At 42.9% G+C, this 121896-nt stretch overlaps 5 protein-coding genes across 6 annotated transcripts; 1 reads left to right on the forward strand and 4 right to left on the reverse strand.

The window, feature by feature from the left end:
- Positions 1 to 29041: 29041 nt before the first annotated feature.
- tmem18 (transmembrane protein 18) lies at positions 29042 to 30894 on the reverse strand. Its single transcript, XM_084559697.1, has 5 exons — positions 30621 to 30894; positions 30360 to 30477; positions 29762 to 29816; positions 29569 to 29662; positions 29042 to 29470 (listed from the first exon to the last, which is right to left on the reverse strand). Exons 1-5 carry the CDS (start codon positions 30711 to 30713, stop codon positions 29372 to 29374), a joined length of 459 nt encoding a protein of 152 aa, XP_084415823.1. The 5' UTR covers positions 30714 to 30894; the 3' UTR covers positions 29042 to 29371.
- A 96-nt stretch (positions 30895 to 30990) lies between these two features.
- LOC311498952 (required for drug-induced death protein 1-like) lies at positions 30991 to 35415 on the reverse strand (the record flags this gene model as incomplete). The annotated part of the gene is made up of 2 exons (XM_084559748.1): positions 30991 to 32525; positions 35125 to 35415. The coding sequence occupies 2 exons, from the start codon at positions 35413 to 35415 to the stop codon at positions 32388 to 32390; spliced, it is 429 nt and encodes a 142-aa protein (XP_084415874.1). The 3' UTR covers positions 30991 to 32387.
- Positions 35416 to 39357: 3942 nt separating this feature from the next.
- LOC311499606 (structural maintenance of chromosomes protein 6) lies at positions 39358 to 56492 on the reverse strand. 2 transcript variants are annotated; one of them, XM_084560660.1, is made up of 28 exons: positions 56236 to 56492; positions 55778 to 55931; positions 53397 to 53526; positions 52760 to 52865; positions 52443 to 52579; positions 52269 to 52330; positions 52067 to 52147; positions 50706 to 50807; positions 49725 to 49844; positions 49496 to 49594; positions 49210 to 49356; positions 48174 to 48262; positions 47900 to 48064; positions 46540 to 46718; positions 46198 to 46399; positions 45941 to 46055; positions 44877 to 45037; positions 44646 to 44781; positions 44474 to 44554; positions 44211 to 44381; positions 43279 to 43416; positions 42949 to 43094; positions 42701 to 42826; positions 42452 to 42557; positions 40445 to 40597; positions 40127 to 40224; positions 39811 to 39915; positions 39358 to 39718 (listed from the first exon to the last, which is right to left on the reverse strand). In XM_084560660.1, the coding sequence occupies exons 2-27, from the start codon at positions 55886 to 55888 to the stop codon at positions 39822 to 39824; spliced, it is 3255 nt and encodes a 1084-aa protein (XP_084416786.1). In that variant the 5' UTR covers positions 55889 to 55931; positions 56236 to 56492; the 3' UTR covers positions 39358 to 39718; positions 39811 to 39821. The 2 variants fall into 2 exon arrangements, with proteins under 2 accessions (XP_084416786.1, XP_084416785.1); XM_084560659.1 differs by having other exon boundaries at positions 39358 to 39915.
- Positions 56493 to 57304: 812 nt separating this feature from the next.
- Positions 57305 to 67643, reverse strand: ak9 (adenylate kinase 9). The gene is made up of 34 exons (XM_084560475.1): positions 67550 to 67643; positions 67274 to 67337; positions 67138 to 67190; positions 66949 to 67045; positions 66629 to 66741; positions 66150 to 66524; positions 65760 to 65834; positions 65450 to 65551; positions 65175 to 65314; positions 64747 to 65069; positions 64419 to 64537; positions 64165 to 64312; positions 63968 to 64049; positions 63811 to 63875; positions 63670 to 63720; positions 63155 to 63349; positions 62856 to 62992; positions 62549 to 62752; positions 62179 to 62454; positions 61944 to 62062; positions 61513 to 61732; positions 61338 to 61406; positions 61028 to 61243; positions 60666 to 60884; positions 60304 to 60520; positions 59995 to 60196; positions 59724 to 59870; positions 59411 to 59628; positions 59062 to 59258; positions 58614 to 58783; positions 58153 to 58251; positions 57905 to 58007; positions 57704 to 57818; positions 57305 to 57574 (listed from the first exon to the last, which is right to left on the reverse strand). Exons 1-34 carry the CDS (start codon positions 67640 to 67642, stop codon positions 57366 to 57368), a joined length of 5232 nt encoding a protein of 1743 aa, XP_084416601.1. The 5' UTR covers position 67643; the 3' UTR covers positions 57305 to 57365.
- On the forward strand, positions 67643 to 121373 carry fig4a (FIG4 phosphoinositide 5-phosphatase a). Its single transcript, XM_084560476.1, has 24 exons — positions 67643 to 68351; positions 68486 to 68601; positions 70112 to 70210; positions 72235 to 72358; positions 77848 to 78004; positions 78384 to 78434; positions 79851 to 80014; positions 81135 to 81263; positions 82799 to 82899; positions 83835 to 83997; positions 87785 to 87882; positions 90220 to 90353; positions 91330 to 91446; positions 94075 to 94120; positions 95257 to 95405; positions 95688 to 95854; positions 100277 to 100415; positions 101518 to 101576; positions 102580 to 102727; positions 102869 to 102952; positions 104668 to 104866; positions 112426 to 112514; positions 117195 to 117269; positions 121103 to 121373. Exons 2-24 carry the CDS (start codon positions 68539 to 68541, stop codon positions 121278 to 121280), a joined length of 2733 nt encoding a protein of 910 aa, XP_084416602.1. The 5' UTR covers positions 67643 to 68351; positions 68486 to 68538; the 3' UTR covers positions 121281 to 121373.
- The last annotated feature ends 523 nt before the right edge of the window (positions 121374 to 121896 follow it).

Genomic DNA, 121896 nt, shown 5'->3' on the forward strand with positions numbered 1-121896 from the left:
ATGCACTTTAAAAGTCCCCTATTATATCCCTTTCTGAGCACTTAATGTAAGTCTCACATGTTCGCAGAATGTGTTTCCACCCAAAATACCACATGGTTCATTTATTCTACCTTGCCTGTTTACTCTGTTTTGCCCTGTACGGAATGGGCAGTTTCTGAGTCTACAGCTTGATGGATAGCAACCACCTTGTGTAATTTACTCCAAATGCTTCGTAATGAAACAAGCAGAACACAAAAATCTTGCCAGAGTATGGATTCAGTGACTCTACATCCACTTTTCTTTTAGCTCACAGACAGGCCTTGTCCAGTTTATTTATTTATTTTGTTTAGATTAACCCTAACCCTAACCCTAACCCTTGTATTGCGGCTCACCAAGCGCTGGCTCTACTTGCCACCAGCGCCCTCGATTTGGCAGCTTCATTTGGGTTAATCTAACAATCCAAGCCCACTATTGGCATCAACAGTGAGAGTGGAGGATGTTTATTTTGTGAAATGCGTAGAGAAAATGCTTTAAACGTGTTGTATACGGCATCTTCTGAGCTTTGATCAAAGGTGGAAGTGATTCTAGAATCTGGGCAGCCTCTGAAATATACCCACGCTTGTGTAGCTAGATCTAGATTGAGTTATTTGCTCTGAACATGTTCGTGACATCTCATGTGGATGTACCGACAGCTTCAAATGTAATTCAGGGTAAATAGCTATCACAGCCACCCCTCACTCACTCCCTGCAGACTGGCAACATGTGTTAGAGCTGTAAATTTGGCTCTAGTGGTTTTAATAACGTCAGGTATGTTCATTCATCTTCTATACCCGTTTAGTCCTGTTAAGGGTCACGGGGGTCTGCTGGAGCCTATCCCAGCTGTCATCGGGCGAGAGGCAGGGGTACACCCTGGACAGGTCGCCAGTCCATCGCAGGGCTCGTCAGGTATGTTATAATATTTAAATACATCCTACCATGACATGTGACTTGCAAAAAAGGTCTCCTTGTTATTTACTTATTAAAAAATCTATTCAACCCGGATGAAAATGAATAAAGTAACAATAAGTAAATATGAACATTCCTTCCTCCCTCAATATTAACATTGACAGTGCCCCCAGACCACAACATAGCACTGAAACAACTGTATTCACAGTAACAAATGACTTTTGAGGGAGGCCGGGATTCTGTATTACTTTTTTATTACTCCTGAGAGCTATATGTGGACCTTTTAATCATATTCATCGTCCTCCAAAATGTCACTGACCTTCACAGCAACGATCTGAACAGTCTGAACTTTTTCACATCATTATTCAAAACTTATTGCCTTCTGAAAGTTGTTTTATGGCATTCCCCTGGGCTCATTTTAGGGCCTCTTTTATTTTTCTTCACTCGCATAAAGTCATGGAGGATACACATTCCTACACGATTTCTTTGGTATTCAGTAGAACTGACAAAACAGTTTTTTTTTGTTGTTTTGTTTTTTGTTCACATTCAGCACCCCTCACCAAATACAGTTAATGTTTTATCAGTGTAACCATATAGCCTGGAAGCCTGCCAGAACTTCACTTGCCTGCAAAATGTTTGTTGAGGGAATGTCGGTGTGGAGTTGCTCCGCTGTGAACGGACTTTGCACTGGCAAAGACCTACCGTACCAATAAAATCGTTTGATCGGGCTTTCTGCGGTGACAGGTACAAGAGTAACGGCACCGAAGTCATACACGTCATCTCATGAGCGCCGTGTAGTTGTTTACAATCAAATGATTCTGATTGGTTGTAGGACTATCCAATTGTGTGCAGAGGTGGTTTTTTTTCTTTATGAAATCCAAATGGCATTGCCAGACTGATCTTCTGATAAGAACATGGGTCTGGCTATGCTAGGCTAACAACCGCATGTTGAGTACATACTTTCAAAATGTGCAAATCCGTCAAATATCTGTGTTAAACCTCCATTGGTGTGTGATCCTCTGCAGTCTTTTAGGTTTTAGAACCAATATACAATTTACTAGTAGTAGTCTGAAAGATAATTTATTTGTTCTGTACTTTCAAGCTTTTTCTGGGTAAGTGGGTCCCAAGACGCGAGCCAGTAGAACCCATATAAACAGGTATACATACTAATTAAAATATCACTCTGTGTACTACTTGTCATGGTTCTGTGTTATGATTTCCTGTGTTCATGTTTTGAGTTTTGCTCATGTTTTTGAGTTTCTTGTTTTATTTTGTTAAGTTTTTCCTTTTTTCCTGTCTTGCCTTCTTCCTGTCCTGTGATTTCCCACCTGTGTAATTGTCTGCCCCGCCCTGATTGGTTTCACCTGTGTCTCCTCTGCTCTTGTATATATATATAGTCCTGCCTTTCCCTTTTCCCTTTTCCCTTTGTCCTGTCATACTGTTTCCCTGCCATGTGTTTTCAAGCTCTAGTCTTGTCTTTTTGAAGATTTGGTTTTGTTTTTTTGTATTTCCCCGCCTTTTTTCAGCACCTTGTGTTACTTTTGGTTTAATTAAATTCGGTTTTTTTGCCTCATTGCCTGGTGTCCAGTGTTTGGGTCCTACCTCACCCTGAAAACCCTGACACTACTTAACTGCAATCCAAAAGGAACTTCATCCTAAATAAATAAATAATCGTATTCTTATCATTTAGCTCTTCAGCTTGCACATTACCTGACCATGACCGAGAACATTTAACTGATTCATGTACTCTGCGTTACTCCTTCATTATTTATGTTAAATTTGATGTGCATTTTCAGCTGAAAGAACAACATGGAATAAAAAAAATGTGTCCTGTTAATGACTATTAACTTGCCCATCTTACTCCTGCTACAGAAACCCACAGGTGGAGATTCCACTTAATTCTTTTGGGCTTCCAGGAAAGTAGGGAGTGAACTATAGAGAGCACTGAATCATCATGAGGCATTGATGTACACACTCTTTTCTGACCTTTTTTTATTTTTTTTTGCTTTGTTGAAAAGCTATAAAGCATACATGCACACACAACATTTATGACTCCATACATACAACATTTATGACTCCGGCCGTAAATGTTGTCTTGCAGAGAGGTGTGCAGAGAGGCGACGTAGAGAATGGGAGAGTTCGTTGCTCTCTCCATGAGATACAAATCATCTCATAAATTTGCGCCGTCTCACAGCCCTGTCTGCTCCTCGGTATCAAAGGACATTGCTGTGACGTTGGTGTTCCACTTTGCACTTGAAAGGCTGAATCGAGACGCACTTAAGACAAAATGACGATACGAGGGAGTTCACCAAAGATGTGCAATGACATGCAGGAATTTTAGGGAGTGACAGGAATCTTTGCCATTATTGGCTTTCAAGGCTGAGGAAGTAAAACTGTGCTGCGAATCAAGGGGTTCTTTATTCATTTATGAGAGATTTATAATAAAAATGCTACCACAGTGGTTAGTCCTGCCTTTCTGCAATGAAATCTGTGGGGTTACTGTGGATGTAGATGGAGTTGTGCGTATAGACATGGCAGTCTGTCGCAGAGTAGTAAGTTGAGACCGTTAAACAGTGAAATCACCACTTTACAGAATCTTTGACGTGATCTTGTTTGGGTTTACAGCAAAGTGCGTGGGGCTGCTTTGGATTATTTTGCTCATCAAACCGCTGAATGACCAGATATGAGATGGACTGACGTTATCACCACACACACACACACCCCCCCACACACACACCCACACACATGATTTTAGCTTGATTTAAAGCATAACTAACAGGGGACTTGAAAAATGTCCCCTGTTCAACGTGGAGTCCCCTTTTTGTGAATGTGTAATGATGCCGAAGTCCCCTGTTATGCTGGTTGACAAGTGCACACATTCCGGTGGGTATATGCAGCTCATAATCATCCTAAACTGTTCAGACCTTAATTATCAGCATTTCAGAGAAACCCCCTGTCCTAAAATTACCTTTATATACTACTAATTTATCCCTTGTGCCTCCAAAACAGTTGTGACTCATCAGAGAATGGACATGGTCCTTCTGAGGGTGTCCTGTGGTGGCAACAAGTATGTTGTTAGTGGGGGGCCCTTTGGGTCCTGTGGGTTGAGGAGAGGGTCCTCTGTGGATCATCCCACAGATACTTGATCAGTTTGGGATCTAGTGAATTAGGAGGCCAGGTCAACACCTTGTGCTGTTCTTTTTTGTGTGTGTGAATGTGTCTGTGTCAGGCTGCATCCTGCTGGGGATGGCTGCTGTCATCAAGGAGTGTCATTGCTATGGGGTGGGGGTGACTGGTCTGGTCTAGGTGGGTGGTACATGTCTAAGTAACATCCACACAAATGAATGCCAGGTCCAAACGTTTCCCAGCAGAACACTGAATTGTCACAAGATGATCAATGTTATTCACTTCACCTGTCAGTGGTCATAATGCTGTGGCTGATTGGTGTATAATTTTAATGACTGTACTCAGGCATGTATGGCACTTAGACCATTAGACGGTCATCCACTGGCTAATGTCAGACTGTCAGTAAATATTTTTGTGGTTTACCCTGTACAGTTGGCAATAGTGGGACTCCTCCTCGAGTGGTTTTGCATCTGCAGTCCTTGCTTTTCCGGTATCTGTTTGACAAATACTGACCAATGTTTCCTGCTGAGAGTTTTTTCCCCTCCCTCAGATTGCGTGCAGTAGTTGCCTATGTGTTGTTTTTTCTAGAGCACATTTTTGACCTAGCCACAGGTGGCATAATGCAACGCAACTTGCTTGGTATTTCATGACAGTGTCTGTCTTTGTAAATGGAGCACTCTTTCCATTAGATAGCTTTTTAACATAAATTGCTTTGAAATTAATGAAATGTAGGTTCCTTCCAAGTAGTTCCAACCGTTCTACACCTACTAAAAACTAGCAGATTCTAGTCTAACATCTCTATTCATTCTGAGCAATCGCAACTGGAACAATGTTTTAACAACCTTTTAACCTTAAATATTTTATGCGAATTGATCAAGTGCCTCGCCATGCTCTAATGTGGCTATTAGCACTTGATCAAGTGTGAGACATTGGTCAAGGGGAGGACAAAGGAGATACCATCAATAGTCTGTGGCTTAAAGTCGGTGAAGTGTCTTAACCGAATGTCTGGAATGTCTGCTCTGACACTGACCAGCTGTCATCTCTCTGTCTGTCCAGGATAATGGCTTTTTTTTTTTTTTTTCACCTATATCTACATTAGAAAGCTTCACTGGTAGTGAAAGAGAGCAGGCTTGATCTTTGGACAGTCGGTTCTGTCTTATGCTGTGTTCCAGAAAACTGGGAGGTCTGAAATTTCAGACCTCCTACTAGGAAAAGTGGCTCTCCTTGAAGCCGGACAGGTCCAACTAGCGAAGTCGTCGCCTGACGTCACAGAACAATGGCAGCGCCCATGGAGACGCACACCGTGAATGACAAAACATAGTTTACTAGACTATAACTATTGCTGGTGTAAAAACTTTGGGAGGTCAGTAACTTCAGAAACAAAACAAGTATTATCTTATCGCGGTTGGCCATGTTTGTTGTTTATGTTCAACTTCGTTCTCCTGGAACGCTTTGGGGTCACATCTAGTTCACTGCAAGTGGGATAAATCCGACATCCCAGCTTTCTGGAATGCAGCATTAAAAAAAAAAATTAACAAAAAAACAGTTTATGTACGTTTGACCATCGTTGATGCCGACAGATCACAGCATAGCACCGGCCAATGGAAATGAGCATATTACGGATGCGGATACACATGCTGACTCGAACAACTCACAATCTGTGAACAATCGTTGACAAATGGAGGAACACTGAGTGCTCTGGACACCTGGAGATGTAACATTCATGCTCTGTCCAACCTCATAACGGCAATAAAGATGAGTGGAAAACACTCACCACTTGACTCCTCCACAGTTTTTTCACCATCACACTGTAGAAACAAATGCTTATCTTTATCGTCCATATGTGTTCCATGTGCGGTAAAGAAAAACCTGGCAGTTTTCCCATTCTTGCATTTTAAAGCAGTGCACAGGCATCAGAGGTAGACAGTAGTTAGACATGCTTCAACGTTTTCTTTACTTCAGACTGAGCTGTTGGGAGTTTTCAGCATTGGCAAACCGAACAATTGTTCGTATTAAAGCTCCTGCGTTCTTTGAGAACAACTGCAATCGAAAAATGTACGTCCTATCTAATCAATCAACATCTGCTTTTGTCTTAGCAGCAGAAAGGAACCCAAACATAATGGGATTTTAAGATGTTTATTCAAATGTTTTCTTTGTGAGACAGCTTTTACCAGATGTTCTGATGGGAATGATTCCTCTTGGTTTACGTTCTACCCCACTGTCCTCCCAGTGAATCTCAACATGCTTGTCTGTCAACAGTTTTAACAGATTTCCAAATGCACATCAAAGTCAGTCGCTGGGGTATAACGGGAAGCGATCTTTGACTGTGATGACTGCTTGTAATTATTTGGATTTGATCAGACAGGCATATTTCACGCAGTGTCTCAAGTGCTTTCGAAAGTGTGTACATCACCTGATGTGGAACAAGCATGACAAGAAACAAAAATTATCTTAGTTGCCACCTTGTTATAGGGGAACTACTGTTTTTAACAACCTGGACCTTATTTCTGGCATAAAATACGATCGTTTACTCACCCATATAACTTTTGCATCATCTGTAGTCAGTCGGGAGATATTTAGATCTGTGTATATCCATATAGTGAGAGTGATTGGGGCACCGAAACGCAGCCTCTAAAAAATGCATTATCTGCCGTGAAATTTGTTAATTTCACCAATATTTTGTTATGATACGCTAGTGCTATTCCCCGTTGAGTCCAGAGTTACCTGTTATCATTATCCTGGGTCTGTAGATTGACCTACAGACCCCGGATGATGTCTTCTGACCTGGATGATGTCATCTCTGAGCGTCGTGCGCACCCGCGACGGTCGGCTTGTTAACTGTATGGTTTGTTCACAAACTCAGAATCGGAAAAAATATTCAGCCATGTTGCAATTTGAACACAGCTATTGCCTCTTCAGAAGGCCGTCGAGTTGTTTTTAGGTGCCGTAGCAGCCATAAACGTATGTTTGTCTTCCTTGGCGTCACTGTGTGCCATGGCTTCCCCGCTGGTGCAAGCCCAATAAAATGCCTCATTATTTATTGATGGACAGGTCGAAGAAACACAAACATTTCTTTTCAGGAAGGCAGGTAAACTGTTATGAGAAAATGAATAATGTAAGGCAACTAAAAGGGAATAATAATAATAAAAAAAAACATTTATTTCCTGAAACAAAAATATACAGCTGTATGCTGAGTGTTGTCTATTAAGGTTTTCGTAAAGTTGGTATACAGTATACTGTCTTTTTAGGAAAGATTCTTATAAAAACTTTGATGGAGCAAATTGTCATTTTATACTTTTGTGCAGAGACAACAACAACAAAAAAAGTTAGAATAGGCCTATATGAGTGAGTGAGCTGTACAGAGACGGGAAGGCAAATGATGCTACCTTCAGACAGAGCTAGGCTAATTACTTCAGCTTGTTTCCAGTCTTTATGCTAAGCTAAGCTAAACAGCTGCTTTTCAGCTTAGCTGGGACACACTTTCTGTTTACTGAGCCTTAGAGCCTGAAAGAGCTCTAAAGCTCTATCAAATCATGTAGGCTAATAATGTATTATTTATTTACATCTGTGTGTGTGCGTGTGTCACGCAGCTATGCTATGCTAGCTAAATTCTTCTTAACAGTGGCCACTGTGACAGTTTTGAGGTAATGCTTTCGTGTAGCGTAGCAGTAGCAGTAGCAGTAGCACAAGCTCAGAAGAGTCAAAAAGTTATGACAAAAATACAGTTCGGCTTGGGTTATTGTGAACAGAACCAATGGCTAAGTCTTGAGAGCACCCTTGTGGGTCAGCTAGCGAGGCCTGGGCATTTCTAGGGCCTGACGCACCGCACGACGCTGGGCACGGGCGGGATGCAGCCTTTGGTGAGGGTAGCGTCCGTAGACATGGTGAGGTGGATACAGCAGGCTCGTCACAACATGTTAGCCTGACTGTCACTGGCGCTAGCACGGGGCTAATGCCACACTAGCTGGACTTGACCCGGACTTGAGCCGGAGTTAACCCGCCACGACACGTTAGCTTAACTCGATTAGGTTCAGATAACAAGCTAGTGCTAGCCAAACTAAGACCGAATGAGCTCGTCTTAGATAGGCTAATAAATATGCCAGTGCCAGTGGAGGCAAAATGTTGTTAGCGGCTGTATGTTTAGCAAAATATGAAGTAAATGAAGCTTGCTATTGAAGTATCAGCATAGGTAGCAAACACTATTTTGGGAATGCAGGCATACAGCTAGAAGTTATCTTATGTGTTAGTTTGTGATTAGGGTATGACCAATTTTTAGAGGCGTAACCAAACCTACATAAGACAATACTTTATTTGTTGCTGCTGCACACACACACGAGCATCGCCTCAGTCCAATCCTTTCGCTTTATTGCGTCTGACCTCAGGTTTCTCTCATATTTTTGACTCAGAGTGGTAGCTGGTATACAATAAAATTTCAGTTTGGAGCTATTAAACTTACTCCTCCTGTTCTGGCACCCAACAACACAGCAATATGACATTTTGATAACAGTAGCCTCCTATTCTGCTCTGTGGTTTGTGCCTCCAGCTAACCACCGTGACGTAGTCGTGACGTAGTCATGACGTAGGCGCTGAAAGGGTCTATTTCTGAGCTCTGACTGCATTAAATTCTTATTTAAAAAAATATAGGCTGCTTGCTTTTTGTATCACACATTCCCATAGCCTTCTCCTTACTTGTCTTTTCTGTCCTTCTCCCTTACATTTGTCATTTCCAACCGGTCAGTTCTTGACATCCGCTTCCTCCTCCTCTCTGGTAGATAAGCTGGGTCACTTTGCGCCCATAGATCAGAGGCTGAGATGCGAGCAGACGGTGGGCAGGGAGGACAGACAAAGACAGTCTTGTCACACAGACGAGTTGTCTACCTGACGACTTGCTACTTGATCGTCTCTCTTCCTACAGAGCTGGCAGTTCCATGTTTCCTAGCCATAACAATAAACATTTTAAAGATGTATGCTGACATTTTTCAGACTTGAAAAGATAATGGGGAGATGTATGAAGTGAACGGAGAGACAGAAAAGGACACGGGCTGTAGCAGCGACTGTGGAGGAGTTTCATGATCAGACATAATTAATCAAAGCCAGAGGGTGGGGGGAAAAAAAACAACTCCTGACTTTACAAACTTTGTTTTACTTTAATTACAGAAACAGCTTATATGAACTTTGTTTAATGCAATTGTATGGGGCAATAATAAGTGCAGTTTATGCAAAGTGATCAATCTTTCATCTCCATTATGATTTAAAAGTTGTTGTTTTTTGTAGTTGTTCTGGAGCTTTTGGTCACATCATATGATCTTCATCATCAGATCATTTATAGGACCTGGATTAAAATCAACTTTTGTTTGTGCACTATAAATGTGCACAAAAAATGAATGAGAAGTTCTCAGTGTTGCACATGGGGAGGTGCACGTCAGTTATATATATAGGCAGTTTAGGCTTCTGCGTTAAGTGCGCAGACCCTAAAGGCTTGATTATGCTTCCGCGTAGTGATCACGCAATGGTCACGCAATGGCCACGCAGTTGCTTGGACGCAGTCGTGAGACCGTGATGGTTCTGCGTGGGGTTTACGTGTCGAAATGCATGCCATACCGGTAGAGGGCGCTATGATTTTTTGTGACCGACCGACCGAGACTCTTGTGACGTATCTCGCCTCGTATAGTTATTTACCTTCCGGCTTTTGTCGTAGTCACAGTGTACGATGGACACCAAGACAGAGAGACTGGCGTTGGAGCTCCAAATTATTCAAGCAGAGGAAGAAATACTTCTATTGCAAATTAGGGCACGACAAAGGAGACAATGATGTTTATGAGTGGAAACCGGAAAAGCGGTCTCCAGCGGATGTAGTTAGCGGACCAATCACAGCCAATGCCGCTGCGTTGCTGTTGCGTCGCCTCGACGCGCGTCGAGGATTTTTGGGAGGTGCACGTCTGGCCCTTGCGTAGGTCGCACGGGGGTCCGCAAGGACGTAATAGGTCCGCAATAGGTCTGTACGCCCCCTCGCGCTGTGTCAACGCGGAAGCATAATTTGGGCTTAACGCTGTAACTGACGTGCACCTCCGCAGAAATGTAGCTACGGCGACGCAGAGCGTGAGAGCTGCGATTGGTCCGCTTGATAGCAGCGTGTTTACGCTTTAGTATTTCCGACTGCTTCTCCATCTCCGCAATTTTCAAATCCAAATAGCGTTGTTGCAGATCGAGCCAGACTGACGAGCGCACAAGTATAAATGGTTCGCATCGGCGTAGGCTACGTGCGTAGGTTGCAGCGTCTATGTCCCGCGTTGTCGCCACAGCTTCTGCATCAACTTAACACAGAAGTCTAAACCTCCTATAACATGCAGGGAATGTGGAAGCAAATTCTTCTTCTTCTTCTTCTTCTTACAACTTCTTTCATATTCTATTAGACTGTTTCTCCTTCAGGTTTCTTCATTCAGGATACTAGGTACAGCTATTAGCAACAGTTTTGTTTAATAGACCACGTGGTCATGAAGTCTTCTGGTTGTGGCTTGCACAGCACAGAAAGTACTTCTGTTAATTATCAATAATTCATACAGGTTATGATGAACACAAACACAGGTTAACAAAATAAATGCACATGTTCTGTAATGCATACCGCAAAGGCAGCGTTACATGGAATCATTAAATGAAATTAAATGTGCAGGCAAGCAAGCTCTTAAGCCTGGTTTAGCCATCAATAATGAATTAACATTAGGAAAGTAGTTTTTACAATACGAGGATAATGTGTGTTTTTGCCACCGTGTTCCGTTCTCTGCGACCGTGGCTCCTTGTAGTCGGTCTGAGTCATCATATGCCGTCACGGGCTTCACAGTATCAAGACGACCGCTTTGGCTTATCACATTAGCGATGACATCATTCCTGCTGCGTTCATTCATTTGAGTTTGGAGGGAAAGTTGAGGTCTCTGTTTTCCCACAAATTGTATTATCTTTGAAATTCTATTATGGTGGCAAAAGGGGTAAAGCGCATAACCAATATTTTTCTTTGACTAAACGACGACGAACGTCAGGTGCAATGCACAAGCCTCAAGCCAGGGATGATATTGCCATTAATCAGCCATGTATACGTGCTCAGTGTGGGCACCGTGTTCTCTCTGCGTGTTTGTGAGGTTGATAAATGGGTAAATATATCTTTCCGGGGACAGCAAGTCATCTTTACTCATCATTGAATATTCTAACAATTTTCAGTTTGAAAGCTAAAGCGGTTCTGGTATTTTCCATCCGACCCCTGAGGTCTCAACATCCCTCTCTCATCTCCGTCACACCCTCTTCCGCTTTCGGGAGGTATTGTTGGCTGTGGGTGTTTGCCGTCTGTCTTGTAAGGGGGGAAATTAACCTGGTGACAGAAATGTCTTTTCGGGGGAAACATCAGGAAAGAGAAAGTCTCCTCATCCCAAACGGAAACCTCAGCAAACATGGCTCGTGACGCAGGAGGGAAAGACAGGACCTCAGACTTATTTTTAGATCTTTAGAAGTTGGAAAGAAATACTTCCCCCTCCTTTCCTTTGCAAGCAAATACAAAGAGTATTTTTTTTATGACAATTAGTGATGAAAATTTATATTTTAAATAATGTCGCCTGACCAGAGAGGTCACTAATCTGAGAGGTCGGGGTGGTTGGCTTCTCTGTGCCCAGACGAGTGGGAGTGTGAGCAATATTTGTCTTCTTGCCGGTGACGGACCGGCACTCTGGCAATCAAGGTGGCCTAAATGAATGCGTGGGATTAAGTTAAAAGCCAAGCAACCTCTATTTCATATCTCAAGATTTATGTCCGCTGTCGTTCCCCTAAGGCTCACACAGAGATGGCAAATAGAGCACCTTGGTTTTTTGTCAAGTCTCACAGCTCTGAAAAGGAACTAAATTTACCTAACGGAATAGTTTGGCATTCAGAGAATAGCACTTATTGGCTTTCTGGTGAAGTGTTGAAAAGACTGAGTACTCTCATGCCTGTATGGCAAGTAGCGTGGGCAATTATAGCACCTTGTTGTTGTTGGCCTAGCTTATCATAATGAATGGAAACAGTAGAAACTAATAGGCTGGTTCCGCCAGGTTTTGGTTTTGGGATTCAAAACCTAATTTAAAGAGAATAAAACAGGAATTTTTTTAAAAAAACAAAAAAACCTGAAGCCTTGTGGCTGTACGCCACCTAGTCATGTTTCACTTGCATCCAGAGTAAGCAGCAGCCTCCAGTGGAAAATTAAGACAATGTGGCCAGGTTAGTATTTTACGAGTTGACTGTTTTTGAATGGGAGTTTGTTGGAGGCACAGATTCTGTGCAGCCAACTAGTGACCATCAGTGTTGTTGCAGTTTAAGCCACTTCCACTTCGGCATCGCTTTTCAGACATGGTATCGTCGTATGTTTCAGCTTATAAACTTATCATGTTTCATGTGAACGTCATGTCCCAGATTAGAACAAAACCTGGACAGGATCAAGCATCAACCTCTGTGGGCTGGAATATTAATCCAACATGGTAGAGCTCAGAACTAGAAATCCTCAAACGGCCACTTCAGGCTGGCTTCGAATGTGAGTCAATCCCCGTGGACGTCCATGTTGAAATGTCCAGCTTTACAGCAGAGATGAATATGTTTACAGCATGGTAAAAAAAAACAACAACAACAATGTTCTGCTGAAAAACTTTTGGACCTGGCATTTGTCTGCCACCTAGATCAGACCAGGCACCCCCACCACATAGCAATGACGCTCCTTGATGGCAGCAGCCATCCCCAGCAGGATGCAGCCTGACACAGACACACACAAAAAATCTTTAGGAACAACACAAGGTGTTGACCTGGCCTCCAAATTCACTAGATCCCAAAATGATATATCTGTGGGATGCACTGGAACAAGCCTGATCCACAGAGGCCCTTCTCCTCAACCCATAGGACCCAAAGCCCCCCCACTATCAACATCCTGTTGCCAGACACCACAGGACACCCTCAGATGGCCCATGTCCATTCTCTGATGAGTCACAACAGTTTTGGAGACGCAAGGGAGACCTAGACAATATTAGGAAGGTGGTCATAATGTTATGACGTGGCTGCTTTGAGTGACAGCTCGGTGCTGTCTCAGGTTTCAAGCTGTCTGGAGCCAATGTGGTGACTGCCAAAGCTACCCACACTGAACTTCAAAACCCGTTCATCTCATTTAAGCAGCAAATGAATTTTGAAATAATCAAAGTGTTTTCTCAGAACATTGCGATGTCACAGTAAAATGACCTATGACCTTTTGGATGTAAAACAGCATCGTTTTTAGCCCATTAGACGTTTGTGTGAGATGTCATAATTCTGATCAGTTCTACCTTGAGTCCAAGTGGAGGCTTGTGGTAAGAAGAAATTCCTGAGATATTGCTTTCATAAGAAGACAGATGGTTGCATGCATGTACGTATGTATGTATGGAAAAAATCAGAAAATCAGTGGAGACATAACACTGCAACAAGGAATTTAAAATCCTGCCATGGAAAATAAACATAGCTGAAGTGTAAATGCTGGGATCATATATATATTTCATCTTTTTTTTCCTCTCACATTTACCCCAGTTACATTTTCAGTATTCACTTAGTAGGCTGATGTCATGTTCAGTTAAAGGATTTTGTGCATATGCATGTGCGTTCTACTTGCAATTTCTGAGCAGGATCGTCCTGATCTCTGCGTGAAGATTAAACATTGCGACAAGTTCTTGTTGGCTGTCCCCTGCGAGCAGCGGGGAGCGTTCAGGTTTAATTCAACCGACTCGGGTCAACAGTGTCAGACAAAAAAACTGAATGGAAAAGCAACGTCTTTATTCATCCACGGGGGAAAGGTTTGTGCATCCAGTAGTCCCTGCCTGTGGTGCGGAAGAGGGGTCCTGCTGGGAGGAAGCATCCTGCCTTGATCGTGTTCCCTTAAATGATCCAATCATGATGAGGGGACATGTTGTAAAATACAGAAGTAAAAAAAAAAAAAAGACAGACTGATGGAAGAGACAGAACAGACAAACTGTTTTACATCTGCATAGAATGGACATGTCATATATGTATTTTCTGACCCGTGTCACATCAAGTTACTTGGGAGTCTGAAGTGTTTTATTTATAAAAACTGGTTTGTATATTTGTTTTTTTTGTTGCCTTTTGAACCATTTAAAGGGGAATTACCGTTTTTTACAACCTGGACCTTATTTCTGGCATAAAATACGATCGTTTACTCACCCATATAACTTTGGTGTCATTTGGAGTCATTCAGACGATATTTAGATCCGCGTATATCCATATAGTGGGAGTGAATGGGGCACCGAAACACAGCCTCTAAATAACACATTATCCGCCACGAAACTCATTCATTTCACCAATATTTTGTTATGATACGCTAGTGCTATTCCCCGATGAGTCCAGAGTTACCTGTTATCATCATCTGGGGTCTGTAGATTGACCTACTAACCTCTGACCTGGATGATGTCATCCCTGAGCGCCGCGTGCACCCTGCACGGCTTGTTTACCTGTAATTTGCTACTGCTAGTTTTTGCAACATGGCTGAATATTTTTCCTATTCTGAGGTTGTGAACGACGACTTTGTTTATGATGGACGTCCTTACCGTGTTGAGCCAGAGTATACGGATGAGGATCTCATTGAAAGGAGGATGCGGAGGCAGAGAGAGGAACAGCTGGCCAAAGAACAACAAACCGCTGCACGTTCACGATTAGATAACAGATAACTCCGGACTCAACGGGGAATAGCATTAGTGCATCATAACAAAATATTAGTGAAATTAACAAGTTTCACAGCAGAAAATGCGTTATTTAGAGGCTGTGTTTCGGTGCCCCAGTCACTCCCACTATATGGATATACATGGATCTAAATATCTTCCGAACAACTCCGAATGACACCAAAGTCATATGGGTGAGAAAAAGATCGTATTTTATGCCAGAAAAAAAGTCCAGATTGTAAAAAAGTGTAGTTCCCCTTTAATTCTTGTGATGCACTGTCTGCTTAAACAGTATATTAGTTGCCTTCACACAGACACCATTAGAACATAATACAGACGTGATTTTAGGAACTGGTCCTGAGAATAATCAGATTAACCAATTCCGGGAATAATAATAAAAAAAGGGTTTGAGACACTGCTGCCTTTAATTTTCCTTTAAGGTCAGTGTACATACCATACATTTCAGGAACCAGGTCTATGAACAAAACAAAGATTTATCAGTATGAACATAATATTAGTTTGTGGTTAAAAAAAAAAATGGGGGTTTGGACCCCCGCTGCCTTTAAGCTCCCTTTAAGTTCTGTGTACATACCACACATTTCAGGAACCAGGTCTAGAAACAAAACATGAAGATATCAGTTTACATATGATGTTAGTTTGTGGTATTTTGTCTAACCGTGAGACGCCTTAAACCTTCAGAGTAAAAGCAAAACGTGAGAGAGTGGCTGAAGAGATAAAGAAAAGGAGAAAGATGTAGGCAACTGTATCTACATCTGTAAATAATCAAGATAATCAAGCATTTGCAGTATATAAGCAGGGTGAGATTGATGGTGTTTGGTCGTTTTAAATTGATTTTACACTTACACTGCTGGGTACCACTCTTCACAAAGGCCAGTGTGTCACTCATGCCTTGAGTCAGGTTTTATTGTTCTGTCAGATACCAAGAATGCACATATCTCAGTCTCGTAATCCTTAAACGCATTAACCTTTGTTTTCGTTGCCATGCCATTTCAGCTCCTGCCTCCCATAACAATACAGCTACTACAGTGGCTGAAAGCAACAGGTTGTTTACACGGTCCAGAAACATCCCATTGATTCGAAATTTGAATATTCCCATTTGGCTACCGTTCAATAAAATGTCCCCGAGCACAGGAACGCTAAATAAATATTTCCACAGTTTCTAAGTATTTCACTGGCATGAGGTGTTATATTATCAGAGCATGTACAGTATACATCTGTGGATAATGAACAACAGGCGTGTGTCTGAAGAGTTGGATCATAGCTGTGACCAAACCCTCCATCTGCGCCGACATCTGTTTCATATTCACAATTAGATTTATGCACGACTTACAATAGAGCAGACAAGGCATTTTAAAGGCTTTCTGATTAAAAGGAGGCAGCACGGAGTGTTAGATTAATAGCAATGCCCAGCATGAAGCCACGCGGCAAGGAGGTTCATCCATAAATGTCATCAGGGGCGAACATGGACACTGAATAACAGGATTGAAGTGATGTGAGAATTGGCGGCTGGGAGCACTGTGACACACTGGGGTCCTAGACATGTGTTGGAGATGAAGAGGACGACTCACGGACCTAGACATATATCTTACCAGAGACATTTTCTCAGCGAGATAGGCAAAGAATAAAATTATACATTTTAATAGGAAACCAGACACATTCTGTTCCATCACCACCACCCGCCACACCTTCATCTTTCAACTTCCTCGGCCACATGTTCCCCTTTACAACACAATCATCTGCTCAGCGAACTTCTTTTCATCTTTCACAGTGTTCAATACGTTAATGCTGGTGTGTTCTTTGGCTTGTGTCCTGGATCTGTGTGATTTAATGGTATTTATATTGTGTAGGAACAACATTAAGAGCGATGCGCACACAAAAACATACACACAAAGTTATTTTATGGAGAAAAGTGATACATTGTGGATTGGTTTTACGATGAAAGGCAATGTGAATTGACCATGACTGCAGATCCAGTTTCCATGCTTGTTCTGTATAATGGGGCATTTAAAAAAAAAATAAAAATAATAATAATCACCTCTTGCGTGCACATGTTTTCCTGGTGGTCTTTTCACCCTGTGTTTATAATATTGCTCTTTTCTGTCTTCTGCCTTTTGTCCTGTGCTGTGTTATAAAACAGAGGCAAAGTGATGACGGCAGGGATAATGAATCTTTGCATAATACTGAAGGTCGGTTTGCCCTCACAGACGTGCCGGGTCAGTGATGGATGACACTCCAAGTTAGCTAATAACTGAGGGTTTATTATTTTGCTCCAGAGACAGTGCACTGAGTTTGTCTGTTGACTGTCAATAAAGATAAACGAACCCGCCGTGACATTACCCATAGGTTTACTGAGAAGTAGTTTTGAGGCTGGTCGTCACCATCTTCGAAGTGACTCCACCTAACTCCTAGTTAAGTTGACAAAGAGGTAGAGTGAGAATCTCGTTATTCACATCTATGTCTTAGCATCAAACTGACAGTATTGAGGTTAAAACATGCCCCGTCTGCAAAGTGAAGCCAGTACAAAAGTGGCTTAAAGTGCAATACCACTGATGGCCACTTGGGGGTAGCTACGAAAAATCTTTGCCTCCAATGGACACCCATTTAAAAAACGTACACTAAATTTCTGTGAACCATTGACACGCATTTTCCTTGTCGTCAATTGCTTTGTTGCTAACAGTTACTCGAACGGACGTTTCAGGTTCTGGTTGCCTAGGTAACCCTCTTGTGTATTCCCCTCCCCCACTAAATGTTGAGTGAAACAAACAGAACACCAGAATATGGCGGGGCTAACTGTTGTCCATCAATGTTTGCGTCATGTGTCAATCACCGTGCGTCTCCAAGGGTTTTTCGCCTACAACTCGCTAAGTACGTGGCAATATGTCTGTGAGGGTTTACGGGTTCTCCAAAAACATTAAAGAAAGGCAACAAGCAACAACCTTGTGGAGGTTTTTGAGGATGTTTCGTAACTCATCCAAGGAGCTTCTTCAGTTCTAAACCCCTACTCCCCATCAGTCCTTTAGAACCGAAGAAGCTCTTTGGATGAGTTACGAAACAACACTTCAAGAAACCCTTTCTTTAATGTTTTTGGATAACTCACTAGGTAGATATTAAGAAAGGTATTTATGGCTTTATTGACAAGTGTGGTCTCGAGTCTCATCAACCTCTTACTCCACCCCAGCTCCTCCTTGTCACTGAAATATCATCGCTTCTGGAATTGGTCAGGAAAAACTGAAAACATTGGCCAACTGGGCATTGTAGAGTTTCCTGAAGATGTTTCGCTACTCTGGTGGGGAGTTGGAGTTTAAACTGGAACATATGTGGGTGTTGCCCATCAGTTACTCGTGTGACTAGTGTTTGTTTACGACCAGATACTTACCTGTAGGAGCCTCTTTGATTCCGTCCTCTTACTCCAATGATTGACACCCTAACGACACATTAACAGTCTCAATGTATAGATGGGGGGGGAAACCTCTTGGGGAAAGACGTTAAGACTGTTGTAAATTCACGTCAGATTATATCTCAGTCCAACTCCCTATTTTCAAAGAAGGATTTTCCTGTTTTTACATCGGTGGGGCTTCCTTTACTCCTCTTTCAAACCATCTTCTCTGGCTAAAATGTGCACGCTGTTGTTAAAACTGCTGAAGCTACTTGGATGAGTGCCAACATGTCTTTCAGTAACCCTACAAGTACAGTTGCCCTTGTTTTCAGTTTTTATGGATATACTTTGACCTGGATGACTGAGAACCTTTGCAGATATCACATCTGGAACCAAAAACCAACACAGCATTGGTCAAATGCCAAATTCCAGAGGTGGATGTCACTGTGGCTGATGTTCCTTCATGTAATACATGGGTTGAAACATTGGACATTGTCAGAATGTAAAGATTTTTTATAAAATATCCATAAAATTACCACTGTATTTAGTTCCCTCTACTGTCAGTACATGACTCACCACCCACAGTACTCCTGAACCCTCCCACTGCGGGACATCTGTATTACAGGGTCTCTGAACGCCACCACCTTAGGTTACTATAAGGACGGATGAGTCATCGCATGAACAGGAAGCAAGACGGACGTTAAATCAAAAAGTATACAACACAGTCAAAAGCCGCACTCCCTTTAAGGGAATCTGTTTTATCGCAAAAATGAACGACGCGAACACGTGGCTCTGTTGATAAGATGCTTCGACAGAAAGGATAAAGGATTGTAAACCGACGGATCCTCTTCCTGTGTGCGACTGGACTGACTACAGAGGAAAGAGAGGCATCTCACTCGCAGTGACAAAGTCCTGTAATTCATCACAGTAATGGGCTATGATTCATGCATTTCAGATAGGAGCCTCAAATTGGCATAAGTGACAATGGAGACACCGTCCCTAGAGTGTACACGTTGTCCAGACAGACGGATATGTGTGAGAATGGACATTAATAAGCTTATTTCATTCAGCAGATCCTCCTTCAGCGCCGCCTTCTTTTTTTTTTCATGCATTCAGACATTGCTGTCCTTCAGGACTGCAGGATTGGGCGTAAATTTGACCGTCTTCAATTTTTGCTTTGATAAGTCCCACACGGTTAATGACCTCAGATATTTTTGCCTGTTTATGCAAGGCTGTTTGTAAGAATCCACCCATGGATTTATGACATTGTGTTGGGAGTCTTAACACGCTTGACAGAACCCCTTTGGAAACACATTCAACGAAACTCGCAATCCGCTCGTTTGATGAACTGCGAGCGACTTCGGCGTCTCGCTCTGCAAACATTTTAACTCTGACATTTCAAATTCTTCACATTAAACGGTGACCTCTGTTACCAAATGAAAAATGCTTCATCTTTATCTCCTTTGTATTTCAACATCTCCGTCACCTCGACACCTTCCTCTTTTGGCAGAGCCCCTACTTTCCTCCCCATCACCTCTTTTGTTGTGGCCTGTGCTTTGGTCCATCCGCGGGACGAAGCCCTTCCTCCAGACGGACCTTCGAATCGGCTCTTCACAAGAAAACTCCGGTTGATGAATTTGGTGCAAGGCAGGGAAAGAGTCCATTTTCTCTGTCACTGGTGAGCACAAAACCTTCACTGGAATGAATCCCGTAATGTGGTACTGGTTAGGAAAATTGCAAGCGTGCAGTGAAGCATGGATGGAGAAAGTTCCTGCAAATGAATGGACACTGTTGTTTGCTTGGCTCGATGCGGTGTTTTCTTTCATATTACTCAGTTCTAAATTGCTTTATTCTGTCCAGAACCAGGAAGTTATTAGATAATTATGCACACCGACTTTCACGTAATTAGTCAGGACTTGTCAAAAGAAAAAACTCCTCCCTCAATATATAGAATAAAAGACTGTCAGTGGAGCCCACACATCTGCCGGAAACAAAGCAGTATTTGCAGATGCTAGTAACTGCTGTAGGGCTCGGCGTCTGATCAGAGCGTTACTGTCTGCCATTTACTGTCTTGATGATCTAAGAATTAGACCTTGTTTGTCACAGGGGGTTCCTGCTAGAATACGTAGCTTTCCCACCATGCCACGGGATATCTGTAACAGAGAGGACCCAGTCACTGTGTGAATCCGGTTGCGGCGAGTCCAAAAACAGTTCACGGTGAGTAAGCCGAGGTGAAACCCTGGGGAGTGGCAATGATCTCACCTGAAACATAAATCCAACAGTATCAGTTGATCTGCATGCCTCTTCCAAGCTCACACATCTGTTTTGAGAAATATTTGTTGCATACAGTGATAATGGAGAATTTCTTAAATCTGGTGAGTCACATTGGAACTACTGGACTGCTTAAACACCAGGGTGCACACTGACACAGACAGTTCCTCCACTTTTTATTTTTCATTTTACTGGAATTTTTCTCTGTGAAAATTGCAAGTTTTAATGCACCCTCCAGAGCGTTAAAAACCATTGAAGCAACGCTTGGATATCGAACAAACGGAGCATATTATCCTCGCGTGAACAGCTCGCCAGTATGAAACAATGGGACGCCTTGCGTTGCTTCGGCCAGCCAAAGCTTCAGCCCCGTCTGTGCGTATCTCAAAGCAGAATGACCAGTCCAGATCGCCTGACAGGCAATCCTTCAAAAGCCTGTAACAGTTCTACGCCAGTGGTGCTGTCTACCAGAGAGCGTGAACACAACGTAACCTCATGCACATCCCCATCGGCATACACACCGATCAGCCACAACATTAAAACCAACTTCCGTTGTGCCTCCGTAACAGTTCCGACTCATCGGGCAATGGACATGCGTTAGGGCCTCAGGCTTCCGAGGGTGTCCTGTTGTGTCTGGCACCAGGATGTTCGCAACGGGAGTCCTATGAGATGAAGGGAGGGCCCTCTGTAGATTGGGCTTGTTCCATCAAATCCTGCGGATACTCAATCATTTTGGGATCTGGGGAGTTTGGTGTCTGTGGTCAACACCTTGGACTATTTTTCATGTGTTTTTTTATTAGTTTTTGCGATGGGATGACATTTGCGAGTGGGGGGTTCTTGGTCAGCAACATTTAAGTGGCTTTGGAAATGATCTGCACTGGTTTCTGGTTGTTAACATAACAAGCAAGTTTCAGGAGGAGTTCCTATTTAAACCTCAGACTTCCCACCAGTCCCCTAGAACTGAAGAAGCTACTCGGATGAGTGGTGAAACGTCTTCTCAAAAAACTCTACAAGTCCAGTTGCCTTTTTTGAACCTTTTATGGATTTAAGTGGCTGGTACGTGCCTAAGTGATATCCACATGAATGCCTGGACCAAAGGCTTCCCAGCAGAACATTGCAGTGTAAACACAGTTGATCAATGTTTTTCACTTCACCTATCAGTGGTGTTAATGTTGTTCCCAATATGGCTCATAAACCGATGATATCGGCTCCTCTCTGACGTCGGTAGACTAGTCGACCTGGATGACAAACGATATTTAGCCAAAAACTGTGCTTCGGTGTCATGTCAAAATTCGAATTAAAACTGTGGAAGATGAAAGAGGAGCCTGTGCCAACTTTTAGCTTTAGTCTCAACCACTCATAGACCGTGGCAGCAGGAGGAATCGATTCTTACACTGAGACGGTGTGAGGCCGTTACTCACAACGCTCTCTCTCTCGAGCGGCAGCATTTGTAGAGGTTTCTTCTACCCTGCTTCCTTAAGCGGAGAGTTATGCTTCTGAGTGAAACCTACGTTGGACATATGCTTCATATCTGTACCCTCAGGCGTAAGGCTACAGCATAGCCTTAAGTGCACCTCCCCAGAATTGCACTTTTGCGCCACATACCAAAATGCATCTCCGTGAATCTCGTGGCGGGTCAAACACTGCAAATTCATCATCCTGTCTCTTCAGTGGTTATGCACACCATCTCCTCTGATGTCTTCTCTCTTTCCTGCAGTGCAGTGATTTCATTAAAAGTAACTATTGAGTTCATCAGCTGACTGGGGCCTTTTTATGTGGAGTTTGCATGTTCTCCCTGTGTCTGCGTGGGTTCTCTCCGGGTACTCCGGCTTCCTCCCACCGTCCAAAGACATGCTCGTTAGGTTAACTGGTGATTCTAAATTGGCCGTAGGTGTGAATGTGAGTGTGAATGGTTGTCTGTCTCTCCGTGTTAGCCCTGCGATAGACTGGCGACCTGTCCAGGGTGTACCCCTAGTGTGTTATTCAGTTATTTTGAAGACAACTGTTGAGGCATTATCTACTGTCCTGCTGGTATTACACTGTTTATTTCTGAATTTGTTTCGTTTTCAGTAACTACTCTGAAATGAAACGCTGATGAAAGAAGGTGATCGTCCTCTGCGCGGACTGTAGTTACTGATACTGTATCGGCTGATTGATGACTCACCGAATGTGAGCTTGAGAGTGAGTCACTAAGTTCAAGCGCTCTGCGGCTTTCAGTCTGTATCCTGGAGACATGTTGCATTTGATGAAATATAAAAGACAATAGCATGGGTCGGATTAATGCAATTTATATGTTTTAAATGTCATATTGATTTTTAATTTTTTTTTTTTAACCATCGGTGCCATAAATGACCCCGTCATTTCCGTAATGAGTGAATAATGTGATGTTTTCTTAAATCTCTACAAGACAGTCACAGGCTTTGCGCAGACATCAGTATGCGGAGTATATATATATAGTAAAATATTTTGATATAATCATGTATATCACACCGACTTATTCAGAAGCACACGTCGAGTGAGTCATCAATTGCTCTCTCTCTCTCTTGTCTCTTTATTGTATTACAGAGCGTGCCCGCTCACAGAGTGACTCAACCAGCGGAGGGATGCTGCTGTTACAAGACACCACCAGGTCATCACACACTGCTCTCAGTGCTCAACAACCTTAAACACCTTATAAATGCTCATGACATACTTCAGCATACTATAACATAGAACATTTTTGGAGTTTATTATTATGTTTTTATTCATATTATAAAGGATCCAGCAGCTAATGGACGCTCCTTAATTTAGTATTTAGTAGTAGTAACACTGCTGCGGCTTAAAGGGGAATTACCGTTTTTTACAACCTGGACCTTATTTCTGGCATTAAATATGATTGTTAACTCACCCATATAACTTTTGTGTCATTTGGAGTCGTTCGGACGATTAGATCCAGCGGAGCGCTGCATATATCCATATGATGGGAGTGATTGGGGCACCGAAATGCAGCCTCTAAATAACGCAATATCTGCCGCGAAACTCGTTCATTTCACCAATATTTTGTTATGATCCGCTAGTGCTATTCCCCGTTGAGTCCGGAGTTACCTGTTATCTATTTGCGGACGTGCAGCGGTTAGTTGTTCTTTGGCCAGCTGTTCCTCTCTCTGCCTCCGCATCCTCCTTTCAACGAGCTCCTCGTCCGTATACTCTGGCTCAGAACTGTAAGGACGTCCATCATAAACAAAGTCGTCGTCCACAACCTCAGAATCAGAAAAGTATTCAGCCATGTTGCAAAAAACTAGCAGTAGCAAATTACAAGTAAACAAGCCGACCGTTGCGCTTGCGCACGGCGCTCAGAGATGACATCATCCAGGTCAGAGGTTAGTAGGTCAATCTACAGACCCCGGATGATGATAACAGCTAAAGCCGGACTCAACTGGGAATAGCACTAGCGTATCATAACAAAATATTGGTGAAATGAATGAATTTCGCGGCAGACAATGCGTTATTTAGAGGCTGTGTTTCGGTGCCCCATCCACTCCCACTATATGGATATACGTGGCGCTCCGCTGGATCTAAATATCGTCCGAACGACTCCAAATGACACAAAAGTTATATGAGTGAGTTAACAAACATATTTAATGCCAGAAATAAGGTCTAAGTTGTAAAAACTGTAGTTTCCCTTTAATTTCTACATAAGGAAACATGTAAAAGCAAGAGTTCTCACTTTTTATGACACAGCCAGACTAAAGCGCTTAGCAGACACAGCAACTCCAAAGTGAAAGGATATTAGTTTTTATTCAATCCTTCAATCATAAACTACAAAAAGCAAACAGAATATTTCTTAAGCGTGTTGTTTGTATGAAGTCACAAGTCTACAATAATGTATAATGAAGTATTTATCATATGATGCAAGTTACCAGTCCTTCGTAAGATCGGTTGTCTACGTCAGTCTAAATTTTTTTTCTTCTTCTTCTCGTTTGGCGACAGCAGCAATTCAATTTGTCTCGAGATGTTTTACAGAACCCAGAGCCTGAAACTTAAGGCGACGGCGGCATGGAAAAACTCCCTTTTGACAGACAGGAAGTGGAGAAGAGTTTAGTGAAGAGTAGCCAGAAAAAAAAGAAGGAAGTTTGACAGAGGACGAGAGATAAGAGAACATGCACGGTATGTTCTCTTTCATACATGAAAGAAACGTTCATTCATTCATTCTTCTTCTGTAACCACTTGTCCTGTGAAGGGTCGCGGGGGGGCTGGAGCCTATCTCAGCTGTCATTGGACACCCTGGACAGGTCTCCAGTCTATCGCAGGGCTAACACAGAGAGACAGACAACCATTCACACTCACATTCACACCTACAGCCAATTTAGAATCACCAATTAACCTAACGAGCATGTTTTTGGACGGTGGGAGGAAGTACCCGGAGAGAACCCACGCAGACACAGGGAGAACATGCAAAGGAACCCAGAAAGGCCTCAGTCGAACCCGGAACCTTCTTGCTGTGAGGCCACGCCACTGTGCCGCCCTGGCATGATACATGGGAGACTGATATAAAAGACGGACAGAGCCAGGAGTCAGAATTTTAATCATAGAATAGAGTAGTGGGTATTCAGTGTGCTTATAAAGTTAATGTTATATGAATATATGAGAGGACAAAGGCTAAAACCGATGTCAGTAATGATAGTTGTAGATCGTACGTGCCGCTTCTTCATCCTAACTAGCAGTCTTTGGAATAAGCCAGCCACGTAAATGTGCTGCATTATGTTTGAAGTTGGGACTGAGCTGCAGCTACAGCTGGCCTGTCATAAACAGTGAGGTCACATGACATACTTTTGATAATCTCTTCATGTGTGAATGTCCGACGCTCTGCTGAATCTGTGTTTAAGCTCCGCTGCCGTGCGACGAACCTATATATTCACGACTTTTGTGCACAAGCGGAAGGAAGTGCTCTTAATGAGCGCAACTTTGTAGTAGACACTAAGTACATGTCAAACATCTTTACCAGTAGATTACACAGCTGCAGATGTTGGGAACAACGGCGGGAGCCAACATAAACCGTATGGGAAGACGGAGAAGGTGAAAAACACTGTTTGAGATCATTTCCTCTCTGTGCTCCAGATATAAACTCGCCCATTATGGCCCGTACAACATCTGCCGGTTCACATTCCTGTAAGGAGTGAAAAATGCTTTTCACGATCTTCTGGCAATGCCGTCGAAAACATCAACAAGAGAGAGAAGCACGGCTCACGTCACTGAGCTCTATGCTTTTTTTTTATGGACTCAAAAACCGAACCTGACGCTCAGTGACTCCTCCAGATCGAAACCAGACATCTGTGAGCTTGACGGACGACCGAGGGCAGTTGCTCAGGCTTCAATCGAGCGATACGTCAAACTGTTAGTCATGTACAACAACTCGGATTAATGTAAATACATGCATTATTAACGAGACGATAACAGAGGAGAACGTTTAGACGTCTCCGTGTTATAGTAATGTATCATGACTTGGAGAAACTGAATGCTCTTACAGAACAGCTTTTTAAGAATGGATCGAGTCGAGTCGGCGGGACGGGAGATTGTTTTTATTCCACGTGTTCAGATTAGTCGCCAGGGCTTGGTTTCGACATTACCCATGATGCAACTTGACTGGTCAGGCATTCTAGCGTGTAAACAGGGAAGTCGCAATCTCTAATTGGAGCGACTTTAATCGGGGATGAAGAAATACTGCCTGTATGAACTCAGGCATCCAGGCTTTTATTCACATATCCAACACCTGTAGGCATACAGATGTGTAAAATCAGTGTGTGTGACTTCATTTTTGGGATATAAATATACATGAACAAGAGAATCGCTTGAATATTTTCATTCGGCGGAAGCTTCCGTGCTGTTCGTCCGTGGGAATATTTTTTTTTTCAAGCAGAAATAAGATGATTGTAACAACTGCAAGGGGAAAGCCAAAGGGGAAAACGCTTCATGAGAAGAAATTCACTCCGCCATTCTATCATGCTGACATGAAAGCATATTTAGAGAGTTGAGCACTGCCTTGTTTGAAGAGGTCGGACGCCTCTAACATATAGTATCTATAACTCTACATGATTTAGCTCTCTCCTATGTAAAATCTTGACCTCACAGAACGTGAGTGAACCTCAGCTCACATGCCAAAATGCACAGGATCTGCATGGTTAATCTTTGATAAGCATGTCGTTTTCTGGGCAAGGATCCCAAAATATTTCTATAGTCTCCTACAACAACGTTCTGGAAATGTTTAACGTGGGTCGGATTTGACTTTTCGAGCCGGATGGATGTCCACAATCGACTTTCTGCGTCCCTTTCATCTTTTAAGGACTTTGTCGACTGAGTGTCCACTCGGCAGTAACTAGCGTGGATCCTGCAGGTCATCTGCCTCGAGGTTTACTTGCTTGTTCTTGTTCGCGCGCTGCACGAGGTTGTCTCCTCGGAGCCTAACAAGTGGTTTTTCTTTCATCCAAGGAGTTTTCACCCACAGGACTGCAGCTGACTGGATGTTGTGCAACGCTCTGCTCTGTGAAAAAGAGATACATGAGCTGGTGAGCTTGGCTGCAGCTTTAAAGTCTGGTCAGAAAACTCAGCTCTTCTTCTTCTTCAGACAACGAAACTTTCTCAAAGAGGTTGCTTTTATACTTAATTTTTCACTCAGACACGACTCAAGCGTCTGGAGACTTTGAGACTTTTGCATGGATTGAGATGTACCCAGAAAGGTTTTGACACTCCACCTAAAGCGTGTTTGTCAACACCTGTTCTCGTTCTTCGAGGAGTTAGGGTCAGAGAGGTCAGAGTGCACCCTTTAATGCAAACTATCTTCAGGGTGATCGGGTTTTCTAGCCTCCCACGCGCGCTCACACCGCCCGCCTTCCATAGTACAGCACATCCATTCCTCTTCCTCCCTGTGCTCCCAGATAACTCCCACTGACTGCAATGTGATCACTCACGTCCACACTTAATGCGCCCTGACGGGCGAATGCAGCCAAGGCATGCCAACATATATCAAGATTCATCTGTGAAAACAAATAAGGAGTTGTATCAATAAAATAAAAAAAACAACAGCGCGTCCGAGGTAAGGCATCCCGGAGGAGTCCCGGTTGAGGTTGAGGGTGAAGGCTTTAAAGTATCGACAGCTGCCCGTCTCGTGTCATTTAGCCCACACTGCCTTCTAGTGGTGCACTATCCGTCCCAGGCTGTTCAGATGTAACGTGTGCAGCACTTTTAATGTACATTACCTCAACGCCTTCCTGTTTTATAGTATAATTCAGTTAAGTTTTGCTTGGCTTAGAGAATAAAACAGATATACTATAAAATGTGACTGAATAACGGTGAGTATGTTTGAGATCTTATAAATCTCTGCTTGCTGTACATTCTAGCTCAGTAGAACAGCAAATACAACCCGTGCAAAGTTGGTCAAACTAATGCACGGGGCAGTGAAGAGGTCAAACCTTTTACGGGTTTTAGGAAGGGTTTCTGCATCTGAAGTCGAAGACTAAATTAAAGTAAACAAATCAAGGAGTCATCTAAGGTTGAGGTCATCTACAGACATGCATATCTGAATATCTGGCCTGTGCTCCCAAGAATTGGTTGCTGAATTGCATTTTGGGTAATTCAGGCCTCGGGGTTTTACAAGGAGGAGCAGTGCGTGTGTGTGTAAGAAGATGATATCGGATTCTGCTGCATTGCATTGGGTTTTATCCTTTTTTTTTTTTTTTTTAACACTGTCCCTTCAGTCCTCAGAGACAACGATTCCAACTAACGTAAGGGTAAAATGTGGGAGCAGAAGACGTGGGAGCAGTCCTCTGTTGTTGCGGCTGCTGCTGCTGCTGCTTCACTGACCCTTCCTAACCGTGAGGAAAAAACACTGGAAGCAGTCTCACAGAGATCAGGAGACAGGAGTGGAGATTTGAAACTTGCAGCAAACCTGCCTCACACAGAGGGATTAGCACAGTACTGTCTATGCCGCAGAGGACTGTGTGGCTTCTGTGGACGTAAGTGACAGGTCATAAGGCCTTGATTCCCCCCCCGTCCGACCTCCCACGGTTGTGTGAGATCTCAGATGAGTAGTTCAAAGGATCAAAAAGCCAATTAGGATGGAATCGCTCTGCTTTAGTTTCTGTTCCAGGGAGTAAAGTGAGGGCATCGTGCTCTCCTGTGAGATTTACTGAATAAAAGGGGGGGGGGGGGGGGGGCAATCGGCCACAACATTAAAACCACTGACAGGAGAAGTAAATAACACATTGACCATCTTGTGACAATTCAATGTTCTGCTGGGAAACTTTTGGACCTGGTATTCATGTGGATGGACATGTACCACCCACCTAGACCAGACCAGGCACCCCAACCCCATAGCAATGACACTCCTTGATGACAGCAGCCATCCCCAGCAGGATGCTTTAGGAACAACTAAAAAAAACACATGAAAAACAGCACAAGGTGTTGACCTGGCCTCCAAATTCACTAGATCCCAAACTGATCAAGTAACTGTGGGATGATCCACAGAGGCCCCTCCCCTCAAAGGCCCCCACTAACAACATACTTGTTTCCAGACACCACAGGACACCCTCAGAAGGCCCATGTCCATTCTCTGATGAGTCACCACTTTTTTTGAGGCACAAAGGAGACCAAACACATCACAACTTTATCGTCTTGTTTCAAAAACACTTTATCTTTCTTTCTTTCTTTCGTTATCTTAACACGTAACATCATTAAATACAAAACAGTAAACATCCTTTGGTCCTAATACATCCCACAGTGTACAATACAGCGGAAACATCTTTCAACAGATATTAATACCAGGAGGGGATCTTCATTTCTGACATTCACTGACATTAATGAACAACCCCTTTCAGGTCACCAGAAAGAATCTGTCTTCCTTTTCCAAGATTCAGGATTAGCGAGGGAGCGATTCTAAATTCCTCCAAATGAAGCCCATTTAGGGACATGAGGAGACGGATCAGTCACTCTTCGCTCTCTTCTCTCTGCGGGCCTTTCTCTTCAGCTGAAGCGTCTTTAGCTCGGTCATAGTGGAGAAGGTCCTGTACACCCACACCATCTGACAAGGGGGACAACACAAAGGGACGCACACGTGAACGGGCGTTTCCTCAAACGCGTGTTGCTGCTACGCTGCTTGGGAATAAAAGTGAAACGTACCACGATGATGACTGCATTGAGCAGGAGAGGGATCGAGTACACCAAAGATATGAACATGCCCTTGGAGTCGAAGTACTGGAACTCAGAGAAGGACCTGTAAAAAAAAAAAAACATAACGGAGCTTTATGGCATTTAATTAAATAGCGCGCGTGTGCTTTTTGGCAACATAAATACAGGTGAACAGCGGCCTCACCTCCAGTTCATGGCTGCCAGTTCATTTAGATATTCAGCGCTGTACACCAGGCCAACTGTGGAGACATTTAACACGATTAAACGGACACTGGAAAGCAGAAAATCCACAGTGATGTGCATTACGATGTAATGTTTCCTGCCTTCATCTCGTTATCAGGTCTAATTTTTAACATATCCCAGCAAAGTGCACACAACTTACTGATAATATGTGGTTCTGAGATGTGTTTAAAGTAAAGTAAAACTGAATTTATAGTTAGAAAGTGACAAGAAACAGAGTTAGGAAGAAAAAAGTCCATAAAGCTTTACGAATTAGCTCACTACAAACTGTTGTAATGATGCGTGTACACACGTTTTATTGCATAATTTGATATTATATGATATACACTTGAAAGGTTTGTGCAGAGATAGTACAAAAAAACAAATATGTAACATTTATAGAAACACCTGAGCAGCAAATCAGTTATTTAATCAACTTTATACGCCTCAATGGCATGAATCCATGTCACACCAAACGTTACAACCTACAGGTGACACTGCTAATCAATACCTTTCATGATCTGAGCTGATCACTGTTGCAGGGATGTCCCCCGTGCACGTACCTATGAGCAGGAAGTGGCAGATCTGAGCTCTGTAGTACCTGCAGGTCACCACAGTCAGGAACAAACACACAACATGAAACACCAACAGCCCGATGAGCCACGGCTCTGACCACTGCACCTGGAAATAATAATAACATAATATAATTATAATAGTTATTAAAAAAGAAAGACTTGTATGGACTAAAGACTAAAAAGACACATTAGCTGTGGTGGCTAACAGCCTGTTAGCCTCTCGCGTCGGGGAGATGAAACGTAACTTACAGACATGAGAAACGTCCATATCGATGTTATTCTCAAATTGCTGAATGCATCGATGGGGATCGAGCTGATATTTTCCGCTTTCTGATCCGTCATCTTGTCAAAACAACTCTTTTTTATTTTATTTTATTTACACTGTAGCTTGGGCGAGGACCATGTAAACACAAACGCGGAAGTGGACTTGGAGTCGCAGTCGGATGACGCGACCGAGCCGTCCAATCGGGGGCTCGCACAGCTGGAACACATTTAGAACCAATAAACAAAAACAGATAGACACAACTCTTATTTTATTTATTTTATTTTTTTAATGTTTTGTCTGTCGTTTCTACTTCATTGTATCTTTATTATGTATTTGTGGTTTTACACAGTTTTATTCAGCCTCCACTGACAGTTTAGACTTTAAAATAAAACGCAAATGTGTATTATTTTGGGCCATGCAGTTGTTTTATTACAAATTTGAAACTCTTTACAAGCGATAAAACATACACGTACAAAAACATTGACATGATTGGTACTATTTCTTCAACAGTTTTGTTCCAAAAACTCCACAGTAACTTAGCTAAAGCCACTTTATCACCTCCAATCATGAGAGTGGATCAGTGGATAAATGACTCCCCTCTTTACTTGTCTTTTCCACTGCTTCGCTGCAATAACTTCCTTAAGTTTTTTCCCATAGAGCCATTTAATATATCAGCCCTGACACACTTAATCTGCAGCTACAGTAAATCTTGCCCACACCACCCCTCTGCTCACATGCAAACTCCAGCTACAAGCCTGAGAAAATACAAATAAAAATCTCCAAGTGAAAAAAAAAAAAAAGGCACATTTGTTATTTTTTTGTTTTTTCAGTGTCTAATGATTAGCAAGAGTATGAAAAGTATGTGATTTAGGGTCAAGGAGTACACTTAAAGTATAAAATGGTCAGTGCAAAGAGTTATGTGTGTATTTTTTTTTTTTGCTTTTGAGTGCGTCTTCATACAGTTTGCACGGTACAGTTAGAAAACAGACCAGATGATGATGCGTGCAGCTCAGCTCAGGGCCTGTTTCTGCCTGGGCTTGAAAGTCAGAGATAAATGCAACAGCCGCTGTGATCGGAGCAGAGTGCCCGAGGGCAAAGTTGCACAGACCCAAGCAGTAAACTTTTCCATGTGGTCCGCAGCGCCTTGCCGGCGTTCTCTCTACTCCGGAGCAATATGACGAACAAATTGAGATGAATCAGAAACACGCACAGAGAAAATGATATCATGATAGTCGTAATTTCGTAAATTCGTGATTTTACTTGATCAAATCATCTATGAATACTGACTTTGATTCATATATAATGTAACAGAGGAAACCCTTATTAATGTTGTTTTTGTACTTTTATTATGAAGTCTACGTCCTCCCATATGTACTCATATGACAGTTCACTCTAACGTCAACCCTGAATACTTCTTCAAATAGTTCATGTACAACAAGAAATTCAGTATGAGAAAAAAAAATACATTTGAACATTACACAGAAGGAAAAGCACAAGTGCAAATAATAAAATCAGTGATCCTTATATGATGAGCTCTTCCCATGTGACAAAGGCTTATTTTACAAATGAACTTTACAATATCGGCACATGAATCAGTGTTTTACAGCGTATCAAAATGTAATTTCAAATACACAAACATTACAAACATACAGTATTAACAGTCTTTGGTCAGTGTTACAGGTACATACAGTATATACAGTACAGTTTTAAAACGGACTAGAGATGATCCACGATGATCCACGCAGCTCCGCTCAGGGCCTTGTTCTGCCTGGGAGAAAGTCAGGGACAAATGTAGCTGCCACAGTGACCGGGGTGGAGTACCCCAGGGCAAAGTTGTACAGGCCAAGCATTAAGCACTTCCATGTGGTCCGTAGCGCCTTGCCAACATTCTGAAAGACAACGCGATCAACCGGGACAAGCTTTAATAATCTGTGTTTTAAGAAATCTGCTCGATCACAGAGAGGAAAACCCAAGAAGGCAAGAAACAAATGCAAGGGTTAAAGGGGAACTGCTGTTTTTTTTGCAACCTGGACCTTATTTCTGGCATAAAATACGGTCGTTTACCCACCCATATAACTTTGGTGTAATTCGTATTCCTTCAGGAGCTATTTAGATCTGCGTATATCCATATAGTGGGAGTGACTGGGGCACCAAAACACAGCCTCTAAATAACGCATTATCTGCCACAAAACTCGTTCATTTCACCAATATTTTGTTATGATACGCTAGAGCTATTCCCCGTTGAGTCCGGAGTTACCTGTTATCATCATCCGGGGTCTGTAGATTGACCTACAGACCCCGGATGATGTCTTCTGACCTGGATGATGTTGTCTCTGAGCACTAGTGCTAGGTCTGTAGGTCAATCTACAGACCCCGGATGATGATAACAGGTAACTCCGGACTCAACGGGGAAGAGCACTAGCATATCATAACAAAATATTGGTGAAATGAACGAGTTTTGTGGCAGATAATGCGTTGTTTAGAGGCTGCGTTTCGGTGCCCCATTCACTCCCACTATATGGATATACGCAGATTTAAATATCTCCTGAAGGAATACGAATTACACAAAAGTTATATGGGTGAGTAAACGACCGTATTTTATGCCAGAAATCCAGGTTGTAAAAAACAGTAGTTCCCCTTTAATCCGAAAACAGCGATTCCTTTCCCACACACTCATGCCGTAATCATTTTAAGTCCCACATTTTTCAGATGATAACATTTTTAACCCAAATAATCAGATTTCTGCGTATTTGGTGCTTTTGGACAATGGCACAGCAGGAGGAGAGAGGCTCATTCTCCTCTTTCCTAAAATAATAACGAGTCTCATGAACTCCATTGTCCTCTGTACTCTGGACAGGAAAGGCCGGGCCGGCTGCGAGGGATGCAGGAAGTCGGACGTTTCACGAAAATAAAGCAACCCTCCGCCTACTGTGCACCAGCTGAGCCATGAAATTGTACGGTACATGTTCATCCAGTTTGAAGTCGGTGGAATAATTTCTTTTATGATTTGTTTACCTGATATTGTCAGGATGTTTTCAGATTTATGGAGGTCACAGCTGACTGATAACAGCCTTTAATGTTCAATATAAATGGGAGCGTCTGGTTAATGATTGTAGTAATGATATCTTAGGTCACGTTTCCCCTGTATATGCAGCATTTAAGGTATTCCCATCATTACCTCCCACAATCAGATGATGGTTAATGTTTTGTCGTTTAGCTTTAGCTGAGTGTGAACAGCACGTCCTGAAACATTTTCTGTTGTCCAACTAACTCAGCAGTGGAAGAACTTAACTGTACTTTGGACCAGTTTTACAACAAATGGAGATAAATTAGAAAACATGCAGAAAGAAAATTATATCATAATATATATATATGTATATAATTATTCAAGAATGATTTAGAGTGTGCAGGTGATTTATTGTTGTGTTCAGATCATCTTAATTATTCTTTGGCCTTGTTCTGTGTTTTTATTCTTCTCAATAATGAAAGTGATTCAAACCATATTTATAAAAAAAACATATATTTCAACTTACCCATATCAAAACTACAAAAGAAAAGCAAAGAACAAAAGACATAAGTTTGATCAGTGTGAGGTTAAAATTTTACAGTGTTAACTACAACAGAGGAAACCCCTTATTTACCATTCTTGCACTTATATTTTACGATTTACTTCTTCTATCTGCATGTGCACCCCTGTATGTATTCAGTGAATAGTGTCATAGCAGTCTGGTTTGTTGCACGTATTCCCGGACAACAACACAAACTGTCACGAGTGAATCACTTGTTGTCGTTTGATAAAAAAAACAAAACAACAAAAGTTCCGGGTCAATAAAACAATAAAATGACAAATGTTGTTTGTCACATTCCACGAGACATGTCCTTATCGATCACATGTGGATCGTAAAGCAGCCGTTCCAGTAAACACACCGCAGAGGCGAGATACCGTGCAGCTTTGTTTATAAGGAAGAGTGTAATCAATAAGGAGCGAAGCACGGGTGACAAACATGTGCCCAGGGATTACAGGGTGGAAAACACATTTGAACATATACAGAGTTTAAGTTGTCTGTTTTAGGACTTTAATTTTTTGCCATGAACATTGCACCAGGAGCAAACATTCACTTAATCTGTGGCTGCAAGTGCAACTGGACCGGTGTTAAATTTGATAAAGGTTCATCATGCATGTTTAACCTGAGGCCCAAAACGCCCCGCAGTGATCCGTGAACTCAAAACTGGACAAACAGATCATTATTGTAGATTCATACAGATTGACAGTTTGCAGTCCCCCAATTATAAAGTATTAAAACAAATTGAATTTGAATTTGATTTATGGTTTACTAAAAACATTTGAACTTACCCAAACAGAATCTATAAAGAAAAGACAAATATTTCATGAGAAGGAAGAACTTTGTTAGGAAGCACACACACACACACTGTATCTGCAGCTTGATAGTCATTGTGCAGAAAAAAAGAAATAAAGAAAGCACCAACCTTCTTCACTTTTTTGTAGCTTTCTTTCTTCCTCCTCTTCTTCTCCTCTTTCGCCTTGACTTTGGCCTCCTCATCAACCAGAGGCTCATACTTCTCCGCCAGAAAACCAAAGTGTATTTCTCTGGGGCTCTTCTCATCTTGCCCGCTGCCATCCCTGCAGCCGGCCTCATCCAGCCTCTCCGGGCGATCCACATGCCGCTGATACTTTGCGGGGCCCTCGCCGGGACCCTCACCTGACTCTGGTGAGGGGTTCCTGTCGAAAAGCCTCAGTGGAAGAGATTTGGGCTTCATGTCGTCCGCTCGCTGCAGCTCTCTGGTGTGTAGTGTAAGGCACCGGTTTCCTCTGGGAGGTCAGGTATGTTGTCAGGGAGCGTTATGTGCATCAGTGGAAGTGCATTCCACCGGTCCGCCTTGCGTGGGGGGGGTTTGGCACAGGGCCCTTAAAGGTGCAAATCCTTCCTCCTCACAAGACTGACCTCCACAGGCCCAGAGGTTTTGAGAGGTAATCAAAATGACTTTAATCCAGATAATTAAGCACACAGAGGAAGAAAGGGGGAAGCTCATGGGTACACAGCGAACTTAACCTACACTTGCTGCACACTTTTCCTAATGCCACCTCCGTGTGTTATTCATGGCTTAGTGTGGTACTGGCTGTACTGTACAGTTTATGACAGCCTGGATTCAGTGTGAACTGTAGATTGATTTGATGCTCCTAAAGGGTTTCTTTATTAATTGCAGGTCCTCCACTCAGCTCCTGAATGTTCTTATTCTGTCCACACATTTTTTTTGGGAGCTGTTGCTGCTGCTCTACTCTTGTCCCCCAATGATCCCTCAGTCTGCGTTCAACAAGCTAACCAGTCGCAAAGTTATATCGTCTCTTGTCTTTAACTGAGTCTGTCAGACCATGTTGTGCAGCCCTCCTCCCCCATCTCCCTTCATTCAGGACATTTCCTGTCCCCGTCTGCTACCTTTGTCTGGGACTCTACAGTATTTATCTGCCTGCTGCCGCATCCAACATGTCAACATATCAAGCCTGTAGCGCTAAAACCTCAGAATTACCAGAAACACACAACAAAGTAGGTTCTTGACCAGTCCTTACTACTCCTAGTGTGGGTGGTTTGTTGTGTCTCATCGCTCTTTATTTTTACCCCAAGCTGAGGAAAGACGCTTGGCATACACTCATGCTAGAACATTATTTTTTAAAAATCCAGTGCAATTGCACATTGCGGCCACTGGGAGGTTGCACCTCCTTCTTTCTGACTTTTTGTTGACCTTCTGATTGGTCTGCTGACCTCCCACCAACCAATCACCGACCACAATACTTCTTACCCTTTGTCAATGTCCAAAAAGCATTTAAAAAAGGCAACCGGACTTTTGAGAAGACGTTTCACCGCTCATCCCAGTAGCTTTTTCAGTTGTAGGGGACTGGTGGGCAGTTTGAGGTTTAAATAGGAAACTCTGAGGGTAAACCATCGGAAACAACCCGGAACTGGCTATTTACTTTCCTGTCGTTGAGGGGGGGACTGTTTGTTCCTGTCCTCTTGCCCTATGAATGGTGGTCGTTAGAGCACTAGAGCATTAGTCAGTCAGAGTCTCCAGTCTCAAGATGTGACTTGAAATTGTATTGTAAATTGATGGCAGATTAAATCTCAGTCCACCTCCTCTGTTTAGAGAAGGTTTTTCCAGTATGACAAAGAATAGCAGATTTGTTTATTTTTTATTTTATGCTGTAGATTAGAAGAATTATGGGCTGCTGGGTTTTGTTTGGTTCAGAGTATCCAGAGTATCCAGAGTATTGTCGGCTGCCCCATCCCCTCTTTACAGGAACACTGAAGGCCAGTACTAACGGACTGAGTAATGGCTTCTATGCAAGAGCCATAATCACACTGAACAACTCAAACATTAAAGAAATAACAATGTGAATTGTGCAATAACTCATACAATAATTTTCATAACGTGCAATGCATCCGTGCAGTAATTTCATATGTGCAACTTCTAATAACTTCATATATGCAAATATGTGCAAAGTGGAATAATTCCACATGATGTGCAATAACAGTGACTTCTTATTATATGTGAATGGGGTTGTTAGTCCAATACTTCTACTGCACCTAAGGCGGACCTCAAGTCACCTTAATTACATTGTACTATTCTATTTAGCATCCACCCTCCCTCCTCTCTTTGTAGCATATGTCTCCTATGTCTCTTCCTCTCTTAATTTGCAAAGCAACAAATGACTTTTCTAAACCAAAAAAAAAACCATTGCGCATTTATGAACTTTCTAAACTTCAGTGAGAGTCAAACTGAGGCCATGATATTTGGAACTACTAGTTCCCAGGGGGGGCTCCTCATATGGACCTGATTTCACTGCTTCCATATGTGAAACTCTCTGATAAAAATCTGGATGTGATAACGGGCGGCGATGTTAGAGAATGCTGCGTTTTTTTTCTTCAACGGGAACGTGCAGCCGTGCTGGCCTCCTTCCACCGGCTCCCAGCAGAGCGGAGGATTGATCAATTTAGGTCTAATTTACACATTTTTGTGTTTGCCTACAAACCACTGAACAGACCGGCCGTAACATGCACTCACTTGCCAGTTTGTAAGCTACACTAGTGAAAAACAATGCGTTCTAATATGAAAAAACAAAAAGAGTCTCGCACTAAATCTGAGCTTCATGAAGGTTATTGTATTCAACATTTGGTTCAAATAACTGCAGGGCTGTTGAGTCAACTGTGTTTTCATTTTGGAGGCTGTGGTTTGTAGTACCCACATGTGTTTCTATCATGTTGACAACTGTATTTTAGTCACTAGGCTGAACTTAATAACAGACAACACTGCTGTGTCTAATTCAATGGAGAGCACCACAAACAACTACACCCTCCAAGATGATCATACAGTTACAATTACTATCTTTCTGATGCTGTTTCAACGTACGCTGCTTGGCCAAAGAAAAAGTCACCCTTTAGCTCTGATCACAGCACGCATTCACTGTGGTATTGTTTTGACAATCTGCAGTGTCACCAGATTTATTTTTCACCAAGATCTTGTTTTGATGATGGGAGAGTCTGACCACTGCACAAAGCCTTCTCCAGCACATCCCAAAAATTCCCAATGGGGTTAAGGTCTGGACTCTGTGGTGGCCAATCCATGTGTGAACATGATGTCTCATGCTCCCTGAACCACTCTTTCACAGTCTGAGCCCCATGAATCCTGACATTGTCATCTTGGAATATGCCCGTGAACATCAGGGAAGAAAAAATCCATTGATGGAATAACCTGGTCATTCAGTATATTCAGGTAGTCAGCTGACCTCATTCTTTGGGCAACATAATGTTGCTGAACCTAGACCTGAGCAACTGCAGCAACCCCAGATCATAGCACTGCCCCCACAGGCTTGTACAGTAGGCACTAGGCATTATTTTTCTATGATCTGGCAACTCTTATACAGCACGATGGTCAGTTCTGTTGACATTGCTACAATCAGTGTCACTGCTGCTACCATGAGGCGAAACCTGGACCCTACAGAGGTTGCACAGGCAGTCCAACTCCTGCAGGACGGGTCTTCAGTATGCAACAGAAGGTTTGCTGTGTCTTCCAGGACAATCTTAAGAGCATGGAGGAGATTCCAGGAGACAGGCAGTTACTCCAGGAAAGCAGGGCAGGGCTGCAGAAGGTCCTCAACCCAACGGGAGGACCGGTATCTGCTCCTTTGAGCAAGGAGGAACAGGGTGAGCACTGCCAGAGCCACACAAAATAACCTCCAGCAGGCAACCGGTGTGAATGTCTCTCATCGAATAATCAGAAACAGACTTCAGGAGAATGGTCTGAGGGCCCCACGTCCTCTAGTGTACTGATTTTCAGAGTCTCCTTGAAGTCAGCCCTCTGTAGATTCCATCAAACGATGAGGCATCCTTTCGTTCCTAACACATTACTCAGCCCGCATCAGTATAGATATCCAGCATGATTTTTCTCCCCATTGAGATCTGATATGTTTTCAAAGTGTGAGCAGTGCATTCATTCATGTTCTGTAACTGCTTGTGGGTTGCTAGGGGCTGGAGCCTATCCCAGCTGTCATTAGGCGAGAGGTGGAGTCCACCCTGGACAGGCCGCCAGTCTATCGCAGGGCGTGAGCAGTATATAATGTTCATAATCTTTGTTTTATACTGTGAATGAGTAACATCTGCAAGACCTCAGATATGTCAGAAGTAAAAAAAAAAGTCTCCACAAGCTCTATGCGCCACAGAACCGTAAAAGAAACAGAATATGTCTCTTTACTTTAATAATAAAAAAACATTATAGCTTAACTTTTACAACATAACAAAAACAGGCATCAGTGTGGACCCAACATGGTCTTATTACCTCATTTAAAAGGACCAGTGTGTAGGATTTAGTTGCATTTAGCAGAGACGTTGCAACCATTTATTTAATTATTCCTCTTCTTTCAACCGCACAGCACCAAACACAGAACAGGTCCAACTTTAATTCTTCACGGTGTCTAGTCTGTCCACTCTGGGCTAACTGAAACACAACGGTGCAGCATGGCGGGGACGGTCGAACAGGACCCCGCTCCTTTACGCGAATATGAAGTCCCAGTCTAAGTTAACAAAGACCCAAGTGTATGAATTTAAACATAACTATGAATACTATATGTACAATTTCGTCTTATAGAACTACTAGAAATCCTACTTATTGGTCCTTTAATTCTTGTCTTCATCTGGACGTTGTGTGTTCTGACTGCGGTCTGGATCTTTGAGGCGGTGGATGCTGATGATCTCGCTCTCTGGAAGGGAACTGTGGGCGAAGAACAACAGAAGAAGAAGGAAAGATGACAACGTCAGCGCTCTTAGTGGAGATCAAGCAGGATGCCGAAATCACACGACCTTCTTTCCTGAATGCCTCGTTACGTCACAGCTCGTTTGTTGAGCCAATAAATCATATTTGGGTGGTCTAACTGCTTCGATACACACGTATATACACAAATGAAAGCTGTGTCTGTGGTTACCCCATGCTCTGCGGCGTGAGGAAAATGAACTGCCTGTAGCGCTGACCAGCAGCCACCTTCAGCATCATGTCCATGGAGATCCTCCTGTTCACCATGTCCTGTAATTAGACGAAAACAGAACACTGTTATCTTTGAGTAGGATAAACACAGCGTAGCGCGAAAGTTGCATATGAAGTGTCTACTGATTTCCTCTTTTTCCTTCAAAGGTCTGTTTGTTATTACTGACGATCGCTATCCAAGCTTGCGATTTGGGAATTTAGCACGCAGGCACATCCAAACAGACTTCAGCGTCAATAAGGCCTCAGCGTGTCTTATTACCATGTAAACATCAAACTCGTCAAGACAGCGGAAAGGCGCCTCCGTGATGGCCCAGAGAGAGAGAACAAAGCAAACGGTGGAGAAAGAGCGCTCGCCGCCCGACAGCGAGCGCATGTCGCTCAGGTCGGCCGCGTTCCCATGGCCCGGCTGCACCTACACAGGAGCGGAGAAGAGGTCAAAGGTTGTTTTATTCAAGGAATCTGTGCTGTGGAAACACGACTGAGTTTCAGAAGAACACAATGTCTTTATGTGTCATTGTGGTACAACGAAATTAAGGAAGGTGAGATATCGCACACATGAAGGATTAAGAGAATCCTGTCAAGCACAAATTACATTTTTTAGGGCTGTAACAAGTGATTATATTTAGATTATTTACTTAGCAGTCAGTTAATCCTCTGGTGAGATAAACTTGAAATCTTGGAATGAAGGAACATTTCTAAACTTCAGCTTTTGCCGTATAATAATATATCAACAAAAGTTAGGATCTATGAAGGGTAGACCCAATTAGAAAAGATGTTGTTTACTTTAGCCTGCCACTAATAAGAAAATTATTATGATTTAACTTTAATAAATGACTTGGAAGGACTGAACATGCAATTGTAAATGCAGCTGCATACACACTCATTTTAATGGAGATCTATGTTGTTTAGTTGTATAGGATTCAGGGGTTGCATTAATCAAATATTTTCTGTCATTGACCATTTTTTTTAAAAAACTGTGACGGGAAAATCTGAAGGCCATCCGTCATTTTGACAGCTTGCAATTCACACCCCTGACCACTTGGTGGCGAGTGACCTTATTAATTGGCTCTTGTCTCTAATCGCAGTTTGCGTTCCAAACATCGCGGAACTTTTATCAGTTTGTATCACGATTTCCTGGTACACCGATTATACTGACGCACACGTCAGAGCTCGGCTAACCATAGATGAATATATGTCTATGTCTATGCGGCTAACGGCTACCAAAATGGAGGAATCGGATAAAAAGCACGTTGCTAGGACTGATGAGTTTTTGTGCAAATCGTGCAAAATAAAAGAGTTTGCAAAGCACTGAAGCACTTCAACCCTACGGTGCCATCTACTACTAGTCATGCAATTCTGTGCTATTACTATGTAGAATGTTTACTGCTGTGTGTGTTTTTCCTTGCCACCGTTGCCTTCAGGCTTGCTCTGGGGGTTTCAGGCCGGGTTTTTGTAAAGCGTCTTGAGACGATTTGTATTGTTATTGACGCTATATAAATAAAATTGAATTGAATTGAATTGAATCTAAGAGCTGTTAGCGCTAGCAGTCCCGTACGGACAAGACGTGTCGGCAGCCCAAACTTTTTTTTCTTCTTCCTACCATTTAAAGTCAATACTGAAAAAGTGCTTCAAGTTAATGCAATTTTAATGAAAATTAAATGCTACTGAATTGCATTATTATCATTTAAAAAAATTAAAGTGACGGGTAAAAATAGATTATGACGGGATTTTTATGTCAGTCAAAATGACAGACAACGAAAAAGTCTAGCGCAACCTCTGATAGGTTTCTATAGGCTGCTTACAACATGCTCGCCATTAGCATCTGCTACGTAGAGCCTTTGTTCAGCTCTTGTCTGAAACACAACAGTGACTCCCAGACACTGACCACAGACCAAGAATCAAACAAAATACTCACACTAATTTGCCTTTTTTTTTTTGAGGTTTGGAAAGTCATCAGATCCTCCCGGTCGAGATGCTCATGTTTAGCGGTTCTGCTGATGTGGTCGGCCGTTTCATTTTCACAAAGGTTCTCTTTATTGGGTCTCTTTTTTTTGCCTGATTTGTGACGAGCAGCTTTAGGCATTTTGGGGACAATGTCCAATGTTCAGTGGGAGCTGCCGTAATTGGGAATTAATGCAAACTGACAAGTTGGTATAATCGATTGTGCCAACATGTTGTTGCAACCCTAGCCAACCTTTTACAGTAATTTGTCCAACTTGAATGTAACGCGGAAGAACTCTCTGACTGAGGAATAAAATGTTCTTACCGAGATGGAGAGGGTCTCTTTCTTGTGGTCAAAGGTCATACTTCCACTGTAGCCTCTTTGAGCCAGCATGCTGTCAAAGTAGTATTTACAGCGAGCGGCGAGGAACCTAACGAGAGAGAAAGAAATATTCCTCATTTTAAGAGTCTTATTTTTGAGAATACAGTTCAGCTACGTGTTGCGTATCAGTTGGTTGGTTGTACAGGTGGCGTATCGCTGTTAAATACTCCAAGCTGTAGATTCAGCACTTGCCTCCTGAGGTCGGTGTAAACCTTGAGTCTCTGGTTCATGACGCTGTCCAGGCTCTTGATGAAGCTGTTGAGGTTCTTCATGTGCAGTGTCATGTTCTTGTAGTTCTGCAGAGCCTCGTGGTACTGCCTAGAAGACACAAGCGAATGAAAATCAATGCACATGGCAACGGTTCACAGACGCATATAGGGAAAAATATTGTCACACCTACCTATTACTATATATATAATCCAACGGTCTAATCAACGTACCTTACAATCTTCCCGCGGTCCCCCTGTTGTTCCTGCTGGGTACTGATCTTAATCTTGAGACGGCTGATCTCACTGTCCAGACTCTTGGCCGTACGACGGACCTCCACGCGGTTCGGACAGATCTCTGTGGCTTTGGCAACGGACAGCTGACCCAACAAAAAGAAACAAGACATTTATTTCTGACATAAAATACAAGTAAACCCGAGGTTACAGTCCCCAACATTAATAGATTGATGGCAATGGTAATGAGATGCTTCAAAATAACAAAATGACCTATGAGCAAGAGATAAGAGAACTTGCTTCTAGTCCCGCGATGAACACCTGGCATACCTGAATTTTCTGCTCCATGCTTTTCACGTTGCCTTCTAGAGCCTGGATGTTGCGGAGGAGGATATTGCGTTTCTCATCATAGTGTTTTTTGTGGTGTTTGCACTTCGTGACCTCCTGGTCGGCTCTACTGAGGTCTTCCTGTTGTGGGACAAAGCAGACACGTACAAAAACAGGTCACCACATGTACTCCAGCTAGTAGCCAAGGGGATGGAGGCTACAAGGGGCAACTTAGGACGGTACTGAAATCTGATCCACTCTGGAGCAAAATAAACACATTCATAATTAGTCAGAGTATATAGCTTCAAGACTAATGGAGATTTTCAGCTCGGTTAGGTTTGAATAATTCAAATTTAAAAAAAAATCCTCATTTATCTCATACTGCCTGATCTGCAGCCCAACAGTTCACCACCCCCCAAAAACTGACATTATGAGCTTCAGGTTATAAGGGCCAACTTTCTTCGTGTACGTCTAATCTAGTAAGTTTTCATTTCAGCTTCTCAAACCCATCTGTGCACGTCTGAGCCTGAATCCCATCCGGTATATGAGAGAAGGCAGCACACGTCCACAGCAACGGAGCCTACGGCAGGATCCCTCCGTCTGGCAAATATTACACTTATTACCTCTTTTTGAATGACATATCGGTGGTTATTTTTCTGCTGAAGTACATTAAGTCCCCCATAATACCACTGAAGTAGACTCTTGCAAGACAGTGTACATAAATCTACCAAGAAGACTGCGTCTGGAGAAGATGATCGTATAAAGACATCTGTGACAAGCCCAAAGTCAACGTCCTTTCCTTTATTTCATCCTTTGAAACTTTTGGCAACGTTTAACATGAACTTCTGATGTTATATATGAAACTGAACGTGTTCCAGTGGGAAATATTTAAGACCGCGGCATCCAGAGCTGCAGGCGTGGCTTTACAATATTACCTTGACTGGATCAGCATCCTCAGTGATGGTGCTGATTCGCTCTTTGTGCTGCTGGTACTCCTCCTCCGCCTTTTCGTAAGCGGCCTTGAGTTCGGCCATCTGGGTTCGAGCCTCCTCGAACTCGGCGCGCTTGGACGCGATCTTGGCGACGATCTCCTGAAGATCCTCCTCCTGTTGTGGATTACGGACAACAGCATATCAACAGAATAATAATAATAATAATGGAATATTTGTTAAGATGAAAAAGTGGGGAAAACACAAACCAGCGGCCTGAGGTCCTCTGACTGAGGCTCCTCCACGTTCTGTAGGTCTGTCAGCTCCAGCTCTAACTTTGTGGCCTTGGCCTAAAGCAAATACACACATTAGTAGTAGAATGCCTTGAGAAATACAATTTAATGTTGCTCCAACTGAAGATTTAACTGTTAACTTGGTTACTTTAGTTGTCTTTTGATCCATATATGCTCTCCTGAGGAGCCCTTCATTCTCTTTGATGTCTTCATCCAGCTTCTTCAAGTGTTGCTGGAAACGTTTTTCCTGAGCTCTCTGGTTCTCCAGCTCCCTCTGCAAGTGCCTGATCAAACAAACAGTTCATATCTGAAGACCTGTAGCTAATAAACACCAGCGCCTATATTTACTGCAGCACCGAGAAGTCGACTGAACGCGCACCTGATCTCCTCCTCGACATCTCCGGAAAGAAAGTTGGCTCTGGTCTGATCAGAGCTGTAACTGCGGTTATTGTAGATCTGATCTCCGTCAATAGAGAAGGCCTGGTAACAGTTTAGGGGAGGACTTCTGCTCTGCATCACTCGCCGAGCCTCTGTGCGATCCTATACATGTGAAGAAAAAACAAAATCCATGTTAATGTACATAACTATGGTGGTTAAGTACATTGTTTTACTCATTGATGAACATAAACGGTTTAGGAACAACTAAAAAAACATGGAAATACAGCAAGGTGTTGACCTGGCCTCCAAATTCACTAGACCCAAACTGATCAAGTACCTGTGGGATGATCCACTGAGGCCCCTCCCCTCAACCCATAGGACCCAAAGGCACCCACTAACAACATTCTGTTGCCAGACACCACAGGACCCCCTCAGAAGGCCCATGCCCATTCTCTGATGAGTCACAACTGTTTTGGAGGCACAAGGGAGACCTACACAATATTAGGAATTAGGAAGGTGGTCATAATGTTATGCCTGATTGGTATATGTGGCCCTGACCAAGGTATAAAAACTCTGACTTCTCTGAGCTGCATACTTCCACTGAAGCATCATTCAGATGTCACTCAGGTAAATCTGACCCGTATCTTCCACCGGGTTAAACTTTAATCCAGATGGTGTGCTACACAGAAAAATCAGAGAAAATGTCCGCTTTAAAAAAACTTGGCGGGTGATATGATGAAACATCTGTCTATATCCATCACGGGCTAACTTCAATCACCCCCTCGATGTTGTGCAAACCGCCTGTCGTCACATCTAAAGCCCGTGGATTGAAGCCTGACAAGACAGACTGTTGCATGATCCTGTGACCTCACGGAAATCCAGCTGCCTTGTCGGCACCTCAGACTCTTGGAACCGGCTGAACGCAACAACATGGAAATCTGCGGCGAGCTTATTTTGGTAGATGAAGAAATCGGGATATGGATTAGCAATACTGATTAAATACCAGTGAGATGCGATCATGTGAGCACTACGTTACAGTCTTGTGCGAGAGAAACGGGTTATTACCTTAATAAGCAGAATGCTCTCGATACCCCTTTGATCAATCAGGCAGTTGGCCACAACCGGGTCCTCAATTTCTAGAGCCTGAAGCACGGAGGGGTACTGCGGGTGATTCACGGACCTGACACAAAGCACAAAACAAATCACGCCGATTAAAAAACAAAATATACCATTCTCATATTCATGCTAGTGCCTATTTTAAACGATGACAACACCTTATTACCGGAAAGCATTGTAACTAACAACAATCTAATCTGACAAACCTCTTGCTGGTATCGTGGACATGTCTGAGGAAGCCGCTGGTAATGATTGAAGGTCTGCGGCCAGCTGGGAAAATTTTGGCCATGAGGCCCTGCAGCACCTTCTCGTCCTCGTAGTTGTCACAAGTGAAGGCCGGCAGCAGGCTTTTAAGGCACACTTCTACAGCCAGGGCCAGCTCCGGGTCTTTTAGGCTAATAAGGTAACCTGCAGAAGGAACGTCAGAAGAACTTTTTGTCACATATCTTGCTTTCAGCTTTCAATTAAAGGAAAAACAGCAGGAAAGTCAACTGTAACTCGTTGCGCCGTTACAATTTTGCGATTCAACAGGGTCAGCCGAGTCTTACCCAGGGGTCCTCGGGGCATCTGCTTGAACTGGCCCCTCCTGTGAGCGTCCTGGATGGCGTTCAGCAGCGCGGGCATGTGCTCTCCAAAGCGCCGCAGTCGATTAGAGCGGCTGCTCTCCATCGTCTGCAGGTTCCTTCTGTTGCCGTCCGTTGACCTCTGGAGCATTTCCTGTTCCCTCCTGAAGACAGACGGACGGACAGACGAGTGTTTCATCATGTTAACGTCTATTACGACTACAGCGAGGACAGACCATAAAATGTGACATAAATTTACATTTCTGTATTTGGCTGCTTTCCTAATGTGTAAAATCTATTTATCTATTTTATGTAATTACGTATTTATGAATGTAATTAACTCTGATTTACTCCTGAAATTCATTTATTTATTTATAATTTTTACAATTCTTCACGAATTTTGGGAATGATATATCATGGGTTGAACATCAGCATCAAAATGCACTAGGGATGCACCGAAATGAGAATTTTTGGCCGAAACCGAAAACCGAAACTGGGCCGCCCAAGGCCAAGAACCGAAACACCGAAAGAAATTATTACGCCAACGACATCCACAGAACGGCTCAACATTTAAGGCAGGCATTCCCAAAGCGTGGTGGGCGTGCACGAGCTTCCTCTAGGGGGCGATGAAAAATGTAATGGCGTAGAAAAAGTTATCTTCTTCTACGTACCGTATACGTGCAGCCAGTTGAGCCACCTGCGCTGCTCTTGAAAATCCACAATTGGGATGTTTGGGTTTTCAGGTGATAAATTAAACCCGACGTGGAGAAATTCTTTGCAGATGCACCCCCGTCTTGAAATGTCAGCATTACACATTTTGCAAATCGCTATCCGTGGGTCTTTTTCTCAGATATATTGAAATGCGTCCACACCGCAGACATGCAAGCCCGTGCTGGCTGCTGGTTTTTGCTCGCGTCATTACAACATCCTTTTTCGGACAGTGCACAGATCGCCTGAGCATGCCTTGCTCCCTGGCTGGTGTCCAGGCCCACAATAGAACAAGCAACCTCTAAGTCATGGGTTTGCCAGAGGAGGTAGGTGCTTGGCGAATCCAGCTGCAGGTGTCTCAGACGTTACAGAGCGAGCAACAATCCTTCACAGAGTCACAACATCGAGTTAGAAATGAGCGTGAACACTCCAGGGTGCAATGTTTCCATTCCTTTTGTGCAGTGGTGAAGCCTTACTGACAATTCTTTTGTTTTGTTTTGCTGTAAATCTTGGGATTATAAAGTGAAAAGGCGCAAGAAAAAACAAGAGCTGGATTCACATAAAACTAATTTGTAAATCAGACTCTGTTTGCGTGGAAGATTTATTTCTGTTTGGTGCAGAGTTTCTTAATCCTTACCTCATCTTTCCCTTCTCTTCTTTGGCACGGTTGCTGGCGTGCTGGTACTGATCAATCTGCTGGCCTTGAGTGGAGATCTGCTGTTTCAAGTCTTCCAGCTCGGCCTGGATCTGCTCCACGCGGGCCGCCTTGGCCTGGCTCTCTGCTCCTGATGTCTGACTGATGCTGTGGGGAAGAAAACAGGACAGAAACTGAGAGGAAGATGACGCAGAATGAGTACATTAGCCTCCCTGAACGAAACTAAGGAGACGTGAAAAATAAGAGAGGGGCGTACCTCAGCTTGAGATCTTTAATCCTCGAGGACAGCTGAGCTTTGTCCTTTTCCAGGTCCTTCAGGTTGGCTTTACACCTGTGCACCGTGACCTTGAGAGAACACATGGAAGATCGTTTACAACCTCTGTTTATGTCCCGTAACCACATCACATCACTGCTCTTATAACACGAGCTTTATATTCACCATGTTTGCTTGAGAACATAACAATTTGTGTGTTGTTACTATAGATACGGACACAGCAACAGCGACGGTTATTGATCAGAGTCTGACAGCCACGTCATTATTGTTTATTTATTTGTGTTATTGTTGTTTATCGGTCCGATTCTCTAGCACCTCCGCTGGCCAACTTTGCGTGCAGCTGGGAGCCGCCCAGCGATCCGAGCAGAGAGAAAAGATGTAGCAACAAACCGTCTGTCATCACCCGAAACGAACGTAATGAAAAAAATGTTTTCACAGCATGTTTTCATTTGGGGTTTTTCTCTAAGACGACGGAAAAATCTGCTGAGGCTGTCAGAGGGGCGCTAATGCTATTACACAGGATATTTCCTCGTCTTTAAAGCGCTGGCCCCCGTGCAGAGTGTCAAACGGCGTGGTATCCCTGGAATGTAAGACCACGTTGCGCAAAGACGTTTCGTAATCCAGACGTTACTGGAAACGGGAACAGTAAAGACGTTTCACATGTGACTGCTGCCGTCCGTCTTTGTATAGTCGAGCCTCTCTGCCATGAGTTCTTCTTAGGAATGTTAAAAGCAGCATAAATGTCATTGATTTGCATGTTAGAAAAACATGGCAGCATCAATGAAAGGAATTCCAGAGGAATCTCGACTCCAACGGATTGTACAACTTGGAACAGGTTCTGGCGTCTCTGTTCATCGCTGCGAACATTATACTGAAGTAACTCCCTGTAAGAGCGGTTCACATCCCTCCATGACATTTCCTCACGCCACAGTTCCCACTTAAAATAACACGATACAGAATCAGCCGGCTGAAGGAAATCTACCTTAAAGTAAGGTTAATGTATTGTCTGAACTCTGACCTCGCTGGACTTAAGAAGGGTATTACGTTTCTGGGCCTCGGCCTTGAGCTGAACGCATTTGGGCTGGAGCTCCTGGACCTGGTGGGTGATACCCTCCAGTTGTTCCTGAATCTGCTTGTACTTCTTCTCGGCTTCCTCGACCTTATTCTGCACGATGACACAGAAACGAGAAGAGATGGAGTTTGAAGATGTGGGCTCCGACAAGCAGGGCATACACACTTGACGACACATATATTATTCAAAAACACATAAATATGATTTCCTGACGTTGTTTTAAGCGTCATACCTTCCATTCATCCACCTTCTCGTCATATTTCTCCGTGGAATGCTGGTCTGCCTCCAGCTTCTCCTTCATTGGCTCCAACTCCTTCTCCTGCTCGATCACCTGCCACATTCAACTCACAATTATTAATATTTGACTTAATGCTTTTTGTTTTTTTGGAGCAATTTTTGCGGTCATTTCAAAGGAGAATGGGGTTATGAGTGAAGAAGTTTGGGAGGCTAGAAGATCTCACCAACGCCCACGCCATCTGCTTCTGCAGCTCCTCCAGCTTGTTCCTCATGCCGTCAAGTGATTCGAGGCTCTTGAAACAGTCCTCTTTCTCTTGAAACTTCTGCTTCATGTCTTTCAAGCACTGCACCAGTCATTAGGACACAGATGACATAATCAACAAAAGCTTCCTTTGCAATGCTACCAAGCTGTTTTTTTTTTATTAACCCATTCAGACCGGATCACGCATCTATGCGTAGTTACCATTAAGGCCGGCAAACGTGTCTGTGTCATTTTGAGCGTTGTCGTCTTTTTCGAGGCACATGGCCAATTATATGCACTGTGATTGGCTGAAATATTCTTGGGGTGAGTTACAGAGATGCTTAGGGATTTTTTTAAAACTCATGTGACTAATAAAGCGCTTTGTGATTGGTCGAAATAAGCCTACACGAGGAGTATGTTTTGGTCGAAAATTCTAAACACCGTGCTAGCGATCCGTCATGGCTGACTCAAGTGAAGGAAGTGATATTGACGAAGTAATTGATTCGGATTTTAATAATATAACAAACAAATTTAACATGAAATTATTAGGTAAAGAAGAAGTAACTCTGTTTTGTTGTGGGTTTTTTCTATATCTTTGTTTCAGTGATGTTCACTTGTCACTTTGGTACCTCAAAAGTATGAAATAAAAATAGATCTTTACTGATTTTCAAAATTTTAAAAATGTTTGGTGTTTATTGATTTTTAAAAAAAATGCATTTGAAGATTATGCCCTAGCAAATCAGTCAAGTTGAAAGCCAAAGAAGTAAGCTGTCAAATGCTTTTTATCTCATGTTTTTATCTGCTACAGAGCCTGAGAAATTAAGGTTTTAGTGTTGACATATTTTGAAAAACCTCAGGTTTTGAGAGGGGGTTTACAGAAGAGTATTTAGGCATAAAAAGGCCTTTTTTAGCAGGTGTTTTAGGCCTAAATGGGAATGTGAATTTCTGTGAAACGAACTCTTACCTCGCTGTGTTGCTCAACTTTATCCTTAGTGATATCCTTGGTGGTTTTGATGTAGACAAAGTCCTCTCTCATCTGCTCCAGTTGGGTGGCTTTCATAAAAAACTGAGCAAAAAAAAGGTTTAGATTAAATGTACTGTATAACGAGCTGCTGCGTCCCACAAAACACAAAAGTAATCCCTGACTATCACCACGTATGACCCTCTAGAAGTGGCGTATTTATCCACAGAGATCCTTCTGCCTGCGCTGTTTTTTTATGTTCTCCCTAATTTGATGTCTTCTGAACATGTCTGGCCTGCAGCCTTTGGGCAGTGGTAGTGTCTAGCCCCCGGGCCAGTAACAGCCCACACAGGGTAAAAATCTCGTGATCAGTTTACACTTCCGTATCCATCTCCGTCCACCGCTTCCTTTCTTTTGTGCATACGTTTATCTGAGCTACAACCACAGAAGCCGCAGTGGAAAGGATGGATTCAGACGAAGAACACGTCAAAATCCGGCCGTGGGTCTCTTTCCTGCAGGGTTGTGAGGAGGCGCTTCAGCACGTAAGCCTCAATAAATGTTTAATAGGGGCTGAACGACTTCTGATTTTTTAAAGTCGGCAGTGGGAAGTACGGCTTTACAACAATTAAATCTATGTTCTTGACCTGATCTCACACAAAGGAAGCTACGGAGGCTTTTCTGCAAGTTTACTGAAGCTTGAACACGGGATACTGTCGGCTGTCGCCCAAATCTACACCATAACCACAGACAGTCTGACACTTTTAATATGCAGCTCATAAAAAAACAAAAACAAAAAAAAACACACTCTACAACCACAGCAACAATGTCAACTAATAGAACACAACAGAATATAAACACGTGAGCTTAAGGTCTAATAACTTTAGACAATGAAATTCATTAGCAAATTGTTGATTTGCAGCCTCCTCCTGTTAATTGACTGCTGCTGAAAGGATTCCTCTGTTAGCGTTAGCGGACGCCTTTTCCGATGAGTGCATTGCAGTTCTACTTTTCTCGTATTTCAGGACTGACGTTACATATTCTACATGTCACGGTAGTCTGGGCTTCATCTTTAGTGAAGTATTTCCACACACTTGATGAACCGCTGCTAGTTTGCTGCAATGACTGACTTGTCTCCTCACCTGTCATCTAGGAGGCGTCTGCGTTGTTACTGTCACGTTATTGACGACGAGTCAACTCCCTGCTTAAAGCGTCACGGCGCAGCAGTAAAGTCGACCGGTCGGCTCGACCCCTAATGTCTAATGTCTCCGATTCGCTGCTTATTCTCTAGTTCTTGCTCTCTCACACACCGGGTTCGGAGACGAGGGGCCAAGCACGGCTAAATAACGCGATTACTTTCAACTAACCTTGTATTTGTCGCCTTCTCCTTTTGAGTGTAGGAAGTATTTGCTCATCTCCTGAGTGAGAACTGACACAGGATTGTTCACCTTGGGAGGAAAACAGATCAGGAATGACCGTCACAGGTTTAACATGCCCTGGCACTCTATGTGAAGGTGGCAGAATGTCTGATGTTTGAAATTCCTCATTTGGTATAAAAGAATCTCATACCTGAATATTAAAATTGTCCAGGATGGAAATTAGCTCTTCCTTTTTGCTTGAGATTAGCTGACCTATAAGAAGACATGTTTATGAATCACTATACTTGCAGAAGTGTGGCAGAGGGGATTTTTTTTATTTTTTTTTATTATTGGACAACAATGAATAACTCTTTAGTGTCTTTACCTGATTTGCTTCTCAGTTTATAGGTTCTCAGCCCCTCACGTGTTATTCTCAGGTCTATCGTGATAGCTGAACCAAACACCTCAGGCTTGTAAGCGTCCCTTCCTTTGTTACGCAGAGTGATCGACACGTCCGCCGAACTGAGGAGGCAGGAAAGCAATTCAAATCAGTTCAAAAGAAAGGCAACAGGTGCATCCTTAACTTGTGGAGGTGGTAGGCAAATAAGCTGGGGAGGGGAGGAATCAGCGTAAACAGGTCTGTAAGGTATGATTAAAAAAAAAAAAAAAAGACTGTAAAAGACGGGATGGTGTACTGCATACCTTTCACCCTCCTTCACAAAACCCTTGAGGGATGATCCGCGGTTCGTCGCCTGAGCGTTTCCACCTAAGGCAACTATGAGAGCTGTCAGAACGGCACTTTTTCCACCTGTCGCAGAAGAGGTTTGAAAGATGAAAGACGCATACACAAAGAGAACAGATGTACTCCACAACAAAAATTAACTTTCAGTAGAGAGGTGGCTTAAGCTGACAAAAACAAACGATTTAAGTTCATGTCATAAATCGAACAAGACCAACAAGATTCTTTCACAAATAATAAATGTATCTACACAACTTACAATTATAGTCTGGAGATGTCAAACACTGATCATATTAATTACAGGTAGATCAAACTGTGTGCTATTGCACATTTGATATTGGTCTTAATAAATATATTAAATCTGCCGTGAAAAGTCTGTTTGGATAAAATGTGATAAATGTAGTTAAACCCCATAATAGAAAGAGCTGATACAGTTACGACATATTTTTTGGCAACAGTGACAGATAAATTGGGTATTCCTGATTTTCTGGAGAGAGACAAAAACGTACTTCAATTTTAGTTGAAGATTTCCGTATACATTAATCCTCTCTCTCTCTCTCTCACTCTCGAATACTCCACGGGCTCAGTGGTGACACTTACTTCCATTGTTGCCGACGACAAAGTTGACGTTGGGGCCAAAGTCGAACGGGCCGAGGAGCGAGTGGCACATGAAGTTTTTCAGCGTGATGCTTTGCACTATCCCTGCATCGCTCACCACACCACAGGCACCCTGCAGCGAAACACAAAAGTGCTTTACATCAGTCACTGCAACGCACACGAGTATCAACAAGTGCTGAGCTTTCTTATACATATATATTGTTTTTTTAAGGGATGCACCGATTGTGAAATTCTGGGCCGATGCTGACGTTTTTTTTTTTTGTTATTTACACATTACTGATCTGTTATTACTGTCTTTCAATGACCACAAATTAGATCACACACGTTTATGAAACAAAAACAAACTTTAATGTCAGTTTGACATTTAATGACCTTAATTCACATGAAGTTCTCTTCTTAAAAACAACTTTCAAAATTCCCTCAGCTAACTTCTCAATGAATTCTGAGTGATTTTAACCTGATATAGAACAATGAGAAGTTTTAATTTCAGTACCTGCATTGCCCAATAAAAAAAAAAAAATATATATATATATATATATATATTGTTTGTGAAAAATAAAAATACATTAAAAGTAAATGTAAAAACAATGTAATCCCTGTCCAGTGTGTCGTGCTTGTTTTTCAGACGTCATATGAGATTTTCATGTTTTGTTATGTGTTAAAATTCTTTCTTCCAGTACCGCCTCTTGAAATATCGCTGGGACAACACCAATGTCCTATACAGGAAGGGACAAAGTCGCCTCCACCTGCTGAGGAGGCTGAGGTCCTTTGGAGTGTGTAGGACACTACTCAGGACTTTTTGCATCAGCAACCTTCTACGCTGCGGTCTGCTGGTGTGGTGGACTCACGGAGAGGGGACAAAGAGAGACACTGATCAAGAGGGCCAGCTCCACCCTGGGCTGTCCTCTGTACTCAGTGGACAGTTTAGCATGTTGGCTAAACTGTCCAACATCAGGAACAACCCCTCTCATCCCCTGTGCGAGACAGCTGAGACTTTAGGAAGCTCCTTCAGCCAAAGAAGGCTGCTGCACCCACGGCGCAAGAAGGAACGCTTCCGGAGGTCTTTTGTCCCCTCAGGACCCACACGAGCACGGTCGATTCAAACTGTCATTATCTCACATCTTTCTAGTGCAGGGGTGTCAAACTCAGTGACCACGTTTACATGGTCTTTAGTATCCCGGTTTTGATCTGGTTTTTGAAGTATCACGTTTTTATGTTTGTCCATGTAAACACCATATCCCGAATTCAGAAATCGGGATATGCCCATTTCCCGATTTCAAGAAACCCGGCATTGCTACCTGGAGTACTCCGATAGAAGCCGGGATACTGAAGCATGTATACACCTTATCCCGATTTCTGACGGCTGCCCACTGTCTGCGCAGGCGCGAGTGACGCCAGGCGAGGCACTAGATATACAAACAACATGGCGGCAACGAGAACTTCTCACTTTTGGAGCGACGAAGAGACAGAATTTTGCCTTAAAGTAATGAAAGAACTAAACATAACGACGTGTTTAGATGACAGAAAACACCGACATGCTGATGTATTCAAATCTGTTGCGGAAAAGCTACATGATGCTGGTTTTCCACCTCGCTCCGTTGAACAAGTTAGGTCGCGTTGGAAAACACTGAAAACAACGTAAAACACGCATGCGCAGATAGGATGCAGTGATCAGAAAACGGGTTTCTGGTAGTTATCATGTATACGGGAATATGAATAACCGGGTTTCTCTGTGTTCCATGTAAACACCATATCCCGGATATGCTCAAAGCCGGGATAAGCTTCAAAACCGGGATACTAAAGAACATGTAAACGCAGTCATTGTAGTTCAGGGGCCACATACAGCCCAGTTTGATGTCAAGGGGGCCGCACCAATAACACGATAACGACAACTCCAAATGTTTCCCTAAACCCCACATTTCTTAAGAAAAAGAAATGCAATTTCTTTTTATCTCTAGGTCTCAGTTGTCTCAGCTGCCACGGGCCAGATTAGACCCTCCGGTGGGCCGGTTTTGGCCCCCGGGCCGTATGTTTGACACGTATGTTCTAGTGCAATACTTGGTGCAACTCCTATTGGGAGTTTGTTTTGTTTTTTAATTCATGATATTCATGAATGTCAATATGTGTATATTTAACCTCCTTACCACCTCAACCCCTCAATTTACACAAGTTGGTTGTTTCAGCTTCTGATTAGCTGCTGAAAACCTGATGCAACATTTAAATATTTTTCGTAACATAACATATTTGTCTGCCTTATTCTATTTTGTATCTAGCACCCATCATCCGATGCTTCATCCCTGTCTTTTTTAGCACAAACAGAAACTACTGTCTTACTTATCTGCATGCCAGTGACAGGCACCTACCTGACTACTCAAAGCTTCCTTGTTAACATGCTCATCCTCCTCTTCCTCCTCCATACATCTGCCTCGTTTGCTGGGGGTTCCCCTGGGAGGACTGCTGCTCCTCTTAGACATCTCGGGGGGCACCGAGCACGACTCTTTCGGGGGGGAAATGAAACTGAAAGAAAACACAAGAGCACAGAGAGTGTCGCTAGCATGGAGTCTGGCTTTTTTTTTTTTTGTTGACTTCCAGCAGCTACCCTCCATCTAAATGTTGTCGCCAAGCTTGTAGTCACTCGCTGGAACGACTTCGGACAAAGACAAGGTGATAAAAAACATGTTATAGATGTTAAATATCAGTATAACTAAACCATGACACTTACGTTACAAGCACGTTAGTGACCGTTAACTTTACATGAGGTTACACAACTCGCCCAACTAGCTAGCTAACGCTACGTGCTAAACAGAAAGTGGCCGACTACCTGTCAAGACAGTGGCTTGTAAATAGTCCCGCGTTGTCGTAGGAAACCGAAAGGACTGGCAGGACAACCAGTGGACTGACTGCTTTACCTAGATTTCAGCAGCCGCTCACAGCGCAGCGCTTACAGCGACTGGGAGGACCAGCGGGGGAAACCAGACCGGCCGTCGAATTCGCGCTCACCGTTTCCCGAGAAACATCGCGAGAATATACGAGATCTTGCAGTAAACACAACACATAGGAGAGAGAACTTTAGAAAAGCTCATTGGAAAGAGTGTTTCTTTTATATATCAGTGTTTTTCAACCTTTTTTGAGCCAAGGTACATTTTTTTTTCATTGAAAAAATCACAAGGAACACCACCAACTGAAAATGTTAAAAAAAAATGAAACTCTGTAGCCTATAATAACAATATAAAGTCATTCTTGTCAAATTGTCTTGAATAGGAATTGAATAAACACAAAGAAAAAAGTCTTATATATATATATATGCATAGACAGATATATATACACAGACACTTGACAATGGCATATTATTTGCAGATAATAATTAATTCGTTTTCAAAAAATGTTTTTTTCAGACCAATTAGGTGAAATTGGATAATTTCCCACGGCACACCTGACAGTCTCTCATGACACACTAGTGTGAAATGAAATAAAATCCACTAGTTCAAATTCAATACATTTGAATTATCAGCTAAATAAGCAAAAATGGTTATAATGAATGATTTGCCTGCAATATAGAGTCAATAAACTGCCATGAACACTCCACAAGCCCCTACTCTTCTTCTCCCATGTGATCCACTAAAGACCCAAATAAAATAGGGTGAATATACGTCAAATAAACAAATTTCAAACAGAAAATGATTTATTGCCAATACTGTACATTTACAGGAGTCATTTCAACTGAGCAGGACCCCAGAACAGAAACATACAACCCCCTGCAGCCCGTGACAGTATCCGTGTTCAACTGCTTCACATTTAATTTGAGGAAACACTCCATGAAAAGGTAATGTGGAGTGTCTACAAGGGTGTGAGCTACAGAGAAGTACTTCCGAAGCTCAATTACGCTTTATTACAGTTTACTTATTACGGATACCGTGACAGCTTGTAGTTGAAAGAGCAAAACAGGCGCAGTTACAGCGCACCATCAACCCCTGGAAAATCTCCCAAGGCCAAGAACCGGTTCAGTTTGAACTCAAAATCAATGGGACGTTCTCTGGGAGGCCTGTAGTTCCCTCTCATTGTCGTGCTCAGGTAGGGTATGAGGGCACAGTTCTCTTCAAACAGGGCCAGCTTCTTTTTGTATTTCCTTCGTGCGTAGTCCGTGCTCTTGTGGTTGAAGGCTGTAAAGAATGTGGGATTTAACTTGCACACTGCGCGACTGAATTATCAATGAGATGGTGAGATTTATCATTGCCATGAACATTACTGGCCTTTATTTTGGTTTTAGGCAAACGTGACACCCTGCTTACCTTTCAAATAGAAGGCTAAATAGAGGAGAGCTGATCTCTGTATACTGAGAAAGGGATACTTTGGTTTGAGGCAACCAACGGCCGTCATTGCCTTGATTACTGGTACTGCCACTCCCTGGAAAATAGAGGCATGGTTGCTAAAAATGTCTCAGAAAACAGGAATATTACAACATTTCTCAGTCGTGTTTAAGTGTGTCTGACCTGTTCCAGGTAGCCCAGCGTCGGAAGAGAGGTGAGGGGTACGGGCTCACAAAGAGGAGGGACTTTAGTGGGCAGCTCCTGGTCCCAGTACGTCTCAGGAATCCTTGACGGATATAGAATGAGTAACTCTCAGACCCAGCATTTTAATATCAAAGTAATGTGACACATCTTGAGTGCAGCGGGTGACCTTTGTGAGAAGAAAAAAAAGGGAAACATGCACCTAAATACACAAAGAGATAGCTCCATACCTCAAAAACTTGTCCCGCTTCTGCTTTGTCTCAAAAACGTAGATACGTTCTCTGTATTCCACAGCGTATTCCAGCTTTCCTCGAACCAGGGCTTCATATCTAAAAGCAAATAAGCCTCGCATGAATAGAAAACTGTGACGCAGTTTAGGAAGAAGAGATCTGACACTGACACAGTCCATCTTAGACCATCTTAGACCAGACCATCTTAATTTTATAGTGACAATCGTTTACCATTATGTGATTTCAAAGTGCAAAGTAATTGTATAGAGTTATTAGGGTAGTTAAACATCCATGGATTAATAATGTACAGTAATATAATTGTAATAATTGAAGCTTATCCCTTACTCATTTTGTTTTACTTTGTGTTATTTATTTATACTTTAATGATATTTTCAGGAGTTGTGACTCAAAAAGAACCAAACTTTGTTCGTATTATGTTGAATTATAAATGAATCATGTACCTCCTCTTGCCGTCCAGGTAAGTAACGGGACAGAAGCCCTTCATCTCAACCTGCTGTGGGAACCTGTTCTTCAACTGACTCTCAGTCAACTTTCTCGGCAGCAGGTGGGGCAGTGGGAGGGCGCGCGGGCAGCCAGGTTTCACAAATTGGTCAGGTGTTGACAGAAATTTCTGGAGAGAGCGACATAAAAAAAATTACACACCCCTCATTGTACAGACCCAAGTGTTATTTTTCGTAAACACACTGTATATTTCTCCATTTTCAGTTTTGCTGCGTCTTGTTTGTACTTCATTATTTTACTGTGTGATGCGCTGATTCTGGAAACCTTAGTGTGATGACAGAATCTACAAGCAGAATTTGAAATATCTGAAAAGAACAAGCGGACTGGTCTCAAATGCATTCCCTGTATTTATGCTGACCATCTTAGGTGAGCATCCCGGACACTGACCTCTAGATGGTTTTCGCCACACATCTTATAATAGGATCCCTTGAATTCGGCTGCATTAGTCAAAGACACAACTTCTGAGCAGTCCACCAGGTGGTGATGCAGAGCCAGGCAGACGGGGCAGTACTGGCCAAACTCCCCGAGCCGATTCTCCAGCTCTTTGGGTGTGATGCACAGCCTGTTGATGCAGGCTGCTTGCCCTGTTAAACCAAGAGGTTTTCAGAAGGTTTTAAACGTATGCACATGTAAAAAGGCTACAGGCTGTGAGTTCTAGAGCAACTTTACAATTTCACTGTATAAATATTTGTACAAGCTCATCACATGAGAGACAAAATAACTAAAAAGTACTCACCGCTTTGCATCCTCTCCAGGTACGAGTGGATACATTTCATGCTGATGCTGACTTCCTTTAAAATGTTGTTCCAAATCCACCATCTGCTCTTCAAGCCGTCAAGTACAAGCCAGTTCTGGTGCTGTCGTTGGAAGTGACGCCTTACATGCTCCACTTCCTTCGTGTAATTTGAATTACAAACGTGGAGGATCTCAGAGCTGTCGTGCATCAGGTGAGGCCTACAACGGGTGGAGAGAGTGGAAACAAGACACATTTTATTATTTGATTTTTTTGATGGTTTGTTGGTTTAATCCTATAGAGTATATCCTCTTACTTGTCGGGCTTCATCTTGTCTACAAGGCCTCTCTTCAGCACTTCCACTGTGTCCAGCTGAAGCTCAACCACTATCATGGGGATGATGCTGCGAGACCCCATCAGTTCGGCCTGCTTAACCGTCATCGGAAACCCATCCAGCACATACCTGGAATGCAAAAAAAAAAATAGTCTTAACAGGAAATAGGAATAGGCATAATGTACAGGTTTCTTGATATAATGTTTGTCTCGAAACACCAAAACACATGGATGAGACGAACACCTTGTCTCACCCTCGAGTGCTGCAGGCCGAGCTCATGAGCGCCACCTCTAGACACTGAATGGCCAGTTCATCAGGCACAGCGAGGCCCTGGGTGAGATGCTTTTTCATCTGGACGGCCAGATCGGTGTGCTCCTGAGCGTTAAGCACCAAACGCATAGCTTCACCGATGGACATCCGAGCCACACCGTATTTCTGAGCAAACATCTGTGCCACTAAATGAATAACAAAATAAAAGCAAAGCAAAGGAAATGAGAATAGTTAGGAATTAAAAAAAAAAGTAGTATTCATGAGGATTATTTTCAGCTGTCTTAAGTCTTACCAGTGGTTTTTCCAGATTTAGGAGGTCCAGTGATTGCCACTTTAATAGGAAGTGACGGAATGGGCCTAGGTTGCCTAAGGTACTTTAAGGGGTTGTGCATAAATATTTTGCGGTTCTCCTGGGATGCAAAGAAGTAGATGTACTGATTGAAGAGCAGGGGATATGCGGTGTCGAGGGGCCACTGCAAAGGCTGGATCAGGTCTCTGTCTTTGTATTGCTGCAGGTCAGAGGATGTGCACAAATAAAAAACCTGTTACAGTATACTATTTAGCTGAAATCTGACACATTTTTTGCTGCATAACGTGACAAGAGATAACCTATACTATTGAAATACACATTTGCCACGCCTAAATGATGCCTACTTTGACGGGGTCGCAGCAGCCAAAGGCGCTGTGTCGCTTGTAAGATGAGAACAGGAGCTTGAGTGCCAAGACGTTTAAGATGGGTTGGCATTTGTGGAAGAGTGACTCCCTGTTGGTCAGCAGGGACTGGATTTTCTGGAGAAACTGGTACCGAACAATCTGGATCTTACGAGACGCATTGATTGCCAGCTTGGGTATGTTGTGGTCACTCAGGAGATCCTGATGATAGAACAACACAAAGCACATGCTGTGTAACCGTAAGTAAAACACAACGACCTCACGACTTCATGTATTATTAGTAGAAATGATCACAGTGTTTGCAACAGTTGGTTAGGTGACTGTGTGTGTTTGTGTCTCTGCACCGTCACGGTGACAACGCTGTTTTCATCCGCCACAAAACGCTCTTCTATTTCTATCTCCAGCCGCTCTGTAGCTGCCTCCTCATTCTCCTCATTCTCCATGTCTTCATTATCCTCCTCTGAAGGAAACTCCTCCTCCAGCATGGCCTCTATCTCGTCCTCTATGTTGTTCGCGGTTTCCTCCTCTTCATCGGCTTCTTCTGCCTCTTCATGCCCGAGCTGTTCGATTAGCAAACAGGGAACAGAAGAAAAGGGGTCGATCAATGATGCCGAAGGAGGCGAGGATAATGGCGCTGCGTTGAGTTTGCCTTACCCCTGTTTGGTCTGCGTTAGAGCCGTGCTCTGCCATGAGTTCAGCCCTTCTCTTCAGGATATTCTCCTCCTGTGTATAAAAAATAAAGCTACACATTTACGAGATTCTCACATAGGCAGGCAGACAGCAGTTACACTATTATTAAAAAACTACTACTAAGCTTTTGTTTTCTCACCCGGTTTTTCTTGCGCAGATCGCGAAGGAGGTTCATCTGCGCCTCGCGTTTGTTGTGACGCTCGCGCCAGTTCTCCCTGTACGTGTGCAGCAGACGCGTCTGAACGTCCGTGACCTCCACTTCCATGACTACCACAACGTCGGGGAAAAGCTGCTGCTGCAGCATGTACTGCGCCTCATTAGAATCGTTAGGGAAGCCCTCCAAAATAAAACCTGTAGACCTACAAAACAGAGTATCTCGTCAGTTGTCACGTACTGTACACGCATCTTAAAAGGCGTATAAATCAATGTAGGTAAGTGTAAAATGTCTAGACTCTTCTCTCTGGACAGAGCTTCTTCTTTCCTGTCTTTGCGCTAAGCTAAGCTAAGCTAACTGCCTTTAGTGTTTAGTGTGGAGGCAAGTGGCATGTGTGTGTGTCTGTGTATAACTACATGTATGGCTCATGTTTCCAGTATGGTGCAATAACCATATCCAGTATCTGTGGACTGAGCGGGTCCTTAGTGGACAGGTAGGCTTGGATGGCCATTTCTTCATCAGTCAGTTCAACTTCCTGCTGTAGGCGCACAAACGCAAAGACAAAATCAGTAAAATATGTCAGAATTCATCAACAAAAAGTTGGAGCGATAAATCAAACAGAGGCTGGAGGGACGTTTCGTTGAAGCTGACCTCCACGCCATTTGTGTTTTCAGAGTCACCCTCTGTCTCCTGCTGGTCCAGTCCCCTGGCTTCCATGATTAGGGCGTCCAAGTCTTCAGCAGCATCCTCTAAGGAAACCGCCTCGTCGGCATAAGGCACACGCTTCATTGTCTTGGCCATGATGAGCATCTGGAGCAGCTCCCTGAACTGAATGTGGAAGAGCCCGAGTTGCCTCGCGAGCCACTCACCGTGAGTCGTCTTGCCTGACCCTCTGGTGCCGAGCAGCAAGATCCGTAGGGCAGGGGGCTTGGGTAGAAGAGGACAAGAACCATGTGAGGGGGATTTTTGTTCGTCTTGCTACTGTATAACGTTTTCTTTCTCTCCTCCTCTCGGCTCGTACCTTGAGAAGCTCAGTTTGCGCCATAAATTGCGCGGGGTTTTGAAGGAAGGAGTCTCTGGCTTCTGGGCTGGAGAAGTAGAAGGTCTTTTCACGGCACTTGGCTGCTATTTTGTCTGTACAGGGAACCAGCACGTTGTGGGTTTTTAATGCGACAGGGCAGAAATGATGAGTGTCGCCTAATACTCTCCTGGCCATCGGGTCCCCCTGTGTTCATGAAGAGGACAGAGTTGCATTTGGTTATTTGTCAGTAAAGCAATAAGGCCTCCTTTAAAGCCTTTAAAGTGAAGAGACTCCCCAGTGTACTGACTTCATCCTCCTCATCCTCTCCATAATTGTCACTTCCGCCCTCCTCTCCTCTCTCCAGCTCGGTTAAGGCCTCGATATCTTCTTCCTCCTCGTCCTGGTCCACTGCCGACAACTCCCAGGACGCGTACTGAAAGGGTTCTGAAGATCACCAATTACAAACCAAAGACGAATAAAACTCTTTACTCTGTTCCTCTTACAGTTCGCTTGAAACCAGACCATTCATTCTGATCAACTAAAAGACCTGAGGTTTTCTGTGGCGCAAAGAATGTAAGGACTTACGTCAAGAGGCTTTACACTCACTTTCCATCTGCTGAACCATCTCTTGAAGCAGGTTCTCTGGGCTTTTGCTGCCAATCTCCAGTACGCGGTGAGCGAACGTTAAAGCAGGCTGCATTTGCTCCCATTCTCCTGCAAACTGCTGCAGCTGCAGTTTATACTCGTTCATCTCTGGGCCATCTGGATAACCCGACTCCCACTGATCCTGCAGTACCACGGCTGTGGCCGCACAGAGGGGAGACAAAAAGAAACCGACTTTTAACACTTTTCAGTTCAACAGTGCTTTCGTGTAACTTGAAAAAGGTCTGCAGGATTGGGGAAAGAGGGATTGTGGAAACTTCTGTATACTATGATAAATATGCGTTTATGAACCTTGAGCTATTTCAAAACTGATTTCAGTTGTAAGTCTTAGTGTCATTGTATTTAGTGGCACACTGGAAACTCTTTGATCTGATTCTGTATCTTGATAAAGATTATATTTTCCCTCTTATACCTAAAAGCTTTGCATTCTTGATCTTAGAAATAAAAGCATGCCTCACCCTCTTCTTGGACTTTGTCAGGATCTGCAGGCCTGGTGGTGTCCTGTTCGTCTGCAATTGACAAGAACGCATTCAAACCAACGATCACTCAATTTTGAAGGAGAGCATGGAAATGGAAGCTGTTTTGTAGACAGGTTATACCATCAGTCTCCTCCACAACTGTCTCTAGGTTTGATTGCACCTCTGACTCCTGCTCCTTTTGGTTTCTAAAATAGAAATGAAGTACAAAATCGAAAGCATAAGCAATCCAACTCAGATGTAACTAACAGCTCAGACCGCCTGTTGCATCCCCACTTACAAGACTTGTTTCTCATCCTGTAACCTCTTCCTCACAGCCTCGTCCACAACTTCCTTATTCGTCTCGTAAGCTCTCTTCAGAACTGCAAAGTGTATCAATGAGGGTGTAATATGCAAACACAATGCACAGTCATTTTAGTTTAAAAATACAAATAAAAAATGGCATCAACTTGTTGCTTCGTCTTTGTGTACCCCTACCCTGATGCCCATCACTGTCCTGGAGACAGAAAATGATGTCTGGCAGGATTCCAGCCTGCTGCAAGGAACCCATCTGGGAAACGTTCTTGGGAAAGTTGTCAAGCACCCAACCGGTTCTTCCCTCAGTATCTGAGTCCAGCTCTTCAATCTGTAGCATCAACCTCATCATTAGTTCATCTGTGAGAGTTACATCTGTCTGTGTCAAGCCGTGTTACACCTTAAAAGCCTGCGTGCACGTGCCATCTTTAACACACCTCTTTAATTCGCGCCTCTAATACCTCAGCATACAGGCCAACGGGAGATGTTCCCAGTTGTTTGGCTTCCTCCAGTGCGCTGAGCACCACGGCTTGTACCTCTGGATGATCCTCCGTCACTGAGAACAGACAAAAAACATGTTTCAGCATATTAACTTCTACAGAGCTAGATTCATGTGATGAAACAGAATATCAAAACATTCATTCTGTGTATGGCAGTAAAAGCCCCTTATGCACAAACAATGCTTTATACCACATATGTATATAAAACGCAACTCTACTGGTGATACTGAATATCCTCAACAAATACCAACAAAGTTCAATTTACCTGGATTTTGTCCACCATCTTCCTCCATCTTTGACTTGATCTTCTCTATAGCGGCCTGTGTTGTCTCCTCTTTGATTTTGTCAAGACTCTCCTGTTCAACCCTGGCCAGAACTGGCTGCAACAGTTCCTGCATGTCGACTACAACCGCGTCGTAGCGCTGAGCTAGAAGCTTGCACACAGTGCTCTTCCCTGCCTGAGGTGGCCCAGTGATGGAAACTCTGCAGGGCGGCCTGGGCATCGGAGGGAGCAAGTACCGCCGGGGGTTTGTTACAAACTTCTGGTAGGCCTCCTGAGACGAAAGGACGTAGAGTTTGTCCTGGAAGCTGTGCAGTGGTTGGGACGAGAGTGGGTTGCCGTTTTTAATCCGTCACGTTCGAAGCAAGTGGACCGATTCCCCGCCTCGGAAAAGCTTATGAAAGATCACTCACCCCACGGTGAATTCAGGCTTGCCAGGAATGACATCGCCCTCTTTCAAAGCAACAGGACAAGTTCGGCCCCAGCGGCTCCTTCTCCACCTAAACCCAGGGGCCACGGTCCTGGAGGCGGACATAATTCTCAGCAGGTCCTCCTGGAATTTTTTTTTTTTTAGAGTGGATTAAACAATACCCAGACCATGGCTCTTATGGCTCAGTTGCAGATTGTTTGTTCATATTCACGACTCAACTGACTGTGTTTTGTATTAAAATAACAAAGGTTGGCAAACCTTGTCAACGTCCTCTGGGAGTTCTTCATCATCAGTTTGGTGGAGGAGGACCGGAATGGCGACACGCATTATAGCCAAAGATTCAAGACGAGACGTTACAGTCTAGAGGTAAAGCAAAAAGACAAACAAAAACAGTCAGCCATAATTGTTAGTCATTACTGAACATTTACATGTATGCTGAATCACAGAACTGATGCCTCTCGTTTAAACAATTAATAGTAAAAATGTACTATGATGAAAGCACGTGCAATTCCCAACAGTTGATGGATTCATTTCCAGAAGAAAGTTAATTTATTGCTGTTGTGTTTACCAAGTGCAGCTCTTCAGGTGTATTGTTTCCATCCAGCTCCAGCAGGTAGAGGGGGTTGTGGTCTGCCATGTAATCCTGAATTTTTTTTTTAATTAAAAAAAGCAGAATTTTAGCCGTTGTTTTTTTTTCTTTTGTTGATGAGAAGATTCTTTTTTTACTTTCTTTTATTCTGAAAAATCGTAATAATAGGAAAGGACAATGACATTTTGGTGTGTAGAGCAATGGCCCACGCTGCACTGTCAGCATAGTTTCAAATATATCAAGTGCCTGCTAACAAAACTAACACAAATACAAGTTATTCAAGCACAGGGAGACTCCACGTCTGTGTGTGGGCAGTTCTTTTAACCTCCTGATTAATGTTTGAGTCGTTCAGAACTTACGGTAACTCACCTCCAGTGGTCTGAGCATGTTCTCCTTGTACATGTTGATTCTAACAAATGCGTTTTCTGCTAAATTCTCTGGCGTCCACACCATCTGGTTAATAATATCTCGAGAGAGTTCCTCCTCCTCAGCCTGCGAACAAAATAAACATTTAACTGACATAAAGGGGCGTTTTGGCTTTATAGGTTTAAAGTTTAAAGTTGTGGGAACAAAATGATTGACCTGCGCCTCCTCTTCCTGCTCCTCTTCCACATCCTGAGCCTTGTTCTCTTTTTTCGCGCCGTACGCCTCTTCGACCTCCCACTGATCCCTGCTGTATAACTGGCCCGTCTCTGGGTGCTGCTTCAGACCAGACAGCCTGCGGACCAGGTCCGTGTCGGCACACTGGTGGAAGAGTGTAAGGTCATCGTTAAATTATGCAAAACTAAAAAAATAAAATAAAATAAATAACACAATGCACAACTTTTAAAAGAAAATTGAACGGTTACTTTGATATTGAGGATGAAATCGGGCGTTAGCTTGAGGGTTTTGATCAGGTCAATCTGCTCACGCGTCTTCAGACAATCTTCTGACATGAACGGCAGGCAGCTCAGTACGTAGCCTGCATCACAACGCATGAATTATTAAACAGTGGCAAAGCTCCAGTTCTGTTCTTTTGAATGTCAACTTACTGTGCTATTATTGCAGATTTATGTCACACATTCAAGCTTCATGCTTTAAAACTTGATCACACTCTACAAAACTGTAGCTTGAGAAGCATATTTGCTTTGCACGGGCATCAATTTAAGACTACAACTACACAATTTACCATAGTGCTCCACATCTGGTGAGTTAAGCCTTGCGAGAATCAGCTGCAGCACCACATCTTCTGGAATAGTTCTCCCCTCAGACAAGATATCCAAGAGCTTATGTTTTCAAACAAAGGTTTGAGGTGTTAATGGAGACGAAGAGCACATGTAAACACAATTCAGACACAGATACAGAATGTGTTTCTCACCTCCGTGCCTTCCTTTGTTTCGTTTTGTATGTGCGAGTTCAGCAGATCGGTATCTGAAATATTGTTAAATGTCGAGATGAGTTGTTGAATTGGTATGCAAAGAAAAAAAAAATATATACACAATCAAAGCACTCACCGTCAATCAGGATACACTTCCAGGACTCTGCAATTTTTTTGGCCAGGCTGGATTTGCCAACACCCTGCCACAGAAGGAATATGGAAGTGGGTCACAAGTGGGTGCTACAGTTTTGGCTGTGCCATCGTGTGCAGGTTTCTACATGCAGCAACTGTTGATTTACATCCTCACTACCTATATACAACTTAAACACTGTAAACACTCAATCTACAGTTCAATAGGTACACTAGTAATCTGTGTGTGTTTTGTGCAATTTGTAAAAAAGAGAGAAATTACCGGTTTTCCGACAATAATGAAGCAAGTGGGTTTAGCAAGAAGACTTTCTCTGTCACCTTCATCTTCTATGAGGTTGTCCACCAGACGATCCATTTGAGCTGAGTGAACATAAAGAAATAATATCAACAAAACAAACAAAACACAGAAAAAGCGAACAAACTCTCTTGTAATAATATCAAATTTCTGCTGTCATATAAAGCTTATCAAAGCATGAGTGGACTTACTTTTACTTTGCGGCGTCCCTTTATTCAGCTTTACAAGTTTATTATTAGCTTCTCTTAATCGTCGTTGACTAGCATAAACTGACCCCGCTATCCATAGCAACGCGGTTACCATAGCAACTCAGAAACTAAACGCGGCTAGCTTGTAGCTTTGAGTGCTACCGCGAGCTTTTTAAGTGCTGAAAGTACTTTTACCGCGTTAAAAAAATGTGTTAATTCTCATTTACAACTACTTACAAAAGCCCAAAACATCACTTTAGTCAAAGACACGCGTTCAGGGAGCGAAAAGTGATCCAGTTACCAATCTCGTATTCAGTCCTTCGAGCTTTTTGACTCTGCGAGGCACCGTACCGGCTGACAGGTCAAACCCTGCATGACAGTCACCTGACTAAAACAAATTCATGTTGCATGCTTTTGGATGCTAACTGAATATAATCGGGCACGTTAAATGCGCGATTAGTTTAGTTATTAGGTAAAAAGTCCAAAGTAGTTGTTCTGGCTGCTCGGGGAGATGTTAACTATCGCCACTGGAGACGATTTGTGGTTTAATGCGGCTAGCTAGCTAGCTAGCTAAATGAATGGTGAGTGATGCTATCTAGGAAGGGCTATGATAACATGGGCACAGTAGTTTTAGGGTTAAGCGTGAGTGTGTTTTTTTACTGTTTTATGAGGTGAAGTTGTAGATGTAAACGTCGTGTTTTCATTGGCTCTGCAGCTCTTCTGTTGTCTCTTCTGTAACCGCTGGAGAAGTCAGGAGTAAAAACAAAAATGCCTCAGTCAGCTGCTGTCATCAGTGGGATCCAGAAGATGGTCCTGTACGAAACCAGAGCCGTAAGTCTGCCGTTGTGTTTATGTTATTATTATCATCGTAGCTCCCAGTCAGTCTGGTTATATGTCACATAATCAGCTGGCAAATAAAATTGCTCTAAATCCTATTTCATTTTCGTATTGTTTTGGTTTCCCTTTGACTTCCCCTGATGCTTGCTGATAAGTTTAAGTTCACACTACATCAGCAGCAGTGCTAACATGATAAAGACAACGCTATTTTTCGCAGGACTTTTTAAATAAATGGCATGACAACTGAGCATTTCTAAACTGGACAAACACAATCTTTCAGAGCCCTGGAGGAAGTACCTTGCGACAGACAGTGGCACAACTCTTTATTCACGACAGAAACAATAATTCAATTCTGCAAAAACATAATAGAATCAATCTTAATCTATGATGCCAGCATTACAAATAGTTCAGAGGTATAAACTTAAGGGTGGAGAGGGATGGGGGCAACCGTCATAAAACTGTATTTGTCTGCAAACACTAGATGGCAGCAAAAGCCATCTACCGAGTTTGATAATTTACTAAACCAGCCATCAGGACATGACCTCCATGAAGTCAGTTGTGTACAGTTCTATCATAACTCTTTAGACGATCACTATAATTACAAATTACAAAGTCAAAGGGACCTTTTTTTTTTTTAGGATGGATAAGGTCTGTACACATTTAAACATGTGCAGCTGAGAAACAAGTGCGTCTTTCCTTCCTTCTGTTTTAGTGAATGCTAAAATGAGGAATTTGGGGTGCACGGTGCGTGCACGCATGGCTTCACTTGTGCATTTTTTAACAAACAAGATCGTGTCATTGGTAAAATTAAGCTGCGAGCGGGGCGATAATCGTCAGGCATCTCTACGTCACAAATATTTTGACTAAGAAACACTTATCATTTGTTTCTGAGCCCTGTCGAACCACGTTACTGATACACGGCCTGCACAACTGTCGTGGACAAAGAGGGCTCCATAGGATGCTGGGATGTGTGGAACAGGACAAAACGGATGTAATAGTCGCGGACTGTACTGATACATGATGTTCCAATCTAACACTCTTTAGTGGACCGAAAATCTCGGACCATTCTGCAACCCAGCATGAGAAAAATAATGACTTGAAAGAAAGAGACATGCGAGGAAGACTCAAATCATGACAAAGGAGCATATCACAATGTGACATTGCGATCAAATATGCGCTTTTCCCACATGTACTCTGATCTCTGTGTGCACCCCAATGTCGTATGAGCTTATATAATACAAACAAGCCATGAATACCTTATGTGCATAATTCCACGGACGTTCATTAAGTCCTCCATGAGTTTTTCAATGTGACGAGAAAAAAAAAAAAAAAAAAGGATTAGTGTAATATAGAGGCTGCTGAAATGTGTTGCACAAAGCATAGAATTAAATACAATATGATGTCTTTCAGTTGCCATGCAAGCTCCCTGTAAAGGCCCTTGTGATAATCTGCACCGAAAGCCTTGCAGCCTGCAGCCTATTCATGACTTTATTTCTCTTCTCAGAGGTATTTTTTGGTTGGAAGCAATCAGGCACAGACCAAACACCGAGTCCTAAAGATTGACCGCACAGAACCCAAGGACCTGGTCATAATTGACGATAAGGTAAGTGGAGAGTTTCCGCCAGACTTACTACAGTGGCAGCGTATACGCTTATGTAATACAGTACAGTACGCCTGGGGGGAAATTGTACAATCACTCAGCCTTTTCAAAGTGTATTGTCGATGCCAACTTGGCTGATTAGCGCTGGGTGCCCCCCCCCCCCTTTCCTCTCTGCTGCTCATTACCAGGATCTACGAGCTGGTAGTTGATTTGTTTGCTCGTGTTCTGTGTGATTAGGATCGTGATGTTTTCGTTATTATGAAGCATCTGTGACTTAATCTCCATCACCCCCACGTTCCCATTCCTTCAGATACACTACATTGCCAAAAGTATTCACTCACCCATCCAAATAATTGAATTCAGGTGTTCCAATCACTTCCATGGCCACAGGTGGATAAAATCAAGCACCTTGATGTGCAGACAGCTTCTACAAACATTTGTGAAAGAATGGGTCGCTCTCAGGAGCTCAGTGAATTCCATGCACATGCCACCAGTGCAACAAGTCCAGTGGTATTATAACAAAGTGGAAGCGATTGAGAACAAAGTGGCAGGTCACGTAAAATGACGGAGCGGGGTCAGCGGATGCTGAGGTTCATAGTGCACAGAGGTCGCCAACTTTCTGCAGAGTCAATCTCTAGAGACCTCCAAACTTCATGTCGCCTTCAGATTAGCTCAAGAACAGTGTGTAGAGAGCTTCATGGAATGGGTTTCCATGGCCGAGCAGCTGCATCCAAGCCATACATCACCGAGTGCAATGCAAAGCGTCAGATGCAGTGGAGTGAAGCACGCCGCCACTGGCCTCTAGAGCAGTGGAGACGTGTTCTCTGGAGTGACGAATCACGCTTCTCCATCTGGCAATCTGATGTATGAATCTGGGTTTGGAGGTTGCCAGGAGAACAGTACTTGTCTGACTGCATTGAGCCAAGTGTGAAGTTTGGTGGAGGGGGGGGATTATGATGTGGGGTTGTTTTTCAGGAGCTGGGCTTGGCCCCTTAGTTCCAGTGAAAGGAACTCTGGATGCTTCAGCATACCAAGAGATTTTGGACAATTCCATGCTCACAACTTTGTGGCAACAGTTTGGGGATGACCCCTTCCTGTTCCCACATGTCTGAGCACCAGTGCACAAAGCAAGGTCCATAAAGACATGGATGAGAGAGTTTGGTGAGGAAGAACTTGACTGGCCTGCACAGAGTCCTGACCTCAACCTGATAGAACACCTTCGGGATAATTTGGAGCGAAGACTGCGAGCCAGGCCTTCTCGTCCAACATCAGTGTCTGACCTCACAAATGCGCTTCTGGAAGAATGGTCATAAACACACTCCTAAACCTTGTAGAAAGCCTTCCCAGAAGAGTTGAAGCTGTTATATCTCAAAGGGTGGGCCGACGTCATATTAAGCCCTGTGGATTAAGAATGGGATGTAACTTCAAAGTTCATACGCGCGTAAAGGCAGATGAGTGAATACTTTTGGCAATATAGTGTATTACACTGGGGAAACTGTTTGTTTTTCATTTCATTGGCATCATATAGTGTTCCATAAACCTCGTATGGATGCTGTAGACTAATAAAGAATAAAGTTATACAGAAAGAAAATTAACCTCTCACCTGAATGCCTTAGCATGTACTGTGTTGTACATTTCACTGTGTGGATGGCCATACAAAGTTGATTGCAATTTTTTTCTTCATTTCATTAAAAAATTCCACAAAGAACAGTATTTCTGAAACAATTCTGGATAGCAGCTAATCTATTTTCGGCTTAATTGCCTCAACGAAGATCAATTTAAACACTTTGTAGAAAGTTTTCAACCACTGATTAAACAGGGCCCGTTGTTCATTTACTTGATGTTGCACAGAAAAGACTTGTAGTCTAACTGAATGAGGTTATTACTCAAAAATGACTCCTCCACAAGCGTTCTAGCTGTATTCTCTCGAGATAGAAATACCTTCAGATTTGTTTTATCCTGTCCCCGTAAGTAACAATATAGAAACCTCATAGGAAAAGAAACAAACTTTATTCTCTTCTTTCTAGCATGTGTATAACCAGCAGGAGGTGCGGGAGTTGCTGGGCCGCCTGGACCTGGGCAACCGCACTAAGATTGGCCAAAAGGGTTCCTCTGGCCTCTCCAGGGCTGTCTCAGCCTTTGGCATCGTGGGTGAGTACGGTCCCTCCACTCTCCTCCCTCCCTCCTCACTGGCATAGCAACAGTCATCGCTGCGCGTAATGGTGGCATCATCATCTTCAAAGAATTTCTTTATGGGTGCATGTGTTGACCTGGATGTGTCTTTTTATTGTGACGGATGGCAAAAGCATCAAATAAAAGCAACACCTGGCGGCATAAAGCAGTTCACTAAAGTACAACCCCGCTACCACATGCCCGCTACTGTTTGCGAGCCCTTAATCGGTGGTGTATTCAGAAGCGGCGTGAAGTGTTCACGTGCTCCTCGGATGGTCACGTTTTTTGAAGTCGGAAAGCTGTTTGTCCAGCTATGGTGTGTTTGTGTTCTTTTAAGTTGGAATGGTGAATAAGTTGGACTTCAATTTCCTGGTCTAGCATGAACGGACAATTGTATACAGTTCCTGTTAAAACAGCTTTGTATTTTACATATTAACTTACATAAAGTGTATATTGATCTCTTCAAGGTTATTTTTTTTTTTTTTATAAGCACTATACTGAAATATATTTATTTATATGTCCCTTCCTTATGCCTAAAGTTAATCAGTCAATTAACATTTTTCTGAATGCTGATAAAAACATAACAAGGCAAGAAAGCTTCCAGTCCCGGTGTTCCACATCCATCGTGCTCGATTCGAAGCTCTCCTCTTGTCCCTGTCTTTCAGGCTTTGCCATACAGACCTCGAACTCGAAGGTACAGTAAAAAGAAAAAAAAAAAAAAGCTTTTATAGCGTCACTTTTCGAGCCTTTTGTTAATCGTGGAACGCAGGCCGCCCTCATTCTCTCCGGTGACCAACTTTCTGTTTGTCTGCTCCGTTAATCCAAGGCAATTCTTTGACGCCAAAGAGTTGCGTAACCGATGACATAACCGATCTATACGTTATTCGCCGTCTGGAGATATCGGAGAGACGGCGATGTTGGTTTCAAATGCAGGACGCCGACCTACATTTGGCGTTACACGAGTTCTAGTGGACGGGATGGAAAACTGCTGAATTGATCCCTTTATCAATCACAGATAACAACTCCATGATGTCGGTGATTATCTGTAGAAAACAAGTTGCTTATTGTAGAGCATTTGTCTGCCTTGTGCACATTTGGTTTTTGTGAACCGTTACATGAAGAGCTCATTAAGTTGTCTCTTGTAATCAGCATAAATGTGCCGTTCACCAATCTAATCAGTGAATCCATGACACTGACCTAAAATGCTAGCGCTTGCTCTGGGGGTTCTGGCTCTGGGTCTTGAGACCATTTTGATTGTTATTGACACTATATAAATGTAATAGAATTGACCTGAATTAAATTGTTTGTTTGTTTTCAATCAAAAATTGTTTTCCTCTATCATTTATCATTTATGAAGACATTGTGGTGCTAGGTTACCAGCCGTGGTGGTTAGATGGATAGATGGATACTTTATTTATCCCCTTGGGAAATTTGATGTCCAGTAGCATCATTGCATAGAAACGAATACAAAAGATATTAAGTTATAATAATATAAATATATAATGCTGTGTACAGTAGTATCGGCAATGACCACAGTTCAGTTGGTTCCTCACAGGGAGACGTTGTAGTCTCCCTGTGAGGAGAGTGTGTGAGTCCGAGGGCCTGAGGGACAAACGTCCTCCTCAACCTGTCCGTGGAGCAGGACAGAGACAGCAGCCTGTCACTGAACGAGCTTCTCTGCCTGACTGTGGTGTCATGTAGAGGGTGGTGGACATTGTTCATGATGGACCGGAGATTGTTCAAGGTCCTTGCTGCGAGGTGCCCTTCTTCTCAGTGCTGCCTCCCCAGCACACCACAGCGTAGAAGAGTCTGGCAGAACATGTCCAGCAGCTTCCAGCTGTGTGTTTTTGTCTTTGCACCACCATCAGAACATGTGGTCCTGAAGACATGTACTGTAGCGGGAACGACTGCAAGCAGATGCGCGCGTGTCCACGATGAGTACCTCGGCAAGCCTGCATAAAGTTGCAGCCTTGCAAGATACGGTTACACGACCTTTCAGGTGTGTAGCTAAGATCAAACTGAAAACTGAGTTCAAAGATGGATGTGATCTCACCAGGAAGTATTGAATAAAGGGTGCCAGAAGCCTTGCAAGATGCGGTCACGATACCTTTGCGCAGTTCGTATCAAAGATTGAATTTGAGCTGAAGTAAACGTCAAAGATGCTTTGCCACGAGGAAGACTGCAGGAACTAAGCTAAGGTAATGCAGATCTTTTTCTGAGATGGTAATTCTTGGAGCATCCACACTGTTGGAAACCCTTCCGCATCATCAGTAGGGATCTCAGGTTCACAGGTGTTTCGCCCCTTAGCCTGTACACCTCGTCCGAGTGGGGCAGCGAAGACCGACTATGCTTCACCTGCAGAAGGGTTCCAACTGTGGGCTCTCTTCAGCCACAGCCGTCTCGAGCTGGACGCCGGCTGCTGCGGCTATGTCCCTGGTGGCTTTCTTCAGCTGCCCGACCCTCTGGAGGAAGTAGCGCGCCGATTTCGCTGGGAAGCTGCGGCAGCCGACTTCAGTGGGGAAAGATGGTTGCGTGCCACCATTTTAAGAGAATTGCCTTGAATAGAAAAGAAAAAAGCTTCAGGAGTATCACGCTTTCCAAGAATGGCATTGATTGCAATAAACACTTTGGCAGTTTGACTGTAAACTTTTACTTCTAATCGTCATGTCACGAAATTTCCAGAATTTCTCATGGGATTAACGAAGTAGCTACCGAGCTAGACCAAGCCAGACCATGTAAACATGTTAGCAACTCTGATGTTTTGGTGGAATTTAATATTTGACCTGACAATACCAAATATAAAAACTTTACACGTATTATACGTATACGTATATGACACGTTATTATAATATGTATCTTCTTTAATGTTTGTACCAAACTTCCTAACAACCCTTTTAGTCGTTGGAGAGCTATTTCACCCAAAACCTGTAATATGTACTTCACGCTAGCACTAGAAGGAAAAAGTTAAAAGTTAATTTAGGTAATAAGGGTTCATCTTCTGAAATATTGAACAGTTGAGAGCCAAAGCGAACAAGGCTAAAAATAAATGACATTTCCATTGTACAGGGAAGACACTAGCAGGTGTAACTAATATTGGCACTGCTCTCTCGGTGTCTGGCGGTAACGTGTCTGAGATCAAGCTTAGTCATGTGCCATTTTAAATAAAGCACTGCAATAGTATACTTTTAAGATTTAATTCGGCGTCTTTTTCAGCCTACAGCCGTGTCGGGCACATTGACACGGACAGCTTCTGACTCTGACGTCTGTCTTAGTAAATTACTTGCCCCCCCCACACAAGGAATAAAAGAATGATGCAGTCGTGTAGGGTACTATGAGTTGCCTGGCACCTTTCTTATTACATTATATAATAAGGAGCATATTTTTATTCACTTTCATTTGGCAGTTTTGTCATTCTGACCCGTTTCTTGTGGGAAGAAACAACGTGAACTAATAGGAATTGGCAGTCGGCAAAACCTCAAGTGGGGGAAAAAAAATGAATAAAGTGAAGACGCTGAAGTGTACTTTGGTACAATTCAAGGCTGTAGCTCAGACACTAAGCTGATCAGCTATTAGGCAGGGAAAACACTGAATAACTGGACTGCCCTGCTCACACTTGCTTTAAATTCTTCAGATGAATGATCATGAATGAAGTCTGAGAATCAGAGACACTCACTTGGCGAATAGTTAAACAGGACCTTGGTACAGTAGATAGACTAGTAGAGGAAATAAAAGTAATTTATCCAATGTAAACATAAAGTGCAAGGGCAGCAATTAGCAGTATCTTACAGGATTATTATATGATGCTCATTTTAGCAGAGGAGCTACCTCATTTGAAAATGTGTATCCTTCAAGCCCAAGGTGAGCTTGGGTTTTACACGCTTATTATTATGATACTGTATGTTCAGGCTGTTCTGATGTAGCTCTTGTTTTAGGCCTTTCTTTTCACTTTAGGTGTACCATTGATCTTTGTATATACACTGATCAGGCATAACGTTATGACCATTGACATGGGAAGTATATAACATTGACCATCTTGCCGCCGTACAGTGTTCTGCTGCGAAACTTTTGGACCTGGCATTCATTCATGTGGATGTTACTTAGACATGTAGTACCCACCTAGACCAGACCAGGCACCCCCACCCCATAGCAATGACACTCCTTGATGGCAGCAGCCATCCCCAGACACAGACACACACACAGAAACAGTTTAGGAGCAACTCAAAAAAAAACATGAAGAGCAGCACAAGGTGTTGACCTGGCCTCCAAATTCCCTAGATCCCAAACTGATCAAGTATCTGTGGGATGATCCACAGAGGCCCCTCTCCTCAACCCACAGGACCCAAAGGCCCCCACTAACAACATCCTGTTGCCAGACACCACAGGACACCCTCAGAAGACCCATGTCCTTTCTCTGATGAGTCACAACTGTTTTGGAGGCAAGGTTAGGGTTAGGGTTAGGATTAGGGTTAGGGTTAGACCTATCAGGGGGTGGCCGTAATGTTATGCCTGATCGGTGCATTTGACACGTGTATCTTTTTTCTAAGGGGTTTAAATATATGTAGAAATGCCGACGGTGTTATATCAGCTGTCCTGTCATCCTATTTTTTTATCTGTAGGTGTCATTTCTGAATATTTCTTCACCAGAAGATGAGCATTTACGCTCAAGGCTACACCGTGATGTGGTGATTTGACTTACTTTACGTTCTTGAAGCCTTAACACTTGTGTGCCGACTTTCATAATCCCACATGATTAGTACCCCTGACCTTACACAGGCGGTTGTAGCCTTGTCTTTTTTTTTTACGCGGGAACTTAATTTGTTTGAACATCGCCACCTCCATTAGCCATCCGGTACAACACCGTGATACCGAGGCGTTTGCGATTCTAATTAGTCCAAATATAGGATCACCTATTGTTCAGTTGCAAAATGACGCCTGTGACACACAAAGTGCCTTTATTAGTTTTAGAAGAGATGAAGGGAATGTGTTTGTGTCGAGCAGGCACAATTATGCACACAAAATAGTTCCCCTGATGAGACATTACCACACACAGACATCGACCTGATGGCGATAATGTATTGTATGTTGGAGATGAGAAAACTGTTGAGAGGAAAATAAATCTGCAGGCAAATAACACACCATGTTGCGTGACACTTGCCGGGTTAAGGTTTTTAGGTAAGAGCTAATGGCCTGTATTACATAGATAATATTGTGAAACATGTAACACAGACACTCATGATCCACCTACGCAAGCGGAGTTGTTTGTGATGCCAATGTGTTGCTGATTCACAGGCGGCAAAAAAGTTGACCTACATTTCAGCTCCGAAATTTTCCCCCCATGGCCACGTCAGTGGTGTCACATAAATAAGTCAGGTTATGTGAGTTGTAAAGTTCGAACTGTGTGTTTATTGAAAGAAAACTGCCGATGAATGGCTTACTCTCAGATAAACAGTTTGTCTCTTTCTTGGCAGGGTTTGTGCGTTTCCTCGAAGGGTACTATATTGTGCTGATCACCAAACGCAGAAAGATGGCCGACATCGGTGGCCACTCCATCTACAAAATAGAAGACACCACCATGATCTACATTCCCAATGATTCGGTCAGAGTTACACACCCTGATGAAGCGAGGTAGCGTCTTATTCTCTTCCTGATCACCCCTTCCCTTCCTAGGTTTGTAAAGGTGTCATATAAGCTATCTTCACCAGGAATCTTGCCAGGTGCTGAAGGTGTAACTATTTGTTCACCGCACCTTTCCTTTGAAATATGTAATTTATGGGTGTATTTTGAGACTATATTACCGGTTCTTTGTCTCAAGTGCAAGTATACACTAGACACCCTGGTATTTCTATTTCTAGTGTGACGGTGTGTGATTCTGTTTCATGCGTCATATGTGATAAACAAATAATTACGCCTCATTGACGTCTCGTATTGAAGATCAACATATCAGAGGCAGTCTGAAACAATTTTATTTAGCCCGCAGTCTTTTAACTAGCCTTTCCTCTTGCAGATATGTGCGGATCTTTCAGAATGTGGATCTTTCCAGCAACTTCTACTTCAGGTAAGACACACTCGGCTCAAGTCTCGGCAACAAACGGATCCAATGGTTTTTTATCGCTAATGTACTCTCACTTACCAGTTCATTAGGTATACTAGTGAAAACGAATGCGTTCTAATATAACATCCCTGCACTAAAACTTAGCTTTATGACTGTTATAATGTTCAGATTATGTTGAAACAGCGTACGAAAGGTGGTGGTTCAGCTGCATGATCATGTTGGAGGATGTAGTCTGTGGTTTCTGTTAAACCGGATTAAATTAAAGTGTTTCTGGTTGTCAGAAGAAGTCAATTCAATAGTACCACAAACCACAGCGTCCAAAATGAAAAAATAATTGAATCGACAGCTCTCTCTGTTATTTTAAACAAATGCTGAATACAACAATCTTCATGAAGATACTACTTAGTGCAGGGATTTTATATTAGAATGCGTTCATTTTCACTACTGTACCTAATGAGTGCACATAGACACATTTGCAGACCTCAGAACTGTCTATTTCTGCATAAAAATTACATACAACATTTGATTTTCACAAAAGTCCTGAAAGTAGATAAACCCAATCAAACGCATGAAACAGAAATATTAGACTTCCGGACGTATTTGCTCGAGAAAATGAAAAATCTTTACTTATCTGTGAGTTGCAAAAGCAAGTGAACCTTTGTGTTCAGTGTCTGCAACTAAACGTTTCCGGCAACTGCTGATCTGTCGTCTACAGTGGCTTGAGTTTATGTAGAAAATTCAGAAGGTACAGATATACTCCTATTTCTAAATATCATTCTTTCTTTTTTTTTAACTTCACAAAGGACGTTGTGTTTCCTCACAACTCGTTTGTCTCTCATAGAGATGCTGCTTCTAGTGAACGTGGTGGAGGATCAGATGTTCAGCTCTGATACACACCGCGTGCACGTGCATCCGTGCTGTTCATAAAATTGACTTTAAGACGTGTCGCGACACGAGGCTGAGCATGTGCTATGACATCCACTCCACACACACTAGAACTGGCTTCAGTTGATTTGACCTTGGTTTATTCTCCTCTGTCTTGGAGAAACGTGCTCTCGGCTGTCATGAGAAGTCTGCACTTCACACACAGTGTGTTTATTGTTTCTGGGAAAGTATTGTTTCTGGGAAAGAGATTTTGAAGTATAAAATATAAAATGCGAAAATATACTCTTTAAGGTTTCGTTTAGCATGTGTCCTGTTTAGAAAGGCCTCTTTAGTCTGACAACAGTTGACAGTGTTCTGTGACAACACTCGTGTCTGATATCAAAAGTTACAACACACAGTCCTCGCTGACGTGAAATTCAGTTGATCTGGTGAGGCTGTTTGTAACTATTTTTGTAGTTTTTCCATTTCTCAGATGCATTATAGGGCAGTACAGCCTGTACCCGATTCAAATGACATTGCCTTGGTATCCTGCAGCTACAGCTATGACCTGAGCCACTCGCTGCAGTACAACCTGACTTTGCTGCAGAGGCCTTACGAACTGTGGATGTCAATGGCTTCCTCTGCCGAAGAAGCGAGCCGAACGCAGAGCAAGCAGGACAGCTTTGACATATTTGAGGACGAGGGCTTGCCCACGCAAGGTGAGCGGAAGTTAATCCATATTGCTTTCATCCCCTTCCAGCGAGTCCATTGACAGGAGAAAGAGCTCGGCAAACAACTCTGCGGGAGCCCCAGACTTGACTTTAAATGGGGAGGTGACGGCGGCGAGATGAGCAACATGATGAGGGGCCAATTTCACAAGAACAGAGACACAATAGCTATCTAGAAACCCAGGCAGGGATTGCATAGAACAGAAACTGAATCAGAGAGAACAGACTGGAAGTCACAGATATTACTGAAGATCAGTCATGGTAGTTTTTGCACAGAATAGTTCCTTCAAAAAGAGACCTCACTACGTAATCAGTGGTGCAGGGGGGAATTGTCAAAGAACAGTACGATAGTAATGATTTCTGTTTTGCTTATTGTCTGTCTGTCTGTTTTAAGTGGATTGCTGAGATTCCAGCTCATCAATGTGGACATTTTGCAATTACAAATTGCAGCAAGGGCAAAATCAGTCTTTTTTTATTTGCTCGGCTGGCTACGCCACGAGATATCTTCTGCTCGACTTAGAGGAGAACGCGCACAAGCAGAGAGATGAGAAGCCGATTGGACGGAATTATTGTGCAAAATATTGAAAGCTGGACAAAATCTGTCAGCAGAGGTCAATTCGTTGATCAGAGAATATCACCAGATTCAGTTCACAGACGCCTACAGAGTTATGGAAACCATTGACTTACATTGATTTCGTGGTAAAAAGTTTGCATGGATAAAAATGCTAACTGTAGTAAAGCCTGGAAGGAAAAGATGGAGAGTTGATGTTTTTGCTTTGTATAATCTTCAGTGATCTGTCCCACTGCACGTTTGCTATCACTTTACTGAAATCCCTTGAAAGCTAATTTTAAAAAAGTGGCCTTGACTTGCCTCTCGTTCACTGTAACACAATCCCTGTGCAAGCGGTTTAATTTCAAGTGTTTCTAAATGTCCTCTTGTTCCCCATGATCTGGGTCACCTCAACTAATCTTTAGTTATATATATATATATATATATATATATATATATTTTTTTTTTCCATTTGCTTCTTTCTAACTGATAATCTGACTCGTCCCAGTTCGGTAAAACGATCCAGAGGTTTTATGTGTTCCTGTTCTCCTTCTGCCGCAGTGGTTTACGGCATCCAGAACGAGCCGTACTACAAGTACGTGTGGAACGGGAAGCTCCTGGAGCGAGTCAAGGACATAGTGCATCACGACTGGCTCATGTACATAATCCACGGCTTTTGCGGCCAGTCCAGTATCCTTTTGAGCATCATATGTGTAATTTGTGTTTGAGCGTTATGTAATTGTTCCTTTCGTTCTGTCTGTCGATGGCTTTTAACAGCTTATAGAAGAGCGGGCTTTAACTTTAACCCTGTTGAGACATCCGTCACCGATAGCCAAGTGAGCAACAGTGTGTAATTCACTGTAAAGCTGCAGAGGCAATTTGTGTTTGCTTGTAGAACTTCGGCAAACAATCATGAAGGCATTAAGTAATGATTATCAGATATGTAAACACTTGCATAATCGCTCCATCTGTTATCTGCTGGGGAGAAGCGCATATTTAATCAGATGCGCTACAAGACGAGCCCAGCGTTTGGTGTGCATTGATGCATTATTTTTTTTTTTTCCCCCTTTAATTCCGTGCTACTGTAGCCTTCATTTTGATGTTTTGACTGCATACCAAAGAATTGGCTCTGCATCAATCATTCCCACCGGATTGTTGAAAAGCTTCTGTTATATTGATGCATTGCCACTGCTGCAGAGGTGCTTTGGGCCTGAGCGAGAACTGGGTAAATAGTCTTAATTTATGAGAGTAAAAGCCTGCCCAAGGCTCACGTGTCAGACTTCAGTCATTTACCATCACGTCTCCTTTGCGCACACACACAAAAAAAACAAAAAAAACAACGTCAATTAAGTTGCTTCACTGCTATTCTGTCAGAAAAAGTTACACTTTTTAACAAACTTATATTTGGACACCAGCTGTTGCGCCACGGTGCACTCTATATTCGTCGGCGGATAGGGTAAATGCTAAAGTTTAGAATGGATTAGCTACAGGGGTGTCAAACTTGTTTTAGCTCAGGGGCCACATACAGCCCAATTTGATCTCAACGGGGCCCGGACCAGTAACACAATAGCTTATTAACCTATAACTAACGACAACTCCAAATGTTTCCCTTTGTTTTAGTGCAAAGAAGTGCATTATGAAAGTATTTACATTTAATAAACTGCGCTATAACAAAACATTTCAGACATTTGTTAAGAAAAGGAAGTGCAGTTTCTGTATAGTTTGAGGTCTCAGTGTTGTGTTATGTCCACAACTCTTACTAAAAATGTGTGAAACCTAGGAATAGCAGTTACTTTTATTGGAAAAATTGCAGTTAATGTCTTCAGTGTCATTTTTGCACTTTGCAAATTCAGCCCGTGGGCCGGATTAAACCCTCTGGCGGGCCGCTTATGGCCCGCGGGCCGTATGTTTGACACCTGTGGATTAGCAGACACTGAAGTTTGTCGGCAGATGGTTTGTTACAGAAAATCATCGGAGAAGTAATCCTCAGAAACAATTTGGAAAAGGGCAGGCGCTTAAAACAACAACAAAAAAAAACGCACCCAACGCTTCCAGACTTCTGATAACTCTGAACACAAACACATCTAGACTTTTACTGGTTTAGATATAGCATACCTAGTGTATAAGAAAACATTTGTATTGTACAATTTATGTGTGTGTTTACACAGACAGTGTGTTATTATTATTATTATCATTATTATTCCTCCTTCACCCGCCAACTGCAGAGCTCCTGATCTACGGCCGACCGGTCCACATCACCCTCATCGCCAGGCGCTCCAGCAAATTTGCCGGCACCCGCTTCCTCAAAAGAGGAGCCAACTGCGAGGTACAGCGGTTGCCGAGGCAACGGGGAAAAGAATAGATAGACAGACAGTGGAGGCAGGGCTGAGGGGCCGCCAGGATGATTGCGATGACTCAGGCTGATCACGGGAGGGGGAGGAGGGTTGGTTAATTGGACCCACTGCCGCCTTCTTGAGTGCGCGTGAGTGTCTGTGTGGGCGTGTGGTGGGAGGACGGGCGAGGATCTTCAAGAGCAAAGCAAAGAGTAGGTTGAGCGAATTTTGTTGTTATTGCTCCGGCGGCACAGTGCCGTGGTGGTTAGCACTGATGCCTCACAGCGAGAAGGTTCTGGGTTCAAATCCATCGGCCGACTGTGGCCTTTCTGTGTGGAGTTTGCATGTTCTCCCCGTGTCTGTGTGGGATCTCTCTGTGTTAGCCCTGTGATAGACTGGAGACGTGTCCAGGGTGTACACCGCCCCTCGCCCGATGACAGCTACTATGGGCTCCAGCCCCCCCGCGACCCTTCACAAAAAGAGGCGGTTATAGAAGAAGATGAAAGAATGAATGAATGATTGTTATTGCTCCATTAAGCCGGAATGCGCGGCGATAGCTTCAAGTGACCTAGCGGCAAAACCACAAGTGTAGTCACTCATATTAACTTCACTAGATTCAAAACTCTGTCTGGGGTATTTATTGAAGTGGTCTCCACAGAAAAAAACCTTTCATGAGCTTTCAATAGACCCACAGATAGAATTTGCACATTGCCGTTTGAAACTGTTGATAATTAAATTAGATATTCTCTCCCCTGCTGACTTTATCTGCTTGCGAACATAATGTCATATGATCAGAAACTTTTTTTCCCGTCCTGTCCTGTCTTTTACTTCTCATCCACTTTAGCGCAGAAGTTCATTCTGGACCATGGAAACAACCTTATTTCTTTTGGTTTTTCTGCTCTTTTTGTTCACGTTTTTTTTGTTCCAGGGGGACGTGGCGAACGAGGTAGAGACCGAGCAGATCGTCCACGATGCCTCGGTGACGTCCTTCGCGGCAGGAAGCTACTCCTCATACGTCCAGGTGCGCGGCTCGGTCCCGCTCTATTGGTCTCAGGACATCTCCACCATGATGCCGAAGCCCCCAATACGATGTAAGACTTCGTTTTTTTACGCGCTTCAGCCTTCTTTGTTGTAGCGGAAGTATTTGGCTGAGAAATCTAACATCATGCGGTGTGCTCTATATTATCTATTATCTTTTTGAAGCGCTGGGTGCCGAAGGGGAAGATTTTTCCGCATTATCCACAGACAGAGGACCGGAAATAACCTCTTTGCCACAAACCAAGAGTGTAATTGGAAAAACCGCATTAAAATAAGAGAGCGGCTTTATAATATTCTTTGCCACCAGTCTTTTCAACCGCTGCCGCGAAGATAAAACATATTTAAAGAGAGGCAGGTTAAATCAGGACGACCCCCTCCTGGTTTTCATCTTCGTATCCATTCTCCCATCTCATTATGAGCGGGTTAAACACACAAAACTGGGGCCCGTGGGAGGTGATCGGGTTCCTGGGACTCCTGACACTGAAGGTTGCTGTGTGTGTGCGCACAGGAATACACCGCTGCTTGCATGTGTACAATTCAATTTTACAATGCCTGCATTAAATCATAATCTTTTTTTTACCTCCGCCGTGCCCTTTAATTCATCCTGAAATGACATTTACCTGCGTGAGATAAAGACGCCGAGCATGTCCCTAAGATTCCCCCTGTGTACTGTATCGGCTTACCTCACCGCCCTGCTCCCACTTTGATCCTTAAAGACAGTCCTTATCTGACATTTCCCCAAATGTTGCCCGGGCTTCGCTTTGCGCATCCACACGCAGTTTGACACAGTTTGTCCTCGTTATTGGCATGCTCTCCCTTCTGGATGAGCTCTGGTTTGCCGTTCACCGCCGCATATTTGAGCAGATGAAGAAAACTAGACAACGGAGGCTTTAATGATGTTCCGCTACAGGTGTCAACATGTCCATATCTATGTTGTTATTTGCCTCACTCACAGCTGATCAGATCAGGAATATACATCGATCAGGCATAATAATATGACCACCTTACCAAAATTGTGTAGGTCTCTTTCAAACCAAGTGACATTTCATGGTAAATAAGAAGAAGAAGGACAAAGAAAGAAGAAGAAGGAAGAAGAAAGAAGACAAAGAAAGAAGAAGAAAGAAGACAAAGAAAGAAGAAGACAAAGAAGGAAGAAGAAGGAAGAAGAAAGAAGAAGAAGAAGAAGACAAAGAAAGAAGAAGGAAGAAGAAGAAGAAGAAGAAGACAAAGAAGGAAGAAGAAGGAAGAAGAAGAAGACAAAGAAACAAGAAGAAGAAGAAGAAAGAAGAAAGATGACTCATCAGAGAATGGTCCTTCTGAGGGTGTCCTGTGGCGTCTGGCAACAGGATGTTGTTAGTGGGGGGGGGCTTTGGGTCCTGTGGGTTGAGGGGAGGGGCCTCTGTGGATCATCCCACAGATACAGTTTGGGATCTAGTGAATTTGGAGGCCAGGTCAACGCCTTGTTTTTTTGAGTTGTTCCTAAACCGTTTTTGTGTGTGTGCCTGTATCAGGCTGCGTCCTGCTGGGGATGGCTGCTGCCATCAAGGAGTGTCATTGCTATGGGGTGGGGGTGCCTGGTCTGGTCTAGGTGGGTGCTACATGTCTAAGTAGCAAAAGTTTCCCAGCAGAACATTGAATTGTCACAAGATGGTCGATGTTATTTACTTTTCCTGTCGGTGGTTTTAATGTTGTGTTGTTAATGAAAAAAGGTGACATTATGTCTCATTGTAAAGGTGGTTAACTGATCAATTGCTCTTAGTTTTAATGTTGCAGAGTCTTTGTTTTTTTTTCAAAATGTGCAGCTCAAGTTCAATACATTGTTAATTTCGACGCTTGCTACACGGGAACATGTCAGTTTGGCGAATCTAGGTCAGTGATGTGGCTCAGTGGCAGTTTATTGTATATAGTGACAGTATATTACCCCACGTATCGCTCGTTGCCTCCTCTCTGCCACGAGTTATTGTTACATGAGTAGATATATAATGCGTTTATGACCGCCCCGAAGCAGGCAAATGTCACAGTGGCGAAGGAGACGACCTTAATGGGTCACCATCACCGTCATTATCAACACTGCCCTCCCAGAGCACATAAAGTGCTTGCATGAACCCTTGGCTTGAGCAAGGAGTACAGTGGAAAAAAGGACGATGATAAAATGGCAGTTGAGAGAAGGTGGAAACTGTGACCTCGTGTTTGGATTGTCGCCTTTTAAGACGCTACTGAGCAAACTGTGTGGGATGAACAGCGGCACAATCTGACCTATTTCCTCCAGTCTATTTTCTGGTTGCTTCAGTGGTTCTATTTGGTGGTAGGCTGCAGGTGTGGGGCTCCGCGTGCGTGGCGCATGGAGGCAATAAATGTGGATTTGAAATAAAAGAATGAAAAGAAGAATGAAAATGGACAGAGGCGTGGTGTGGCGTAAGACCTTACAGTCCAGTTCGATACTTAAAAGTGACCTATTTTACTTTCTTCTTTTACTGTCACATACAAGGGAGATAATAAGTTTGATTATGGAGCATACTTATCCCATCTTGGACATCCAAAAAGTGGTCATCATTACTGTCAAAATTACGTCCGCTCAGCTCTTTAACCCACATATTCACTGTACTGTTAAAGGGAATACTCTCCATTAGTGTCGGACAAACCTTCGGTGATAAGTCCCTAACCCTAACCCTAACCCTGCACGAAGGATAATTTCTCTTTTCAACTTTCAGTTAACAGAAACAGAAATACCACAAGAGTCATTAACTTTGCACATCCCGCATAATCACAAGAAGAGAACACGTAGATTTGTGTATAATAGACTCATCAAGCAATCCCTGCTAGCCAAAACCGGCTTCCAGCTGCTCTAAACGCTTGGTTTCCAATGCTTATATTGTGTTTACCATTTAAAAAGTACAGTTTCCTTGTTTTTATTGGAACAAGACTTCATGATATCCTCAGGAATATCTATCTTAACACAACAAAATAGTTTTTCACCATTTTAGTAAATTCTAAAAGCCTCTAAAATAAAAAATAAAAAAGTGACATCTGTGGTGTTACGGCTCAATTTACACTCTCCCCACCACCCTACCAGACCACCCACCACCCTTCCACACCCCCGCCATATCCCCCCACCTCATCCCATCCCCTCCCCATTCCACTGCACCTGCCTCCCCTTGGGGCACCTCATCCCATGGCAACACAACTTTTCTCACATGTGATTTGAGCATCTTTGGGGACAAAGACGCTCAAAGAGAGGTCTTCAAATACAAAAATGATGACATTTCATCCCCCACTACACAAACTGATGAAGACAAAAACCAAAGTGACATTGAGGAAGATGTGTCTGAGAATGAGGATGACGTTGAGTATGATCATGAACAAGGGCCTACCAGATATGCTGTGTCACATGTTCAAGACATCAAGACAACATTTGAGCTGTTTATACCACCATATGTTGAGAACATCTTTCTTGACATGACAAACATTGAAGGTAGAAGGGTGTTGTGCGACAGCTGGATTGGAAACGACAAACTGGTCCCAGTTGGTCCCAGTGTAAGTGACAGACTTGCCATACATGTACAAACCAGGGCCTATATTTGCTTGCCTTTTGTCGCTTCAAGTGATCTTAGACGGACCCCGTGACGTCGAGAACAGGGCTCAGCGGGGGATCGGGCCATCTGTCGCTTGGTTTCGTTGGTCTTCTCGTTGCTGAAGATAGAGCTTTATGACTCCGCCTGCATGTTTGGGGCTGTCGTCACGCTGCAGATTGAACGTGGTCTGTGCAGGTCTGCAGCACTACAGTTGCTGTAAGCACTCAACATTCAAAACCATTGTTGTTTTCTTTTTGTTTTTTTTCAGTGGACCAAGCTGACCCCTACTCCCATATAGCTGCCCTACATTTTGACCAGATGCTGCAGCGGTTTGGCTCGCCCATCATCATCCTCAACCTGGTCAAGGTAACGTTTTGAGATGCTCATTTCAGCCGTGCCACTGAATCCCCTTTTTTTCCTGAATAATATGTGTTGACACCAAAAACTACAGCGTTTCATTATTAAACCGCTGACACTGATATTACGAAAATGCACTCGCATTCACAGGGGTAACCCAACGGCTCGCTCCTTGCCGTATTTAGTGTGTAACCCACTTTATGTGCTTATCCGGATGCTGGGTTCCAGACGTCCCTCTTCCCAGTAGCAACGCATTCTCGTTAGGAATCCTAAGGTGTTCCCAGGCTGGATTTGTATGCAATTTAAAGGAATCATGAAATGAAGGAGGATAAAGAAATGATCGAAGACAAGAAATGATATCAAGGGGAACGTTTTCTGCATCTTTGAATTCAGAGAACTAACTTTTTAGCGTGTGGTTCTCGGGTATGTTTGGATAAAATATGTCTTGCCTGTGGAATCCCTCAACAGGTGGTTATCTACAGAAACAGAGCAGGGTGTTTTGGGGCAGTTTGACTGGCGCTCGATTGATTTCGGCATTAGTCGTTGGTGCAGAGCCATTATGTTCACGGGAGTGTTTTCCAAGTGGTAGGTGATTACTAGCAGCTGAAATGCTGCCTTGAATATTGATCTCCCTCTGCACGTCGCTGATTTAAGAGAACTGCAGAAGCATTGCTGTGCTCTGCTGTAAAATCACCATTAACTACTAAACTGCTCTTTATTAGGAAAAAAAAATTAAATATTGCATATGATGGTAAAGTATGAATTTCATAAAATGCTTAAAAAATACACAATAAGAAACGGTTGCATGAGCTATTCCCCTTTTATTTTCATCCTGGCGTGCATCACCATTAGACAGTTTCTCTCCAGCACACAGCCGCCCTCTCTGCGAGCTCACGTTGCCACTCACAAGGGGAGCAGCGATATGAGGGACCAATCGCAGGCCTCGAATGGTCCGCACAAGCCGCGGCCATGTGAAATTTGCTGCGGGGGGGGTGGGGGGATAAATGAGGGGACCCCCTGCTTCAAAGTACGCCCTCGCTGTTATCCCCGAGAGACAGATAGAGGGAAGGGATTGTCAGTTGAGCACAAAACCGCGACAGTCCACCTCTCCGTGGTTGTGACTGCCGCCGACGTGTCCTCGCCCGTTCTGGGGTATGTGTGCGTGGTGGTTTTATGGCGGTTTAGGGCGTGTTTCGCCGAGTGTAAGAGTGCACATGGCCCGGCATGTGAGTGACTTTTACGACTTCGTTGCACAGATACGGTCCGTTTGATCTGAATGTCGAGGATTGCTCTCGCCGCGGACGCACTGAAAAGAAGAGAGCCTGTTAAAATAAGAAGCGTCCACATCCACAAAGATTCACTGTACATAGCATACATTAAAAAAATGGCAGCCCCAATTTACATCCCTTAAAATCATCATCGAGCGGCTCCCTCCTTTATGTCCGTGTTCATTCATGTCTCAGATGTTCCCACACATGATCTGTGGGTGCACTTATCCTGCAATTACCATGATTAGAGCATTACCATGGCATCTGTGCGCCATTTTCTACCTGTGGACAATACATGTGAGCTTTTGCATGCATTTCCACGTGTGCCGTACTCGCGGCGTCTCGTCCATGCTCAGAAAGTGGCGCCGAGCGTCGCCGGACTGAATGACACGCTCTGCTGAATGGGTGAGGAGACGCGCCAGGTAATTTGCTGTGTCGCCTCATCCACTAGACGCTGGACGTGTCGGTGGAGATGTGAGCCGCTAAGTGATGCGTCCAAGCCGATTATCGCCCATGGTGATCGGCCGCACACACAGAGGAGTCTATGCACAAATAACCTAATGGACAAGCATGACTGCGGGTCACAGGGAGAGACTGTGAGGGGTGTTTATTAGCAAAAAATCATTATGTTGCTGCTCTGACTTTCCTCACATAATTTGCCACAGAAGAATTCGCTGGATTGTATTATTAAACCTGTACTTTTACGCCGTGCCTTTCCAAGTGTCTTCTCTCAGGTTGTACTTTCACTGTTTGCAGAAATATCTCACACGACCGCACTACTACTATATTACTCACCTGTCTTCAGCATCTATCCTTATTTCCATGTGTTCAACTCTGCTTAGAATCTGTAAATCGCATCTTGCAGCTTTGTTCCTTGTTCTCTGAGGTCACGGAGAAGAAGGCGAGAGTAGAGGTTGGTAAATGCATCAAAGAGAAAAGCCATCCCTCACGTGTGTGGCTCTTGAAGCCTCCCTGAAGCAGCTGGAAGTCTATACATTTGAACAACCTAAGTATAAGGCTTCCTGGCGTCTTTGATGACGGATTACATGTGACCCGGTGTCTCTCTGCTCTGCCACAGAAACGTGAAAAAAGGAAACATGAGAAGATTCTGAGCGAAGAGCTGTTCCCAGCGGTGATCAACCTCAATCAGTTCCTCCCCCCGGAACACTGCATCGACTACATCGCCTGGGACATGGCCCGATACACCAAAAGGTTGTGCCAATGTAGTAAACTTTAAAACCTTAAAACCCCTTCTTCTTATTATTATTCTTCTTTTTTTCTTTCTTCTTTCTTCTTCTTCTTCTTTTTCTTCTTTCTTCTTCTTTCTTCTTCTTCTTCTTCCTTCTTCTTCTTCACCGTGAAATGTCACTTGGTTTGAAAGAAAAAAACATTAATTAAATGAGGGGAATCACTGAAGATCTTTTTTTAAAACACATTAGTTTGTGCAGACAGTGGCTTTGAGGAAAGGACAAGAGGAAGAGCTGGAGGTAGCAGAGCCGGGGATGTTGAGGTTCTCTCTGGGCGTGACCAGGATGGATAGGAACAATGAGTACATTAGTGGGAAAGTTAAAGGGACCACGTTGAGAATATCTTGGGCGAAGGATGCTGAGGTTAGAGCTGCCGGGCAGGAGGTCTAGAGGAAGACCAAAGAGGAAGTTTGTGGGTGTAGTGAAGGAGGACATGAAGGTGTGAGAGAAGAGGACACAGTGGATAGGGCGAGATGGAAGCAGATGATTCGCCGTGGTGACCCCTGAAGGGAATAGCTGAAAGGAAAAGAAGAAGAAGTTTGTGCAGTCCATGCGGAAATTGGAGAGTCCAGTCCATCCTATCTGGGATGCTGCAGAGTATTTCTGAATGTAAATAGAATATTAATTTCCCAACTGATATATAATGATATATTCTGCCATGCTGGAGATTATTACTCAAAACGCCATTAAGATCGGAGCAGAGCTTGCTGATACGAGCAAGGCTCCTCCATACCTAGATATAAATTGGCACAGCCATAATAGTGCTGTCTAGTTAATACCTGGATCCCATTCTGTGTGTTAGATTTACTGGTTTGAGCTTTAAAAGCTAGTGAAAAACCTTGCACCACTATGGCAATTGTGCTATTGGGTTTTTGTTTGAAGGCCTATCCCCAGAATTTGGTGTTCCAATTTTCAATTCCAATTTGTCTTTCTTTTTTCAGCAAGTTGTGCAACGTTCTGGACCGCCTGAGCATGATCGCAGAGAACGTGGTCAAAAGAACAGGTTTCTACATTAATCGCTCCGACTTCTACTGTCACACCCTCAGACCAGATGACAGGTGAGACTTTTATTTTTTTTTTTATGCTCTCATGAAAACGGAGGAAGCTCAATGAAATACTTGCTATCTTTACATGGACACAAGTGTTCCTGTAGTCCGGAAGCCAGTCTGAACTTCCCGTTGTTCGGTGTGGGGTCGATCCGTTGTGAGTTTTTAATGCCTCAGCAAAGATCTGGGCAGGCTTTGTGTGGCGATGGACAAAAGAGTAGCAGTGTCGCCATCTGAGCGCCATTGGGTTGATTTTGTGTACAACAAAAATGCTCTGATTGGTTTTCAGACCATCCAATTGTGTACAGAGGTGTATTTTTCTCTATATACTAAAATGAATTCAGTTAAATCTTTAAACAGTCAGAATGAGCGAAGGGAGCAGATTATCTACTGGTGCTGTACGAAAAAGCAGCCATATGCTAGACCACACCACATTTTCACGTCAGATGTTTTCCCAGACAAGTGCGTTCTCCATTTCTCTATTCATGCATATTCAGAATATCGACACAGCTTAATTTTGAAAGTCTCCAGATATTCATTCTTAATGGAAATTATGCCCGATGGCAGCCGCGTTGCAGAGAGGTTTCTGCTAACAAGCCGAGTAGATTGCCATCCATGCTCCCAGAGCCCAATTTTTACATTGTCTGCATGTTTTAATCACTTTCACCCAACATTACCATTAAGTTACATAACCCAGCTACACGCCACAGCCGGTATTTATTACCCTTTACTTTGCATTACACAACGCCGCCTCGCTTCTCATCCATACTCGATATTTCGAATCTCTCAGATCATCGAGTTCATGCAGCGATGAGATGCACTCACTTTTCAGTATATGTTTGTCCTTTGAACAATGCAGAGGTAGTTTTTCTTCAGGGTGGGTTTGCAAGAGAACACTTAAAGGAGATAGTGTTGAGTGAGAGCACTGGACTGAACTGGTGCAAAAAAAAAAAAAGACAGAAACTAAAGGCAATATCTTGGATTTTAAAATCTAAAACATTAAATTTGCCATGCTTTTATTAAAGGGGAACTACTGCTTTTTACAACCTGGACCTTATTTCTGGCATAAAATACGATTGTTTACTCACCCATATAACTTTTGTGTAATTTGCAGTCAGTCGGGTGATATTTAGATCTGCAAATATCCATATAGTGGGAGTGACTGGGGCACCGAAAGAGATGACATCATCCAGGTCAGAAAACATCATCTAGGGTCTGTAGGTCAATCTACAGACCCCAGATGATGATAACAGCTAACTCTGGACTCGACGGGGAATAGCACAAAATATTGGTGAAATTAATGAGTTTCGTGGCAGATAATGCATTATTTAGAGGCTGCATTTTGGTGCCCCAGTCACTCCCACTGTATGGATATACGCAGATCTAAATATCTCCCGAATGACTGCAAATTACACAAAAGTTATATGGGTGAGTAAACGATCACATTTTATGCCAGAAATAAGGTCCAGGTTGTAAAAAACAGTAGTTCCCCTTTAAAGAACATGATTAAAATTCAGTATATTGGGAAAGTTTGACAATTTCAAAATTGTCTCGGTGCTAAATACAAGACTGCAACCAGCAGCAGCTGGAAGAAAACAGCTAACCAGGCTCAGTGCAATGGTTACAAAATTCACCAACTAGATCATTAATCACAAAACCGGACACCATAATACAGAAAACATTTTGTGGCTTGAATAGACGATTTCTTGGAAGGTGGAATGGTTTCCGTGAGTCTTTTCTAGCTGCCTATTCCCTCATTGTAATGAGTGTGTTTCCACTCTTTTCGCTCTATTTTCGTGAATTTCTAAAGCAAAAAACAAACACAAAAACCCCTTAGATCATGTTGATAAATGGTTAATTTCCACATTCTCTGCTAGTGTTCGTCCAGGGTGGCGAACTCCGGATCTTTAAAATAAAGCCATCCACAAGTGCCAAAAGCTGCAATTCCTTGATTAGCCACTTGAGGCTGACTCCGACATCGAGTCGATCCCCGTAGACCTCCAAGTAAAAATGCCCTACTTTACACCACAAACGAGTATCCATAACAGCTGTTTATCCCTTTAAATTTTTATCAAGGTTTAAAGTTACGCATACATACGAGAGCAGCCGCTTTGAGTGACAGCTGGATGCCATCTCAAGCTGCTAGCCTTCAAACTACAGAATAGTTTTGTATGCAAGCTAAAATCATACCAATAAGAAACTACCTGGAATAACACATCGCAAATGTATGCTTGTGCAGTAAAAGTAGCAATAAAATATCAGGGAGTGCAGGGCTGAGCAGCAGCTTTTGGCAGACTTCTTAAATAGGTGCCGATAGAGCTGCAGCTCCTCACATGGTCAGGCTTTTTCCTTTGATTTGAAGCTCTTACAGAAAGCTAAATGCCTAAATGCAGTACAGCAAAATGGCCTGACTTCCAGTTTGCCTTCTCTTGCTGCTTAATGCCTCTTTCTAAACCCGCGGTCCTGATGTGGTTCATTGTGTTAAGGTGCTGTGTCTGTCTTCCTTGAAACTATTTTCCAAATGGTGATCACTGTAAAAATTAGGATATTTTCCCGGAGAAGAGTAGAACTGGTTATATCATTTCACCTGTTTACCCACTTAGTTGAATTCACTGTTGTTGTTTTTTTTTTTTTGTATAGATGGGGAGCTGTAGGTGGACACATCACATTGAGTGGACGAGTGCAGGTATACGACAGTTATTGTTTTTTTTTGATAATGTGTTTCAGCTTTTGTACATAGAAAGGTAAATAAAAACTGGGTGAAGTGTTTATTGTCTGAGTCATCCGAGGCAATAAACCCGCATATCATTTCAGGACATTGATTTTTCTAGGCCATGAAAACAGCTTTTGTCTAAAATTTCGAAAATGATCGCTACTGCCGAGAAACTAGGCCAGAACATTTACCCGGAGAGGGTTTATGATTTTTCACGGAAACCTTGATCTCACATAAAGTGACCAGTGATATAATTCTGTTAAAATTCAAAGAAAGGAAATGTTGGCAGTAAAACAATGGCGTGATAACACACGTTTTAAGAAGGGATTTGAAATAAATTGGTTCTGCAAGCCTCGGTTCTTCAAGCAAGGAGTTCCAGAGCTGAGGAGACCTCACAGCAAAAGCTTGCAGGCCTTTAGTTTTCAGATGAGGATCAGTAAACAGCACTGATAGGTAAGAAGCAAAAATAAAATAAAAATAGCTGCAAGCCCAATCCTAAAGTGCTTTAAAGGGAAATTATTGTTTTTTACGACCTGGAATTTTTGGCATAAAATACGGTCGTTTACTCACCCATATAACTTTGGTGTCATTTGGAGTTGTTTGGACGATATTTATATATGCGTATATCCATATTGTGGGAGTGACTGGGGCACCGAAACGCAGCCTCTAAATAACACATTATCTCCCGCGAAACTTAGATATAGATAGATAGACAACTTTACTGATTCCTTTGGGAGGTTCCCGCAGGGAAGTTGACAAACTTGTTAATTTCACCAATATTTTGTTATGATTTTGGTTTCGGTGCCCCAGTCACTTCCACTATATGGATATACGCGGCGCTTCGCTGGAGCTAAACATCTTTTCCCGAAGGACTCCAAATGACACAAAGTTATATTGGCCAGTAAACGATCGTATTTTATGCCAGAAATAAGGTCCAGGTTGTAAAAAACGGTAGTTCCCCTTTAAGACTTGGTGTGACGTTTGGGTACCTCTCCTTATTGTACCTCGGCTTAACCCTTGGGTTTAAGGAGATCGCTTCCGAACTGTGCTCAGATTTTGGCGTTACTGTTTTTCCCGGATATATCACCGTGATTCTTTTGTTGTTTTAGACCGGTGTGTTGCGGACAAACTGTGTTGATTGCCTGGACCGGACCAATACCGCCCAGTTCATGGTGGGAAAGTGCGCGTTGGCCTATCAACTTTATGCACTGGGAATGATTGACAAGCCCAAGCTCCAGTTTGATACGGACTGTGTGAGGTAAAGCTCCCACACTTTTTGTCAAATATTAATGCGTTTGTTCAATTGTTTTTGTGTATCAGTTACTCAGCAAATTTGAAACTAAAGATCTTGACACTAGAGGCTGGTGTTTATTGACCCCCTCATCTCTTTGCATCGTTTCTCCTCGGGTCTTTGCACTCCATTGCCTCTGTCCAGTTGTGCTTGGACAAGGGAAATTGGTTCTTACAGCTCTATTTTTGTCTGACAAGAATTCGCCTTGTGTTAGTATTTGTGTTTTTATTTGTTCCATGTGTGGTTCAGGCTGTTTGAGGAGCTGTACGAAGACCACGGAGATACCTTATCTCTGCAGTATGGCGGCTCCCAGCTGGTCCACAGGGTCAAAACCTACCGCAAGATCGCACCCTGGACTCAGCACTCCAAGGACATCATGCAGACGCTGTCACGCTACTACAGCAACGCTTTCTCAGGTGTGTGTTAAAATCACGTAATCGCTCACCAAAATGATTAAGAAGGGACTGTTTTCACTCCATATAATAGCTCAATCTTTGCATGTAGGCAAAGAAACAGGCACACAGTATATGATATGGATGTGGAAAAGGTCCTTTTTATATATTTAGCTTGTGATCAAATGGGCACAAAAAACTGGGCACAAAAAAATAAATATCAACAAGTAACATACACTGATCAGGCATAACATTATGACCATCTTCCTAATATTGTGTAGGTCTCCCTTGTGCCTCCAAAACAGTTCTGACTCATCAGAGAATGGACATGGGCCTTCTGAGGGTGTCCTGTGGTTGTTAGTGGGGACCTTTGGGTCCTGTGGGTTGAGAGGAGGGGTCTCTGTGGATCAGGCTTGTTCCAGTGCATCCCACAGATACTTGATCAGTTTGGGATCTACTGAATTTGGAGGCCAGGTCAACACCTTGTGCTGTTCTTCGTGTTGTTGTATTTTTTAGTTGTTCCTAAACCGTCTTTGTGTGTGTGAGGCTGCATCCTGCTGGGGATGGCTGCTGCCATCAAGGAGTGTCATTGCTATGGGGTGGGGGTGTCTGGTCTGGACTAGGTGGGTGCTACATGTTCAGGTCCAAAAGTTTCCCAGCAGAACATTGTATCATCACAAGATGGACAATGTTATTTACTTCTCCTGTCAGTGGTTTTAATGATGTGGCTGATCAATGTATGTTGTTGATTTCTGGAAAAGAAGTGAAAACAAGTTAATACAGCCCCTGCAACAAAAGTATAGAAGTAGCTAAGTGAAGATTTTGAGTTCTACAGGGAACTACTTCTGTTCTGTATCTGATAGAAGTAAAGAAGACAAAATATATCTGATCAAAAAATGTCAATAAAACAGAAGACTGTATTTATTTTTGTGAGTGTACTGAAAAGCAATTTTAATGACAGCTGCAGTGTTTTCATGTAAACCCTTGATTACATTGTTGACAGCTTTAAAGTGGTACATTCTGAGGACATTTTATTTCCAGTATTGTTACCTGGAGAAATGCTTGGATTGCAACCAAGATATTTTTTACGCCAATCACCGATAATAGTGGCACTCCAATGGCTGCAATCCAGATTTCTAATCATTTTAAACGACACCCTAGTGTGCAGTCAGAAAGGTGTGTGTGTGTCATAGAAAACGCGGAGGGATGCGCACGAGTGTTTGTGACTGCCAGATATTCATGTGGAGGATGGCGTGCTACTTGACCTACTGAGTCGACCCCCTCACCAGTTTCTTCGCTCGCCGCTTGCGTCACACACTTCATTTTGAATAAATGGGATCATTGGTTGGGTTGCAGAGAAGAGCCGGGAAAGAAGCAGGTTGTTTATCCAGAGCCAAATGTCAAGAGGCAAGAAACTTATGATGCCGGGCGCGCACACACACACATGCACACAGAAGAACCCAATACACAATACACAATAACAAATGGTCTGTAATATGTCAGAGAGAGAAAGAGCACATGGATGTTGCACTGTGACTCTTTGATGTGAACAAAAAAGCAAAAAATCCTTCCAGTCAGAGGGCAATCAGGTGTCTACTGTCAACCTGACCTCATACAACGGCGCAGGCTTTTTTGCAGATTTTTCCTATCACTGTGTTATTACGCCCCGCTAGACTTGCCACCTAATCACCACTCTTCAGACGGCTCGTCACAGCGACGTAGCTGAGTCTGATTCCAACCTTGCAGCTTAAAAATGCCAGTCTCCCAACGTTTCAATCATTGTTGATGCGGCGACATTTGTAGGTAACATCGCACGCGGTTTAAGACTACAGGTCAGTTGTGGTGTTAATAAAGAAGTCGGGCGATACGTGACATTGTTCTTCATTCTGCGAGCATGATCCGTGATCTGATTTCATGCTCCACAAGCGACAAGTCTACAGGTGAAAAGAGCTGGTTGCTTTGGAGGCTTGCAGCTCTTCATCTAACAGCTCACTGTAGCTACTCCTTCTTTGCTCCATTACTTCCTGCTATAATTCAAATCTGATCTGCTCCCGTTGTTATATAGATGCCTTTTAATGAATAATAACAATAAGCGCTAAGCTCACTGACAAACGCATTATATATCCCGTGACTATGTCACAACAGAAGTCAAGGTGTGTTTTAGCAGTTAAATGCTTTTAATGTGAAACTGCAGAAGTAGAAGAAGTTCATTTTGCATTAGTTGCAATCTCTGAACCCATCAGCTATTGTCAGGTTTTGTATATAGGCACCAACAATGCAAACATAAAAGAATTGCAATGCTTTCATCAGTGGTCCAAGGATTCAGTCAATTTTGTGTCACCTGTTTCCATGATACTCTTCAAAGGTACACATCACCAAAGAATTATAATTTTACATCAGTTAGTTGCTAGTTGACCAACTCACAAGAGTTTCCTTTAAAATGAGTGTTCAGTCACCATCACTGTATTTAGAATCGGGAACCACATTTATAGTCCCTATCGTGAGGTTGTGCAAACCTTCGCACTTGTCACCTTTGTTGTTGGGATTCGAGGAAATGGGGATTTTTGGAGAAGAAATAATTCTGATCCACCTATAGCTTTCCAAATATACAGCACATTGAACATTTTTTTTTTCCTCTCAGCAAACCATGTGCATCGTATGAACGTGCCATAACATCTCCTTAGGTGCTTTTTGTTTCGATGCAGTTTGTATTGTTCTTCCAGTAAATTTTGGGGCGTGTGAAACATACAAATGTCTGCGCACTCCTTGCGACACAACTTCTCCTCCTCAGTTTGCATCAGAGGGCAAGGATTGAGTGGGTTTTCTCAGAAGGCCCGTATTCATTCTCTCATGAGTCAGAACTGTTTTGGAGGCACAAGGGAGACCTACAAAGGATTAGGAAGGTGGTCATAATGGGCATAATGATCGGTGTGCAGATCAGTTTTTATTTTCCATTTCGTGTTTTCAAGACGTTGTTTTTCTCTGTTCATTATAATATATCGGATGTAGCTTTTTATTGTATCTTTAGACACCATCCTCCCTCCTTTCCACTAAATGACACATTCTCTTACATCATTGCCAAGCACTCTGACAGCTTCTCCCTGACTCACAGATATATTTTCGATTCACACACAGTACACGCTGCCATGTACTTTGCAGCCCCCTTGAATTGCAGGAGCAGACATGACTTAATGATTTGGCTGGCCAAAATTATGAGATTTTACCACGTGCATTTAATTAATGTCACATTTTCTCGTCACAAGACAACTCTTTTTGTCTGCAAATTGTGTTGCACAGCTTGCCGTAACTCTCACCCCGCGGTGCATCAAATGAATCTCTGGCCTGAAAATTACCCAGAGAAAAGACTCGGTGGCAGGCTTTAATAGAAGCCAATTTAGTTACTAATTATCTAACGGTGCTGCTGGAGCTGCATGCATGTGACTTCACAATTGGGGGACGGATTAAATGGCACTGAACTGGGCAATATGCAAAACACGTGCCACATGCTGAACACACAAACACTCACGGAGATTATCCTGGAACGCTTTCATTGGCAAACATGTTGTAGGGTGGTGTTTAGGAGACTTTTTATTGCTACTGTTCGTGGTGATTTCAGTAGGACGCACGCCTGACTGAGTTCGGCTTAACATATATTTTGTCAGTGAGCATCTTTGCACTGCTACTCTTTTATTCTTAATTCACCTCACTCACATTTTACTTAATCAGCAAACCCCATGCCTGAAAAATGAGGCTAACGCTTAAGTCCCAAAAACTGCAGTTCCTCAAATGGCCACTAGAGGCTGGCTTCAAAAGCGAGTCAACCCACATCGACCTCATGCTGGATGGGTCAATTTTTACTTGGTGTAATTATGTCTAATTAAAGGGGAATTACCTTTTTTTACAACCTGGACCTTATTTCTGGCATAAAATACGATCGTTTACTCATCCATATAACTTTGGTGTCATTTGGAGTTGTTCGGACGATATTTAGATCCACGTATAGCCATATAGTGGGAGTGACTGGGGCACCGAAACGCAGCCTCTAAATAACTCATTATCTGCCGCGAAACTGTCACCAATATTTTGTTATGATACACCAGTGCTATTCCCTGTTGAGTCCAGAGTTACCTGTTATCTATTCGTGGACATGCAGCGGTTTGTTGTTCTTTGGCCAGCTGTTCCTCTCTCTGCCTCCACATCCTCCTTTCAACGAACTCCTCATCCGTATATTCCGACTCTAAACAATAAGGATGTGAAATGAACGAGTTTCACGGCAGATAATGCTTATTATAAGATTAAGATATAAGATTATTTAGAGGCTGCGTTTCGGTGCCCCCAGTCACTCCCACTCCCACTTTGCACTGGCAAGATTGCTCGAATCTGCTCTTCAGGAATGCAAACGGGGACATCAAGGAGATTTACTGTGTGTCCGTGTGAATCCTCCAGATGCTGACAGACAAGATTCCATCAACTTGTTCCTCCAAGTTTACCAGCCGTCGGAGTCTAAGCCACACTTGTGGGAGCTGCCCACCGACTTCTACCTGCACCAGAGGAACACCATGGCACTGGCTCAAGACAGACGCAGGTAAACACACATATACGAGTCTAAATAAGAACCCACTCTTCTGAACATAGTTGCACCTCAATATAACAAAATATGCAAAAAAAAAAAACCTGCATCTGCACACACAATAAGTCAAATGCAGTAGTTTTTGCATGTCAGTTTCTGTGCTGATTGAATCACTCAGCGAAGACTAGCACCTGCGTTGAGGTTTTTAAAAAGGCTTTTTAAGCTCATAATGTAAAGTACAACTCTGTTATGAGAGCTGCTGTTCACATGGCTGGTTCTTTATGAGACTGCTTTTGCGGTCACTCCGAGTTAGCCGGACAAGGGTTGTAGAGCTTTGGCCTTGAGATGTAATCATATGTGTGAGGTATGCTTAGTTGCGCACGGGTTAGGGTTAGGGTTAGTCTTTACTGTGTGGCTCACATCACATCTGTTTGCCTGTTGCTAGCCCACCAGTTTGAATAATAGTACCTAATAACATGTAATTCAATCAAACCCTATCATTTCCGCTAAGTGAGTGAAACTGTTTTGTTCATTTCTGTTGTTTTCTGTGATTTCTGACATATGATGTAATTTCAACTGGAAGAATAACCTTGATCTCAGAGTTAAAATATAGTATTTATTGTGTACGTGTGTGTATGCACACGTACTGTATATCACATTGTACATATAACTTCTGCGTCTGATTTTAAGTTTTGACCCAGTCTTTGCCATTCGCATGCATGCATGTAGTGTGTATTCATGCTGCTCGCTTACATAAAAGTCCTAACTCCAGTAGTTTGTATGGCCACAATGGGCCAAGGTGGCTCAGTCATTATTCCAAGAAATTAGCATGGCTGGAACTAAATTCAATTCGGCGGCCACATATTGTACTTTTCCACTCAAACTGGCATAAGAAGCACATCACACACTAAACTAAATTATAATAAGCGCATTCACTCAAATTGCTCACATTGAATAAATGTATTCAGGAACTGTACAGTCGGTGGTCCAGCCAAGCCAATTTTCGAATCTAGGTTATGTGAAGTAAGGGAAGAGACAGAGCGGGCTGCAGAGCACACAGCGAGCAAAGTGGGAGGTTTTCTGAAGGTTTTAATTTGTGTATCTTGTCTGTCTCCAGCTACACACTGTGGTGGTCGGAGGGAATCCTGTCCTACCTTCCTGTGCCCTATGATGAAGGTAACATCAATGTATATAATCTTGTACAAATAAAATTGTAAAAGCCTCAGAAACTCAGCCTTCCAAATGCATGGGCTTGTTTTCTCAAGGCAACAACACGAGTGTACGATACAGAACGTAATGCAACTTACGTAAGCTAGGTACTGGGCTAGAAAATTGTTGCAGCAGTTGCTGCTGTTGCCTCCTCTTGGGTCGTTTAATGACCGCCTCTCCTTTTGAGCCCAATTTTTGTTGTTGCTGTTGCTGTTGCTGTTGTTCTTCTTCTCATCCTTCTTCTTCTCCTCCTTCTCCTTCTGCTTCTCCTTCATCATCATCATCTTCTTCTTTTTCTTCTTCTCATTCTTCTTTTTTTCTCATCATTCTTCTTCCCCTTCTTCTTCTCATCCTTTTTCTTGTTCTTCTTCTTCTCATCCTTCTTCTCCTTTGTCATCTTCTTCTTCTCACCCTTCTTCTTGTTCTTGTTATTCTCATCCTTCTTCTTGATCTTCTTCTTCTCAGCCGTCTTCTTCTTTGCCTTCTTCTCCTTCTTCTCCTCCTACTCATTTCTCTTCTTCTTCTCTTCCCCCTATTTCTTTTTCTTGTTGTTCTTCTTCTCATTCTTCTTCTTCTTCTTCTCATTCTTCTTCTTCTACTTCTACTTTTTCTTCTTCTATTTCTTCTTATTCTTCTTCTTCCTTTCATTCATTCTTCTTCTTCTTCTCTTCCTCCATCATCATCATTATCATCATCTTCCATTTTGTCTACTTCTTCATCATCATCTTCGTCACACTCACACTGCTCCATCTCACCTATATACCTTCCCTTTTGTTCTGTCCTAGCTATGGCCCCTTGTGTCTTGTTGTGTTCTATGTTTTACAGATTTGTTAGTAGGACCAGTTCATTGTTGGTTTGGATCATTTCATGGGCCGTGTTAGTAATAGCTTATATTAATCTTATGCTTTAAGCCTGTCTTCTAAAGTCTCCTGTATGCTTGCTTGTGGCTCTATCTGTGCACTGGGTGAAGTCCCCTGTGAGGAGAACATGAAGAGGGTCAAAGTGAAGAGAGTGAACTGCTTCGATGAGAGCACTGACATCTACACAGAGTTCTTCAGACCGTATGAACTCACCTCCTTCGATGACACGTTCTGCATCGCCATGACCAATTCTGCAAGGTGCCGAAAATGCACATTTGTCCCACCTTTTAGTGTTAAAAACTCATCGGATAAACAGTGTACCAGATAATCATTAGCCATTTCTGTTGTGGTAGAGCAGGATGTCAACTAATAGTTCTCTTTCCAATCTGCGTTCAAAAGGGAAATTATGCCCAAGACTGTAGGAGTGGACCCAAGCCCATTCACAGTTCGCAAGCCAGAGGAAACGGGGAAGTCTGTGCTTGGGTGAGTGCATTTGTTTTGTGTTTGTTATGGTTTGGCTGGTGTTTTCCTTTTTCTTTTTTAAATGCAATAAATCCCATGTCACTCTGCCCGCACACACAAACACGACACCGTGTTCTCAGGCAACCGAAAACAGCACTCTGCCCTTTTCCCTGTTTTTGTTGGGAAGCCAAATGACTGAAATGGATTGCGTATGCATATATATATTTTTTAAATGGATACTTATGCACACTCCCTCTGCTAGAGACAAAGAGTAACGCAAAGCTTCTCCTTGTCATTTGTTCCCACATCACTGCGGCACAACATGACCACTGTTTCACTATTCATGGCCACTCTAATATTCCATGCTGAGTCAATGTTTTCCTGGATTGCTAACTGAATGGGCAGACATGTTTATTTTTTAATGGCTGTTACACATATAAAGCTTTTCCTCTGAATTTAAATTACAGTCCCACTGGGGGTTTCATATCTTATAATAGCACTTCAATCTAATTCCATTTAGTCATGTAATTTTAGCCTTTAAGCCAATTACTGAAGAAAAAAAAAAAGAACCTGTAGTGAATCAATAAATACAATAAAAAGTTTGTTTTCTGGAACAACAGATTCACAGTTCAGATTGAAAAGAAAAATAGTCTGTATGTGGTACTTCCACGAAACATCACGTGTGCTGTTCCATGTATGCAGCATTTGCAGCCGTTTTTCAGCCAGCAAACTTTTCAGTTCTTCCACAAATGAGCCCTGACGAGTTTAGTTCTTCCCTCCGTGGCTCCCCGTTGGTGCTTGAATATTCTTCTGTGCACTGTTCCATTAATAAATACACATAACCCATTTCCTTGTGAAAAATCTCCAAAGACTGCAGTTTCCGTGCATGTTTTTTAATTCGCAAATTTAATCCTACCTGTGCTATTCCTTCAGCATGTTGCTATTCCTTCAGCATGGTCCTATTCCCATTGACCTCTGAATCTGAGTTGTGTCTTATCCATGGGTGCAAATCCCGGGGGGGATGGGGGGGACATGTTCCCTCCAATAAAAATAACCTAAATTATTCGAAATTGAACAAATGTATTTTCAGACTTCACATTCTTCACATTTTAGATTCACATCTAAAAAGAAATGATTGAAATGGTGGAACAAATAATGTTTGACAAACATACTTCTGACAAAGATCCGCGAGTCGGTTTTGTGCTGAGCAGCACAATTTACGTTTGAAATATAAGCATTTTTCTAAATCATCTAAATCTAAAACTCTCACATCTTTATCAGCTTGTTGGATTTTAATCATACATATCAGTCAATGTGCAGTATACAGTAGACAAGCTGGATTAAGTCAATGCTAGTAGAGTCGAGTCTTATTTCACTTGTGCTGTGTGTGTTTGTCCATTAAAAACTGTAGGTACTCACCCATGTTTTACTCGACCACAACAGAAAACACTCACCTTCAGAAGGGTTATATGCAGAATAAAGGCGGCCTTTCAGACATCCTCTGTAGAAAGATGGTTCAAAACTCTTTGCTGTTGATGGGCACCACAAAGTTTGTTACAGGTGCAGGTTTAGTCAGGTTTCTCGTGGAAGTACGTGATGCCTTTGCTGCTCAGTTTGTACCTGACTTGACATAACTTGACTATATTTGAAATAAACTCATGAAAAAGAAACGCAAACTCCCTTCAAAATGTGGCATATCGTAGCTAATCTGTGCCCATGTGTGTGGACGTTGGCAGCAACAAGAGCAATAAGGATGAGACGCTGCTCCAGAGGAAGACTGCAGCCAGCGCACCTCCTCCCCCGAGCGAGGAGGCCATCTCTAGCACGTCCGAGGATGACTCCGAGGATGACCGTGACGACGAGGGGCCCGTGTCCCAGCGGTCGACCCCGATCAAACTGCTAATGGACTCTGGGGAGAGCAGCCGCACTCAGGAGGTACACCTTCTTGTGAGATAGATTCACATGTTCTAAACACATTTTTATTGCAACAGTCAGACGTGATATCCAGTAAGAGTGGGTGGCAAAGAACACACAAATGGAACCAAGTCAAAAGTATTATCACTTCTGAGCATTTTTCTTTAATATGAAGAGGAAATAACCACCTACCCAATGAGATACTTAGATAATTCGAGGAAATGCAATGTCTTTTTAAGACCTCAGGGAAATGTCATCTCAGTCCAAGCTGGGTTGCCAACTATTTATATTTTAGGCCTCAAATGCCTCTTGCATTGCAATTTGGGTATGTCATCATGATTGTATTTTCTCCCACCCACCTGCCTTGAGTCTCCCGTAAGAAATTAGTTCAATGTTTCTGTGTGCGTCAGACTCAAGGGTAGATGTCGCTTCGATCAATCTCAGGGACAGAGCAGAGAGTCTGAATGGTGTGAGCTTGTGCTAATGCTGGTTTCAGCGTGAGTAGATGAAATTAAACTCTATTAATATGATTGCTGTTCATTTTTCACTTCAGTCCCAAACAGATCTCATTCGCTGTCTCCCTCTCACTTTTCCTTCATCTTTTTAGTTTATAAAGTAAGCGGGTGTGGGGGTCGTCCTTATAAATCTACAGTGATTCTTGATTCTTCTGTGTTCTATAATAAAGTTCGTTCTCTATACGTTGAGAAAGCACCTTTGAGTGTACCTCTGTATGACTCAGGACCTTGATCCGGGCTACCTTGAAAAGAGAGTGCAGTGATGTGCACCAAATCAGAGATGCTAAGAGATGCTGTATGTTCTCCTTGTTCTTCTTGTCGATAAAGATGGTTCTTCATTCTGGCTTTATGTTTGGGGTCATTGTCATTCTTAATAATTAATTGAGGACCAGTCAGATGCCCTCTTCTTGAACAAGAATCTAAATATATCTTAAGTGTCTAATTTCCCTTCAGCTCTGGGGTCAGAGAAACCAATATGCTCATCCTGGTGACATGGTTACCTGGTTGCGTTTCACGGTCAATGCATTGTTGCATGCTGACCAATTATATTTACCCCCTATAGCAGCGCTGGAACATGTTGCACTTTAAGTTGTTGGAGTCACTTCTGTCCCTTGAGAATTAATCGTCCTGCTGTACTCTGGTAAAGTCATTTTATTCCAACTGGAGGCCACTGAATCTCAATAAGACCATGGTGAACTGTGAACTTGCTAACCATGAATGTTATCTCTGACAAAGCCGTTTGGTATTATATGTCGTCCTTGACACGACATCTCACCTCAAGGCTAGATGTTCCGCCGCAAATGAACAGTAAAGCTGCATCATCTGATTACGTTTTTGGCTTCTTGTCAGCATTGGAACGAGCTGAAAACATCATGAACAAAAAAAGAGCATAAACTGCCTCATATAAAATTGCCATGATGAACATGTTAGCAAACAGAAGGCTAAGGTTAAAGTTAGAAGCTTTATCAGGCGTTCTAGTTGTGGATTGAGCCTGGTGGGCGGTTTAGACATAAGGATGCATTAAGTTGGCGCAGAAGCTACGGAGACAGCGCAGAGCATATGAAGACCGCAAGAGCTGTGATTGGTCTGCTTGGTAGTACCGTGTTTCCGCTTTAGTATTTCCGAATTGAATTGATTGTTTTGGATCAATAAAGATTGAACACTTCAAGAAAAGGTTCGGAGATACAAACATTTGTATGACTTGTCTTCTGTGAAAGTTTCAGGCTATGTGCATAGGTTACGACGTCTATGTCCCGTAGTATTAGAAGAGCCTTGAACCTAAACATTAAAGTTACCATGCAGAACACCAAAACAATGAGCTAAAAAACTCTAACCCTCCATAGAAGCAGGACAGCTGTAGAGTATATCGGATCTTATTGCTGCTTTCCTAACTCACTATGTAGTTCACTATGTGCTATAATAGGTGTAGGTGTAACAAATACTGTCAACTCTATGTCAGTATCTGTTTCATGCCCCAGTTGGGCTGGTCACACCTTTAAAGTACAGCGTACCACTGACCCACATTTCCACAGAGAGGCCAAGACCCTTAATTGGGTCAACAGGATGGAACGAAAGCCCCAGAGCGTTACTTCCTCTTGATGTTTTTTTCTGAGACTTTCTCTTGGACTTCATCTCAGAAAGTCTCAGTTTGTAGGAAATATCTGCGCAATGACACCCAAGTGATGTGTAAACTGTTGATTGCATGTGAAATGACGTTACCACGGTTACAAGCATTATTTAGAGACACCATGACATCAGCAGGACTGAGGTGACTCCCTCTGCCCGCACTTTGTGTCTCTGTCCCAATTTGCATACATAATGGCTCTGATTCACTCTCATTTAGTTTCAGATGTTCAAAGATCACTCTCTTTGTAGCCACAAACCAGGTGCTCTGTTGGCAGGGGACTCAACAATGAATCAGCCTGGTGGAAGACATTTCCTGTTATTATTTCTTACACGGTCAAATGTCACTTACAAAACACCTGTGGATCCTGGGGTAAATTGGTTCTTTGTGCATTGAATGGTGTCGCAGCTTTTGTCAGCTGGTCCATCAGTTCAACCTTTGAATCTGGATTGACATGTATCAAAAACTATGGATAGCCATTAAATCTAGTAGAGGTAGCCCTTTGTTCTCGCACCGCCAAGACATTGACATTTGTATTTTTACGCCTTCGGCAGTTGTGGTTGAAGGTATTATGTTATCGCGTTTTTTGGCAATAAGACATCACTTCCATTAATTTTCCATAACCGCTTGTCCTCCAGAGGGTCGTGAGGTGGCTGCAGCCTATCCCAGCTGCCATTAGGCGAGAGGCGGGGTACACCCTGGACAGCTTGCCAGTCTATTGCAGGGCTAAAGGCTCACTTAAAGTACTGCGGGACATAGACATCGTAACCTACGCCGTTACGAGCCATTTATACTATATGACAACTGAAACTTTTGCCGAACGTCCTCAGTTAACCCTTCCTTGAAGTGTTCCATCCTTATTGATCTAAATCAATCAATTCGAAAATTGCAGAGATGAAGAATCAGCCGGAAGTACTAACGCTGAAACATGGTACTACCAAGTGGACCAATCACAGCTCTTACGGTCTGCATCACCGAGTCGCGTTGATACATTTTTGGATAGGTGCACGTCAGACTACGCCGTTAGGGTCTGAACTGTCGTCATAGCTATGGCGTCAAATTGACGCAGAAGACTAAATCACTTTGACTTCAGAAAACAAATGTCTAAAAGAATAAAATGGTGACTTTTCTAAAATCCCTTCAAAGTTGTTATAGTTCAGAATATTATATGAATCTGTATAGATAGGGATACAAACTCAACTGCTATTCAGGCAAAGGCCTACACCCAAAGGTGGTGATCATTAGCCCTGACAGGATGTTTTATGTTGTGTCGACGCCACATCAACGTTTTAATTTGTCCAATCGTTGGGTTTATGCCCAAACGGTAATGCCAAGACTCCTGTGTCGTTGTCTTGTTCTTCATAACACAATCATTCCTAGACCTTCTGATGGAGTTGCCATGTGGAACAACCAGAAATGTCGTCTACCGTTTTTAACGTTTGGGCTGTTGTTGGTCTTTTTGCTTTTCCCCTGCCACAGAACAGACTGCCCAAAGAAATTCCTCTTTGGTGGACTTATGGTGAACCTCATGGTGAACTCTTGCCAGTCATTCCCTTTCCAGTTCAAGCTAGTCTTTAGATCGGTCTGCATTCAACCTACGCTCTGTCTCATCAACTCCCTGTTAGCTTATTTAAGGACAGCATGCAAGCAAGACACTGTAGCCTCCACATTGGTAGGATTCCCATAATCCTTCACTCTGTGCAGATGGAGAACGAAGCAAATGGTCAGTGGTCTACAAGGTCTGTCTTGTTGGGTCTTGCCTTTCTCACTGTTGCTAAGCAGATGAATTAATCATCCCGTGCACAGAAATGGCGGCCATGAGTTCGGCTCTGTAAGAAGACGAAGAAGCTCCCACGAGTATCCGTCATCATTTCCAGTGTACATGAAATAAGACAACGTTTTTGTTTTCCAAAACACAACCCTGACCTGACCTCACTGAGCTGAGAGAAATCTCCCTTCAAGGACCATATCTGATCCTCTGAGTAGGCGCCAATCGCCCTCCATTCATCTATTTCCCCTCCAGATTTATGATGCATTTCCTTGGGCTTTCTCTCCTCTGTCTTGTCAGGGCCTTGAGCAAAGAGCTAGTCATGAATATTTCTGCCTGGACAGCTAGCTCACGTGTCGGGCGCACACACCCGCTCTCATGCATCTCGTGTCGCCGCCTGTGAGTCTGTCCCTGAGAATGGATTGCCAGGGTGCCAGCGCAACACACAACTGCTGAAATATTTAAACATCAGATCATTACTGCGTTTGCCATGTAATTACACATGCCCATTTATTATTCCACTCCGGTATTGGCGTACATGTGCTCGCATAGATTTGCAGTGTGTGTGGGTGTGTGAGCAAGCGTATGTTTACGCGCCCCTCTCCTTGGCTGTGCTCTCACTCACTATATGGACGTATTTACGTGTTCCCATGCGTTCCCAGTGTGTTTTCGTGATTGTGCGTTAGTGTGTGTTCACATGTTCCACCCCCCCCCCTCCCCAGCTCAAATCAATACAAATACTGTGAAAATTGAAAGCATTATATTAGTGGGCATGCTGCTGCAAATGTCAGAACACAGTCAAAGAGAACAATGGCATAGCCGTTGGCTGCTTTCAGGCGACTCCCAAGTACGCTGTTGCATAACAAGCCCCTCTCCGTTTTTCTAAGTTCATGGATAGTAGGTAAAATTCGCTTTCAATTTCAAGTCATTCGAGGGATAACCTATAAAGTGAATCTCATTTTTCTGTCAAATCTCACTTAAAATTCTAATATTTGAGTCTAATTAGATGGTACAGGTCTTAGAGGTTTGGGATTTACCATCTCCTTGCATAAATCTGATATGCAACTTTGGTTTTCAAGGGTTTAATTCATTTATTTATCACTATTAAAACATGTTTCTAGGGCAGATGTCATTCACCAAAACACATCAGCTATTATCCCTATTCCCTCAGCTATTTATGTGACTGATAAAACATCACATAACCTTAACATATCTTTGTTAATTACCTGGATTACTCAAGAACACACATTCCCATTTGGGTATTTACTACGGTATCGTATCTGTGTTAAACAATATAGAATTATATAAACCGTCATGTGCAATGAACTAAAATTTATCCCCAGGCAGTATTTAAGCAATGCTCAGCTGCTCAGCCCTCTCAATTTAACACCATCTTCGCAGTTTCACACCACGACTCAAGGCAAGATCCGTTTATGCTGTTTACTTGAAAGTCGTGCCATTCCACCAGCATGTGAACGCAGACTCTTACTTTATGGAAATCTACGGTAAAGCTAACACGGTGAATAAAACTGTGCATTGGGTGTCGGAAACATGTGGAAAAGCCATAAATGTTGTCTACTCTTGTCAAGGTTTGGGTTGTTGTTGCTTTATTTATGTGATAGGGACAGTGAACATTAATGAACATCTGTTCAGACAGCAATAGACGTAAATATGCTGCATTAATGGTAATTTGCATCCTGCCATGTTTGTCAACCCTAAATGTTCAGCTCATCAAACAAATTTAAATATTAGTCAAAGATAACACAAAATGCAGTTTTTAAAAATGAAGGTTTTTATTATTAAGGGAAAACAAAATCCAAACCTACATGGCCCTGTGCAAAAAAGTGATTGCCCCCTATACCTAATAACTGTCTGGTCCACCCTTAGCAGCAACAACTGCAATCAAGGGTTTGCGATAACTTGCAATGAGTCTTTTACAGCGCCGTCGAGGAATTTTGACCCACTCGTCTTTGCAGAATTGTTGTAATTCAGCCACACTGGAGGGTTTTTTAGAGCATGGACCGCCTTTTTAAGGTCATGCCCTAGCATCTCAGTAGGATTCAGGTCAGGACTTTGACTAGACCACTCCAAAGTCTTCATTTTGTTTTTCTTCAGCCTTTCAGAGGTGGACTTGCTGGTGTGTTCTGGATCATTGTCCTGCTGCAGAACCCAAGTTCGCTTCAGCTTGAGGTCACGAGCAGATGGCCGGACATTCTCCTTCAGGATTTTTTGGCAGACAGAATTTATAACAGCAAGTCTTCCAGGTCCTGAAGCAGCAAAACAGCCCCAGACCATCACACTACCACACCATATGATGTTCTTTTTCTGAAATGCGGTGTTACCTTTACACCAGATGTAATGGGACACACACCTTCCGAAAAGTTCAGCTTTTGTCTCGTCAGTCCACAGAGTATTGTCCCAAACGTCTTGGGGGTCATCAAGATGTTTTCTGGCAAAACTGAGACGAGCCTTCATGTTCTTTTTGCTCAGCAGTGGTTTTCGTCTTTGAACTCTGCCATGCAGGAACATTATTGCCCGGTCTCTTTTTTATGGTGGAGTCATGAACACTGACCTTAACTGAGGCAAGTGAGGCCTGCAGTTCTTTGGATGTTCTTGTGGGGTCTTTTGTGACTTCTCGGATGAGTCGTCGCTGCGCTCTTGGGTTGATTTTGGTCGGCTGGCCACTCCTGGGAAGGTTCGCCACTGTTCCATGTTTTCGCCATTTGTGGGTAATGGCTCTCACTGTGGTTCGATGGAGTCTTTTCCAGACTGATAGATCTCAATTACTTTCTTTCTCATTTATTCATGAATTTCGTTGGATCCCGCCACGATGTCTAGCTTTTGAGGATCTTTTGGTCTACTTCACTTTGTCAGGCAGGTCCTATTGAAGTGATTTCCCTAACCCTAACAGGGGGGCAATCACCTTTTCACACTTTTTCCCAATGTGACAGCGATATTCAGTGAAATTCTTTCTAAGCAGTTGAACATGTCTACTTAGTTTTAGCTGATTAATCCTTACTGGGTCACTTGTTTTTATTGGTTTTAATATTTTCTATTTAATGTGATATATTTTGCAAAAAGGTTTCTTTTTACGTGTTCTTAATAGAGCATAGCATTTCTCTGTCTGATTAGTAATTATGTTTCTGTACTTTAATAAATTAAAGCTAATCGTTCCCATTGCTTTTTGTTTCCTAATCAGAGTGTTTATTTCCGTTTGACTTCACTGTCACATTATGAACTTCATGCCGTTTTGAATCCCATCTGAAGCCCTTTAGTATCAGTCGACTTGGAACAGTCTGACCTTCTTAATCTGATCTCCGGTTTATTACTGTTATCATATCTCTACAAACTCCGGACACACTGTGTTCGAGAACCCCAGGAGGGCACCGTCCCCGGACATGAAAGAACATAAAACGGCCTCATCAGACACCACAACAATCAAATTACTTTCAAAGTTGCTTAGATTACACTCCTCGGGCCGTACTGAATCACCCATGGAGAAGCAGCTGAACCCGGTGACCTTGTCTGTATGAGTTCATGCTCTGACCTGAGAAGCTCTGTATTAATGTTGACCTTTAGAAGGTATTGTTAAACTTATTAAGAAAGACTTTTTGTGTTTTTTTTTTTTTTTTTTAAATGCACACTTCTTATGTTTGCCTCCTCATTTCTGCAGGAGGTCCAGCAGCAACAGACGTTCAAGGAGCCTTATGGACTTAATCTGGCTGAGTTTCCTTCTGAGGATGACCTGCTCATATACAAAAGGTAAATTTAAGTTACCACTATAAATTAATTAGCAGTAGGTGAGACAGATTATGTGTTTAAGGCGACAATGTGATGTCTGTAATAAAGCGCAATCAAAAACAAATCAGATTATGGCCCATTCAAATTCTGCAAAGAAAATAATTTGCAGTTTTGATTGATGTTGTCAAAGATCATTAATGGGGAATTACCGTTTTTTTACAACCTGGACCTTATTTCTGGTATAAAATACGATCGTTTTCTCACCCATATAACTTTGGTGTCATTTGGAGTTGTTCGGAAGATATTTAGATCCAAGGGAGCGCCGTGTATATCCATATAGTGGGAGTGACTGGGGCACCGAAACGCATCCTCTAAATAACGCATTATCTGCCGCGAAACTCGTTCATTTCACCAATATTTTGTTATGATACGCTAGTGCTGAATATTTTTCCGATTCTGAGGTTGTGGACGACGACTTTGTTTATGATGGACGTCCTTACAGTTTTGAGCCATGTCTGTGGTAGATCTGTTGCATTGGATTGCGTTATGAGACTAATGCATATTTTTGGAAACCAAGTCTAAAAGGCACCCATAACTGTATTAACATTGCACAGTAGGTGACAACGTTTACATGCTAAACTTACATGTAAAATTGTACCTCACTAATGGTTGCTATGTAGCATAAACCACAAAAGTACAGCTGATTAGACTTCTTTAGTTCTGCAGATCAATATTTTGTGCAAATTGAAATTTTTACTTAAATTTAAGTAGTTTTTCCAAAAGAGATGTATAGAGAGATTGCAACTTCCACACCACAGATGCAATCCATATACAACAGCAATTTGGTCCCACACATGCTTTCCCAGATATTTTAGTATGTCTGCACAGGCTATATAATATACATCAAATATAAACTACTGTAGGCCAGAGAAAGGAACACACATCAGTACATTTTGTTCTTTCTCTTGCCTACCAATTTGAACTGACATCTGTTCGTCTGAACTGTATATACTGTGCGTCTAGCATGTTTCTATGCCGTCATGTTGCAGCACGTGTCTGTTTAAGCTCCAGCCTTATTCTCCAGCTGCTTCTGCCCAGGAAAAAAAAAAAGGAAAAGCTTTCTTTTCATTTTAATTTACAATACACTCGACGCCCAAGACAGAAAGGGACGGAACAAGCAGTCAGTGTCAGCCGCCCCCTCAGGGTGATATGGGTCATTTTCTCAACTCTATCCGGCGAACATGTGAACCACACTTCTGACCTCACTGCTCTTCGTCTACTTCTCCTTTCTTTCATTCTCCTTTATGTCCTTTCTATTTCATTTTGTCCGTTCTCCCTGTTTGCTCCCAACAATGCTGATGAGCTGCAGCGAATCGCCGCCTCCAGGATCTGAAACTGAACACAACTATCTGTTCTTTGGAAGCAAGCAGCACGTTTCATACAGTGTGATGCATCTGATGGAGATTTAATAGCATTCCTTTTTCTTCACACGCGCAAACCCACAGAGGATATCTGGTCTAGTGTAGTATTTGAGTAGTCAGTTTGTGGTTCTCTCTTCGAAGGCGTATTTGCCGTTTAGAGGCTAACAAGTGCACATTGTAGTTTAGCAAATATAATGGGGTCCAAAACACATTTAAGATCTGCCATACTTTTTTTGACAACCTGTAAATTCTCAAACTTTGAGGAGAGAGATTCATAGTGGAGCAAGATAATGATTGCAAACACAAACTTTGCAATAACTACTCGAACGTGTGGACTTTTTGTTTATTAGGCCTTCCTCTTAAATTAGCTGCCGACTAATTTGCTAGTCTAAATTGGTTTGAACAGTTGTTGATATCTGATTCAGCTGTCACACAAAAACTTGTGTCTAACAAATAAAAAAAAGAGCTAGAAAAGTAGTTCTGTACCATCGTGTGCATGTTGGATTCCAGTTCAGGAAAGTCGCGAAAGTGGTCAAGACAGGGCGGCAATAATTTGTGATGGAGTATATTTGCTCCTTAATATTGTTGCTCTCCTCTAATAAGTCCTGCCTTCACGAAGATCACAATGGTCGGTGTCTGTTTCAGAGAACGGGATGATTCAACCGACAGTCATCAGCGCAGATGACAACCAAAACATCACACCAAAGAGTAGTCTAGTTACATGATTCAGTGATTCGTTTGCAGCTACAACCGTGACTCATCACTTTTGTCCAAGTGTTTCCCCTCAAGAAATAAAATGTACACCGAATGTGGACCGATACCACTGTTTGTCTAAGGTTCCTAGTCTGCTTCTTTGGATCGCTGGCGCTCACTTTTCTGGTTAACCCCTCAAATGGAGCTGAGACCATAGACTGTATATAAATATGGACAATGCATCCCCACTTCCTTGCATTGGCCAAACTGATGCTATTTTATTTTGACAGTAGAACATGCATTGACATTGTATTAACTACCTAAAATGACAGAAATGAAAAAAATGATATGACGTGTACTTTAGTGTTTTAGTTCGGCCCAAGTCCCATCCACTAACATGGAGGCGGTGACCTATACTGCAGCCAGACACCAGGGGGAGCTCTACTTGCTTTGGCTTCACTGTTGAGGATCAGTTCCACCAGCCATCTCAGTCTATGGTTGTAGCACCATGCTACATGCCACCAGCACGTTGTTTGGAACGTGTTATCGGCTGGTTGAGCTGCACAATACCAGGCCACAGTAGGATCAACCTTGGCTTATACTCCAGCAACAGGTCTGCCCTACATTGTGAAGGTCAAGGCTGGTGAGAGCATTTATACCTGCGTGCTGGTGTGTAGTAACTGGAGAAAGCATCTAGCAGATGGTGTGTAGGAGGCGGAACAAGGGAGAATTTCTGTGTTTAGACTGAGACTGGAAAAGGAAATCCATTTGGGACCAATAAATAGCTGTTGTGAGGGGTGCAGGTCAGGTTACGCTGTAGGTGGAAGTGACTGTGAATATAGACCAAAATTAAGGCAGAATGTTTAAAATGTACAGTACAACTTCTTTTACTTCTGACCACCCCCCTCAGCTAGCCTGCACCTACAGACTTCTACTGTAGGTGCATCGTTACGTCATCGTCTTCGTCTTCGTCTTCGTCGTCTTCTTCGTCGTCTTCTTCGTCTTCTTCGTCGTCTTCTTTGTCTTCTTCTTCGTCTTCTTCTTCTTCTTTCTTCGTCTTCTTCTTCTTCGTCTTCTTCTTTCTTCGTCTTCTTCTTCGTCTTCTTCTTCTTTCTTCTTTCTTCTTTCTTCGTCTTCGTCTTCTTCTTCTTCTTTGTCTTCTTCTTTCTTCGTCTTCTTCTTCTTTCTTCGTCGTCTTTGTTGTCTTCTTCGTCTTCTTTTTCTTCTTCTTCTTCTTTCTTCGTCTTCTTTCTTCGTCTTCTTCGTCTTCTTTCTTCGTCTTCTTCTTCTTTCTTCGTCGTCTTTGTTGTCTTTGTTGTCTTCCTCGTCTTCTTCGTCTTCTTTTTCTTCTTCTTCTTTCTTCTTCTATTAGCATTGGCAAACCAGCCTGAAGTCGCATTATTGCCTCCTAAAAGGGTAACGGTATGTTGTCTAAGGGCGGTATCAGTGCCAATAGTATTGGAGCTCCTTTCCAATGTTACGTTGCACCTCCATTGACCTTGCAGTGGCAGTGGATTTGGTTGGTGCACGGGCTTGGTCACATAGATCAGCCGTGCCTGTGAAGGTGTGGATAAAGAGGCACGGCTGGAGAGGCCACAGAAAACTCAACAATCGTCACCCGGCACCTGCGTGCGTTAGTTTTAATTGAAATAAACAGTTTATTTTTGTAACCCGTCTTTTCTTCTCTCTGGCCCCGAGTACAAGAGCATGATTGCGGTGTCGGATAAGATAATGGTCCACGTTGTTGCCGTCTGGCTCAAGGCCAAAGACGATTTACAAAAATAAACCGTTTATTTCAGTTTATTTTGACGTGCCTTATTATAATTAGAAAAAAAAGAATTGCTCCGTGTTTTTCTCAATGAAAGAGAATAAAACAGATTTGGACTATCAATGCATGGAAAAGGGAAAAGCGTATGGTATGTAAAGTTAAAAAGTGGCGCAACAACAATAAATGAATTTACTAAAAGCAGCTTTTAGACTGACTCAATCCTCCTGATTATCTCCGAATGTCACGAGATCCTGGCTTTCATGGGAGACACGGTTGCGATACGTGACTGGAGATAAAAACAACAACCACAACAACAAAAACACAAAAAAAAACAATGATCCAAATTGTAGTGAAGAATGTTGTTCATATCCTACTTCTGAAGTGGCACATAATGAGAATGAAATTGCATTCATTATTGAAGCTGGAAGTTGGAATGGCTCCAGAGATGTTAGCTTAAGCCGGAGCGCCACTAATCAATGCATTAATATTAAAAATCATAAGCAAGAGCCGGAGGGGAACTCTCAACTACTGTATATTATTTTGTCTCCGCCAGAGAAAAATGACCTCCGGGAGAAATTTGAGCTTCGTTGATGATGTGATCAGAGCATTAGAGGTCTCAACAGACATGTTTAGCAAAGGAGATAATATTATGCTGACATTTATATGTTTCTCTAGAGCCCTAATGACACCGTTTAGTTTTTTTCAAAATGGCTCCACACATGATGGAGATCACAGGCGCGAGAGGAAGAGACAAACAAATGTAGATTTTCTGCAGAAATATCTTTCATTTTCTTTCTTTCTTCCATTTTTTCTCTGCAGGTTTGCTCATCTGGGCGAGAGCCAGCACAGCGTGGAGAGAACTCAACACATAAACCTGGCCAACATCATCTGTTTGTGAGTAAAACACGTGCCGCATTAATGAAGGAGGGGGAGAGAAAGAAATAAAACTTATACCAGAATCAATAATCCTAACTCACGTGCGGTTTAAAGCATTGTAATATTGGTTTAAGGTTTTTAATCTGACCCTTTCAAATACCACTCAACATCCCCTGTAGCCTTGGGACAAGGCTGGCACTAAGTGGTCCCTGGTGAGGTTACTAGCTGTTGCGCCGTTTAATCGCCGTGTCTCGCAACTTTCTTCACTTATCTCTGAGTTAGTCGGCCCTTCACCTGGTGCACTTAAACGATGGAGCATACCTTTCTCATCCGCAGTCAGAGTTCAACCACACGTGCAGCCACATAAGCAGTCTTGCCTCTTTCTTTTGAGCTGCAGTGTGGACACACAAAGACGGCGCTTCATACACAAATTAATCTATATATAGCAATCAGCCACAACATTAAAACCACTGACATGAGAAGTAAATAACTTTGACCATCTTGTGACAATACAGTGTTCTGCTGGGAAGCTTTTGGACCTGGCATTCATTCATGTGGATGTTACTTAGACATGTACCACCCACCTAGACCAGACCAGGCACCCCCACCCCACAGCAATGACACTCCTTGATGGCAGCAGCCATCCCCAGCACAAAAACGCTTTAGGAACAACTAAAAAAACTTGAAATACAGCACAAGGTGTTGACCTGGCCTCCAAATTCACTAGATCTCAAACTGATCAAGTATCTGTGGGATGATCCACAGAGGCACCTCCCCTCAACCCATAGGAACCAAAGCTCCCCCCCCCCCCCAACAACATCCTGTTGCCAGACACCACAGGACACCCTCAGAAGGCCCATTCTCCGATGAGTCACAACTGTTTTGGAGGCACAAGGGAGACCTACACCATCCATGTCAACCAGCAACAGCAACAAAACAATAGTTCATCAACAGTAATGACCCAGTACCCAGATCATTTTACTTGAAGAGGCGTATTTATTTTTATGTTGCTGTGCTGCTTTCTTTCTGAATCTGAATAATTTAGGACTCAACTCAACCCCCTGTTTACCCTTATATACACACCACTACACATCTTTTCTTATTTTAAAGCAGAAAAATTGTCTCATCTGTCAAATTTCTACGATAAGAGCGACCGTGCAATCAAAAAAAAAGAAGTAAAACATCATTATTATCTTCAGCAAAGATGTTCCGTCCACTAATGCTGCACCAGTTGCAACCTCCGCTTTAAGAGAAATAACCCTTTGAACTTCTTAAGAGGCACTAAAGCACAAGGCTTTTGAAAGGGATGCAGCTCAGAGGCAGCGTGGGCACGTGATGAAACAGAAAGAGTTGTTTTCTCTAAAAATATGCCCGTGTAGCATGGCGGCGTGGTTCTTCATCACACATGCATCAAACATAAATGGACATTATGGGACTTGGTGCTTTTAACACGAAAATAGCAAAAAAAAGAAGGACTAAAATAATTTCACGTGGCGGTTTGTTTTTCTTCCTCTTGTGCAGCACGTTGCAGCGTTTAATGCACAGCTCGGGGTGGCTGGGGGGGGTAGTATTCGATGTTAACCAGGTTTGTGAGCAGTAATCATCATCAAGACCAGCTGTAGGCGGGGGGTCGCAGTTCAGGTTGAGAGGGTCTGAAGATCGTGTGAAACTGAAGCCAGCCAAGGCTACTGGCAGGAAAAGGTTAAATTGAAGGACTTCAACAGGCAGAGAAAGAGCCAGGAGAGTAAACTAGGGGCTTCACTGGATGTTGGCTGAAAGCAATGAAGTCATGGGGAGACACCTTCTGAAATCTTCATGGAGGAGCGTCCTTTGATGTGCAGTTGGGATGGACATCGGACTGTTCCTTTCTTCTTCTGTCATCTTCATTGCTCTGTAATGGGACTGCACGGTTGATACCTGGTGTCTTGACCGTCTTGTAACAAAGATCCTTCTTCTCCACTTTGCACAAGAAGTACCAGAAGGTGATGGAGCGTTATTTTCGTAGCTCGGTTTGACGGTGCAGCTGTTTCAGCGTTGGCTTCGTCGTCCTCGGCTAACGCTGTGCTGTAACTGGATGGTGGCAGTTGACGTGAGCCCTCATTTTCGTTAACATTATGACCACCTGTCTAATATAGTGTAGGTCTCCCTAGTTCCTCCGAAACAGTTGTGACTCATCAGAGAATGGACATGGGCCTTCTGAGGGTGTCCTGTGGTGTCTGGCAACAGGATGTTGTTAGTGGAGGCCTTTGGGTCCTATGGGTTGAGGGGAGGGGCCTCTGTGGATCATCCCACAGATGCTTGATCAGTTTGGGATCTGGTGAATTTGGAGGCCAGGTCAACACCTTGTGCTGTTCTTCATGTCTTTTTTTAGTTGTTCTTAAACCGTTAAATCCATAGACATATATACATAGACGCCAACGTCAACGTCGCCGCCATATGAACTTTATTAAGCGTCTACTACAAAGAGCTGCCTCCTCCAATATGGCGGCAACGTTGACGTATCGCAACAACGGGCCAACCCGCTCAATGAGGCGTCTTTGTATATATGTCTATGGTTAAAACTGCATCCTTCTGGGAATGGCTGTCACATGATGGTCAGTGTTATTTTAAAAAGCTAGTATCAAACAGTTGAACTCGTGTTTGGTACATTCATCGAGGAGAATTAGAGGAGCTTGGATGTAACGTGTCAGACCTACAGAGTTTCATCCCCTCCAGCAACGTCAAATATTGACTATGGGTTTTGTCTCCACCTCTAATATCACAGATGACAGTTATTGTACATCACACATTTGTGTACACAGAAGACTTTTCATCCTTGGTGATGCAGTCCTGCATCTCGCTCTCCCTGCCTCCTCCTTCACCTTTCATCTCTCCGGCCATTCATTAGTCCATCCGTCCTCCTCGTGTCAGGTCCACAGGGGTGTGACAGGTGTGTCTGTTGTTGTGCAACAGTGCTATTCTGAGACGTTACAGCACCCCAAACGTGGTTTCCCCATTAGGGGCCATTTAGTCTCCCACCTCCCTCTGTAGCAGTTCCTTTATTGACCCATAGGTAAGGCTGATTCAATCTGAGGGGATAAAAACGGAAAGCGTATGAATTCCGCTTCCTGTTGAGAAGCATCAGCCAGGTGTGGAGATTCATTTCATCCTTGGAATATAATAGACAGACTAAAAACATCAGTTCTTCATCTATTTATGTTAAATTGAAGTTTTGATTTTATAAACTCGCAGTAAACTCTGCAAGACATAATCGTGTTGGTATGGTTTATGTAAACCTCTCACATTTTGGCCTTTAAACATCCGCTGTATAAGTTTACATTTGAACCCTAGAGTCATGTGTATATATGTTTATAATATATACCCCAAAGCTTCCTCGATCTGCCTCTCGAGGGTCATTTTAAATGCAGACATGCGTCCGAGCAGAATCTCGACGGCGTCTCAGCTGCTGCTTGAACCGGCTGACCCGCCAAGTTGATAATCCTCCCCGAAGATGATGAGACATGCTTCAGAGTCTAGCTTCTGCGAAAGTCTGAGTAATTCTACTGTAAAAGCGGCCATCTCCACCGTTCTCATGTTGTCTCCGTTAACAGCTCTCTTAATGTTCCTCTCTCAGCAGCAGGTCATTCGCGTGCTGCCGGTTGGATTAATATAGTTTTCTAGCCCTTAGCACATTCTTTGGTTATCTGTTTGACAAATATAGACCTTTTTTCTTTTTTTTTTTTACGTTGATGTGAAGAGTTTGTGCCTTCTTCTTGTTCCTCCTTGCTCCATGTGTCTAAAATAAATCTTTCTCTACACCCGTCATTTGAACATGCCTCCCTCCCGTTTCATCTTCCCACCTCCCAACTCAGAGAGCCGGTGTCCTGCTTCCCCGAGGACAGCATCTACGCCGTGTCTCCTCCGCAGGTCAACAGGGACAGCCGCGAGCTGTTCGAGAGCCACGTGATGACGGGCCAGGGCCAAGTGAGGGCGCTGTGCAGGGAAGACGTGTTGGTGTACAGGGAGTACGTCAAGAACAGATACATGTGATCCCTGTCACCAACGTGGACGTCCAGCAACGGCGTTCCGACTTGAAGACTCTGAAGGTGTTGCAGCTTAAATATATGTTGTTGTTTTTTTTATTTGTGGCTCCGATTAAGAGTTCAGTTCTTTCTACGGATTCTTTATAATGAAGATAATGCTGTATGGAAAAGTCCTGTATTTGGACTAGTCTGAAGATTATTATTTTTTATTATTATTTTTTTTTTCATCTGTAATCCAGTCGTAAATATTTGTTTTTGTTTGTGTTTTTTTTTTTTTTTTGTCGTCACATTAACTAACAATCTGCCTATTTCGTGATTTTTATTTTTATTTTATTGTTTTTTTTATTATTTTGTTTTTATTCGTATTTTCATTTTTATTTCATTGGTTTTTTATTTTTTTAATTTGTATTTTAATTTTAATTTTAATTTTTTATTCTTATTCTTATTTTTGTGCCTTTTTTTGCATCAGTTTAATTTTAACTGTGACTTTTTTTTTTTTTTAATTATTTAACTGTATGCAAATTTGAAAACGTGTAAATTGATGTAAATAATATTAAATCATTACCATTAATTAATTAATTAATTAATTAACTAAGGACTTCCGCTCCGGGCTGTGCGCAGAG

This window comes from Chelon labrosus (assembly GCF_963514085.1).
Source record: "Chelon labrosus genome assembly, chromosome: 14".
NCBI lineage: Eukaryota > Metazoa > Chordata > Actinopteri > Mugiliformes > Mugilidae > Chelon > Chelon labrosus.

Coding starts and splice junctions, on each gene's coding strand:
- tmem18 (XM_084559697.1), bottom strand. CDS start 30,713: ATGACGGATCAGAAAGCGGAAAATATCAGCTCGATCCCCATCGATGCA. Junction 29,817..30,359: donor CTGCCACTTCCTGCTCATAG/GTACGTGCACGG, acceptor ATGTCTCCACAG/TTGGCCTGGTGTACAGCGCT. Junction 29,663..29,761: donor CTGGCAGCCATGAACTGGAG/GTGAGGCCGCTG, acceptor TTTTTTTTACAG/GTCCTTCTCTGAGTTCCAGT.
- LOC311499606 (XM_084560660.1), bottom strand. CDS start 55,888: ATGTCTAAGAGGAGCAGCAGTCCTCCCAGGGGAACCCCCAGCAAACGA. Junction 49,357..49,495: donor AGAAGGTGGATGAATGGAAG/GTATGACGCTTA, acceptor GTCATCGTGCAG/AATAAGGTCGAGGAAGCCGA. Junction 44,782..44,876: donor GATGTCGAGGAGGAGATCAG/GTGCGCGTTCAG, acceptor TTGTTTGATCAG/GCACTTGCAGAGGGAGCTGG.
- ak9 (XM_084560475.1), bottom strand. CDS start 67,642: ATGGATCGTCTGGTGGACAACCTCATAGAAGATGAAGGTGACAGAGAA. Junction 65,315..65,449: donor TCCCAGAGGACGTTGACAAG/GTTTGCCAACCT, acceptor AAAAAATTCCAG/GAGGACCTGCTGAGAATTAT. Junction 65,070..65,174: donor AAGCCTGAATTCACCGTGGG/GTGAGTGATCTT, acceptor ACCACTGCACAG/CTTCCAGGACAAACTCTACG.
- fig4a (XM_084560476.1), top strand. CDS start 68,539: ATGCCTCAGTCAGCTGCTGTCATCAGTGGGATCCAGAAGATGGTCCTG. Junction 80,015..81,134: donor CGAGGGCTTGCCCACGCAAG/GTGAGCGGAAGT, acceptor CTTCTGCCGCAG/TGGTTTACGGCATCCAGAAC. Junction 87,883..90,219: donor TCATCCTCAACCTGGTCAAG/GTAACGTTTTGA, acceptor GCTCTGCCACAG/AAACGTGAAAAAAGGAAACA.